Consider the following 144,179-nt stretch of genomic DNA (forward strand, 5'->3'; position numbering starts at 1 on the left):
CCCATCCACAGGACAGTAGTGGAGAAGGTGGAACGGCGTACACATCACAGACAAACTGAAATGGTCCACCACACAGACAGATAACCTCAGAAGGCTGAAAAAATTTGGTTTGTCATCTAAAACACTCAAACTTTTACAGATGCACAATCGAGGGCATCCTGTCGGGACGTGTCACCAACTGGTACAGCAATTGCATCGCCCAAAACCGCAAGGCTCTCCAGATGGTAGTGTGATCTGCACAACACATCACAGAGGGCAGGCTATCTGCCCTCCAGGTCAAATACAGCACCCGATGTCACAGGAAGGCCAAAAAGATCCTCAATGACAACAACCATCCGAGCCGCTGCCTGTTCACCCCAGTATCATCCAAAAGGTGAGGTCAGTACAGGTGCATCAAAGCTGCGACTGTTAAACAGCCATCACTAACAGAGAGGCTGCTGCCAACATACAGACTCAAATCTCTGGCCACTTAAATAAACAGACTTAACAAAGGTATCACTAGTCACTTTATATAACAACACTTTAATAATGTTTACATAGAGGGATCACTAGTCACTTTAAATAACACCCCATTACTCATCTCATGTATATACTGTATTCTACACAATCTACTGCATCTGCCTATGCAATGCACGTTCTCCCACTTAAAAAGCTGAGAGAGGCCTTTAATTTTCATCATAGGTACAATTCAACTATGAGAGACAAAATGAGGAAAAAAATCCAGAAAATCACATTGTAGGATTTTTAATGAATTTATTTGCAAATTTTGGAGGAAAATAAGTATTTGGTCACCTACAAACAAGCAAAGATTTCTGGCTCTCACAGACCTGTAACTTCTTCATTAAGAGGCTACTCTGTCCTCCACTCATTACCTGTATTAATGGCACCTGTTTGAAGTTGTTATCAGTATAAAAGACACCTGTCCACAACCTCAAACAGTCACACTCCAAACTCCACTATGGCCAAGACCAAAGAGCTGTCAAAGGACACCAGAAACAAAATTGTAGACCTGCACCAGGCTGGGAAGACTGAATCTGTAATAGGTAAGCAGCTTGGTTTGAAGAAATCAACTGTGGGAGCAATTATTAGGAAATGGAAGACATACACGACCACTGATAATCTCCCTCTATCTGGTGCTCCACGCAAGATCTCACCCCGTGGGGTCAAAATGATCACAAGAACAGTGAGCAAAAATCCCAGAACCACACGGGGGGACCAAGTGAATGACATGCAGAGAGCTGGAACCAAAGTAACAAAGCCTACCATCAGTAACACACTACGCCGCCAGGGACTCAAATCCTGCAGTGCCAGACGTGTCCCCCTGCTTAAGCCAGTACATGTCCAGGCCCGTCTGAAGTTTGCTAGAGAGCATTTGGATGATCCAGAAGAAGATTGGGAGAATGTCATATGGTCAGATGAAACCAAAATATAACTTTTTGGTAAAAACTCAACTTGTCGTGTTTGGAGGACAAAGAATGCTGAGTTGCATCCAAAGAACACCATACCTACTGTGAAGCATGGGGGTGGAAACATCATGCTTTGGGGCTGTTTTTCTGCAAAGGGACCAGGATGACTGATCCGTGTAAAGGAAAGAATGAATGGGGCCATGTATTGTGACATTTTGAGTGAAAACCTCCTTCCATCAACAAGGGCATTGAAGATGAAATGTGGCTGGGTCTTTCAGCATGACAATGATCCCAAACACACCGCACGAGCAACGAAGGTGTGGCTTCGTAAGAAGCATTTCAAGGTCCTGGAGTGGCCTAGCCAGTCTCCAGATCTCAACCCCATAGAAAATCTTTGGAGGGAGTTGAAAGTCCGTGTTGCCCAGCAACAGCCCCAAAACATCACTGCTCTAGAGGAGATCTGCATGGAGGAATGGGCCGAAATACCAGCAACAGTGTGTGAAAACCTTGTGAAGACTTACAGAAAACGTTTGACCTCTGTCATTGCCAACAAAGGGTATATAACAAAGTATTGAGATAAACTTTTGTTATTGACCAAATACTTATTTTCCACCATAATTTGCAAATAAATTCATTAAAAATCCTACAATGTGACTTCTTTTCTCATTTTGTCTGTAATAGTTGAAGTGTACCTATGATGAAAATTACAGGCCTCTCTCATCTTTTTAAGTGGGAGAACTTGCCCAATTGGTGGCTAACTAAATACTTTTTTGCCCCACTGTACATATTCTTATTCATCCCTTTACATTTGTGTGTAAAAGGTAGTTGTTGTGAATTTGTTAGATTACTTGTTAGATTTTACTGCATAGTCGGAACTAGAAGCACAAGCATTTCGCTACACTCTCATTAAAACATCTGCTAACCATGTGTATGTGACCAATAACATTTGGGACATTCCCATCAAAGTGTGTTGGTTTCACTTCCTTGTCAAAACACCACTAGGAAAACTGGTTTGCGATATCAATTAATAGCTCAGCTTTGTATCTGATTGCAAAATCATTTTTCTACAGGCAAGTCAAAAGTGCACCTGCCCATTTAATATTCAAGCAGTCCACATGCACTGTCAACAAAGGTGGCTGCCAGATCTCACAACGCTTGGGTAGGTGTCAAGTCAGTTGTATTTGTCACGTGCAAAATACAACACTGAAATGCTAACTTTACAAGCCCTTAACGAACAATGCAGATTCAAGAAAAACAAGTGTTAAGTAAAAAATAGATGAGTAAAACGTTTAAATAAAAACAACGAATAGTTTGTATTTGTATATATTATGGATCCCCATTAGCTGCTTCCAAAGCAGCAGCTACTCTTCCTGGATTCCAGCAAATTAAGACAGTCTACACAATTTTAAAAACATTACAATACATTCACAGATTTCACAACACACTGTGTGCCCTCAGGCTCCACCTCCACCACATATCTACAGTACTATGTATAGTGCGTATGCTTGTGTGTTTGTGTGTGTGTGTGTGTGCGCGTGCGTGTGTGTGTGACAATGTTTGTGTTGCTTCACAGTCCCCGCTGTTCCCCATTGTTTTTTAAATAGCTTTTAAAAATCTAATTTTACTGCTTGCGTCAATTACAGTGCCTTGCGAAAGTATTCGGCCCCCTTGAACTTTGCGACCTTTTGCAACATTTCAGGCTTCAAACATAAAGTTGTAAAACTGTATTTTTTGTGAAGAATCAACAACAAGTGGGACACAATCATGAAGTGGAATGACATTTATTGGATATCTCAAACTTTTTTAACAAATCAAAAACTGAAAAATTGGGCGTGCAAAATGAGAGCGAGTGCATTGGTGGACAGCACCTGGTGCTGAAATTAGTTCAAGGAGATTTGTTTCCAGGAATCTTTACCAAAGCTCATCTAGCTATTCACCCGTTTTATGCAACCTACACCACTCTGGAGTGTCAGTTATTTAACTGTGTAAATGAGAAAGAAAAACTTTTGTTTTTTAAATGGTGTATTTCAAATGTATCTTTGGTTTCATTGTAGTGTTTAGGCTACACTAGTGATGTCTTTGAATGACTGCTGAAAGATAAGCCTGTGGGATAAAAGAGAAACAAACCAACACAAAAACAAACACTATGCCACTCTGAAAAAACAGGTCCACGGCCAAACAAACCACACAATACATGATCAGTTTCCTTGGATACAATCCTGAACCCATATCACCCTGAATGATTGATTGTGTTCTATCTTTGTGCCAGAACATGAGACAACACCCTGGATGTTTTATGCCATGATTAAATGTTACATTGTTATGATGATTGTATAATGAGGTGCACCTGATGAACATGACAAAGCAAATGAAAGGAGTCTGTGTATTTTTCTTCCTTTAGACCTTGATGGAAGTATTTACATGGCCATAATTCGGTAAGATTTCTAAAATAATGCATGCATGCTTTACATACAGATCACACATCAACCCCTATGGGTCACATCAACTAAGCCTTTACACCAGGTGCAAAGTTTGAATCGTTAATTTTATTTTTTGCATTCAACTCCACTAGTGGGGGAACGCTTTCAGAAATGAAACCATTCCCGGTTTCAGGATCATGGACAGCTATCACTCGAACGCTATGGCTGCGTTTTGTGACTGAGGTTAAATATTTCATATTCGATTTTGACATCCATTAGGCTACTTGTTGAGCTGATCCTACTGATCCTGCACCTTCTGAAAACAGACCATTCAGGTGCGTCAGAATGGAACGGTCGCAACTCTAAAGATGTCGCGCACGACACAGCACCTCCAAAAAGTGTTCCAAGAAGAACACGATGGCGACAACTAACCCAGGACCAAGATGACAGTGGACATCAAAAGACAACATCACTGGCACTTTGCCGCCTAGCAGACACGTAAGCGAAAAACACTGGGCTGACATAGAACCCAGCCCTCATCCGAGAGCCACCACCGGCGGATTCAAGGCGAACGTAAATGCAGGTTGCCGTAAAACGGGTCTACACAAAGGACCAGTGCTGAGCGCAGGCTAGAGCAGAGGAGGGGGAAGAGAGACATGTTGCTACAGAAAACTAGCATCTTCATCGGAGAGCCATGGAGAACGCGGCCCCATCAAATCACGGCTTAATCTCCTCCAACACATTAATTGAATGTGAATTACAGATAATCGCGGAGGTAAACCAGCAGCACCACTCACGACACAACATTTAAGAGGTGAAAAACGCAAATTAGACCCCAAGTCAATGCATGTTGTGGCAGAGAAACCCCCACGGTGGAGTCGGCCGGTGAAGAAGCGCGTTACCAAAATATGACCAGGGGTGCTTGGACGTGTCTGCAGCAAGAAGACGGCTTCAAAATCTGGCTAGAACCCCGCGAGAACGAAAAGCCATTCACCGACTCAGAGCGGGCCCAGAGATGGCGACTGTCCTTGGCTTCACTCTTGTTTGTAACCATTCTGCTCTCTGATCACTTATGGTTCTGCGCCGAGGCGAAATTGACAAGGACCCGTGATAAGTTTGCATTGACGGACATGGGAGTTTACCCATCTGCAAACCCAATCCCATCATCCAACCTCCATTTAGCACACAGCAGCCTCCGAGAAAACGAATATGCTATTTTTGTAGGGAATTCTACCAAACCTTTGTGGCGACTTGAAACTTGCCATCGCGATAGTTTATCTAAAAACTGCTTTACTTTTGATGACGCCGACCATTTGTGCAAGGACCTTTCGGGAAAAGAAGGGACCCGGACTGTAAATATAAGTGATTTGTACCTTTCCTTTTGTAATTCTTATTCTTTTTTGGATTTGTTTTACGGGTCTACGAGTCCGGACAATTTGAACTGCAGTCTTGACGTGATTATTGATGGCGATGTGGCGAGGTGCAGCCTGTGCGTCCAGGCGTACCAGCGCTACGACCAACACGCCCTGGAGAAATATGAGGAATTTGAGCTTATGACTCAGAAATATGAAACGGATGCATATTCAGTGAGAACATGCATGGATGAATGTAAGGTAGGCTGACGGGGAACGTCCCCCAATCTGTTGGTTTTGCCTAAATAGATGTAGTTTGGTCTCATACAGTCGTCGATCGTCATGGTAACGGATGTCAGATTCAAGGAGATCCTCTGCTCTCTTACCAGAAGGCTCAAACAGGATGAGAAGCATATGGCCTTATAGTCTATATAGTCTTGCATATGGCCTTTTAGTCTATATAGCCTTATAGCCATGCATGTGTGTCTTTGGTTGCTTTTTCCACAATTGAGGAGTTTTAAATCGGTTGTGGAATGGGAAAAGGGCAAGGCCTTGAGGTGTCCTAACTTTCCTTCCACAGGCTACACAATATCACTAGAAATAGGCTATTATTTCCAAGCAAATATCAGCCAGATTTGCATGTTAATTCTTTCTGTAAAATATTGATTTAGATATTTTATTTTGTGCTTTTTAGTATATGGCAAAGATTACAATAGCTACTACTATTTTCCTATTCATGCATCATCCCGCACCGCACCACACGCAGGTGCTGGTCTTTTTTCAGGATTGAGCTGCGCATGCGGTGTAGCGGCCACTCGGTGCCAGGTGCTCCGCCATGGCCACTCCACATTGAGTACATTTCAATAACGTTAACAGGGCACCGGTGGCTTCCATTCCTAATCCGCTGGAAGGGCCTTTCCCCCCGTCGCATTTGGCACAGCTCGTTATTCGCCTGCTGTATGTAGCCCAGGGCAGTCTTATCAGTCGAAAACTCGACAATGGCGTTGAAACAGAATTACCACAGCTGCTCTCTTTTTATCACATAATTTATACCTCAAATATGACTATGTGGCCTGGAGGAAGCTCCGAACCTGTAGTATTGTTTTACACTTCACCGACTGGTTGGTCAAGAGCCATTAAAATAGAGGTCTATGTTTCAGTGTGCCCTTGCCATCTCTATTCGGTAATTGTATGCAACATTCACGAGTAGCCTACTTGGAAAACATCGTTTATAGTGCATTCGGGGTTTTTGGTGTGAGATTTCCTGTGCCTTTAGAGTTTCAGTATAGAATTGTTGTTTAGTTTTAATCTTATTTTTTTAATAGTCGACAGCCAGACAGCTACTATGGACGTGTGTGAGAGCTGTCCATGGTGCTGAGATCCATCTATAGAAAGGCGACGCTCCAAGCGAATGGCAGCCAGGCGGTCAGTATTCATGAACCAGTCAGTGACAACAAACAAACAAATCATGATAAATCATCAATTAAATAAATGCATTTGCTTGAATATGACTATGATTCTGTATGCACACATAGGCTACAGTAGCGCACCTCATCTTATTAATTCACGTGAAAGATCAACACAACAGAGGGAGATTGATTCAAAATGTTTTATTCAGCATTGTGGAGGGGGGGTGGGGGTGGGGGGGGGGCACAGTGTGGGATCGAGTTGCTCCGAGACACTGATCTTGGGTCAGTTTCACATTTCCCCCACTAATGGTTAAGGCTAGAATTGGGGGTGAGGGAAATGGGGCATCACCTGAAGTGCTCTATGAAAACAGGTGTCTGTAAACCCAACATATGAGTCATGATAATAGTGTGTGTGTGTGTGTGTGTGTGTGTGTGTGTGTGTGTGTGTGTGTGTGTGTGTGTGTGTGTGTGTGTGTGTGTGTGTGTGTGTGTGTGTGTGTGTGTGTGGTGCTGAAAAGACAGCTCCCAGCCTCCCACCAATAGGCCAGGAATCACTGTGATGAGGATATTTTATGATGATTTTGGCAGGTTACCTTTGGCAGGATGCTTTCGTCCTTGTGGAGCTTACTGTGGTTCGAAAATGATGAGGTAACACAACCAAAACATTGGCCTACATGCTCATATTTGTTTGATAATTATCAAGGGACATCTTCATCACTACCAAATGTTGGTTAAGATTAGTTCTCTCTTATCAGTATTTTCAGTTAATTTGTAAAAAAAAAAAAAATGTCTTTTGAATTTCATCCTCTTTTTTTCTCTCATGCTGTCTCAACCGCTACTCCAGTACGACCTTCATCCCTGGTTTTGACAGGCAGATGATGGATGTTGAGGACATCACTCTAAACCCCAAAGCATTTTTAACTCAAATACATCTAGTAAGTTGTACTCAAAGTCAATGAAAAGTCATTATCACTTAAAAATTTTAATATGGCACTGACTCAAAACTAAATGAGAAGTCACACCAAGATTTTTTTTTTTAAAGATACAGTATGATAACAAATTAACTTTTTTCCCCAGCATACTCTACTGCAGGTAGATGTTTTGGAATTGTTTTTAATATCTGTGTTTATGCAGGTACATTGATTGATTGATTCAATCATAGAATTTTTGCATCGATAAGGGAAATGGTTCTTAACCCGAGCAGTCATTATGATTGCAGGTTGCGGGTGAATACAATTCTCAACTGTTGGATAGATGAATACAGGCTAGATTCCAATAGGAATTACACATCACTTTGCAAGCCAGCATAATGTCATTTACAGTTAGTGTTTCAAAATTCTTGTAAATTTCCCAGGTTTTCCAGAAATCCTGGTTGGAAGATTACTGGAAAAATGTTTGCGAAAGTTTGCAACCCTACTTGTAAACTACGAGTTTCCGGCCACTATATAAGGCCTTCTGATATATGTAGTGGTTCAATGACAATGATAATATTCACCTAGGAACTCACTTGGGGAAGTCCAAAGGACTGAAAATTGATGAATTCAAAAACCATGTCTCAGTCACTAACAAATACAGTCATGGGTGGAAACTATACAAATGGATCAAAAAAAGGCAAGGCACACTGGGAAATTGTTAAAATCAAATCAAACTGTATTTGTCGACTACAACAAGTGTAGACTTTACTGTGAAATGCTTACTTACAAGCCCTTCACTAACAGTAAAGTTCACGAAGAGAAGAAAATATTTACCAAGTAGACTAAAATAAAAAGTAACACAATATCGAGGCTATATACAGGGGGCAGGGTACCGCGTCAGTGTGTGGGGTACAAGTTAGTTGAGGTAATTTGTATATGTAGATGGGGGTGAAGTGACTTTGCATAGATAATAAACATTGAGTAGCAGCAGTGCCCCCCATATATGCATATTCAATGTAAATTGCTTGTGGCTATTTTATTAATTGTTCAGCAGTCTTATGGCTTGGGGGTAGAAGCTGTTGAGTAGTCATTTGGTCCTAGACTTGATGCTCTGGTACCGCTTGCCGTGCGGTAGCAGAAAAAACATTTCTATAACTTGGGTAACTGGAGTCTCTGACAATTTTATGGGCTTTTCTCTGACACCGCCTATTATATAGGTCCTGGATGGCAGGAAGCTTGGCCCCAGTGATGTATCGGGCCGTTCTCACTACCCTCTGTAGAGCCTTATAGTCAGATGCCGAGCAGTTGCCATACCAGGCGGTGATGCAACCGGTCAGGATGCTCTCGACGGTGCAGCTGTAGAACCTTTTGATGATCTGGGGACCCATGCCAAATATTTTCAGTCTCCTGAGGGGGAAAGGTTGGTATGTTTGGACCATGATAGTTCATTGGGGATGTGGAAACCAAGGAACTTGAAACTCTCGACCCACTCCACTACAGCCCCGTCGATGTTAATGGGGGCCAGTTGGGCCCACCTTTTCCTGTAGTCCACGATCAGCACCTTTGTCTTGCTCACACTGAGAGAGAGGTTGTTGTCCTGGCATCACTCCTCCATATAGGCCGTCTCATAGTTGTCAGTGATCAGGCCTACCACTGTTGTGTCATCAGCAAAATTAATGATGGGAGGATGCTGTTGATGTGAGCCATGACCTGCCCATCAAAGCACTTCAAGGTTATTGACGTGAGTGCCACGGGGTGGTAATCATGTAGGCAGGTTACTTTTGCTTCCTTGGGCACAGGGACTATGGTGGTCTGCTTGAAAAATGTAGGTATTACAGACTCGGTCAGGGACAGGTTGAAAATTTCAGTGAAGTTACTTGACAGTTGGTCCGCACATGCTTTGAGTACACCTACTGGTAATCCGTCTCGCCCAGCGGCTTTGTGAATGTTGACCTATTAAATGATTTTGTTCACATCAGCCACCGAAAGCGTTATCACACAGTCATCCAAAACAGCTGGTGCTCTCATGCATGCTTCAGTGTTGCTTGCCTCGAAGCGAGCATAAAAGGCTGGTAGGCTTGCGTCACTGGGCAGCTCGCGTCTGGGTTTTCCTTTGTAGTCCGTTATAGTTTTCAAGCCCTGCCACATGTGATGAGCATCAGAGCCGGTGTAGTAGGATTCAATCTTTATCCTGTGTTGATGCTTTGCTTACATTTACATTTACATTTAAGTCATTTAGCAGACGCTCTTATCCAGAGCGACTTACAAATTGGTGAATTCACCTTCTGACATCCAGTGGAACAGCCACTTTACAATAGTGCATCTAAATCATTAAGGGGGGGTGAGAAGGATGGGTCATCTGCTTGTTTGATGGGTCATCTGAGGGCATAGTAGGATTTCTTATAAGTGCACGGATTAGTCTCCTGCTCCTTGAAAGCAGCAGCTCTAGCCTTTAGCTCGATGAGGATGTTGCCTGTAATCCATGGCTTCTGGTTGATGTATGTACGTACAGTCACTGTGGGGACAACGTCGTCAATGCAGTTATTGATGAAGCCAATGCCATTGGATGAAATCCGGAACATATTCCTGTCTGTGCTAGCAAAATGGTCCTGTAGCCAATTATCTGCGTCATCTGACCACTTCCGTGTTGAGCGAGTCACTGGTACTTCCTGCTTTAGTTTTTGCTTTTAAGCAGGAATCAGGAAGATATAATTATGGTCAGATGTGCCAAATGGAAGGTGGTGGAGAGCTTTGTGTGCATCTCTGTGTGTGGTGTAAAGGTGGTCTAAGATTTAATTTTCTCTGGTTGCATGGGTCATGTTGGTAAAAATTTGGTAAAACTGATTTAGATTTTCCTGCATAAAAGTCCCCTTCCCCCACTAGGAGTGCTGTTTCTGGGTGAGCATTTTCTTCTTTGCTTATGGCCTTACAGAGTTGGTTGAGAGCAGTCTTAGTGCCAGATTCATTCTGTGGTGGTAAATAGATGGCTACGATGAGAACTCTCTTGGTAGATAGTGTGGTCTATAGCTTATCATAAAGTTACTTTACCTCAGGCCAGCAATACCTCGAGACTTCTTTAATATTAGACATCGCGCACCAGCTGTTATTGACAAATAGACACACACCCCCACCCTCATCTTACCAGAGGTAGCGTTTCTGTTCTGCCGGTGCATGGAAAATCCTGCTAGCTCTATATTGTCCATATCGTCGTTCAGCCACGTCTCGATGAACGATAAGATGTACCAGTTTTTGATGTCCCATTGGTAGGATAATCTTAATCGTAGGTCATCAATTTTATTTTCCAATGATTGCACGTTAGCAAGAAAACGGATGTCAGTGGGAGTTTACTCGCCTACGGATTCTCAGAAGGCAGCCAGATCTGCGGCCCCTTGTCCTGCATCTTTTCTTCACGCAAAAGGCAGGTACCTGGGCCGGTTCCAGTGAAAGCAGGATATCCTTCTCGTCGGACTCGTTAAAGGAGAAAGTTTCTTCCAGTCCATGGTGAGTAATCGCTGTTTTGATGTCCAGAAGTTATTTTCGGTCATAAGAGAAGGTAGCAGCAACATTATGTACACAATATGTTTAAAAAAATTGTTACACAAAACACAATAAATCAAAAAAATAGCACGTTTGAGTAGCCAGAACTTATCCGGTTTTAAAGTGTAAAGGGTGTGTTTCTCTCTCTCTCATTGAGGAGACATGGACAGGGAGTCTTGTTCCAGTGGTGTGTATATGAACTCAGAGGTGTTAGCACGGTCACACACACTTTATCTCACTGTCCAATTACTGTAAAGTATTACAGAGCTTCAGTATTGGAACAGTTATTCCAACCCCAACAATCATGCTTGCATTCCAAATGACATCCTATTCCCTATATAGTGCACTGCTTTTGATCAGAGCCCTCAAAAGTAGTGCACTAAGTAGGGAATAGGGTGATTTTTGTGTTGTTTCTATCTTGAACTACATGCTTTTGCCATAGATTCACTATGTCAGGCAGGTCCTATATCTGTTTGTTTGTGCTGGCTTGCCAATTCCTATTGTCAATGTTTGGTGTGACAATGAGAATAGGAGTTGACAAGATAGCGCAAATAGATCTGGGACCAGGCTTGAGTTGCTATGTGTCACAATATAGCGTGCCTGATGCAGTGCGTTCTGTTGGCCAATTGACTGCTGTCACAAGGGGCAGGTTCAAAGAGAGGTCACTCTTCAGAGAGTTGTATGGAAACATCTGGACATAGATACTTGTGGCTCAGTTGGTAGAGCATGGCGCTTGTGGGTGTGTGTGTCTGTGTGTGCATGTGTATGTGTGTGTTTAAGTAGTGGCTGGAACAGAATTAATGGAATGGTATCAGCCATTACTATGAGTCATCCTTCCCTCACCACAAGTGAGTGAGTGATCCCTCTGGATTCCCCCCTTGTCAGACAAACAGGTCATCTACAATCAGGGTTGGGTAGGTTACTTTCTAAATGTAATCCGTTACTGTTACTAGTTACCTGTCTGATATTGTAATCAGTAATGTAACTTTTGGATTACCCAAACTCAGTAACATAATCTGATTACATTCCGTTACTTTTAGATTTTTTTCCCTTTTAGAGGCATTAAAAGAAGACAAAAATCTATGTTACCAATTGAACGATATCTGTTGCAGGATAAATCAGTGTTAACGTTTACATAGCTGGCCATACAGTGGGGCAAAAAAATATTTAGTCAGACACCAATTGTGCAAGTTCTCCCACTTAAAAAGATGAGAGAGGCCTGTAATTTTCATCATAGGTACACTTCAACTATGACAGACAAAATGAGAAAGAAAAAAAATGCAGAAAATCACATTGTAGGTTTTTTAATGAATTTATTTGCAAATTATGGTGGAAAATAAGTATTTGGTCAATAACAAAAGTTTATCTCAATACTTTGTTATATACCCTTTGTTGGCAATGACTGAGGTCAAGCGTTTTCTGTAAGTCTTCCAAAGGTTTTCACATACTGTTGCTGGTATTTTGACCCATTCCTCCATGCAGATCTCCTCTAGAGCAGTGATGTTTTGGGGCTGTTGGGCAACACGGACTTTCAACTCCCTCCAAAGATTTTCTATGGGGTTGAGATCTGGAGACTGGCTAGGTCACTCCAGGACCTTGAAATGCTTCTTACGTATCCACTCCTTCATTGCCCGGGCGGTGTGTTTGGGATCATTGTCATGCTGAAAGACCCAGCCACGTTTCATCTTCAATGCCCTTGCTGATGGAAGGTTTTCACTCAAAATCTCACGATGCATGGCCGCATTCATTCTTTCCTTTCCTGGTCCCTTTGCAGAAAAACAGCCCCAAAGCATGATGTTTCCACCCCCATGCTTCACAGTAGGTATGGTGTTCTTTGGATGCAACTCAGCATTCTTTGTCCTCCAAACACGACGAGTTGAGTTTTTACCAAAAAGTAATATTTTGGTTTCATCTGACCATATGACATTCTCCCAATCTTCTTTTGGATCATCCAAATGCTCTCTAGCAAACTTCAGACGGGCCTGGACATGTACTGGCTTAAGCAGGGGGACACGTCTGGCACTGCAGGATTTGAGTCCCTGGCGGCGTAGTGTGTTACTGATGGTAGGCTTTGTTACTTTGGTCCCAGCTCTCTGCAGGTCATTCACTTGGTCCCCCCGTGTGGTTCTGGGATTTTTGTTCACTGTTCTTGTGATCATTTTGACCCCACGGGGTGAGATCTTGCATGGAGCCCCAGATCGAGGGAGATTATCAGTGGTCTTGTATGTCTTCCATTTCCTAATAATTGCTCCCACAGTTGATTTTTTCAAACCAAGCTGCTTACCTATTGCAGATTCAGTCTTCCCAGCCTGGTGCAGGTCTACAATTTTGTTTCTGGTGTCCTATGACAGCTCTTTGGTCTTGGCCATAGTGGAGTTTGGAGTGTGACAGTTTGAGGTTGCGGACAGGTGTCTTTTATACGGATAACAAGTTCAAACAGGTGCCATTAATACAGGTAACGAGTGGAGGACAGAGGAGCCTCTTATAGAAGAAGTTACAGGTCTGTGAGAGCCAGAAATCTTGCTTGTTTGTAGGTGACCAAATACTTATTTTCCACCATAATTTGCAAATAAATTCCACACCAAACACCACTGGCATATTCTGCAATTAGGCAAAAAAAATCGCACACCTCTTCAAGGAACCCCTACTAGTGGTCTATAAGCGTGGTCACAATATTGGAGATAGTTTGGTGAGATCTGACCTGCCCCCTGAGCCCACTCAGACACTTTTGACACCTACCTCAAATGGAAACTGGCTCAAGCACACAGTGTGGCTCAAGCACACAGTGTAAAAGCACCATAAAAACGTCTTTCTTCAGACACCCACATACAGGTCGAATGATCGCTTTTCGGGGTGTCATCTCATGCAAGACCAAGGGAGTAATCTATCTCATCACCTGTTCATGTGGAAAAGCCTACATAGGACAAATGAAAAGACAATTCAAACAATGCATAGCTGAACACTGCAGCTCAATCAGGTGTAAGAACATTGACTATCCAGTAGCAGCTCACTTTGTTGAAGCTAACCATCCCATCTCCTCCCTCAAATACACAGGCATTGAGCATGTTGCTCTACCAAGGAGAGGAGGTAACATTGAGATCCTACTACTACAAAGAGAGGCTTATTGGATATCCTATTGACTCCTAGTGGTCTGAATATTGACTTTGATCTCAGGCCCTTGATCTCAGAACATGTTTTCCTTTATGAACAAGCCTTATAAATTGAAAAATATTTTTTCCAGCTTATTAGCGTACACCTGATATGTTCCCCATGTTGATGAGGATCATTATATATTAAGGTTGAACCAATATTACATGTAACAAAAATGAAGCACGAAATGATGTGAAATTGAATGAAACAATAATGTACGTTGACGGTAATATGATGTACAATATTCCATTATGTTTCTATATGGTAACAATAACATAATATATTTAACCTGTTAAAGATAGGGCCATCACAAAACCCTGACCTTAATCCCATAGAAAATTTGTGGGCAGAACTGAAAAAGCGTTTGCAAGCAGGGAGGCCTACAAACCTGACTCAGTTACACCAGCTCTGTCAGGAGGAATGGACCAAAATTCACCCAACTTATTGTGGGAAGCTTGTGGAAGACTACCCAAAACGTTTGACCCAAGTTCAATCATTTAAAGGCAATGCTACCAAATACTAATTGAGTGTGTATAAAAATCTGACCCACTGGGAATGTGATGAAATAAATAAAAGCTGAAATAAATAATTCTCTATACTATTATTCTGATATTTCACATTCTTAAAATAAAGATCCTAACTGACATAAGACATTTTTACATGGATTAAATGTCAGGAATTGTGCTAAACTGAGTTTAAATGTATTTGGCTAAGGTGTATGTAAACTTACGACTTCAACTGTATATATATTTCCATTGATTCTTGAAGAATATAACTTAATGGTTTAAGTGAAAACATTTAAACGTCATGGAATGGCCTAGTTAAAGCCCAGACCTCAATCCAATTGAGAATATGTGGTATGACTTAAAGATTTCTGTACACCAACAGAACCCATCCAATTTGAAGGAGCTGGAGCAGTTTGCCTTGAAGAATGGGAAGAAATCCCAGTGACTCGATGTGCCAAGCTTATAGAGACTTATCCCAAGAGACTTGCAGCTGTAATTGCTGCAAAAGGTGGCTCTACAAAGTATTGACTATGGGGGGGGGGGGGGGGGTAGTTATGCAAGCTCAAGTTTTCTGTAAATCAAATGACACAAACCCTCCAAAAATCAATTTTAATTCCAGGGTGTAAGGCAACAACATAGGAAAAATGCAAAGGGGATGAATACTTTTGCAAGCCACTGTTGCTACAATTCGGTTCCCAGGGATGAGGACTGGCTCCTGAATCGACTGGCCGCTGATTGAGTTAGCATGTCAGCACCGCCACTAGTCACCGTGACTCTGGCCTTCCCTTACCCCTCCCCTCCCGATGGAACAGCATTGTGGCTGTGTGTGATTGTCTCCTTGGAGGATAAGGCTCTCATTTCCTCTACTGTTGTGTGTGTGTGTCTGTGTGTGTCTGTGTGTGTCTGTGTGTGTCTGTGTGTGTGTGTGTTGCCCTATACGACATGCTGTGGGTACACCCTGCGGGTACACCACCCCACCACCGCTCCCTCCCTCCTTTCCTCCCACCATCCCTGAATGAGATACAGCCCAATTCAATCACAGCTACATTATGCTTGTTTTCCTGAATGAGGGAGGAAAGAGGGACGAGAGACAAGGGGAGAAATTCTGTATGTGTTTCTGTGTATGTGTGTATAAAGAGAGGGGAAGGCAGGGAGAGAGAGAAAGAGAATGAGGGAGCGAGGGAAAAAATATAGATTATTAATGTGTTTGTGTGTGAGATATATTATTATATTATAGAGGGGAGATAGAGAGAGAGAGAGAGAGACAGAACGACAACAGCCAAAAGTGATGAGTGAGAGGGAAACTCAGGAGGAGGAGAAGGAGTAGGAGGACTTGACAGGTGTCTCCCTCGAGGGTGGCAGATAAAGATACTGTGACTTAGTGACAGGCAATGCATGATGTCTCAGGATATGTGTGTGTGGTTGTGTAGGATTACAACAGGAAACAAATAGGACTAAACAAAGTTGTCATCTGTGTCTTCATTGTCAGTGTGGTGTACAGTATAAGGTGTGTATACAGTGCCTTTGGAAAGTATTCATTACTCCTGGACTTTTTTCCAAATCTTGTTTCGATACAGCCTTATTCTATAATGGATTAAATAAACAATTCCCCCCAGTAATCTACACACAACACCCCATAATGACCAAGCTAGAACAGGTTTTTAGAAAGTTTTGCAACCCCCCCCCCATTCAAACAGAAATATATTATTTACGTAAGTATTCGGTAAGCGGTACCGGAGCGCCTAGTCTAGGTCCAAAAGGCTTCTTAACAGCTTGTACCCCCAAGCCACAAGACTCCTGAACAGCTAATCGAAGGGCTGCCCAAACTATTTGCATTGACCCCCACTCTCTTTTACACTGCTGCTACTCTCTGGTTATGATCTATGTATGGTCACTTTAATTCTACCTACATGTACATATTAGCTCAATTACCTGGACTAACCGGTGCCCCCTCACATTGACTCTGTAACGGTACCCCCGTATATACAGTAGCCTCACTAATGTTATTTTACTGCTACTCTTTAATTACTTGTTACTTTTATTTTACATATTTTACATATCTATTTTTTTTACTTAACACTTATTTTTCAGAACTGCATAGTTGGTTAAGGGCTTGTAAGTAGGCATTTCACTGTAAGGTCTACAGCTGTTGTAGTCGGCGAATGTGACAAATACAATTTGATTTATTTTATTTGATATTCAGCCTGTTTGCTATAAAAAGTGAAATTGAGCTCAGGTGCATCCTCTTTCCATTGATTATCCTTGAGATGTTTCTACAACATGATTGGAGTCCAACTGTGGCTAATTCAATTGATTGGACATGATTTAGAAAGGCACACACCTGTCTATATAAGGTCACACAGTTGACAGTGCATGTCAGAGAAAGAAACAAGTCATGAGGTCAAAGGAATTGAGTGTAGAGCTCTGAGAGAGGATTGTGTTGAGGCACAGATCTGGGGAAGGGTACCAAAACATTTCTGCAGCATTGAAGTTCCACAAGAACAAAGTGGCCTCTACCATTCTTAAATAGAAGGAGTTTGGAAACACAAAGACTCTTCCTAGAGCTGGCCGGCCAGGTAAATCTAAGCAATCGAGAGAGAAGGGCCTTGGTCATGCAGGTGACCAGGAACATAATGGTCACTCTGACAGAGCTCTAGAGTTCCTCTGTGGAGATGGGATAACATTCTAGAAGGACAACCATCTCTGCAGCACTCCACCAATCAGGCTTTTATGGTGGAGTGGCCAGTTGGAAGCCACTCCTCAGTAAAAGGCACATGACAGCTCGCTTGGAGTTTACAAAAAAGGCACCTCAAGACTCTCAGAGATGAGAAACAAGATTCTCTGGTCTGATGAAACCAAGATTGAACACTTTGGTATGAATTTGGTAGGAAACCTGGCACCATCCCTACGGTGAAGCGTGGTGGTGGCAGCATCATGCTGTGGGGATGTTTTTCAGCGGCATTGACTCGGCATTGACTTGTCATGATTGAAGCAAAGATGAACGGAGCAAAGTACAGAGAGATCCTTGATGAAAACTTGCTCCCGAGCGCTCAGGACCTCAGGCTGGGGCGAAGGTTCAACTTCCAACAGGACAATGACCCTAAGCACCCTGCCAAGACAATGCTGGAGTGGCTTCAGGACATGTCTCTGAATGTCCTTGAGTGACCCAGATAGACCCCGGACTTGAACCCAATCATACATCTCTGGGGAAACCTGAAAATAGCCATGCAGCAATGCTCCCCTTCCAACTTGACAGAGCTTGAGAAGATCTGCAGAGAAGAATCAGAGAAACAGCCTAAATACATGTTTGCCAAGCGTGTAGCATCATACCCAAGAAGACCCATGGCTGTAATTGCTGACAAAGATGCTTCAACAAAGTACCGAGTAAAGGATCTGAATACTTATGTAAATAAGTATTCCAACATTTCTAAAAACCTGTTTTTGCTTTGTCATTATGGGGTATTGCGTGTAGATTGGTGAAGGGAAAAACAAATAATTTAATCAATTTTAGAATAAGGCTTTAACATAACAAAATGTGGAAAATGTCGAGTGGTCTGAGAACTTTCCAAATGCCAGTCAAATGATTAGACACACCTACTCATTAAAGGGTTTTTCTTTATTGGTACTATTTTCTACATTGTAGAATAATATTGAAGATATCAAACTATGAAATATTACATATGGAATCATGTAGTAACCATCAAAGTGCTAAACAAATCAAAATATATTTTAGTTTTTAGATTCTTCAAAGTAGCCACCCTTTGCCTTGATGACAGCTTTGCACACTCTTGGTATTCTCTCAACCAGCTTCATGAGGAATGCTTTTCCAGCAGTCTTGGATTTCCCACATATGCTGAGCACTTGTTGGCTGCTTTTCCTACACTCTGCGGTCCAACTCACCCCAAACCATCTCAATCGTGTTGAGGTTGGGTGATTGTGGAGGCCAGGTCATCTGATGCAGCACTTCATCACTCTCCAAATAGCCATTACAGAGCCTGGAGGTGTGTTTTGGTCATTGTCCTGTTGAAAAACAAATGATAGCCCCACTTAGTGCAAACCAGATGGGATAGCGTATCGCTGCAGAATGCTGTGGTAGCCATGCTGGTTAAGTGTGCCTTGAATTCAAATAAATCATAGACAGTGTCACCAGAAAAGCACTCCCACACATCACACATCCTCCTCCATGCTTCACGGCAGGGACCACACATGCGGAGATCATCCGTTCACTTACTCTGTGTCTTACAAAGACACAGCGATTGGAACCAAAAATCTCAAATTTGGACTCATCAGACCCAATGACAGATTTCCATTGTTTGTGTTTCTTGGCCCAAGCAAGTCTGGTCCTATTATTGTTGCCCTATAGTTGTGGTTTAATTCCAGCAATTCGACCATGAAGGCCTGATTCACACAGTCGCCTCTGAACAGTTGATTTTGAGATATGTCTGTTATTTGAACTCTGTGAAGCTTTTATTTGGGCTGTATTCTAAGGTGCAGTTTACTTTAATGAACTTATCCTCTGCAGCAACTCCTGTGGTGGACCTCATGAGATCCAGTTTCATCATAACGCTTGATGGCTCTTGCGACTGCTCTTGAAACTTTCAAAGTTCTTGACATTTTCCACATTGACTGACTTTCATGTCTTAAAGTAATGATGGACTGTTGTTTCTCTTTGCTTATTTGAGCTGTTCTTGCCATAATATGGACTTGGTCTTTTACCAAATAGGCTATCTTCTGTATACCACCCCTACCTTGTCACAACACAACTGATTGGCTCAAACGCAAATGAACTTTTAAGGCACACCTGTTAATTGAATTGCATTCCAGGTGACTACCTTCATGAAGCTGGTTGACATAATGCCAAGAGCTGTGCAAAGCTGTCATCAAGGCAAAGGGTGGCTACTTTAAACATTTTTTGGGTTACTACATGATTCCATGTATGTTATTTCATAGTTTCGATGTCTTCACTACTAGTCTACAATGTAGAAAATAGTCAAAATACGGAAAAACCCTTGAATGAGTAGGTGTGTCCAAACTTTTGACTGGTACTGTACATCACATAATGTATGTTGTGTAAGTAATTTGTGAGCTGTTGACATATTTTCCTCTTGAAAGATAGTAAACATGATCAGTCAGTCCATCCATCCACTCACCCATCCATCTATCCATCCATCCATTAGAATATCTTCGCTCTGAAGGTTTATTATAGCTTTACTGTAAGTATTTTTATTGTAAAGTTACAATAAGTAATGCCAAAATTCAAGTTACTCAGTGGTTGGACCACATCATCATGGTGAATGGTAAATCATAAAGATGAAATACCTGAGTGAATGTATTTCAGGGTTTCACTGTTACAGTTTTTTTTTTCAATTGCTAACAAGCATCGGTCAATACTGAAGCCACTTTATAAAATCTCTTCACACAGTCTGCATTTTCCAACATGCATCTTGGCCGAACAGTTAATCTCACCTCCAAAACTCACTCAAACCACCAAAACACTTCATACATATCTCAAAATAAGCTCGTTCGACCACAACACTGGCAACAATTCTCACTCAGAAAGCATACATTGTCACCCATAACACACTGACCTAAAAAACACTAACAACAGGGACCATTACATAAATGATTAACTTTTTTCTTTGAAGTTTGAATGATTTTTCACATAAATTAGTATTTCGTGATAGAATAAGAATAACACCTTTTCACTTTATTGACTGTACTAAAGTATATGTACAAGAATGAATCAATTTGCTTCAGTAGCCTTTATTTTTTTCTATATCTTTGCATATAGTAATTTACTTGTGAAAAATAAAAAGTAAAAAAAACAAATTCCTGAAATTCCAGGGCTGCAATAATAAATGCAAAAAAAATGACATCAACAACATGTATAGTCTAAACACCCATACTGTAAAGTACTGTGGGTGTTCTAGTTCTCCCTCTCTCCTGCATTTGGCCACAAGTTCTCATCAACATCACATCTTATGTCTTCTCTGGCGATGCATCTTAGAAAGTATCTTCTGGGATGTCTAATCCAACCCTTGGCAGTCTTCAGGAGAAGTGTCTTCACACCCTGGCAGTCTTCAGGAGAAGTGTCTCCACACCCTGGCAGTCTTCAGGAGAAGTGTCTCCACACCTTGGCAGTCTTCAGGAGAAGTGTCTCCACACCCTGCCAGTCTTCAGGAGAAAGTGTCTCCACACCGTGCCAGTCTTCAGGAGAAGTGTCTCCACACCCTGCCAGTCTTCAGGAGAAGTGTCTCCACACCCTGCCAGTCTTCAGGAGAAAGTGTCTCCACACCGTGCCAGTCTTCAGGAGAAGTGTCTCCACACCCTGCCAGTCTTCAGGAGAAAGTGTCTCCACACCCTGCCAGTCTTCAGGAGAAAGTGTCTCCACACCCTGCCAGTCTTCAGGAGAAAGTGTCTCCACACCCTGGCAGTCTTCAGGAGAAGTGTCTCCACACCCTGCCAGTCTTCAGGAGAAGTGTCTCCACACCCTGCCAGTCTTCAGGAGAAGTGTCTCCGCACCCTGCCAGTCTTCAGGAGAAGTGTCTCCACACCTTGCCAGTCTTCAGGAGAAGTGTCTCCACACCCTGGCAGTCTTCAGGAGAAGTGTCTCCACACCCTGCATTCATGGCGTCCAGTAAGGACATCTGGTCATGTGGATGGTGGTCATAAACCTTCCACCTCCATGCAGAGAAAAACCCCTCTATGGTGTTTAGGAAGTGGGAGAATGGAGGCAGGAATAGTTCTGACATCCTGGGATGTGCAGTAAACCAGTCTGTGACTGCAGCAGAGTGGTGGAATGCCACATTATCCCACACAACAACGATGGCAGGGAGTTCCTTGCCCCTCTCTCCTCCGCTGGCACAAGTCGATTATGCAGGTCATCTCGAAAGTAAATGAGCCTCTCTGTATTTTAAGGGCCAATGAGTGGTTTGTGTAACAGAAAACCATCATTGGACAGTGCTACACACATTGTGATATTAGCTCCTCTCTGGCCTGGAACATCTACGGTTGCTCTCTGTCCAATCACATTTCTTCCCCTGCAGTGTTTTTTTTTGCCAGGTTGAATCCAGCTTCATCCACAAAGATGAATGTATGTGCAGATTGCCTGGCTTCCATCTCCATTATTTTCCAAAATAGAGTAAATATACATTTTTACAGTACATTACATTACGCATAGCTGTGTATGTACCCTGTTTGGCAACGAGACTAAAAACAGGACACTTGGGTAGGCTTTCAGCTGAGATTTTCTATATGTTTCAATATGGTTACTGCAGAAATGCACATTTGCCATCATTCTGTTTTGAATGTGTTTTTAACAGTTTTGGAAACAGTGTGTTAGCATTTGAAAAACATGTGCTACAAATATATAGTTTTGCAGGGGGTGGAGTATGAATGAGAAAAGAGTTAATGGATTTCAAAGAACGTGGTCAATGAATGCGTTTTGTGTGAAAGCAATGAAAAATGATTCAAAGTTTGGTCCACATACACTTCTGTTTCCGCTGACTGTGTGAAGAGTTTTGACAATGTGACTTCAGTTTTAACCAATGCATGTTAGCAATTGATTTTTTAAATTTTTATAATTAAGAGTCTTTTGACGGACCTGTGTGACAATCGAAGTAACATAATAAAAAAAATCAGTCAATTTAAACCACAGATCATAGGTTCCATCTCAATCCACCACATCCGTCTCTGTCGGCCTTTCGCATATGCGGTGGAAGGTGGCCGAGCTACAGCGGTGTTTGTCAGACTTTGAGACATCCCGAAAATCGGTCTTCTCACGAAAACGACTGTAACGTCCCAACGGTTTGGTATACAAATATGACCACTCTATGGAAATATGAGACTCTCATGAACATGATGGTGTTCTCCCTTTTGCCTTACGACCCCAAAAAGTGTCACGGGACTCGTAAGAAGGTAACCCTTACAAATGAATGGAAGTATGCATGTAGCTTTGTGCAACCAAAAATAAGGGGTTAAATATATGTAAAAAAAAATAATATTTCCTGATCTTTCTTATATTTCCTCGACAAAGGACAGACACTTCAAAACCTTATTCATTTTTTTTACTGTTATTTTTTTGCTATTTATGAATATGTAATTCAGTACGTTTCTATGGGCTACAGTAGTGAAGACCAAATTCAATATTTTATCAAATAAAAAATAAAAAAGATACCCAAAGCGTTCCTAAAATTCAAAATCATATAGCTAAATGATCCATGGTCAGACCATCTTAAAACAATTCCATACATTAGCTTAGTAGAACCCCCCCCCCCCTTTCCAGGCATGTAAGACATATGGTGAATAATTAACCTTTTTATGTTTAATGAAACATATCGACATCATGAATGGACATAATGAGTATCCATGACTGTGTGTGTTTGTATGGGCATGACTGTGTGTGTCTGTGTGTATGTTCATGATTGTTTGTGTGTGTGCATGTTCATGACTGTGTATGCATGTTCATGATGACTGTGTGTGTATTGTCTGTGTGTGAGCAAGTTCATGACTCTATGTCTGTGTATGTGTGTGGAGGGGGGGGGGGTTCTATCTGTCTGCCCCCTCATGAAATTGTATCTGCATTTTGGAGGGCCTGGACATTATGAGTGAGTATTAGCAGTGAGAGGGGGAGCGAGAAAGAGTGAGAGAGAGCTGGAGAGAGAAAAATTCAAATGCTAGTTAGCGTTGCGCGACATTTCTAATTATGTTCATGAATGGAGGGATCTCTGTTTCACAGGTGTGAACAGGGGCCTTTGTGTCTCTCATTAGCACCAATGCTATCATCTTCTATGGCCTGGTGGGAGGAGCACAGAGCTCTCTCAGTCTCTTTCTTTGCTCCCATTTTCTCTCTCTCTCTCTCTCTCTCTCTCTCTCTCTCCTCTCCTCTCCTCTCCTCTCCTCTCCTCTCCTCTCCTCTCTCTGGTTCACTCAAAAAAATACTGGGTTAAAAACAACCCAGTTTGGGTAAATATTGGACAGGACACACGTTGGGTTATTTTGACCCAGCCAGTTGGGTCACTTAGTTGGGTTGTTGGGTAATTGAGCAATGGGTATCCTACAAAACAGATTTGAGGATGTAGCGAGGTAACTTTAGTTCAACTCAGGGTAACTGGTAATACAAAAGTGGTAAACCTTTTCGCCAGGCAACGAATCCTTCATACCTACCCTGATTTAGGACAGGCTAACTCACGTCTAACTCCACTTACCCTGAATTAAATTTGACATGTATTCATGGCTGCCAAAGGAAGCCAGGCTTCTTCCAAAAATAGACCAAGAAAAAAGAAACATTAAAAAAATTAATTAATTTATCTTTCAACTCTGTGTTTCATAACTTTCTTTCAGTTCGCAAGAGGCTGAATATATCTCGCCCTAGAAAGAATCAGAGCGAACTAAACAGTAGCCCCGTATCTCAGTATGTGTAGTGTATCTATCTGATGCTTTCTGGTCAGAAAGAGTATGACATTCTTGCCGCCCATACCATTGAATGCAAGGAAAGCCAACTAGCATTTGGCCTCCCTTGATAGAAACAAATATAACATAATAGCCAATCAGCTTTGAGCTAAACTGAGCAAGCTCAGCTGTGAATGCTACTATTGCACCAAAACAAAGTATCAAGGGAAGCCAGTTTGAATTTGGCTTCAGACTAATCACATCACAAGGCAAACGTCAACATTGACAGAAAAAAAATTCAATTGTTGCATCTTGTTGTGTTGTTGTCCACCAGGGGCTAGGTAGGTAGCTAAAACCACCCCTTTCCTAAATTAGCAATGGATGGAGATAGGGATTTGGACTTGTGGTTTTATTTAATTCTCCAAACCATAAATCCATACATTGTTCCCCATATGTTTTGTGAACTTCACGGGACAGATGTTGTTCTCCGGTTTTGTAATGAAACAAATATATGGTTGAATTTATTCTGCCACTGAGACTTCTTATTGTCTCGGCCTTAGGCCTACAGATCACACTGTCAAGGAATATGAACTAACAGGTTATAAAGCAAACAATGCAATTATCACAACACACAGGTTGTTATTTGGCTTTGGATTGACTTCCCCAGTGATTTTACCCACGCACTGTTACTGCTGGGCCACAAGTTGAGGACCAAAGAAATTAGATTTCCTCCCTCTTGCGAAGATTGCATCATCATCCCCTTCATTTGTGAAAGATGACAGAGCCAGTATTTTATTAAGCAAATGTTTGTTTTAATTTTTTCATGTTAAATATTACAAATCTAGTGATGACAAAAAGCATTTTAAACTTCAGAAAATTTGATACAATTTAATACAATTATTTTATCAACAGAAGTGGGATTGATAAGCACACCAAAGTCAGCATTAATGATAAGTAATAAAGACATCACTTCTAAAAGCCTATTTCACACTATAGTTTGCTGAATTTGCTAAATATCATTTCGATTTTGGCACAAATGAAAAGGTGGCACTGACTCGCCCATGGATTGATGTTTTAGCATTGTCTCAATCAAGAGTTTGGCATTTAACTAGCCATGTGCGAAAAGCATGCACAGTTACAAACCCGCAAGAGTTAGTGGCAGGCGGACGAGCAATATCCACCATAGCAGAACAAATGAAGCCAGAGCTTGAATGTGAAGCTAACTGTAGCTGGTTAGCTTTAGAAAACCCTGAGTAGATCTACAATGAACAAAAATATAAACGCAACATGTATAGTGTTGGTCCCATGTTTCACGAGCTGAAATAAAAGATCCCATATGCTCAAAAAGCGTATTTCTCTCAAATGTTTTGCACAAATTTGTTTACATCCCTGTTTGTGAGCATTTCTCTTTTGCCAAGATAATCCTTCCAACTCACATGTGTGACATATTAAGAAGCTGATTAAACAGCATAATTATTACAACTTGTGATGGGGACAATTAAAGGTGCCTCTAAAATGTGCAGTTTTGTCACACAACACAAAGCCACAGATGTCTCAAGTTTTGAGGGAGCATGCAATTGGCATGCTGACAGCAGGAATGTCCACCAGAGCTGTTGCCTGAGAATTGAATGCTAATTTCTGTACTATAAGCTGCCTACATTGTCATTTTAGAGAATTTGGCAGTGCGTCCAAATGGCCTCACAACTGCAGACCAACTGTAACCACACCAGCCCAGGACCTCCACATCCGGCTTCTTCATCTGCAGGATTGTCTGAGACCAGCCACCTGGACAGCTGATGAAACTGGGCTTGCACAACCAAAGAAATCTTCTCAGGGAAGCTCATCTGCGTGCTCGTCGTCCTCACCAGGGTCTTGACTTGGCTCCAGTTTGGCGTCGTACCTGACTTCAGTGGGCAAATGCTCACCTTCGATGGACACTGACACACTGGAGAAGTGTGCTCTTCGTGGATGAATCGTGGTTTCTACTGTACTGGGCAGATGGCAGACAGCGTGTATGGAATCGTGTGGGCGAGCGGTTTGCTGTTGTCAACGTTGTGAACAGAGTGCCCCATGTTGGCAGTGGGGTTAAGGTATGGGCAGGCATAAGCTACGGACAACAAACAAAATTGCATTTTATCGATGGCAATTTGAAAGCACAGCAACAGCATTTTCCAGTTACCGCCAATATCTAGCAATTCCGCGCATCTATTGAAGAGGAGTGGGACATCATTCCAAAGGACTCAATCAACATCTTGATCAACTATAAACATCCTGATCAACTATATGCGAAGGAGATGTGTCGCACTGTATGAGGTAAATCGTGGTTGACTGGTTGTCTGATCCACTCCCCTACTTGCATTGTTCTCAAGGGCTGACCATGTTCGGTGTTAATTCGTTTCAGGTACACACCTGAAGCTTTTGGAGAGAGGATATTTTGGCTCCGTTCCGAATCCTCAATCATTTTACAGATGTGTAAATAGCATTGTCTGAGATCCTGAGGCCTATTGTCATGCTATTCATCCACCGCTATCATCTCATGTTAAAGCATGATCATGCACGGCTCCACATTGCAAGGATCTGTACACAATTCACGGAGGATGAAAATGTCCCAGTTCTTCCATGGTCTGCATACTCACCAGACATGTCACCCATTGAGCATGTTTGGGATGCTCTGGATCAATGTGTACAACAGCATGTTCCAGTTCCCAGCAATTTCACATAGCCATTGAAGAGGAGTGGGCCATCATTCCAAAGGCCACAATCAAAATCCAGGCAACTCTATGCGAAGGAGATGTGTCGCGCTGCATGAGATAAATCGTGGTCACACCAGATATTGACTGGTTGTCTGATCCAATCCCCTACCTTTTGTGTATTGTTCTCAAGGGCTGACCATGTCCGGTGTTAATTAGTTTCAGGTACAAACTTGAAGCTTTTGGGGAGAGGATATTTTGGTTGCATTCTGGATCTTCAATCATTTTCCAGATGTTTAAATAGCATTGTCTGAGTCAGAACGGCCAATAAGGGCAGGAGCCTATCTACTGTTTCTGTAACATGAGGCAGCTTGACGTACATGTACACCCCTGCCCTGGACAGGACGCTAGTCTGTCGTAAGGCCTCTCCTTATCTTTCCATGTATTTAAAAGCACCTGACTTGTGAAGGCGAAGTGAGTTTCCAATATTGTTAAACCCATGTGGAAAAAATGTACAAATCATACAACCAGAATCCCTCAAGCGAAGCGGAAAACAACAGTTAACCTTAGATTTCCCTTAGATTTTAAGTACACAGGCTGTGGACTGTGGGCTGGCATGATTCATTACAATATGGCTCAATTCAATCAGTCGCAAAAAAGATCAGAGTTATAGCACGATTAACATAAAATGGTCATGTTTCCATGTTATGTTAGTATTGTGGAGTAAATACAATGTTGTTGATTCATCGTCAATTTCCTCCTATCACAGCCATTAAACTCTGTAACTGTTTTAAAGTCACCATTCTCCTCATGGTGAAATCCCTGTGCGGTTTCCTCCTTCTCCGGAAACTGAGTTAGGAAGGATGCCTGTACCTCTATAGTGACTTGGTGTATTGATACACCACTCTTCGGGTCGGTACAGTCATACTGTTGACACTTAAGATGTTGTGTCTATTTTGGATCTCTTGAAACATGATCCATGTGAGAGGCCATGTACAAAACTGATGTACAATACAATACGTTTGTGATATACTGAGTTTCTTTCAAAATGTTGTGCAGACAAACTTTCTGTTTTATCACAAAAATGTCAGTTTATTGTCTTGTTACTTCAATGTTGTATTAACTAAAAGGCATTAAAAAATGTGTCGTATCACAACCATTGTGTCAAATGTGTTGTACATCAGTTATACAGCCTGGGTGTATATGGGTCCAGAGAGTGACTAGTCACCCTGCATGAGATGCACAAATGTTAAGAATAAGCAGGTCAGATCTTGGGGCAAAATGCAACTATAAGTTAGTGGCAATGGTTGTTATATAACTCTTATATGCATTTTAACCGTTCTTATAATTGTATAACAAAGGTCATTAAACGTGGGACAGTGGTCAGCATTGGGCTATTAATGACCGAAAGTCATGCAGTTGTGTAGATTTGCCTGTATGCTCAATAATACACTGGAGGTTATTACTAAGCGAAGGCATATATTCTCAGTCTTTCTCATTCTCATTGTCTTTCATTAATCAAACTGCTGTAGATGCTGTGTTGCATGTGTGTGTGTGAAAGAATTTGAGTTTAAATACATCTTTACAACCACATGTTATGTGGGGAGAACAAGTATTTGATACACTGCCGATTTTGCAGGTTTTCCTACTTACAAAGCATGTAGAGGTCTGTAATTTTTATCATAGGTACAAAAATCCAGAAATCCAGAAAATCACATTGTATGAATTTTAAGTAATTCATTTTCATTTTATTGCATGACATAAGTATTTGATACATCAGAAAAGCAAAACTTAATATTTGGTATAGAAACCTTTGTTTGCAATTACAGAGATCATACGTTTCCTGTAGTTCTTGACCATGTTTGCACACACTGCAGCAGGGGTTTTGGCCCACTCCTCCATACAGACCTTCTCCAGATCCTTCAGGTTTCGGGGCTGTCGCTGGGCAATACGGACTTTCAGCTCCCTCCAAAGATTTTCTATTGGGTTCAGGTCTGGAGACTGGCTAGACCACTCCAGGACCTTGAGATGCTTCTTACGGAGCCACTCCTTAGTTGCCCTGGCTGTGTGTTTCGGGTCGTTGTCATGCTGGAAGACCCAGCCACGACCCATCTTCAATACTCTTACTGAGGGAACGAGGCCAAGATACATGGCCCCATCCATCCTCCCCTCAGTACGGTGCAGTCGTCCTGTCCCCTTCGCAGAAAAGCATCCCCAAAGAATGATGTTTCCACCTCCATGCTTCACGGTTGGGATGGTGTTCTTGGGGTTGTATTCATCCTTCTTCTTCCTCCAAACACGGCGAGTGGAGTTTAGAACAAAAAGCTCTATTTTTGTCTGATCAGACCACATGATCTTCTCCCATTCCTCCTCTGGATCACCCAGATGGTCATTGGCAAACTTCAGACGGGCCTGGGCATGCGCTGGCTTTTGCAGGGGGACCTTGCGTGCACTGCAGGATTTTTATCTGTGACGACGTAGTGTGTTACTAATGGTTTTCTTTGAGACTGTGGTCCCAGCTCTCTTCAGGTCATTGACCAGGTCCTGCCGTGTAGTTCTGGGCTGATCCCTCACCTTTCTCATGATCATTGATACCCCACGAGGTGAGATCTTGCATGGAGCCCCAGACCGAGGGTGATTGACCGTCATCTTGAACTTCTTCCATTTTCTAATAATTGCACTTACAGTTGTTGCCTTCTCACCAAGCTGCTTGCCTATTGTCCTGTAGCCCATCCCAGCCTTGTGCAGGTCTACAATTTTATCCCTGATGTCCTTACACAGCTGTCTGGTCTTGGCCATTGTGGAGAGGTTGGAGTCTGTTCGATTGAGTGTGTGGACAGGTGTCTTTTATACAGGTAAGGAGTTTAAACAGGTGCAGTTAATACAGGTAATGAGTGGAGAACAGGCAGGCTTCTTAACTTCTTGAAACTCCCCACCCCGGATCCGGGTTTGTGACTAAAGCCTCAGGCTCATTAGCATAACGCAACGTTAACGATTTCTGAAAATCGAAAATAAAATGAAAATAATGCGTCTGCTCTCAAGCGTAGCCTTTTCTTAACAACATTGTCATCTCAGATTTTCAAAATATGCTTTTGAACCATAGAAATTGACTAATTTGTGTAAGAGTATGCAAAGCTAGCATAGCATTTTGAGTAGCATTTAGCACGCAACATTTTCACAAAAACCAGATAACCAAATAAATAAAATCAGTTACCTTTGAAGAGCTTCTGATGTTTTCAATGAGGAGACTCTCAGTTACATACCAAATGCGCATTTTTTCCTGAAAGCGTCTGTGTGTAGGAGAAATCGTTCCGTTTTCTACATTGCGTCTGGCTACCGAAACGAACCGAAAATTCAGTCACCTACAACGTAAAACCTTTTCCGGATTAACTACATAATATCGACCGAAACATGGCAAACGTTGTTTGGATTCAATCCTCAAGGTGTTTTTTCACATATCTCTTCATTGATATGCAGTTCGTGGAAGCTTGCTTTCCTCTCTGTATCCCATGGAAAAATACTGGCAGGTGACTTTTGCGCACCAATTTCGGCGCAGGACACCGGGCGGACACCAGGCGGACACCGGGCGGACACCTGGTAAATGTGGTCTCTTATGGTCAATCTTCCAATGATCTGCCTACAAATACGTCACAATGCTGCAGACACCTTGGGGAAACGACAGAAAGGGCAGGCTCATTCCTCTCGCATTCACAGCCATATAAGGAGACAATGGAAAACAGAGCCTCAAAAATCCTGCTCATTTCCTGGATGCCATCTCATCTTGGTTTTGCCTGAAGCTCACGTTCTAGGGCACGCACAGAGAATATCTTGGTAGTTTTGGACACGTCAGAGTGTTTTCTTTCGAAAGCTATCAATTATATGCATAGTCGAGCATCTTTTTGTGACAAAATATCTTGTTTAAAACGGGAACGTTTTTCATCCAAAAATGAAATAGCGCCCCCATAGATGTAAGAGGTTAAAGAAAAACTAACAGGTCTGTGAGAGCCGGAATTCTTACTGGTTGGTAAGTGATCAAATACTTATGTGATTTTCTGAATTTTTGTTTTAGATTCCGTATCTCACAGTTGAAGTGTACCTATGCTAAAAATTACAGACCTCTACATGCTTTGTAAGTAGGAAAACCTGCAAAATCGACAGTGTATCAAATACTTGTTCTCCCCGCTGTATATATATATACAGTTGAAGTCGGAAGTTTACATATACTTAGGTTGTCATTAAAACTCGTTTTTCAATCAGCACAAATTTCTTGTTCACAAACTATAGTTTTGGCAAGTATAATTAATTGTTTCCCAGTTCCAGTAGGTCAGGCGTTTACATACACTAAGTTTCCTGTGCCTTTAAACAGCTTGGAAAATTCCAGAAAATGATGTCATGGCTTTAGAAGCTTCTGATAGGCTAATTGACATAATTTGAGTCAATTGGAGGTGTACCTGTGGATGTATTTCAAGGCCTACTTTCAAACTCAGTGCTTCTTTGCTTGACATCATGGGAACATCTAAATAAATCAGCCAAGACCTCAGAAAATAATTGTAGTTCTCCACAGGTTTGGTTCATCATTGGGAGTAATTTCAAAACGCCTGAAAGTACCATGTTCATCTGTACAAACAATAGTACGCAAGTATAAACACCATGGGACCACATAGCCGTCATACCACTCAGGAAGGAGACGCATTCTGTCTCCTAGAGATGAACGTATTTTGGTGCGAAAAGTGCAAATCAATCCCGAATGCATCAGGTTACAGTGAAATGCTTACTTACGAGCCCCTGTCCAACAGTGCAGTTCGAAAAAAAAGACAGACAAGAATAAGAAATAAAAGTAACAAGTAATTAATGAGCAGCAGTAAAATAAAAATAGCGAGACTATATACAGGGGCGTACCAGTACAGAGTCAATGTGCGGGGGCACTGGTTAGTTGAGGTAATATGTACATGAAGGTAGAGTTATTAAAGAGACTATGCATAGATGATAACAACAGAGAGTAGCAGCGGTGTAAAAGAGGGGGGGGGGGCAGCATTGCAAATATTCTGGGTAGTCATTTGATTAGGTGTTCAGGAGTCTTATGGCTTGGGGGTAGAAGCTGTTTAGAAGCCTCTTGGACCTAGACTTGGCGCTCCGGTAAAGCTTGCCGTGCGGTAGCAGAGAGAAGATTCTATGACTAGGGTGGCTGGAGTCTTTAACCATTTTTAGGGCCTTCATCTGACACCACCTGGTATAGAGGTCCTGGATGGCAGGAACCTTGGCCCCATTGATGTACTGGGCTTTTCACACGAGCCTCTGTAGTGCCTTGCAGTCGGAGGCCGAGCAGTTGCCATTCCAGGCAGTGATGCAACCAGTCAGGATGCCCTCGATGGTGCAGCTGTAGAAACTTTTGAGGATCCATGCCAAATCTTTTCAGTCTCCTGAGGGGGAACAGGTTTTGTCATGCCCTCTTCACGACTGTCTTGGTGTGCTTGGACCATGTTAGTTTGTTGGTAATGTGGACACCAAGGAGCTTGAAGCTCTCAACCTACTCCACATCCCTGTCGATGAGAATAGGGGTGCACTCTGTCCTCTTTTTCCTATAGTTCACAATCATCTCCTTTGTCTTGGTCACGTTGAGTGAGAGGGTGTTGTCTTGGCACCACATGGCCAGGTCTCTGACCTCCTCCCTATAGGCTGTCTCGATGTTGTCGGTGATCAGGCCTACCACTGTTGTGTCATCGGCAAACTTAATGATGGAGTCCAGGTGGGTAAGAGTAGTGTGGAGCGCAATAGAGATTGCATCATCTGTGGATCTGTTGGGGCGGTATGCAAATTGGAATGGGTCTAGGGTTTCTTGGATAATGGTGTTGATGTGAGCCATGACTAGCCTTTCAAAGCACTTCATGGCTTCAGACGTGAGTGCTACGGGTCGGTAGTCATTTAGGCAGGTTACCTTTGTGTTCTTGGGCACAGCCACTTTGGTGGTCTGCTTAAAACATGGTGGTATTACAGACTCGGACAGAGAGGTTGAAAATGTCAGGGAAGACACTTTTGCCAGTTGGTCAGCGCATGCTTGCATTACATGTCCTGGTAATCCATCTGGCCCTGCGTGCCTTGTGAATGTTGACCTGTTTAAAAGGTCTTGCTCATATCGGCTGCAGAGAGCGTGATCACACAGTCTTCCAGAACAGGACAATATATATTGGTCACATTGGTCATGGCTCCTGAGTGGTGCACAATGGGACTGCCTAGCAGTTCTCCAGCTGTATCCACTGAAAGTGCGCAAGGTTCAAGGCATGAAGGCAGGGGGCACGGAATGGGCCACAGAGCCGCACACAGAAGACCGAACTAGCCAATGGGGAAGGGAGGAAGAGGAAGGGGGAGGGTGTGGACCCCCACCCCGCCACACTGGCAACATTTTAAGGGCATTGCACTAATAATGGCGCTGCCTAGGGAAACGTTCCCTCTGTTCTGTTCTTAGTGCCAGTCTGCACATTCAAACTAAAACACTGTAAGTAATAATGGCATATTTATGCATTCATTAAAAAATAATATTAAAAAATTAGGGTGTAGAAATGTTATGATCTTAGTGTAACCTTTATTTAACTAGGCAAGTCAGTTAACAACAAATTCTTAATTACAAGGACAGCCTACTCCTTCCTCCCTGTCTGAGAATTGAACCCCGGTCTCTCGCACTGGATTCGTTACCTAAATAGCCCAGTACTGTACTCCCGACCATCACGTTTTACAGTGCCATATTTTCTGTTCCATCCTAATGGAAACCCAGAGGTTTTTTTGTTCCCTTGGAATAGAAACACCACCATATTAATCAAATGAATTAAGCAAGTACCAGTCAAAAGTTTGGACACACCGACTCATTCCAGGATTTGTCTTTATTTTTACCATCTTCTACATTGTAGAATAATAGTGAAGACATCACAACTATGAAAAAACACATATGGAATCAGTTAAGAACAAATTGTTATTTACAAGGACAGCCTACTCCTTCCTCCCCATCAGGAAATTGAACCCCGGTCTCCCATGTGCCCGCATTCTCTAGTACAGCCATTATTGAAAGCTATCAAATGCTTCTCAAATATGCCCACTGGTGGTCGAACTAGCACTAACTAGCATTAATGGTACCAGTGGTTCACACTTAAATAACGCACCATAGAGTTCTGCGGCACCATGCAAGCTGTGCCGCAGTACGCTGCAACTTTTAGAGGTGGAACTACTGTGTGTGTGTGTGTGTGTGTGTGTGTGTGTGTGTGTGTGTGTGTGTGTGTGTGATGAAAGTATCTCCTCCCTCCACTTGCATCTTGATATCGACTATGCCTCTATCTCTCTATCCACAGTCAAGTCCCTCACTCCACTGGCATATTCAATTCATTTAGCAGGCTGGCTTGGCCATGTCATCATCCTGACCATTTTAATAATCCTGATGGGATGCATGAGGCTTAGCCAAGAGTGCACTCTAAGGCTGCGTCCCAAATAGAACCTTATTCCCCATATAGTGGACTATTTTTGACCATGACCCAAAAAGCTCTGGTCAAAAGTAATGCAATATGTAAATAATTGGGTGCCATTTGGGACACAAACTAACTCATCCCTACCAGAGAGCAGATACTAACCTACACTGAGGTGTTCAATTTAATTCTGCATAATGGTCTCATACGCTCCAGATTTCTATAGTTTGAGCTAATGTGCCAAACATTATTACCTAACAATATAAAATAATACAGGCAAATTAAGAAAGGAATTAAGAAATATAGAAATATTAGAATGAGCAAAATCAGAATCCGGAATATAAATATACACTGAGTATACCAAATATTAGGAACAACCTCCTAATATTGATTTGCACCCCCACTCCCCTTTTGTGCTCAGAGCAGCCTCAATTCATCAGAAATTCGTACCACAGAAATTCTGGCCCATGTTGACTCCAATGCTTTCCAAGGTTGTGTCAAGTTGGCTGGATGTCTTTTGGTTGGTGGACCATTCTTGAGGGGAGGTACCAAAACATTTCTGCAGCATTGAAGGTCCCCAAGAACAGTTGCCTCCATCATTCTTAAATGGAAGAAGTTTGGAACCACCAAGACTCTTCCTCGAGCTGGCCGCCCAGCAAAACTGAGCAATTAGCGGATAATGGCCTTGGTTAGGGAGTTGACCAAGAACCCAATGGTCACTGAAAGACCTTCAGAGTTCCTCCATAGAGATGGGAGAACCTTCTAGAAGGACAACCATCTCTGCAGCACTTCACCAATCAGGCCTTTATGGTAGAGAGGCCAGATGAAAGCCACTCCTCAGTAAAAGGCACATGACAGCCCGCTTGGAGTTTGCCAAAAGGCACCTAAAGGACTCTCAGACCATGAAAAACAAGATGCTCTGTTCTGATGAAACCGAGATTGAACTCTTTGGCCTGAATGCCAAGTGTCATGTCTGGAGGAAACCTGGCACCATCCCTACAGTGAAACTTGATGGTGGCAGCAGTTTTTCAGCGGCAGAGACTGGGAGATTAGTCAGAATAGAAGGAAAGATGAACGGAGCAAAGTACAGAGAGTTCCTTGATGAAAACCTGCTCCCGAGCACTCAGGACCTCAGACTGGAACGATGATTCACCTTCCAACAGGACAATGACCCTAAGCACACTGCCAAGACAATGCAGGAGTGGCTTCGGGGCAAGTCTCTGAATGTCCTTGAGTGGTCCAGCCAGAGCCTGATCGAACATCTCTGGAGAGACCTGAAAATATCTGAGCAGTGACGATTCCCAACCAACCTGACAGAGCTTGAGAGGATTTGCAGAGATGAATGGGAGAAACTCCCCAAATACAGGTGACTCATCCAAAACCATCTCAATTTGGTTTAGGTTGGGTGGTTGTGGAGGCCAGGTCATCTGATGCAGCACTCCATCACTCCTTCTTGGTAAAATAGCCCTAACACAGCCTGGAAGTGTGTTGAATTATTGTCTTGTTGAAAAACCAATGATAGTCCCACTAAGCCCAAACCAGATGGGATGTTGTATCGCTGCAGTAGCCATGCTGGTTAAGTGTGCCTTGAATTCTAATTAATTCACAGACAGTGTCACCAGCAAAGCACCCCCACACCATAACACCTCTCCTCCATGTTTTATGGTGGGAAATACACATGCAGAGATCATCTCACAAAGACACGGCGGTTGGAACCAAAAGTCTCCAATTTGGAATCCAGACCAAAGGACACATTTCCACCGGTATAATGTCCATTGTTCGTGTTTCTTGACCCAAGCAAGTCTCTTCTTCTTATTGGTGACCTTTAGTAATGGTTTCTTTGCAGCAATTTGACCATGAAGGCCTGATTCAGACAATCTCCTCTGAACAGTTGATGTTGTGTGTGTCTGTTACTTGAAAAGTTCTTGACATGTTCCGTATAGACTGATCTTCATGTCTTAAAGTAATGATGGACTGTCGTTTATCTTTGCTCATTTGAGCTGTTCTTGCCATTACCTGGACGGGATCTTTTACCAAATAGGGCTATCTTCTGTATATCTTCCTACCTTGTCACAACACAACTGATTGGCTCAAATGCATTCAGAAGGAAAGAAATTCCACAAATTAACTTTTAAGAAGGCACATTGAAATGTATTCCAGGTGACTACCTCATGAAGCTGGTTGAGAGAATGCCAAAAGTGTGCAAAGCTGTCATCAAGGCAAAGGGTGGCTATTTAAAGAATCTCAAATATAAAATATATTTTGATTTGTTTAACACTTTTTTTGTTACTACATGATTCCATATGTGTTATTTCATAGTTTTGATGTCTTCACTATTATTCTACAATGTAGAAAATAGTACAAAATATTTAAAAAAAACAGTGAATGCGTAGGTGTTCTAAAATCTTGACCGGTAATGTAATATTTCCGTTTTAAATTTTTAATACATTTTTGTTTTTGCTTTGTAAATTATGGGTATTGTGTTTAGATAGATGAGGGAAAAAACAAACAATTTAATACGTTTTAGAATAAGGCTACAGTATAATGTAACAAAATGTGGGAAAGGTCAAGTGGTCTGAATACTTTCAAAATACACTGTACATACCACGGCTAAGGGCTGTTCTTAAGCACGACACAACGTGGAGTCCCTGTATACAGTCCTTAGCTGTGGTATATTGGCCATAAACCACAAACCTCAAATGTGCCTTATTGCTATTATAAACTGGTTACCAATGTAATTAGAACACAAAACATATATATTTTTGTCATACCTGTGGTTTGTGATCTGATATTCACTACATACAGTACCACGGCTTTCATCCATTCAGCATTCAGGTATTGATCCACCCAGTTTATAACACAGCATATACTGTTCATATGAAGTGGGTAAAAATGTATGTAAACATTATTAATGTGACCAGTGTTCAATGACTATATACACAGGGCAGAAGTCTCTAAGGTGCAGGGTAAAATACCGCTAGTAGCTGGCTGGTAACAGTTACTACAATTGAGGGCAGGGTACTGGGCGGAGGCTAGCTAGTGGTGACTATTTAACAGTCTGATAATCTGGAGATGAAAGCTATTTTTCAGTCTCTCTGTCCCAGCTTTGATGCACCTGTACTGTCTCCGCCTTCTAGATGGTTGCGGGGTGAACAGGCCGTGGCTCGGGTGTCTGGGGTCCTTGATACTCATCTTGGCCTTCCTGTAACACCAGGTGTTGTAGATGTCCTGGAGGGCAGGCAGTGTGCCTTGGTGATGCGTTGGACTGACCGCACCACCCTCTGGAGAGTTGCGAGGGTGCAGTTGCCGTACCAGGCTGTGATACATTCCTACAGGATACTCTCAATGGTGAATCTGTGAAGCTGCATGCCACCTGACTATCAGCTATACTAATCTGGATTTATCTATGAACAGTTTTTAGCTGAACTGTAGCGAGTACAGGAATAGGCCCACCCATGACTGCACACCTGCTCATTCATGTGAAATCCATAGATTAGGGCCTAATTCATTAATAAAAATGTATTTATTTCCTTATATGAACTGTTACTCTGTAAAAACATTAGTTAGTCTACATGGACCCTGATAAAAGTAATGTCCTATAGACAGGCTGACCTTGGTCGTCTGTTGAACACTATTTCCTCCGACACAATGGTGTGGCTGGCTTCTGGGTTAAGCGGGTGGGTGTTAAGGAGTGCAGTTTGGCAGGTCATGTTTCAGAGGACGCATGACTCGACCATTACCTCTCCCAAGCCTGTTGGGGAGTTGCAGTGATGAGACCAGATCGTAATTAGATATGATGAAATTGGGGGGTAAAATACAACAAAATATATATCGTAAAGGAAGGTCATACTTTATTTGGATTTCCATACAATCAACAAACTATCTTTTGATAAGTAACTGTTTGCTAAGGTTACCGTTGGGGTTAGGTTTAGAATAACAGTTAAGGTTAAGATTAGAACTAGGGTAAGGTTTAAGGTTAGTAGATAGTTAGTTGAAATGTTGCTGATAGTGTTACCTGAAGGAAAGTGTGACATTTGGGACAGAGGCAATCATGTGGAGTGCAATAAGTCTGTTTTTCCTCGGCATTGTCACCCCCTGACCATAGTTTGCTTTGTATGTTTGTATGTTTTGTTTGGTCAGGGTGTGATCTGAGTGGGCATTCTATGTTGTGTGTCTAGTTTGTCTGTTTCTGTGTTTGGCCTGATATGGTTCTCAATCAGAGGCAGGTGTTAGTCATTGTCTCTGATTGGGAACCATATTTAGGTAGCCTGTTTAGTGTTGGGTTTTTGTAGGTGATTGTCCTTGTTCTGTCTCTGTGTTACTTTGCACCAGTATTAGGCTGTTTCGGTTTTTGTGTTACGTTTTTGTATTTGATTCGTGTTTACTTCGTTTCATTAAACATGAATCGCAATAGCCACGCCGCATTTCGGTCTGACTCTCTTTCACATACAGAAAACCGTTACAGGCATTATGTTTCTATCGTCAACAATTTGAATGTTACGCTCTGTTATAGGCAACTTATCGCATGAGGTACCGGGACAGATAATAAAATAGGAAGTGACATCAGGAGCATTTGATAAAGATACTTCCTATGAAGGCTATTGCAGCCTAAAGTCTAAGGGAGGAAGCCTGTAAGGCCGCCACTGGTCCAAAGGAATATTCCCTTACATTTAAATGATCTACTGCGTGTGCTGGTAGTTAAGTCATGGGAATGTGTCTAAGTAACAGCACATGTTCATTGTCATTGGGCCAATTCAAGCACACTGTTCGGTATTTATTGTACAGTATAGCCTTAGGAGTTTGAACGATGGTGTTGAACTGTAACATCAAGACCAGGATTCATCCTGTAAATCACCATAGACTGCCATGCAAATCTCACACAACAACATTTAACCTTTGTTGGTATAGATGGGTTTGTCAGCTAATGGGGCCAAAATAACTCCTATTAAGACTAGTTGGTCAAGGTCTTAAAACTGCTGTACTGAGACCTACTCGTAAGACTTTTAAACCCTTGATCATTGCGGCCTATTGCAGAGCATCAAACAGTGTAGATGGACCTTGTGACGTACCTCCAATGCCTTGAAATCGGATCCTTTCCAATAAATCAATCAAATGTATATTTATAAAGCCCTTTTACGTCAGCAGATATCAATGACTCCTCGGACCTCTGCTTCACATCTAACTTCTCTGTCTGCAGTTTGAAAATTGTGTGTGTGTGTGTTACCTAGCTGTGGCTGGTGTCCTGTGTGTAATTCTCTTTGTATGTAATGTGAAGGATCAAGACCTGTATGCACAAAGCGTCTCAGAATAGGAGTGCTAATCTAGGATCAGTATTTGAGCTTGTGTATGTTTACTCTATATGAGACCTGCAGGTCTCTTGACACCCGCGCCAGGCGTTCTTGCCAAGAGTAGTGCTAATATTAGGTTTCTGCCTTAAAGCGGAAAAGAAAAGAGGCGTGTGTCTTTCTCATCCATTGTTGGTCTTATCAGCCCAGCGGGACCTTTCACACGTAATCTCTGCGGCTTGGTTCAGCTGATCAACCGATCAGCCCGGGAAGGGAGGCGAAGATTACTGTCATTAAGAGCTCCTGCCGTTGTGCAATGGAAGGGTGAATTAGCCTAGCACAGAGGGACGCTACTCACGCTAGACTCGCTCACAGCACCGTTTCCTCTCCATCTCACTGTCTGTGGCAATAGAAGCCTGTGTGACATACATGACACTGAATGTTGATAGTGTGTGATAATCTGTGTATGATGTTTGTTTATGTTGATCTGTTAATGCTGCTCCACCATTAGAGGAGCTTTCACAACTGACCTTCCCTCGATCGAGTGCGTCCATCCGTGTGTGTGTGTGTGTGTGTGTGTGTGTGTGTGTGTGCATGTGTCTCACACACCCCACTCATGCATTCATACATGTGTGTGCATGTATGTCTTTGTATGCTTGTGTTTGTGCAAGCGTTTCTCCCCCCCCCCCCCCCACTCATGACCCTGCTGTGATGCCTCTCTGCAGTGCTTGAGGACATTGACCTTGGCAAGGCTTTGACCCACACAATGAGCCTGGCAGCCTAGAACTAAAACCAGTGCTGCAATGAACAACCTGGAACACAGACACAATTCAATCCTGCTTCCATATGGATAAATGGGAATGGAGGGAGAACAGGGAAGTCATATTATACAGTCCAGCAGTAAATAAAATGGTTTTGTGTTCAGATATTTACTGGAGGGTAAGGTAAACGACCCATCTGTATTTTACAATCCTGTTTATTATTTTTTTCAAGCATTCCGGCTCTTGTATTTGGAGTCATAATCAGTGCTTAGTTACAATAAGAGGGTTGAATAATAAGAATCGCATAGATACTGCATAGACACCGCATAGATACGAATTGTGGCTATTACCACCTAGGTGCTGTATTTGAGGTGTTTCATTGGTCGGTATATTGTAGACATTAAGCATTTTGCATATCTGGTGACATTAGCCTCTCTACTCTGCAGATTGCAGGGCTGGCTGTCTAGGCACATGGTGTGTGTGTGTTTGTGTGTAGGACCGGGGGGGTTGCTGCTGTGTTTGCTTTGTGATGTTGGTCACCTGCAGGCTCTCTACAGAGACCCAACAGGGAGGCCTCGACTGTCGCTCACTCACTGGGGCGCCCCCAGTGCCCCATTGAGAGACGAATGCAACCCCACACAGACACACATGCATATGTTACTGACTGTTTCAAACCAAGGTTTCCTGTGTGCAATGAAATAGTTTAAGCCCACTGAGCTAAAGCCTAGACATTAGCTCAGGGAGTTAACGTGAGTCTTCAGGTCTCAAGAAAGGGTACTCATCAATTGAGCGTCGTTCAACCGCTGTTATACTTTACCTGCCTTTGACCTCCTTTGCAACGACCCATCAGGGTCACGGCACCAAAGTGAGCAACTGGGTTTCAAACCCGGGTCTCCTCTACCTTCTGAGCCTATATAGCTGTACAAACAGTCTGCTCTTGTGCTCGATGTCCCAGCTCTCTCCCGTCTCATTTGCCTTGCTTACAGGCAGAGAGTGGTGTGTGTTTGTGTTGGCCTGTCTAGAGCCCCGTTTATACCTGGTTTGAACATGCGTCCGTTGTCCTGATCTTGTCCACATTCTGATTGTGCCCACATTTGTCAACAGGTGTAGGCAATCAAAAGACTCATTTTGATTTGATTATGATGAGATCTTCCTCACCACCTCTGGTAATTAAAGACACATCATGTACAAATATCCTTGAAGTGTAAACTGATCTGTACAACGGAAGTATATGCAGTACATTTGACCAATTTCACAGTTGTCCTGCCCTCAAAAAAGTAATACACACCGGCCAGTACCTACTGGCACTTTGGTTGGATGCCACAGTACAATACTGCGTCCAGCTCTAAAGTAGCCTAGAGTCCTTCGTATTGAAGCCTACATCATATTGGACAGTTGCCTGACTCATGCTCACAGAAAGCTATGTGCATTTACGCATCAGATTGGACGTCTTCTGCACTTCATAGATCGCTGTGAAATGCTCAGACACAGAATAAAATAGAAAATAAATAAAAATGTAAAGTTGAAACGGACTGCATTATAATACCAATGTATTATGTTCATATCTGATATAGCAACTGAATTAGATTATTCACCACTCTCCCACCATTCATAGGTGCTCAAAACCAGCTTCTCCCATTGATTCCCACTGGTGATGTACTTTCTCTTCATGGGAGGAATCTCCAATTATCCTCAGTCATAGGTTGCGTCTCAAATGTCACCCAATTCCCTACATAGTGCACTATTTTGACCAGGGCCATAGGCTGGTGCACCAAAGGGAATAGGGTGCCATTTGGGATGCACCCATGCTATCATTGTAGACTGGAGGCAATAAACGGCATGGTTGTTAGTCTGGACTGAGTTCCGGATGAGGAAAACGTTGCAGAAACATAAGAAATGGTGTTGTTTTGTTTGACTAGTTGAGGAACATTGTAAGTATGGCAATAGACAAAGAATTGTAATTCTGTAATTATGGCAGTAGACCGAGCATTTTGGGCTCTGGAGTGAATGGCTGACCGATTAAATGCAGCGCTCCGGTGGATGAATAGCAAGCACACTCAGGATGCCATCTCTCAAAACAGACATGAGATGGGCTGTTTGAAAGAGTTAAATGGGCAATCTGTTTGCCAAAAACGTGGCGGGGGGGGGGGGTGCACTTTGTTGTTTGAATCCCAGATTGACCATTTACTGTAAGTGCTGGAGAGTCATTGTGCAAAGTCGTGACATGTCTGTAGTCTGTGACTGCGAGAAGCAAGTGGGCAATGGATGTGAAAGGGAGAGGGCTGCTATTCTTAGCATGGTGAATTCAGTTGAGACACACTTTGACTACTGCATACAGGGTGGCAACAGAGATATGTGTTAAGGGAAAATATTTAATTGACCTTGCCAGCCAGCTGTCTGTACTTGCAACATGGAGTGTCATTGCCTACCTGTTAGAACATACAGTATATGTTGTGTTTGACTTGGCACTATGGCTTTTAAACAGTTTATATGGAGATAACAGCTCATACAGCTCAAAAAGATAAATATAAGACTCCTGCTAAAAGGTCAATGTGAGAATACCCCCCCACACACACTCTCTCCCTCTCTCTGCTCTGCAATTGAGATGCTCTCTGGCTGTTGAATAGGTTTTATGAACAAATCTGAAAAGTCAACAGATGACTGGTGACTTGACAGTCTTGTGATCTACAGTAGGGGCTTGACCTTCTGTCTGTCTCCCTCAGCTGTGAGCACCACGCTTGGGTTGTTGTGATGTAAGACTTTTGGCACTGCTGAAGTCAAATCAGCTCCCATTCCCCCAATCCTAACCTTAACCATTAGGGAATAGGGAAGTAAAGAAATAAAAACAACAATAAAAAGACAGGCTATATACAGTAGCAAGGCTATATACAGTAGCAAGGCTATATACAGACACCGGTTAGTCAGGCTGATTGAGGTAGTATGTACATGTAGATATGGTTAAAGTGACTATGCATATATGATGAACAGAGAGTAGCAGTATAGTAAAAGAGGGGTTGGCAAGTGGTGGGTGGCAGGACACAATGCAGATAGCCCAGTTAGCCAATGTGCGAGAGCACTGATTGGTCGGCCCAATTGAGGTAGTATGTACATGAATGTATAGTTACTGTGACTGCATATATGATAAACAGAGAGTAGCAGCAGCGTAAAAAGAGTGCTTGGGAGGGTTGGGGGCGGCACACATTGCAAATAGTCTGGGTAGCCATTTGATTATCTGTTCAGGAGTCTTATGGCTTGGGGGTAAAAACTGCTGAGAAGCCTTTTTGTCCTAGACTTGGCACTCTCGTACCGCTTGCCATGCGGTTGTAGAGAGAACAGTCTATGACTGGGGTAGCTGGGGTCTTTGACAATTTTTAGGGCATTCCTCGTGAAACCCCCTCGTGCAGAGGTCCTGGATGGCAGGCAGCTTAGCCCCAGTGATGTACTGGGCGGTACCCACTAGCCTCTGTAGTGCCTTGCGGTCAGCTCCATAATATCGACAGAAACATGGCAAACGTTATTTATAATCAATCCTCAAGGTGTTTTTCAAGTATCTATTCAATAATATATCCATCGGGACAATTCGTTTTTCAGTAGCACCGATTGGAGTAATGGCTACCTCTGTATTTTACGCGAGAGTCACCCTGGGAGCCATCAGGTGACCACTTGCGCAATGTAGCCGCCTACGGGTATTATTCAACATAAATGTGTAAAACTACATCACAATGCTGTAGACACCTTCGGGTATACGGAGAAAGAGTAATCTGGTTGATAGCCCATTCACTGCTCAATAGGGATGCATTGGAACGCAGCGCTTTCAAAACGAGGCACTTCCGGATTGGATTTTTCTCAGGCTTTCGCCTGCAAGATCAGTTCTGTTATACTCACAGACAATATTTTTACAGTTTTGGAATCTTTAGAGTGTTTTCTATCCCAAGCTGTCAATTATATGCATATTCTAGCATCTTGTCCTGACAAAATATCCTGTTTACTACGGGAACGTTTTTTTTCTTCCAAAAATTTAAATACTGCCCCCTAGTCACAATTAAAGGTCTTACTCAAGTCGGCTACGGAGAGCGTGATCACACAGTTGTCCGGAACAGCTCTCATGCATGCCTCAGTGTTGCTTGCCTCGAAGCAAGCATAGAAGTGATTTATCTCGTTTGGTAGGCTCGTGTCACGGCTGTGCTTCCCTTTGCAGTCTGTGATAGTTTGCAAGCCCTGCCACATAAGACGAGAGTCGGAGCTGGTGTAGTATGATTCAATCTTAGCCCTGTTTTAACGCTTTGCCTGTTTGATGGTTTGTCGTAGGGCATAGCAGAGTTTCTTGTAAGCTTCCGGGTTAGAGTCCCACACCTCGAAAGCGACAGCTCTACCCTTTAGCTCAGTGCAAATGTTACCTGTAATCCATGGCTTCTGGTTGGGGTATGTACGTACAGTCACTGTGGGGACGACGTCCTCGAAGCACTTGTTGGTAAAGCCAGTGACTGATGTGGTGTATTCCTCAATGTCATCGGAAGAATCCCGGAACATGTTCCAGTCTGTGATAGCAAAGCAGTCCTGTAGTTTAGCATCTGCTTCATCTGACCACTTTGTTATAGACCGAGTCACTGGTGCTTCCTGCTTAAAATTTTGCTTGTAAGCAGGAATCAGGAGGATATAGTTGTGGTCGGATTTACCAAATGGAGGGCCGACGGAGAGCTTTGTACGCATCTCTGTGTGTGGAGTACAGTTGATCTAGAATTTTTTTCCCTCTGGTTGCACATTTAACATTTTGATAGAAATTTGGAAGAACTGATTTAAGTTTCCCTGCATTAAAGTCTCCAGCCACTAGGAGTGCCACCTCTGGGTGTGTGCCATATACCTTTGGCAATGGTCATAGACGGGGTGGCCCTACACACACACATAGACAGGGTGGCAACAAAGTGACAACAGTAAGTCCATACATTTTCACCCCATTGGGAATCAACATCCATGGTGTTGCTAGAGCCATGTACTTAACAACTGAGCCACAAAGGACCATTACAATACATAAGTACAATACTGTAAAAAACAATACATGATTGTGGAAGAGGTATCCAATGACCACAACTTTGACCACACATGGGATAGAAAATATGAAAATTAGATGTTCAGTCAATATTGATTGGTAGTGCAAAGCCTAATGTGAAACAGTGCAATGTACTGTGATTTACAGTACTGTAGCATATAACTTTCAGCACTTAAAAGGGCAATTTTGAAACATGTAGGAAGGTCTTTCATGTTTTTGCTAATGGTTTAACTGGTTGTTAAAAGAGCTCAATTGAGAATGTATCATTATGATGTGTTTTGGTGATTTAAACCAATGTTTTCATTATATTTCACAGTAAACTTATATTTTGGATCAATGATTGTGTAGGGAAAGTTGTCTCCAAACAAAATGAATGCACAATGAAAGGTTTTGAATGTAAGACCGGCTGTGTTACCAGTTTGGAGTTTGGGAACTAAGACTTTATCAAATTCACCACATACTTGTGAAAATAGCACCAAAGCAATAAAAAAAAAAACTGTAAACCAGGGAGCAAAAGTGTTTGCAATGACATCTTGTTGACGTCTATTGTGACATGGTCTGGTTGTGTACTGATTGCAGAAGGATGCTATTTCTTTGCAAAAAAATAATATGTTTTCACATGGTTGTAATCACACCCACCATACAGTATGTGCCTTTTGGTGTATTCAACCAACTGCATTTCACAATGTTCCCTGCACAATTTATTTTGCTGACTGCCACATTTTCCTCTCTTCCTTTCATTTCTTCTCCATCAGTCAGGCAGACAACAGGTATGTGAAAGGAGTTGAGGCTGAATGAGAGTGTTAAACAGGATGTGGAAAGAGGTTGCTTTTGAAGAGACGGTTGCACTCAAGGCACCTCAGCTATAGGAGCTGTCACTCAAAGCCAGCAGGCTTCCTTTGAAGTGTGGTTCTCTGTAGAAAAAGGACCTAACTCTTGGCCGTGTGCGCTGATGGAGTGGAGACCTGTGTTTTGTTTGGAAGAGAGGGATTTTTAAAAGGAGATCAAAAAAAGAGAGGGATTTCCCATGTCTTTTCCAGAGAAGAGCAGGACTTTTGCTCAACTGATGAGGCTCTGTTCAATGGACTGTTTTTCGTTTGGATTTTTAAAATAATTTTTACAGCTGGATTCCTTTGAGATTAAAGCTAGATTTTATTACAAGAGAGACTTATTCCCAAAAGGCAGCAGTCAAGAGACTACAGTAAAATAACAATATGACTTACTGGCATCATGATCTCAGTTTTCCTAGTAGATTCATCCCTCCACAGATGTGTATGGTTGCAGGGTGTACATTTTCTCTCACTTCATGATATAATGCTGAAATTAGTTATGAAGGCCATGTTCCAACTCCATTGCAGACGAATGCCAAATCTCACAATGTCTAGATATGTGTTTAAAATCAAATAATATAGCCATCTGATGCCCGACTGCGCAGACGATGTGTCAACCGATAGCTGACGCAATGTAATGTCTGCAATGTATTCGGCCTGCTATGTGTGTGTGCTCGCGCGTGTTCCCTGTAATAAGAGAGAAGGCCAGCACATTTACACTGACTGATCTAATCTGTCTGAGAGGTCTGCTTCCTGCAGCCATACACATAACTCAATTAACCCTCGGACACATTACTCTTTCTGCGCACAGACACAAGACACACAACACAGTCAGTCATAGACACAGCTTGGATGCACACACACACACACACACTACTCACCTACAAAGACCAACGTGTTGTTTTCTCTATTGCCTTGGCTTTTCAACATACAGTGCCTTCAGAAAGTATTCAAACCTCTTGACTTTTTCCTCACATTTTCTTGTGGTACTGCCTGAATTTACAATTGATTAAATTTAGATTGTTTGACACTGGCCTACACACAATACCCCATAATGTCAAAGTGGAATGATGTTTTTCACATTTTTTACAAATTAATTTAAAAAATGGAAAGCTCAAATGTCTTGAGTCAATAAGTATTCAACCCTTTTGTTATGGCAGGCCATAATAAGTTCAGGAGTAAACATTTTCTTAACAAGTCACATAATAAGTTGCATGGACTCTGCTCTTTGTATGCAATAATAGTGTTTAACATGATTTTTGAATGACTATGTCACGGCTGGCTGAAGGACTGGACCAAGGTGCAGCATGGTCAGCGTACATTTTCTCTTTCTTAAAAAATGATGCCGATAAAACAAAGAACATAACCAAACCGTGAAGCTTTGGGCTATGTGCCCTGAACAAAGTCAAAGTTAACTTCCCACAAAACAGGTGGGGGGAAAAGGGTACCTAAGTATGGTTCTCAATCAGAGACAACGATAGACAGCTGCCTCTGATTGAGAACCACACCCGGCCAAACACATAGAAAATCATAGAACATAGACTGCCCACCCAAATCACACCCTGACCAAACCAAAATAGAGACATAAAACGCTCTCTATGGTCAGGGCGTTACAGACTACCTGTACCCCACACATACAATTATCTGTAAGGTCCCTCAATCAAGCAGTGCATTACAAGATAGAACTGCCAAAGGGGGTGGAGTTGCAATCTACTGCAGCGGTAGCCTGCAGAGTTATGTCATGCTATCCACGTCCCAAATAGTTCAAGCCCAAACAGTTCGAGCTTCTACTTTTAAAAATCCACCTTTCCAGAAAAAAGTCTCTCACCGTTGCTACTTGTTATAGACCCCCCTCAGCCCCCAGCTGTGCCCTGGACTCCATATGTGAATGAATTGCCCCCTATTTATCTTCAGAGTTTGTACTGTCAGGTGACCTAAACTGGGATATGCTTAACACCCCGGCCGTCCTACAATCTAAGCTAGATGCTCTCAATCTCACACAAATGATCATGGAACCTACCAGGTACAAACCTAAATCCGGAAACATAGGCACCCACCCTCATAGATATCATCCTGACCAACCTGTCCTCCAAATACACCTCTGCTGTCTTCAACCAGGGTCTCAGCGATCACTGTCTCATTGCCTGCGTCCGTAATGGGTCCGCGGTCAAACAACCACCCCTCATCACTGTCATCACTGCCCAAAGTGCTTCTACAAAGTATTGACTCGAGTGTGAATACTTACAGTATGTTAATTAGATATTTCTGTATTTCATTTTCAATACATTTGCAAAAAATTCCAAAAACACATTTTTGCTTTGTCAATATGGGATATTGTGTGTAGATGTGTGAGAAAAAAAATCTATTGAATCCATATTGAATTCAGGTTGCAACACAACGAAATGTGAAATAAGTCAAGGGGTATGACTACTTTCTGAAGGCACTGTAAGCCTATTTGTCACATAATTTATACCTCATTCAGAGGACTTGAACTTGAAATTAGTGCACTACTTTGGACCAGGGCTCAGTGCATTATATACAGATGTATGATCTTAATTTGAACCAGTTTTCTACAGCAGGAAACAAATACTGCAGCAACAGGAAATGTGAATTATGAAGTGGATGATAATTAATGGACATTTGTTGTAGGGGTTGATATATTTTGTTGTTATGGCAAATCAAGTCACATTTTAAAGTGAAAATTACAAACTTTAAGAAGAAATTTTTAAACCTCGAATGCACTACACGTTTTGCATTTCGTGTTGTGCAGGAAATTTCTCAGCAACAAAGAGTGATAGAATTAAGATCCTACATCTGTAGAGAATAGTGTGTCATTTGTGATGCACCATATCTTTCCACCAGTGAAAGCTCCAGTGGGCTTCCAGGATGTGTAGACAGAAGAGATGGGGGAGGGGAGCATGAGCAGGGCAGGATGTGCACAAGGACAGGTCAAGCTAACGGAGGGGAGAGAGGCACTTCATGACTCTGCGCCATAATGAAAATATCCTGACAATAACCGACAATGTGATTTTTTTTTTTTTTTTTTTTGGCGGGTGGCATTACCACGAAGGAGCCGACAGATTTAAGGCTGGCAGCGGGTGGCAGGGAATTTTGGCTGCTTCCCCAAATAAGGGGGATAGGCTTTGCATTGCTACACCACCCCACAGCCTCAGACTGAAGTGAAGCTCATTTGATTCAGTTGTGCCTTATTTGGGGGAAAAATGGACTTGCCACCATGAAGTACATGCCTCAGCTTGCTGGAGAGATAATTACAAACATACGTGCTGTGCTGCCAAGGCATGAAACTACCCCTTCTGCCCAATCCAAAATCAGCCGCTATCTCCTCGGCAGTGGTGTAAATTTGAGAGGATTGTGTGGGTATAGGCGATATGGAAGTAGCTCCACCTTGTGATCGATAGGTTAGGTGAAGTATGTTTTCAAATCAAATCAAATGTTATTTGTCACATGCGCCGAATACAACAGGTGTAGACTTTCCACCATATTGCGCATGTCTATCCAGTCCTCACAGATCTACACACAGGGTTAGGGGATATAGGGATATGGGTTCAATTGGGATTGCATGTTACTGTGTGTAACGTCTGCTTCCAACTCACACCCTCAAACACATAGATCCCCTGAATGCAGCTCACTTTCCAACCACGTATTTCCAACCAGGTATTGTTTGTTTGTGACACAAGTCTTTCGGAGCGCTGGTGTTCCCGTGATGTATGCCTCCCGTGTATGATAGCTTTTGCCTGCCTCACTAACAACGCCTTTAGCCTATTCCCTGCCTGTACTTTAGCCTATCGATTTTCCTGTTGTCTGTCTATTGCCTGATCTCCCGGACTACGTTACTAGCCTTTTCCCTGTGTGTACTGTTGGCCTTTTGGACCCCCTGTGTATGACCTTCTGCCTGCTCCTGGACCCAGCTACCTGCCTCCTCCTGTGTATGACCTTCTGCCTGCTCCTGGACCCAGCTACCTGCCTCCTCATGTGGTCCTTTGCAATAAACACCTGCTGTGCTCTGCGCTTCAAACCAGCTCACTGTCTCTCCTCGAGTTCATTACACTGTGATGTTAGGATGGGGAATGGGGAATGGCGATGATGTACGGAATAGCAGATCACAGCTTTTGACTCATTCTTTATTTATATCAGGCAACAGATTTGGGCCTAATTTCTACAAAAACTAGCTCAATCCTTTTACTTGCTGAACTGTGAACACCAACTCAGCCAACCTACCCAGAGCTAAACTTCATGCCACAGTTAGCATAGCATTAGCCAGTGCCTTGCAACAGTCACTTTGCATTGGTATTATTTAGCAAATGACAGCGTTAGCTTCCACATCAAACTTATGCAATATCTCTTATGTCATTGGGGCATCTATTAGCCTTATTAGATTCTGCATCCCTGCCTGTATTCTCAAGCTTGTTTTACACGTTTTTGTAGGATTTCACGTCAACATGTTCTTACACCTAGGCCTATAGTGCATAGCTTAGCCATGCATATCCGCCTAACAAATCATAATTACCAAGGTTATAAAGCCAGACTCTGTTGTGTAGTAATTGTCCTCTCTCCAGACACTTTTAGTCAAAAGACGAGGACCAACATGTTACGTTGACATTGTGTGTGTGTGTAGTGTATTCCTCAATAGTATTCGTGGCATTCACACGATAGATGTCAGTGAGCAACTCTCAATACCCTCCCCCTGATGTGCTGTGCGCTCTTCCTCTCTTACCCCGTGCAGAGAACGGAACAGGAGAGCAGCGTTGCATGTGAAAGGATCTCAGGGGATACACGTTAGGTCCAGGCAGAAAGGAGAGGAAAGCATGCACGCGAGATGGAGAGGAGGGAGAGGAGGATGGAGAGAGAGGCAGAGTGAGAGGCAGAGAGAGTTCTTCTTTGTCATCAGTTCTTCTTTATAATCTAAATGCAAATGTGTGGAGTAGTAAAAAATAATGTAATCTCCAAAAACACTTGTGTCTACTATTGTGTATAGTGTTTGTGTCCTGTGTGTGTGTTCTTCATTGATCAAACTGCTTTATCAACACAATGGGTTGCCTGTAGGATAGAGTTTGAGTTTAAACATCACTTTACAATCACGTGTTGTGTGTAAGTACACTGAATTTAATGACATAAACCGACCAGGTGAATCCAGGTGAAAGCTATGATCCCTTATTGATGTCACTTGTTAAATCCACTCCAATCACTGCAGATGAAGGAGAGGACATGTTAAGGAAGGATTTTTAACCTCTGATGTAAATCCCATGGTTTATGGGACCTGCGCTGTTCTGGTACCGGGTTTGACCTACATTTTAATTTATAAGTCAATCTGTTTACACCGTTGATTGAAATTTGACACCACTTGAAGCTGGGATGTCTCTTCTACCATATAATTCACTCTTCTGAATGTCCATCAACTCCTACTTCACATCCACTAACAACACATATGCCTGGAATCCATACATCACAACCCAGCAGGAGAGAGTGGCTTCATCGCTGTACCACATTCAGAGATCAATTTATAGCCAGTATTCAGAAATAATGAATACATAAAAAAATAAATATATGAACTTTCTGTTTGTCATAGATGGACAATATTAATATGAGATGAAAGGCAAGTTCCTAATGTGTTCAGGAAGCCAAGTTACAGCTCTATGAGACGTTCACATCGATGGGAGCAGATGTGTTGATCAAGAGAGACCTTTAAAAAATATGCAAATTTTCTGGAGCACTAAATATACAAGGTATTTTACAGTTATAAGGAAGGTGAAATCTTATAGTTATTAATTTAATAAATTGATTATACAAATATTTAGAAAAATAGAAGTCATTTAAAGCCTTACGTAGTTTTGTTGAATAGGAAATACATCATACAAAAAAATCATTTTCATATTTGTATATTTGTACGGTCTTCTGTACTTGAGCTTCTGTCCTCAAAAGTGACGACACCTCAGCAATTTATAGCTATGAGATTTTAACCTTTCTTAGAGTATGTAGCATTACTAGCTATTGTTTATGGCCCTCATGATAAATAATTACTTTTGGGTAATTATTTTAGTTACATTTGAAGCCTTGATACTTTTGACACATGGATAATTGTGTATGCGTGCCGTTCAGAGGGTGAATGGGCAAGAAAACATATTTTAGTGCCTTTGAATGGGATATGGTAGTTGGTGCCAGGCTCACCGGTTTGTGTCAACAACTGCAACTCTGCTGGGTCTTCCACACTCAACAGTTGCCCATGTGTATCAAGAACATTCCACCACCCAAAGGACATCCAGCCAACTTGACATGACTGTGGAAAGCATTGGCGTCAACATGGGCCAGCATCCCTGTGGAACACTTTTGAGGAAAAAAAGGGTGAGGGGGGTGGGGTACAACTCAATATCTGTGTATGTGTTTGTTTGTATACTGTATGCAAGAATGCTGTTAATTGACTACAACTCAGAATTCAACACCATAGTACCCTCCAAGCTCATCATCAAGCTTGAGGCCCTGGGTCTCAACCCCGCCCTGTGCTTTTAGGTCCTGGACTTTCTGACGGGCCGCCCCCAGGTGGTGAAGGTTGGAAACAACATTTCCATTTAGTTGACCCTGAACAAGGGGGCTCCACAAGGGTGCGTGCTCAGCCCACTCCTGTACTCCCTGTTCATGCACGAATGCATGGCCATGCACACCTCCAACTCAATCGTCAAGTTTGCCGACGACACAGCAGTCGTGGGCTTGATTACCAACAACGACAAGACAGCCTATAGGGAGGAGGTGAGGGCACTCTGAGTGTAGTGTCAGGAAAACAACCTCCCACTCAACGCCAACAAAACAAAAGAGATGATCGTGGACTTCACAAACAGCAGAGGCAACACCCCCCTATCCACATTGAAGGGACAGCACTGGAGAAGGTGGAAAGTTTTAAGTTCCTCTGCGTACACATCACAGATGCACTGAAATGGTCCACCCACACAGATAGTGTGGTGAAGAAATTTGGCTTGTCACCCAAAACCCTTACTAACTTTTACAGATGCACAATCGAGAGCATTCTGTCGGGCAGTATCACAGCCTGGTACGGCAACTGCACCACCCTCAACCGCAAGGCTCTCCAGAGGGTGGTGCGGTCTGCACAACGCATCACCGGGGGAAAACTGCCTGCCCTCCAAGGTACCTATAGCACCCGATGTCACAGGAAGGCCAAAAACATAATCAAGAACAACAACCAACTGAGCCACTGCCTGTTCACCCCACTACCATCTAGGAGGCGAGGTCAGTACAGGTGCATCAAAGCTGGGACCGAGAGACTGAACTATCTCAAGGCCATCAGGCTGCTCAACAGCAATCACTAACTCAGAGAGGCTGCTGCCTACATTGAGACCCAATCTCTAGCCCCTTTAACAAATGGATCACTAGTCACTTTAAACAATGCCACTTTAAATAATGCCACTGTAATAATGTTTACATATCTTACATTACTCATATCAAATGTATATACTGTATTCTATGTCATCTATTGCACCGTGCCTATCCCGCTCAGCCATCGCTCATCCGTACACATTCTCAGTCACCCCTTTTAGATTTGTGTGTATTAGGTAGTTGTTGGGGAATTATTCGATTACTTGTTAGATATTACTGCACTGTCAGAATTACAAGCACAAACGTCTCGCTAAACTCGCATTAACATCTGCTAACCATGTGTATGTGACCAATAAAATTAGATTTGATTTGAAAAACAGTCCCAGACCACTATTCCTCCTCCACCAAACTTTAGTTGGCACTATGCATTTGGGCAGGTAGAGTTCTCCTGGCATCCGCCAAACCCAGATCAGTCCACCAGACTATCGAGAACAGACGGCTGAGCCGCTGTTGCTCCTAAACATTTCCACTTCAAAATATCAGCTATTACATTAACCGGGGAAGCTCTAGCAGGACAGAAATTTGATGAAATCACTTGTTGGAAAGATAGCCACGTTGAAAGTCACTGAGCTCTTCAGTAAGGTCATTCTACTGCCAATGTTGGTCTATGGAGATTGCATGGTTGTGTGCTCAATTTTATACTACTGTCAGCAACGGGTGTGGCAGAAATGGTCAAATCCACTTTTTTGAAGGGGTGTCCAAATAGTTTTGTATATACCGTGCCATCAAAATCTATTCAGACCCCTTGACATTTTCCACATTTTGCGACATTACAGCCTTATTCTAAAATTGATTAAATAAAGAAAAATCCTCAGCAATCTCCACACAATACCACGTGGTGACAAAGCAAAAACTGTATTTTAGATGTTGCCAAATGTATTACAAATAAAAAACAGATGCATCTTATTAACGTAAGTATTCAGACCCTTTGCTATGAGACTTGAAATTGACCTTGGGGGCATCCTATGATCATCCTTGTGATGTTTCCACAACTTGATTGGAGTCCACCTGTGGTAAATTAAATTGATTGGACATGATTTGGAAAGGCACACACCTGTCTATATAAGGTCCCACAGTTGACAGTTCATGTCAGAGCAAAAACCAAGCCATGAGGTCAAAGGAATTGTTCGTAGAGCGCCGAGACAGGGTTGTGTTGAGGAACAGATCTGGGGAAGGGTACCAAAACATTTCTGTAGCATTGAAGTTCTCCAAGAACACATTGGCCTCTATCATTCTTAAATGGAAGATGTTTGGAACCACCAAGACTCTTCCTGGAGCTGGCATCCCAGCCAAACTGAGAAATCGAGGTTAGAAGGGCCTTGGTCAGGAAGGTGACCAAGAACCCGATGGTAACTCTGACAAAGCTCTAGAGTTCCTCTGCAGAGATGCTAGAACATTCCAGAAGGACAACCATCTCTGCAGCATTCCACCAATCAGGCCTTTATGTTAGTGGCCAGACGAAATCACTCCTCAGTAAAAGGCACATGACAGCCTGCTTGGAGTTTGCCAAAAGGCACCTAAAGACTCTCAGACCATGACAAAAAAGATTATCTGAACTGATGAAACTAAAATGTAACTATTTGGCCTGAATGACAAGCGTCACTTCTGTAGGAAACCTGGCACCATATCTACGGTGAAGCATGGTGGTGGCAGTATCATGCTGTGGGGATATTTTTCAGTGGCAGGGACTGGGTGACTAGTCAAGATTGAGGCATATTTGAAAGGAGAAAAGTTTAGAGAAATCCTTGATGAAAATCTGCTTCCGAGCGCTCGAGACCTCAGACTGGGGTGAAGGTTCACCTTCCAACAGGACAACAACTATAAGCACATAGCCAAGACAATGCAGGAGTGGCTTCAGGATTGAATTTCCTTGAGTGGCCCATCCAGAGCCCAAACTTGAACCCGATCTATCATCTTTGGAGAGACCTGAAATTTGCTGTGCAGCAACACTTCCCATCCAACCTGACACAGCTTGAGAGGATCTGCAGAGGAGAATGTGAGAAATTCCCCCAATACGGGTGTGCCAAGCTTGTAGAGTCATACCCAAGAAGACTCAAGGCTTTAATTGCTGCCAAAGGTGCTTCAACAATGCACTGCGTAAAGGGTCTGAATACTTAGGTAATTGCGATACGTTTTTTTTAAAATATTGAATAAATTAGCAAAAAATTCTAAAATCCTGTTTTTGTTTTGTCATTATTGGGCATTGTGTGTAAACGGATGAGGGAAATACACTAATCAATTTTAGGATAAGGCTGTACAGCAACAAAATGTGGGAAAAGTCAAGGGGTCTGAATACTTTCCAAATGCAGTGTATAACCTATCAGTTTGTGTGCGTGTGTGTATAGCTTAAAAGAGGAACTTCCCTTGCAAGGCATTAAACATAGTGGAGTGTCTACACTGGCCATGTCTTAACCCCCCCTCACTCTCTCTCCCTCTCTCTGGCCGTTAAAGCAGTGGATATAGGTGACTAATCCCATCTGGATCCTGATTGGTCAGAATGTGTATTGGTGATGGTCATCAATGCATGGAAAAGGTCGCTTGAAACGATACTGAAACCCATTGAAGGCACTAGGCTATTCATTCCATTATGCAATCAAGCACACACACAGGTGCACCGACAATAGTTATTTGTCCACATTAATGAATGGGAACCATATAAATATAATTGTATGGGGAAATCCCCTCACTCCATGGCAATTTGACTGCACTCTCATGGGTACCCACCCATGTATTTCTATGCTGGGAACATATCCGAGGTGTTGTCGTTCACACTGCGAGACCTTGGGAATATAAGGTTCTATCTGCGCAAAGTATAGATCTGAGATATGTGCAAGCATAGTTCTGAGATATTGAGCATCAAACTTTTCACGTCCCAGGTCTCAGAACTGTATTTTTTGTGAATTCTCGTTTCGTAACCCATTTTGAAATGGGCTCCCGAGTGCCGCAGCGGTCTAAGGCAGTGCAAGATGCGTCACTAAAGTCCCTGGTTCAAATCCACGCTGTATCCCATCCGGCCATCATTGGGAGTCCCATAGGACAGTGCACTATTGATTAATAGCAATTGAAAACTCAAGTCACGTGCAAACGCCAGACCCCCTCTTCAATCCCTGAAATGTAAATCTGGGTTCAACCTTATGGTTACCTTTTTGATTATTTAAGTTCATTTGGAAAAAGTAAAGACATTTAATGATGAAATAAAGAGAATACCCTCCCTTCCTTCTAATCACATCAAATATATGAATTCATGTTCATCACACATTTGTTTAAGCGATAATTACCGAAAATGACAAATACATTATATCCTATGGATAAGTAGCAACATTGCTAAAGCTTAGCACTGGATTAGTAAACTGATACATTTTTCTGGTCTCTGTCACTCAAAGACAGTAAACTACTTGCCAGTTAAACCTCCATGGAGGATTTGGTATTGATATACATAGGACAAGACAACAAAAGCAATGCCTCTCCCAAGGGCCTTAAACATGCTCTAAGGCACTTGTATTTATTTGTTTTTACCATAAAGAGCTTACGTTATGGCTATCCTTCTGAAAAAGAGGTGAAAAAAAATTGAAGTAATTTAAAAAGAGGACCAAAACCTATTATACGAATTATCAAGGACATGGTATTATAAGGTTCTATCTGCAAAATGTATAGCTTTGAGATCATTTGTATTTTTCCAAGTCCCAGATTTCATAACTGTTTTGTGAAGTCTTCCTCTTTCATGACTCAATAAGCATGTCGCCGTACATACAATTATTTTTGATTGACAACCCATCATTGTGTGATTGCATTGCAAATAGAACCGTATAGCAGCAAGTTAAAAGGTATTTGCGCAGATAGAGCTTACAGGTTTTTCTGTTGTTGACACATCTCACACTTAAAGGACCACATAAAGAGCAACTCGTTGCACATTTGTGGCCCTTTTGTACCTTAACTCTTGCCATCCTAGCATTGGGTGACTACAGTGAAAGAAGCAGAGATTTCATAATCACATAGTGCTTCTCAATATGGCTCCCTATTCCCTATATATATTTTGACCTGGGCCCAAATATAGTGCACTATATAGGGAGCAGTCCATATGGTGCCATTAGGAAAACTCCTGACTACTGTAACCACTGATCTGTAAGGACGGTAGCCTAATCTAGCCTAGTGTATCGCCTACTGAGTAAGATGAGGGCTTTATGAAAGAAAGATGCACACAGAAGCTATGTTTTGACTAGGCTCAACAATCCACCCACTTCAGATCCAAAGTTGTTCCAAGTCGGGTCAAGATGTTATTTTTGTTGTGCTGGAACAGCTTGACCTAATGTCTGTGCTATTTCTGGTGTTGTAACTGATGCTGGACAAGTGCAAAAAGCAGTAGTGAGATCCTTGAAATAGCATTGATCCGGAAGCCAGTAATTTCTCCCATGGCAATGTATCTGACTGCAGACACGCTCTCAAGTGCAAGTTTCATGACTATACTCAAAATCAAATCAAATTGTATTGGTAATATACACCGAATTACAGCAGGCGTAGACTTCACAGTGAAATGCTTAGTTACGAGCCCATTCCCAACAGTGCAGTTAAGAAGTAAGACAAATATTTGCTTCATTAATTAATTTATATGAATTTGGTCACTATCTAATTCTTAAGAGTCAAAGGGGGAGGGGGGGGGTCTAAGTTGACAAATGTAATTGTTTTAAGATCATACCATGGATAATTTAGCTTTTTTTATGTTTAGGGTTTAGAAAGCTTTAAATTTGAAGATAGATTGTGGCTTCTATCAATGTAATTGTCTGCATCATTTTCAACCCCTCATATATTTTTGAGGTAAATAGATATACCAGTCAAAAGCTTAGACACACCGAGTCATTCAAGGGTTTTTCTTTATTTGTACTATTTTCTACATTGTAGAATAATAGTGAAGACATCAAAACTATGTAATAACACTTATGGAATCATGTAGTAACCAAAAAGTGTTAAACAAATCAAAATATGTTTGCCTTGTTGACAGCTTTGCATTCTGTCAACCAGCTTCACGAGGTAGTCACTTGGAATGCTTTTCCAACAGCCTTGAAATAGTTCCCACATATGACGGCTGCTTTTCCTTCACTTTACGGTCTAACTCATCCCAAACCATCTCAATTTGGTTGAGGTCTGGTGATTGTGGAGGCCAGGTCATCTGATGCAGCACTCCATCATTCTCCTTCTTGGTCAAATAGCCCTTACACACACTGGAGGTGTGTTTGGGTCATTGTCCTGTTGAAAAACAAATGATAGTCCCACTAAGCCCAAACCAGATGGGATGGTTTATCGCTGCAGAATGCTGTGTTAGCCATGCTGGTTACGTGTGCCTTGAATTCTAAATAAATCACTGACAGTGTCACCATCACCACCACACCTCCTCCTCCATGCTTCATGGTGAGAACTACGTAGAGATCATCCGCTCATCTACTCTGTGTCTCACAAAGACACAGTGATTGGTAAATTTGGACTCATCAGACCAGACAGATTTCCGCCGGTCTAATGTCCATTGCTTGTGTTTCTTGGCACAAGCAAGTCTCTTCTTATTATTGGTGTTCTTTAGTAGTGGTTTCTTCACAGTAATTCGACTATGAAGGCCTGATTCATGCAGTCTCCTCTGAACAATTGATGTTGAGATGTGTCTGTTACTTGAACTCGGTGAAGCATTTATTTGAGCTACAATTAACAGAGGCTGGGAAATCTAATGAACGTATCCTCTGCAGCAGAGGTAACTCTGGGTCTTCCTTTCCTGTGGCGGTCCTCGTGAGAGCCAGTTTCCTGATAGGGCTTGATGGTTTTTACCCCCCTTACTTTGTCACAACAGAACTGATTGGCTCAAACGCATTAAGAAGGAAAGAAATTTTACAATTAACTTTTAACAAGGCACACCTGTTAATTGAAGTGCATTCCTCACTAATTTGCTTGAGAGAATGCCAAGAGCGTGCAAAGCTGTCATCAAGGCAAATGGTGGCTACTTTGAAGAATCTCAAATATATAGATATATATTTACATTTGTTTTACACTTTTCTGGTTACTATATGTTTCCAAATGTAATATTTCACAGTTTTGATGTCTTAACTATTATTCTATATTGTAGAAAATAGTAAAATAAAGAAAAACCCTTTAATGAGTAGGTGTGTCCAAACTTTTGACTGGTACTGTAATATAAATATACACTGCTCAAAAAATAAAGGGAACACTTAAACAACACAATGTAACTCCAAGTCAATCACACTTCTGTGAAATCAAACTGTCCACTTCGGAAGCAACACTGATTGACAATACATTTCACATGCTTTTGTGCAAATGGAATAGACAACAGGTGGAAATTATAGGCAATTAGCAAGACACCCCCAATAAAGGAGTGGTTCTGCAGGAGGTGACCACAGACCACTTCTCAGTTCCTATGCTTCCTGGCTGATGTTTTGGTCACTTTTGAATGCTGGCGGTGCTTTCACTCTAGTGGTAGCATGAGACGGAGTCTACAACCCACACAAGTGGCTCAGGTAGTGCAGCTCATCCAGAATAGCACATCAATGCGAGCTGTGGCAAGAAGGTTTGCTGTGTCTGTCAGCGTAGTGTCCAGAGCATGGAGGCGCTACCAGGAGACAGGCCAGTACATCAGGAGACGTGGAGGAGGCCGTAGGAGGGCAACAACCCAGCAGCAGGACCGCTACCTCCGCCTTTGTGCAAGGACGAGCAGGAGGTGCACTGCCAGAGCCCTGCAAAATGACCTCCAGCAGGCCACAAATGTGCATGTGTCCGTTCAAACGGTCAGAAACAGACTCCACGAGGGTGGTATGAGGGCCCGACGTCCACAGTTGGGGGTTGTGCTTCCAGCCCAACACCGTGCAGGACGTTTGGCATTTGCCAGAGAACACTAAGATTGGCAAATTCGCCACTGGCGCCTTGTGCACTTCACAGATGAAAGCAGGTTCACACTGAGCACGTGACAGACGTGACAGAGTCTGGAGATGCCGTGGAGAACGTTCTGCTGCCTGCAACATCCTCCAGCATGACCGGTTTGGCGGTGGGTCAGTCATGGTGTGGGGTGGCACTACAGACTTTCCAGGAATTGGCGGATGCTTTAGTCCAGGTCTGGGAGGAGATCCCTCAGGAGACCATCTGCCACCTCATCAGGAGCATGCCCAGGCATTGTAGGGAGGTCATACAGGCACGTGGAGGCCACACACACTACTGAGCCTCATTTTGACTTGTTTTAAGGACATTACATCAAAGTTGGATCAGCCTGTAGTGTGGTTTTCCACTTTAATGTTGAGTGTGACTCCAAATCCAGACCTCCATGGGTTGATACATTTGATTTCCATTGATCATTTTTGTGTGATTTTGTTGTCAGCACATTCAACTATGTAAAGAAAAAAGTATTTAATAAGAATATTTAATTCATTCAGATCTAGGATGTGTTATTTTAGTGTTCCCTTTATTTTTTTGAGCTAATATATATATATATATATATATATATATATATATATATATATATATACACACACACTCTCTACCACCCTTTGCATAATTTGAGTAAACTATTGGACAACAACACTTAGGCTTCTACTTCCAGCTTATACATACTATATACATTTTACAGACACAGAATATTTTACATTAGTTTTGTTTGTTTTTAGTCCCATCGTTCAGCTACTCAGCTGTTTGATTTAAAATGTTAGGACCCAAAAATATATATATAAAAAATGTATAAAATATTGAATTTAACCCCCAAAAGCATTGAATAACACATTCATAAATGGCAAGACAGTCAAAAAATAAATAAGGAAAAAGGTTTTGAAGTTTCTGTCCTATATCTTGCAGATATAAGAAAGCTCAGGAAATATGCGTTGAACAAAAATATAAACGCAACATGTAAAGTGTTGGTCCCATGTTTCATGAGCTGAAATAAAACATCAGAGGAATTGTCCATACGAACAAAAAGCTTATTTCTCTCAAATGATGTGCACAAATTTGTTTACATCCCTGTTAGTGAACATTTATCCGTTGCCAAGATAATCCATCCACCTGACAGGTGTGGCATATCAAGAAGCTGATTAAACAGCATTATCATTACACAGGTGCATCTTGTGTTGGTGTCAGACTGTCTGCACAACTGGTCAACTGGAGTCAGGTGCAGGAGAGCAGAGATGAGTGAACAGGCACACTTTAATTGGCAGAAGCAAATCAGTCGGATGCAACAGCGTCACAGCACTCCAGCCAAAGGCAAAAGCGAATAGTGCACTGGTCACACAAAATAATGTACAACAATACAATACCACGGGTTCAAAACAATATCTGGAAAAATACAGCCTGATGCGTCACAATAAACGTAACGAACAATTAAACACACAGATATGGGGGGGAACAGAGGATAATATACACATAGAGTGATGAGGGGCTGTAAACCAGGTGTGCGGGAAAACAAGATAAAACAAATGGAAAATGGAAGGTGGAGCGACGATGGCTAGAAGACCGGTGACGTCGACCGCCGAGCACCGCCCGAACAAGGAGAGGAGCCGACTTCAGCGGGGGTCGTGACAGTTGGGGACAATTAATGGCCCCTCTGAAATGTGCAGTTTTGTCATACAACACAATGCCACAGATGTCTGAAGTTTTGAGGTGATATACAATTGTCATGCTGACTGCAGGAATGTCCACCAGAGCTGTTGCCAGATAACTGAATGTTCATTTCTCTACTTGTTTTAGAGAATTTGGCAGTATGTCCCAACCGGCCTCATAACCGCACATCATGTGTAACCACGCCAGCCCAGGACCTCCAAATCTGGCTTCTTCAACTGCAGGATCATCTGAGACCAGCCACCCAGACAGCTGATGAAAATTTGGATTTGCACAAACAAAGAATTTCTGCACAAGAACCCATCAGTAACCGTCTTAGGTACGGTCTTCTGTGTGCTCGTTGTCCTCACTGGGGTCTTGACCTGACTGAAATTCGGCGTCGTAAGCGACTTCAGTGGGCAAATTGTCACCTTCGATTGCCACTGGCACGCTGGAGAAGTGTGCTCTTCATGTATGAATCACGGTATTAACTGTACCGGGCGAGCTGTTTGCTGATGTAAACGTCGTGAACAGAGTGCCCATGGTGGTTGTGGGGTTATGGTATAGGCAGGCATAAGCTTTGGACAATGAACACAATTACATTTTATTGATGGCAGTTTGAATGCACATAGGTACCATGACGAGATCCTGAGGCCTATTGTCGTGCCATTCCTCCGCCGCCATCACCTCAAGTTTCAGTATGATAATGCACGGCCCCATGTAGCAAGGATCTGTACACAGTTCCTAGAAACTGAAAATGTCCCACGTTCTTCAATGCCTGCACTCTCACCATATATGTCACCCATTGAGCATGTCCGAGATGCTCTGGATCTACATGTACAACAGCATGTTCCAGTTCCCGCCAATATCCAGCAACTTCACAACATTCCACAGACCACAATCAACAGCCTGATCAACTCTATGCAAAGGAGATGTGTTGCACTGCAAGAGGCAATTTGTGGTCAATCCAGTTAATGACTGGTTTTCTGATCCACTCCCCTACCTTTTTTTAAAAAGGAGTTTACCACATCAGACACTGGCTTCATTAATAAGTGCATCGACAACAATGTCCCCATAGGGACCGTCGTACATACATATCCCAACCAGAAGCCATGGATTACAGGAAACATCTGCACTGAGCTAAAGGCTTGAGCTGTTGCTTTCAAGAAGCAAGACATAAAATCCCGACATTTATAAGAAATCCCGCTACAACCTCTGACGAGCCATCAACCAGGCAAAGCCTCAATACAGAACTAAGATCGAATCCTACTATACTGGCTCTGACTCTTGTTGGATGTGGCAGGGCTTGCAAACAATCACAGATTTACAAAGGAAAACCCAACCACGATCTGCCCAGATGAGCTAGATGTCTTCTAAGCTCGCTTCGAAGCAAGCAACACTAAACCATGCATGAGAGCACCAGGTGTTCTGGACAACTGTACGATCACGCTCTCTGTAGCCTATGTGAGTAAGACCTTTAAACAGATTAACATTCACAAGGCCGCAGAGCCAGATGGATTAACAGGCCATTTTGGTTTACCAAAAAGCTGCCTGGACTATCTGCATTGACCCTTTCTGCACTAACTTTTTTCCTGTTGCCTAGTCACTTTATTCCTAGTTATATACAGTATCTACCTCAATTAACACGTTCCCCTGCACATTGACTCAGTACTGGTATCCCATGTATATATAACTATGTATTGTGTATTTATTATTACCATGTGCTATTACTTGTCTATTATTTATCTATTTTCTTTCTCTCTGCATTTTCTACACCTGTTGTTACAAAGCATGTGATGAATACAATTGATTCCATCTTCTCTATTGGTCAGGTACTTGCATCCAGCAAAACAGTCCGGATCCAAAGGGCAGCTCACCATACTCAGAAGACACATACTATTGCTCTGTGTTTGAGGCCAGCAAGGTTTCCATCTGGCAGTTGCTTCGAATTTGCTGCAAGGTTTTGCAGGACGTTTCTTGCAAACTCCTTACTGGGGAATGGTGTAGGGAATGGACAATAGAGGTTTGGCACAATCCACTCACAAGTCCTCCGGATCTTGTTGGCAGGTGCAATGTCTTTCTTTGGTGGCTTAACGTTCAATATTTGAACTGTATTAAGAGGTTTTGACTGCAGACCTGACATATGTGTGGGAATGTGCCATGTTTGAGGCAAGGATGATTTGCTCTCTGTTGGTGGAAAAGACGGTTAGCCCATTTTAATGTAATGCGCCACGGTGTACAGTAAACCAATGGCATGGTTGCACTGTCCCTGGCCCGCTTTGCAGTTCTATTTAGTCTCCATGATGAATGGACTTTCAGGAGAGAACTCTACCTGGAAACAAAGTAAAAACAGAGTTGGGTTAGACAAGACAACCTAATATTTATTTTAATACACCCTAAGGGACACACAAATAAGAACATATAATGATATGGATTGTCCATACAATTTTATAATGCATTAACTTAAGCTATAACAAAGCAGAAACCAAAAGCAGAACAATACAAAAAAGGCTACATACCTGAAATTGAAAACAACGTGTTTGATTATTGGATAGATTTCAGGGTTTTCAGTAGTGATAGTTTAAAAAAAAAAAAGTGTTTTCATTGTAACTGGTAGGGCCAAAATGATTCAATTTGGGTCTACTAAATCTAATTGAAGATCCATAAACCATTTGCATTTCAGCAGCGTGTTTGGCAAGCAGATTTGAAATCATGTTGGAACTGAAACAGGCTGAATATAAAGTTGGTGTCATTTTCAGCGACATTTTGAGCATGGCAGAATGGCTATTGATGATTTACTATTGCATTTTTTCTGGATTTAAATGAAAATGGGAATTGGGTAGGTTTTTACACACATGCAGTACCTATATGTGGATTCCGTGGTTCATGGCATCCCAGCGCACGACTAGAATGCATACAACCACACTTTCTTATTAATTTGCAAGAAGAAATTGCCATACTCAATTGACACCCCCACTTACCTAACTGACCAGCAAACTATCTGAATTATGTAAAGCTCATTCTTTCGCACCTGCCTGACTCACTCCTGACTGTGAAACCATTGGACGAGTCAAGATGACAAGCACAACAACAACAGGGAACATTAACTACTTAGCTACAATGGTTGTAAGTATCAATAGCTGAAAGTATTCTGTAATATTGTCAATTAAGTTATGTTAAAATATCAATTTCACACCTTTTTCAACCTACAACGTTACGGTAGCTATAGAAAGCTAGCTAGCTACTGAGCTAGCAACAAACTGGCTGCAAAAACACGTACATACAATCTTACCTTCTACATCGTTAATGTGACCCTCGATCCAGTTACTGTAACCTTTTAGTTGGACTGCCTTGGGCAGTCTGACATCTTCATCTGCCATTTATCAATATAAGTCAATGTTATAGCCGGCAACAGTTGTAAACTATGTGCACGTGACATTAAAACTTCAAACTTGAAAAACTAGAAGTCCATACAATTGTTGTTTTGACTTCCGGGGTTCCCCCATAGGATTTCCCACCTCGCGTTCGTTTCAAAATGGCGGCTGCGTGACGAAAGCGTATGGCTTTAAGCTATATCACCGTCATAATATAAGAATACATGGCATTTAGCAAACACTTTTATCCAAAGCGACTTATAGTCATGTGTGTATACATTTTACATATTGTTGGTCCCAGGACTCAAACCCACTATCCTGGCATTGCAAGCACCATGCTCCACCCAATGGGCTACAAAGGATCACCATCAAATGGCCACAATAATTGAATGACACGCAATATTTGGTTCACGACTCCAGCACTGTAGGCTCCTGTGAATCACCAATATTAGCTTTCTGCTTTTTTCAAACACAAAATAATAAATAAATAAATGGACTACCTTAAAATGAAAATAGCCACAATGGCGCTGCCCATGATGTCACAGATACTATTTCTATGAGCTCTACAGACAGTTTTGTGGGAGGCCTGGTCGAAGCTGAAGATGGTGCTGAAATGGACAATACCGCTTTACAGTCACTTGTGGAAGGCTGATGTAACCTGATAGATGCTGTCCATGGTGCTGAAACAGTGATGTCCTTGGGAAAGCTGATGTATATTTATTCACAGTTTATACAGACATAGCTTTATCTAACCATGTTCCTGAGGGTGTGTGGGAACAGATGAGGGTGTGTGAACAGATGAGTGAGTGAGTGTGTGTCTGTGTGTGTGAGAGTGAGAGTGTGTGGGTGGGTCCATGCCTGTGTGCATGTGCTCAAAAACCCCTGTGTTTGGTGATGTAAAAGAGTGGTGTATGGTTTGCGTCCCAGATGGAGAATGAGTGATGATGATGATTATTATTATTATTCTTCTTTGGTAAAGTTGTGTTCAGGTTACTCCAGGGTGGCATTCAGCACTGCACAATGTTATGGAACGTTCAGTTAGAAATACATTATGAGAACTGACATGCCTCTCATACAGTATATGTAGGGTAAGGAATAATGTCTGCTTTATTCGTGGCATTTCTACCTGCAACATTTAGTGTTTTGCACACTCCTGAACATGACCAATATTATTGCACCAGTTGTTAATCACTTGCCTTTTTCACTCTTTATTGATGCTCCTCTGATTGGAGCATGGCCATGCTGAAGCCATTGGAAAAAGTGACACTTAAATTCTGACCTTGGCTCTCAGCCAATAACACTGGCCGTTCGGGTCGATATCATCATTATCGCTGTTTAGCGTGCTCTAAGACTAATTTACACTACAACTCTCGGAAGCTTTGTCAGCTCTGATCCCCTGACCTTTACTATTGTGTGGGCCTAGATAGACTGATCCGTTGAACCACTAACTAAACAGTCTGATTACCAACAATGACGAGACAGCCCACAGGGAGGAGGTGAGGGCCCTGGCGGAGTGGTGCCAGGAAAATAACCTCTCACTCAACGTCAACAAAGCAAAGGAGCTTAGCTTGGACTTTACATACTGCTTTGCTAATTTAATATGTCTATACTTTGTTCTGCTGTATTTTAGTCAATGCCACTCCAACAATCCTCTTCCTAATAATTATATATTTCTTAATTACATTCTTTTTTAATTAGATTTAAAAAAAAATGTAAACTTTATTTAACTAGGCAAGTCAGTTTAGAACAAATTCTTATTTACAATGACGGCCTACCCCGGCCAAACCCAGACGACGCTGGGCCGGTCATGCGATGCCATATGGGACTCCTAACCACGGCTTGATGTGATACTTTTAGATGTTTGTGTACTGCTGTGAATTGTTAGATACTACTGCACTATTGGAACTAGGAACACAAGCATTTCGCTACACACGCAATAACATAAACGTGTATGTGATTTTTTTGTTTTGTTTTTAACAGTCAAACTCTGATAGGTACATTATGCATTTTTGTGTGAAGGTAGTGTCGTCTACTGGGAGAAAGGGAGATTGCACTGTGGGAGGGGGGCCATCGATTTGTTTAAGGCCAGAGTCAATTGTACAGTACATTGGCAGTAGCAGCACTATGAATGGTATTGTGTGGCTCAGTTGGTAGTGAATGGTACTTGTAACGCCAGGGTTGTGGGTTTGATTCCCACTGGGACTACCAATGTATGTATGTATGTACTAAGGTAAATGTCATACGTTATGGGGTTTGGCTGGGTATTAGAGAACCTTATCCTGAGGATGAATTAGGAGGAGACATTCCCCTCTGCTGGTTGTATATAGGTCATAGTAGCAAGAGTAGGAGTTTTATTTTAACCTTTTTTTTTAACTAGGCAAGTCAATTGAGAACACATTTGTATTTACAATGAAGGCCTAGGAAGAAAATAACAGATTTTTACTTTGTCAGCTCAGGGATTTGATCCAGCGAGCTTTCGGTTACTGGCCCAATGCACTAGGCTACCTGCTGCTCCAGGAGTGCTGAAGTACTGAAAGCTTTATGAATACAGGCCCAGTACAGGCCCAGGTGATTCCAAATACAATGTACTAAACAGTAATTAGTAGAGTCATTGAATTCAAAATCCTTTTCAAAATTCCAGTAACTTTCCAAAAATGTCCCAGTTTTCCAGAAGTCGCTGTTGGAGGATTGCCATAGGCTACTTCCTGTTTATTTCCTCCTAATACCAATCCTCTTCCAACCAGGATTATGGGAAAGTTACTGGAATTTTGCAATTCTATACCTTCTGCTATTCTTTTCATATTGTTTTCATATACTCCTTTTACGTATCAGGTAAGTATTAAAGTAGTATAAGTATAAAAGGCAGGACATAAGTACAAGTACTGTAGTATGAGAGGAAACTTGCCTCAGCTAGGGCACACTGCCACAAATCCTTATTCTCCTCGAGATACTTTAATTTAATCAAAGCATTCCTAATCACAACAAATATGATTTAGTCACATGTCATGGGTGGTTAACATTGACAAATGGTGATTGGCATCTGGTTGTATTTTATAGTCATGTATCTCTCACACATATCAACTTATAAGGGGCGGCAGTGTAGCCTAGTGGTTAGAGCATTGGACTAGTAACCGAAAAGTTGCAAGTTCAAATCCCCGAGCTGACAAGGTACAAAATCTGTCGTTCTGCCCCTGAACAGGCAGTTAACCCACTGTTCCTAGGCCGTCATTGAAAATAAAAATTTGTTCTTAACTGACTTGCCTAGTAGAATAAAGCTAAAATAAGTCTGAATCACATAAAATGGAATTTTGCAAGATCTGTGAGAAATGGTTGAATGTCTGTTTCTGAATAATGCCTATAGTATTTTCTGGAAACATGTGTACTGAAAAATCTCTCGTTTTGAAGATAGGATGGATGTTATTTACTAACATTCAGAGCCATACAGACCACTGAGACCTTTGCTATTGAACAGACATAGCTTAGTCTTGATGTCAAAGTAATAGTTTGCTTATTTATGATGGCTAAAACTGAACTTCCCCTTTAAGTTGTTTGCATTTACATATGGGTTTCATTTGGTTTAACTAACATGCTCTATCTTCTACCTCTAAGGTTGCCTACAAACCGTGGCTGTGTGCACAGTATTTCCCCACCACACAGAGGCATTGTGGGAGGACAGTACCATGTCTCCAGTACTGCTTGGAGGTTCAGCAGAGGTGTCCCTTCATACTGCCGGACAACGATGATCTCATCCATGGAGGAAGCCCCAGCTTCATATGTACAGGTGGGTGTGGTGGTGTGGACTGATCAATCAGTCAGTCAATCAATCAATCAAGTGTAATTTGTAGCCACAGCTTATACAGGTGGGCGTATATCCACTCTAGGGCTATGCTGTTTAGCTGAGATGCGCCATAGATCTAGGATAGATTGGTTTGGGTAAATTAATTTTGCAATGTACTCAATTTAGGAATTTAGATGGAATTTAGATGGAATTGTATGTTGGAGGATATATGTAATAGTGCTCTTGTGCCCCTAATGATGCTTTGAATTATTACTTTTCAGTGGTATTGATAAAGTTGTATGGTTTTGAACTCTGGGAACATAGCCAAAAATGAATTATAGTACTTGTCACTGGCGACATCTAGCTGCCACATAAGGCAGTGATAGTAAAATCAATGACACTTCCATCTAAGTGTAAAGTGATTTGCTGAGATATCACTGTGATGGGCTACAACTACAGGGTAGTATTTTAATACTCCACAAGGATCAGAGCAGAACCAGAATAACATGACCTACCCTGTCCTGATTTGATCTCAGTGGGGTGCTCTGTCATTTCTTCACCCAGCCCTCAAAGTTTCAAGTATTTCAATACCGTAATTAGAATAGCCTTTGATTTTTTTTTTATTACTTGTGCATCAGCGATTAAATGGTAGGCTTTGCCTTTTGAGATCCCTGTTTTTCTGCTGCTCATTTGATGTCTTCCTTTAGTGTGAACTGGCAGTTGCTTTGAAAAGAGATTACACAAGGCGTGACATCAAATCAAACCACATTTCATTGGTCACATACACATGGTTAGCAGATGTTATTGCGAGTGTAGCGAAATGCTTGTTCTTCTAGTTCTGACTGTGCAGTAAAATCTAACAAGTAATCTAACAATTCCACAACAACCACCTAATACACACACATCTAAGTAAAGGGATAGAATAAGAATATATACATATATATATATATAAATATACACATTTTGGGGTTCCCGAGTGGCGCAGTGGTCTAAGGCACTGCATTGTAGTGCAAGAAGCATCACTACAGTACCTGGTTCAAATCCAGGCTGCATCACATCCAGCTTTGATTGGGAGTCCCATAGGGTGGTACACAATTGGCCCAGTGTTATCTAGGGTAGTCTGGAAATAAGACTTTGTTCTTAACTGACTTGCCTGGTTAAACAAATAAAACAAATATATGGATGGGTGATTACTGAGTGCCACAGGCAAGATGAAACAGATGGGATGAGTAATGCAAGATATATGAACATTATTAAAGTGAGTAGTGATCTATTTATTAAAGTGGCCAATGATTTCAGGTCTGTATGTTGGCAGCAGCCTCTCTGTGTTAATGATGGCTGTTTAACAGTCTGGTGGCCTTGAGATAGAAGCTATTTTTCAGTCTCTCGGTCCCAGCTTTGATGCACCTGTACTGACCTCGCCTTCTGGATGGTAGCGGGGTGAACAGGCAGTGGCTCGGGTGGTTGTTGTCCTTGATGATCTTTTTGGCCTTCCATCAGGTGCTGTAGGTGTCCTGGTGGGCAACGGTGTAGATTATATTTACCATGCTGTAGTATGGGGTCGGTACAAAATGTGAATTTTTTTCATTTTGAGTTCAGTATAGGGTCATTATTGTTAGGTTATGATACAACAATTATGACATAATGATACTGATAGTTGAGTTGTATGAAGATTATGGTTTAATCGTGCATACTGACTGGTATTTATGCTCTTATGCACATGGTAATATGTCTTTTTTTGGTGATACATTGCAACAAAACACTGCATTAGCACACTGCAAGTAAGGCTGGAACTCGGCTGGGTCGTTTATTTAGCTTATTGTGGGTCATCTGAATGAATGAATACACTTTATTGGTATTAGGGAAATTGAGTTTGTCATCATCATCAGACACAGGCATGGATGATACAGACACACAGGGATGCATGAGAGGGATGCACAGTGACATGAGCATTTATGACTTATATCAGTGTTTAGCCACTACTCTCTTCATCCCTCACAGGGCTACTGGGGAGCCATGGGCAGCCCAACAGCCAGGCAGAGTGCTGCGACGTCCGGTGGGATTCTAAACCGGACAACCGCTCCCGTGGGACGCTGAAAAGGACTCCAACACCCTCCTGCCATCACCAACAGGGGGTGTCGACATCAGTCACCTCGGCTGCCACACCCACCAGACTGTGCAGCAGCAGCGGCCGGCTGAAGCTGTGCCTGCTGGTCTTTGTTCTGCTGCACACTGTAGTCACCATCACCACCGCATCCCACAATTCCACTGGGGTCGTCGGTGTGGCGGCCATTTTCCCCCTGGAGGAAAGCTCCTCCAGTGAGGAATAATGGATAAAAATTGCAAAAAAAAGTCAGGGTTTTATCTGGGTGAGTGAGTTGAAAAACCGGTTCTGACCAGTTCTGGCTGCTGCGTCTCTGTTCAGAGAGAACCCTGGAAGGTCCCTGGTATGTGCTGTTAAAGCCTCATTGGGCCACAGGAAGTGAGAGCAATTTACCAGGAGCAAAGGATGCTGGTAATTGTAGTCATGTGGAGAGGCGACGACATGGGCGGAACCAACACACCTCAGACCAAAGGATCAATATCATATCACCGTGTCAATCTAAACCTGAGTTTACCTTTTCTGTCTCTTGTTTCATCAGAATGTACAATATCATTTTCTCTCTCCTCCTTGTTTCAGTTGTTTGTGGAGTTTATTGGAATGTGAATTGGTTGTCTTAGAACATATAAAAGGCAGAGGATATTGAAAAAGGTATCACCAACCTGTGTATTTTTATCCACCCCTCTCATCACCAGTAACCTTTAGCTTCTTTTGAGGTAACAGACAGTGGATATGCTAACAATAGTCTTAACTCAAACACTCACAAACAGAAAGAGCAAACACATATAGATCCCCGCCTGTCCTGGTGGGTACATTGAAAATATCAGTCGTAACAGGCTACTCTCATGGCAGTACATATAACTCTAATCCAGAGCCAGTGAAGAGCAGGTGTAGTATGCCTTTTTGCACTATTTTGCCGACCTGAACCGTATTGTTCTCGCTTGGATTATTTTCTTTACACGGTTGCATGGTTCCAGCAAATATGCTGAATGTGTAACCAGGCCAGTGCAGTACAGTACAGCTCTGCTCATCTTAGCTTGGCTCAGTAGTGTGAATAGGGTAGCAGTGGAGGTCTCGTCACCTGGATTCAAAACTGTCCCACCAATTGGCTTCAGTGTACCTCGGAGTTCATATTATTTGAGCCAATAAGTTTCTCTCTCATTATACTGTGTCCATGTGTTTGTATGTGATGGGCCCAAAGGGGACATCAGATCAACAAAGCTCAATTTACCTCAAATCAAGTCATCTGTTGGCTTAGATAGACTCTGTTTTTCTAAAGCAGTACGTCCTAGAACTGTACGTCTGACTTTTATATTTGACTCATATATTTCTCAATATAAGTCTCTGGTAAGTCATACCAGTACATTACAGCCAGTTCTCTTCACACAGTGGGACAGGTGTCACAAGGGGAGACACAGGAACACATCGAAACAAAATATATCTCTTACTGAGTTGTTTTTACATGTGAAAGTGCTAGTCGAGTAGCATTGAAAAGATCAACCATACCCAGACCTGGGTTCAAATAGTATTTGTTCTCTTTGAAATATTTTAGCTGCACTCGATTGAGCTTGCCTGGCTCAATGTACCCAATGGGATTGTCCCAAAAGTATAAATGAAAACCCTGCCCATGTGGTATCTCCAGACAAGCTCAATCAAATGCTCAACACATTTGACAGAAAACGGACACAATTTGAACCCAGGATTCATCATACATACCCTTTCCTCTTTGTCTCTATTTGACCTCATTATCATTGTGACCAAGATAATAACCTTGTATCTTTACACAGAGCTAAGGCCTTAGCTAGTAGGCATTTGTGTAAGGAGTTTTCAAGGGCTGGCTCTACATACTGTATTTACTTCCGTTGGTGTGACTGCTGCTAACCGGTACTCATTGATATGGCATGTAGGGGAAGACATCTGATAGGCTCCTTATGCTTTCACCTTTGACCTTGACATCCCTGTCTTATCCTTTCCATTCAACTGAGTAGTGCATATTATGGCAACTTTGTTTTTTCTACACGTACATATAATCAGTACTGCCGGAATAACTCTGAAGTCAACCATACTCGGGTATGAAGATATCAATCTGAGGATTAGGGTGACGTTTCTTCAATACGCTGATCTTGGGTCAGTTTAGCATTTTACCCACTAATGGTTAGGTGTTAGAATTGTGGGAGGGAAACTGATCCTAGATCTTTATCTAGGGGAAACTTCACTCTGAAAGGTGCTTTAGCCTTTTCACATTCTACTTTTTCCCCCTTAGGTTCTCGTAACAGTTGATTTTCTCACAGACATTCATCGAGGTGAGCTATTCTTTGTAACCATCAATCAACAACATGACTTTATTGTTTCCCTCACATTTACTTTATTCCCCCAAAAGACAGCAGCGGATGTAACCGCCTCTCTGTAGAAATAACCTCCAACAAACTCCCCCAAACATTCATGATCTGAATTTTGTGGATCTATGCAGATGTCCTACCCCTGTCTGGCCCCATATATACAGCACTCAAGTTGCACAACTGATGTACAACACATTTGGCACAATGGTTGTGATAAAACTGATGTTTTTGTGATTCAACAGAGAGTTTGTCTGCACAATGGTTTGTGTAATCATTTTTCTGAAGAAAAAAAAAAACGATGTTGAATGACATGTTATGCCATATGCATTGTACTTCAGTTGAACAACTGGAGTGTTAACTGGTGTAAATATGTCCTAGAGAAGTGAGATATTCAAGATTTTTCTGTTTTTCTTTTTAGGGAAAGCTTTTTTGTGTTTGTTTTTAGTTGCATTTTCTGTTAATGGTCTCACTTCAAACAAACTACAACCTTTAAAGGCTTTATAAGCATCTGCAGTATGTAGTGCTTATGAAGACTTTATGCATGCTTTATAAAGCCTTTTAATGTTGTACTTCGTTTGAAGTTGGACCTTGTTAAGAACTGTCTACAGCATTGTAAGTCAGATCAGTAGGAGAGAGGATTGGGAAAAGGTGTGATAGGTGTGCGCAAGGAAAATAATGAAAAAAAAGGTGGGAATTATGATGAAAATGGTAAAAAAAAAATGAACACAGATACCTTATTTATCTTACTATTGTCATATTATCATAAGATAGATGCTTTAGTTTGCAATTATCTTTTCTTTTTCTACAAAAGAGTTTGATGAAATAATTTATAATGCGTCTCGAAAGTCATCTTTTTTGAACGTAAGAGAAATGCAGAAACATTTATTAAAATTTTGTTCAAAATAAAATAAAAATGATGTTAAATATAATTGTTGTCTGCTTTCTTTTGGATTGTATTTTATTTTGTACCACTGACCACGGTTACCTGACTGTAGGCCTATAGCCAGACCAATTGAATTTGGCCAACATTCTGTGGTAAGTGGGCAATCTGGGATTCAAACAATAGCAAAAAAGCGGCACTTTTTTGGTGAACAAGTAAACTTCCAGGGCCAGTTTTACTCTGCATCTGCACCAGGTGCAACATTTTGCAGCTTTTTTTCAGAAAGGCATAAAATCTAAACAATTCAGCTAAAACATGAAACAGTCTTCATTCATTTATACTTTATATGCTTTCTTTCTCTTTATTTGACCTCTTTGATTCGGTCTTCATTGTTTAATCCCCTTTTGATAAAAAAAAGGCATCAGTCCAGTACAAAAATTTAGTAAATCTGGGCCTCAGATTGTTTACGTATTTGAGTGGTATGGCTTAAGCAACCGATTAGATGAAAGTCGAGGAGTGAAGTCAGGGAGGTGCATCTGCCACAGCCGAAATTCAGAAACTCGTGGTTTTCCAAATGCAAGGCTCAGATCAACATGGCAAAGTTGCCATGGTTTATAAAAGGTTTTTATAATATTGAAAAAAAGTCAACCAGTCACAAACTGAAATAATATGTGTGTACATTATACAGTGAATATATAAAGTATTCAGACCCCTTGACTTTTTCCAAATTTTCTTATGTTACAGCCTTATTCAAAAGTTGATTAAATCGTTTCCCCCCTCATCAATCTACACACAATGCCCCATAATGACAAAGCAAAAGTTATTTTTTTTAAAACAACATTTTTGCAAACATTAAAAAAAGGAAAAATTTAATTTACATGAGTATTCAGACCCTTTACTCAGTACTTTTATTTCACATTTTATTGGTCACATACACATCGTTATCAGATGTAATTGCGAGTGTAGCGAAATGCTGGTGCTTCCAGTTGCGCTTCTAGTTCCAAAAGTGCAGCAATATCTAACAAGTCATCTAACAAGAACGTTGCTGAAGTGCCTTTGGCGGCAATTAAGTCTTCTTGGGTATGAAGCTACAAGCTTGGCACACCTGTATATGGGGAATTTCTCCCATTATTCTCTACAGATCCTCTCAAGCTCTGTCAGGTTGGATGGTGAGCGTCGCTGCACAGCTATTTTCAGGTCTCTCCAGAGATGTTTGATCGGTTTCAAGTCCGGGCTCTTGCTGGGCCAATCAAGGAGATTCAGAGACTTGTCCCAAAGCCACCCCTGTGTTGTCTTGGCTGTGCTTAGGATCATTGTCCTGTTGGAAGGTAAACCTTTACCCCAGTCTGAGGTCTTGAATACTCTGGAGCAGGCTTTCATCATGGATATCTATGTACTTAGCTCCATTCATCTTTCCCTCAAACCTGACTGGTCTCCCAGTCTGTGCCACTGAAAAACATCCCCACAGCATGATGCTGCCATCACCATACTTCACAGTAGGGATGGTGCCAGGTTTCCTCTAGAATTGACGCTTGGTATTCAGGCCAAAGAGTTCAGTTTCATCAGATCAGAGAATCTGGGGTTGTCGTGTGCCTTTTACTGAGGAGTGGCTTCCATCTAGCCACTCTAAGATAAAGGCCTGATTGGTGGAGTGCTGCAGAGATGGTTGTCCTTCTGGAAGGTTCTCCCATCTCAGAGGAACTCTGGGTTCTTGGTCACCTCCCTGACCAAGGCCCATCTCCCCGATTGCTCAGTTTGGCCTGGCGGCCAGCCCTAGCAAGTCTTGGTGGTTCCAAATTTCTTTCATTTAAGAATGATGGAGGCCACTGTATTCTTGGGGACCTTCAATGCCGCAGAATGTTTTTGGTACCCTTCCCCAGATCTGTGCCTCAACACAATCCTGTCTCGGATCTCTACAGACGAATGAATGAAATTAATGAAATGTTCATTTTGTGTCAAATCGCCAATTGGCAACTCATCCCTTATGGTATTAATTGACACATAAACAAACATTACAATCATTTACTATGGTAATAGTAAAACTATGCATACATACATACATACATACATACATACATACATACAAACATACATACATATACGGATAAATAAATACAGAAAAAAAAACAGAAAGCATTTGAACCATCTGGCACAAAAACAAGATTTATGTGGAACAATCTATACACAATCTATATACACACACGTTCCATTTACTACATAGAAGCTAAATGTTTTTAGAATTGAATTATAGGTAGCCATTTTTCTTTTATTCCAGGCTTTATCTAAATATTCTGCAAATGGAAATACACAATGGACAAAAAAAAACAAGATGCATAGGCAATATCCCCGATCTTACCTGTGCACATAGTGATCTCTTGCTTTTAGGTAGGTTATACTTAATATATCTCTCACACACAAATTCACCCTTAATCAAACAAAAGGTTCTCAATTAGGGTTTATGATTAATCTCCTCCACCCATTTATTTTCATGTTGCATCAACGGTTGTTTTTAATCATATCTTTGTCTCCCTTAATTTGTTTTTAGGACAGATGTTCTAAAAAGGTCAGACATTTCAGTTGCCCAGGCTCCCCCTATAGATCCGGATTCTTTTGACCTCAAGACTGTTTTTTTCTCTGACATGCACTGTCAACTGTGGGACCTTATATAGACAGGTGTGTACCTTTCCAAATCATGTCCAATCAATTGAATTTACCATATGTCAGGATTTGGCCAGGGTTGTTCCGGGTTTTGGTCACTAGATGCCCCCATTGTGCTTTTTGACCTCATGTTTTTTCCCTTGTTCCCCATTATTATTTGCCCTGGCCAGAGAGTCTGGCTCTCCACAAGAGACTTACCTCTACGGGTGGAGTCTCGCAAGCTGTCCCAAAAATACATCGGTCCCTTCAAGGTTGCCAGGAGAGTTAACCCAGTTTCTTATCGCCTACACTTACCCAGATCCCTTAAGATTAATCCCACATTTCACATTTCATTGTTAAAACCTGTTGTTTTTTCTCCCCTTGTCCCGGCAGACAGACCTCCCCCTCCGCCTCGTGTCATTGGAGGCCAGCCGGCTTATACCGTCCATCGGATACTGGATTCCCGCCGGGTGCAGCGGTCCTGGCAGTATCTGGTGGACTGGGAAGGCTACGGTCCCGAGGAGCGCTCCTGGGTTCCTGCCAAAGACATCCTGGACCCTGACCTCATTCGTCAGTTCAGGGCCCTCCACCCTGAGAGAGCTGGTAGGAACGTCAGGAGCCGTTCCTAGGGGGGGGGGATTCTGTCAGGATTTGGCCAGGGTTGTTCCGGGTTTTGGTCACTAGATGCCCCCATTGTGCTTTTTGACCTCATGTTTTTCCCTTGTTCCCCATTATTATTTGCACCTGTGCCTCATTGCCCCTGGTTGTATTTAAACCCTTAGTTTCCCTCAGTTCTGTGCTCTGTGTTTGTATGTTAGCACCCAGCCCTAGTGTTCTGTGTATTCTTGTCGATTCCGGTGGATGCTCTTGTGGAATTCTGTTTTTGTTTTTGAGTATCTCTTGAGGCTTTTTTGTGCTATTCCTACCACCTTTTGGATTTGCCATTTTTTGTATTGAAGGACTTCTCCTTTTTACTTTATTAAATACACCGTCTTAAGTACTGCTGTGTCTGCCTCATCTTCTGGGTTCTGCTGACTATTCGTGGCTCAGTTGGTTAAGTGACTGTTTCTCACTCCGGAGACCCAGGTTCGTAACCGGGTCCTGACAGAAACACAGAGCCAAAAATGAACCCAGAGGCAGCCAGTTCCCAGGACCTTTTTGCCATGCTGTCCCACCACCAGGAGACTGTCCAACGCCACGAAGCCGCCCTGGTTCAGCAAGAGGCCTTAATGGCTAGACATTCTCATCTTCTGTCTGAGATGCTGACTTCCATTAAGCAAATATCTGATCGTCTTACCCCGGCAACAGTTCCCGTCCCAGTACCTCAGATTCACGTACCCATGGCAGTTAACCCCCTGGCTGAACCTCGTCTTCCACCTCCCCAACGGTTCTCAGGTGATCCAAGTGCTTGTAAAGGGTTTCTCACCCAATGTTCTCTCTCCTTTGAGCTACAACCCTCGTCGTTTCCCACCGACCGGTCTAAGATCGCTTATATCATCACCCTGCTGTCGGAAAAAGCCCTGGCCTGGGCTACTGCTGTGTGGGATGCCCATAGTTCCTGCTGTGCCAGCTACTCTGCCTTTGCTGAGGAATTCAAACGAGTGTTTCAAGGCCCAAGCAGTGGTTCTGACTCAGCCAAACAGCTCCTGACTCTCCACCAAGGTTGGCGCAGCGTGACGGACTATGCCATCCAGTTCCGCACGGTGGCAGCAGCAAGTGGCTGGAACAACGAGGCGCTCACGGTGTGCTTTCTGAAAGGCCTTTCCGACACTATCCAAGATGAACTGGCCACTCGGGAACCACCGGACAATCTCGAGTCCCTGATCAAGTTGGCCTCACGCATTGACCAGCGTCTGAGAGAGAGAGAACTCAACCGTAGACCTCTAGCCCCTATCAGTCCCAGCTCCGAGTCCCCACCTTTATCCTTGCTGGCTCCATCGGAACCGATGCAGATTGGACGCATCTCCCAGGCTGAGAGAGACCGCCGGATGAGGGGGAGCGACGCTGTCTATATTGCGGCAAACCGGGCCATTTCCGTTCCACGTGTCCCGGGCTCCAGGGAAACGCTCTGTCCCGTACAGACCGGGGGGAACTGTAACGGGAAACATAACCTCCTCCCATCCGTCCAACTCCCGTCTGCTCATTCCAGTCACCCTCTCCTGGGACAACCACAAGCTTCACCTTCAAGCCTTGGTAGACTCTGGAGCCGCAGGTAACTTCATGGATGGTGTCTGGGCGAAGGAGAATGGCGTTCCCTCTGAACCTCTAAGTGAACCCATGAGGGTCACTACATTGGATGGAAGCCCTTTGGGATCTGGACTTGTCACTCATGTCACTACCTCCTTGCGACTTTCAGTTTCACAACACCAGGAATTGATGAACTTTCATTTGATCTCCTGTTCCGAGTTCCCTCTCGTCCTTGGATACCCCTGGCTTCACAGCCATAACCCTCACATCGACTGGTCTGTGGGCACTATCAAGCAGTGGGGTCCTACGTGCCAAGCTACTTGTATTTTCCAGAATTCCCCGAGTTCTACTCCCGAGTCTTTAGAATCCATCGACCTGACCCGAGTTCCCGAGTGTTACCATGACCTCAAACTGGTGTTTAGCAAACAGAGGGCCACCATGCTACCACCCCATAGACCTTACGATTGCCCCATCGACCTGTTTCCGGGCACTTGCCCCCAGGGGTCGGATCTTTTCCCTATCTCCACCCGAACGAGCTGCTATGGATACCTACATCAAGGACGCTCTGGAAGCAGGCCTCATGCGTCCATCCACCTCCCCGGCGGGAGCAGGGTTTTTCTTTGTGGCCAAGAAAGACGGTGGATTACGTCCTTGCATCGACTACCGGGGACTCAATGCCATAACCGTCCGTAACCGTTACCGCTACCCCTTATGGCCACAGCCTTCGAGCTGCTCCAGGAAGCAGTTGTTTTCACTAAGCTTGACCTGCGGAACGCATACCATCTTGTGCGGATCAGACCTGGTGACGAGTGGAAGACCGCTTTCAACACGCCTACTGGTCACTATGAATACTTGATGATGCCCTTCGGCCTGACCAACACCCCAGCGGTGTTCCAAGCGCTCATAAACGATGTGCTTAGGGATATGCTTAACATATTTGTGTTCGTTTACTTGGATGACATCCTCATCTTTTCGAGCTCCCTTCAAGAACACACTAAGCATGTCAGACAAGTACTCAAACGCCTCCTGGACAGCCATCTGTAGGTTAAGCCGGAAAAATGTGAATTCCATTCATCCCGAGTACAATTCCTGGGATTTGTAGTGGAACCCGGTCGAGTCCAAATGGACCCCAGGAAGGTAGGGATGGTAGCGGATTGGCCCACCCCCAAATCCGTTAAGGAAGTTCAGCGTTTCCTGGGCTTCACAAACTTTTACCGCAAGTTCATCAAGAACTTCAGCTTGGTGGCAGCCCCTCTCTCAGCTTTAACCAAGGGTGGCAATGCAAGGTTTTTGTGGGGAAGAGAAGCTGAGACGGCCTTTCAAGGACTCAAGCAGCGCGTTCTCTCTGCTCCCATCCTGATACTACCGACTACGGATGAACCATTTGTGGTGGAGGTAGACGCATCAGAGGTTGGTGTTGGAGCTGTCCTGTCTCAGAGGGGTGAAGACAAGAAGCTTCATCCGTGCGCTTTCTTCTCACACCGGCTTACTGAGAGGAACTACGATGTGGGGGATCGTGAACTCCTAGCGGTTAAGATGGCATTGAAGGAATGGAGACACTGGCTCGAGGGGGCTTCTCACCCGTTTCAAGTGCTTACGGACCACAAAAATCTGGAGTATATCCAGCAGGCGAAGCGGTTGAACTCTAGACAAGCTAGATGGTCTCTTTTCTTCAATCGATTCCAGTTTATCCTCACCTATCGGCCCGGGTCGAAGAATCTCAAACCGGATGCCCTGTCCCGAGTCTACGCTCCTGCCATTCGAGATGACACGGACATGCCTGTCCTCCCTGCTGCTAAGATTGTGGCTCCGATCTCGTGGCAAGTTGAGGATACCGTGAGACGTGCTCAAGCTAGCGAACCGGACCCGAAAGGAGGTCCTGCCAATCGGTTGTTTGTCCCCAAGGCAGTGAGGACTCAGGTCCTTCTGTGGGGGCACTCCTCTCGCCTCACCTGTCATCCGGGCGTAGGTCGCACCTTGGAGTTCATCCAGCGTAAGTTCTGGTGGCCTACCATAAGAAAAGACGTTGCCACTTTCGTCAATGCCTGTCCCGTGTGCTGCCAGGGCAAATCTTCTCACCTCCGCCCTCAAGGACTCCTTCACCCTTTACCTGTTCCCCACAGACCCTGGTCCCATATCTCATTGGACTTTATTACTGGACTTCCTCCATCCCATGGCAATACTACTATCCTAGTCATAATCGACAGGTTTTCAAAGGCGGCCAGGTTCGTCCCTCTGACTAAGTTAACTTCTGCCAAGGAAACGGCTGAGTTGGTAATTAATCATGTGTTCCGAGTCTTTCCTCAAGATATGGTTTCTGACAGAGGTCCCCAGTTCGCCTCAAGGTTTTGGAAGGCCTTCTGCCAACTCATGGGGGCTTCTGCCAGTCTATCTTCAGGGTACCATCCGGAGTCCAACGGCCAAACAGAGAGGATGAATCAAGAGCTGGAAACCACCCTCCGATGTATGACTCGTGACAACCCGTCCACATGGTCATCCTTTATTGTTTGGGCCGAATACGCACACAACACCTTGCGCTCCTCCTCCACTGGTATGTCCCCGCATGAGTGTCAGTTTGGCTATGCTCCTCCATTGTTCCCGGACCAGGAGGCAGAAGTCAGAGTGCCTTCAGCCTTGAAGTTCGTCAGACGCTGTCGGCTTATGTGGAGGAAGACCCGTCTTAATCTTATGCGTTCCTCACAGAGGTACCAACAACAAGCCAACAGACGTCGCCGTCCCGGGCCTACCCTGCGCCCTGGCCAGAGAGTCTGGCTCTCCACAAGAGACTTACCTCTACGGGTGGAGTCTCGCAAGCTGTCCCAAAATACATCGGTCCCTTCAAGGTTGCCAGGAGAGTTAACCCAGTTTCTTATCGCCTACACTTACCCAGATCCCTTAAGATTAATCCCACATTTCACATTTCATTGTTAAAACCTGTTGTTTTTCTCCCCTTGTCCCGGCAGACAGACCTCCCCCTCCGCCTCGTGTCATTGGAGGCCAGCCGGCTTATACCGTCCATCGGATACTGGATTCCCGCCGGGTGCAGCGGTCCTGGCAGTATCTGGTGGACTGGGAAGGCTACGGTCCCGAGGAGCGCTCCTGGGTTCCTGCCAAAGACATCCTGGACCCTGACCTCATTCGTCAGTTCAGGGCCCTCCACCCTGAGAGAGCTGGTAGGAACGTCAGGAGCCGTTCCTAGGGGGGGGATTCTGTCAGGATTTGGCCAGGGTTGTTCCGGGTTTTGGTCACTAGATGCCCCCATTGTGCTTTTTGACCTCATGTTTTTTCCCTTGTTCCCCATTATTATTTGCACCTGTGCCTCATTGCCCCTGGTTGTATTTAAACCCTTAGTTTCCCTCAGTTCTGTGCTCTGTGTTTGTATGTTAGCACCCAGCCCTAGTGTTCTGTGTATTCTTGTCGATTCCGGTGGATGCTCTTGTGGAATTCTGTTTTTGTTTTTGAGTATCTCTTGAGGCTTTTTTGTGCTATTCCTACCACCTTTTGGATTTGCCATTTTTTGTATTGAAGGACTTCTCCTTTTTACTTTATTAAATACACCGTCTTAAGTACTGCTGTGTCTGCCTCATCTTCTGGGTTCTGCTGACTATTCGTGGCTCAGTTGGTTAAGTGACTGTTTCTCACTCCGGAGACCCAGGTTCGTAACCGGGTCCTGACACCATAGGTGGACTCCAATCAAGTTGTGGAAACATCTCATGGATGATCAATGGAAACAGGATGCACCTCAGCTTCCTTTCATGTCTCATAACAAAGGGTCTGAATACTTAAGTAAATAAGGTATTTCTGTTTTATTTTTTAAAATAAATTTGCACAAATGTCAAAGAACCTGTTTTCACTTCATCATTATGGGGTATTGTGTGTAGATTGATTAGGGGGAAAATGATTCAATCCATTTTAGAATAAGACTGAAATGTAACAAAATGTGGACAAAGTCAAGCGGTCTGAATACTTTCTGAATGCACAGTACAATCATTTAGTGAGAGTGAGCTTCAATTACATGTATTTCTTCACTGTAATTACACACATGAATGGTGATAAATTAGTTTCTCTCAGTCACGTCTTTGGTCACGTTCGCATGGGTAAAACAAAAACACCGGAATGATTAGTTGACAATAGAGCCTCCCACAATGCATGGATGAAGTTGATGAAAATCATATGCAGTCAAAACTTCATGATTTTTGTCAAGTTCATGCAGTCGAAATGTAGATGCAAGTCAGACAATTTTAATCCCCAGAAAGCAAAACACTTTGAAAAGTGTGACCTTTGACTTGACAAAAGTGATCAGCTCGAACATGCCCATCAGTTCCAGGTCGACTACATTGCAGATCTTGCAGAGCATCAACCAATGGATCAGATTCCTAAATCATATGATGTGATTAGCTGAAATGTTAAACACTTATCCAGCCATTGTGAGGTCTGGCAGGCACCTGCAATGTTGTTAGCGTAGAATGCAGCCAATATTTGTAAACGTATCCTAGGAAAAATACCATCACAATATCCTCACTGGCATTGCAGGTATGAAGCCACTAGAGGAGTATTAATCCAGAGTCATAACTTTAGTACACATACTGATACCCACATGTAGTATGCAGTAATGCTCTCCTGCACCACAAGATGTCATTACATAGCCACTATATAGCCAGAGCTTCATCCAGTGTGGACATCAAATCAAATGATATAACAGTGAGTAGCAGCAGAGTAAAATCTTTGATTAATTGTTCAGCAGTCTTATGACTTGGGGGTAGAAGCTGTTAAAGAGCCCTTTGGACCTAGACTTGACGCTCCGGTACCGCTTGCCGTGCGGTAGCAGAGAGAACAGTCTATGACTTGGGTGACTGGAGTCTGACAATTTGGCAGTTTGGGCTTCCTCTGACACCGCCTAGTATATAAGTCCTGGATGGCAGGAAGCTTGTTCTCAGTGATCTACTGGGCCATACGCACTACTCTGTATAGCTTTATGGTCAGATGCCGAGCAGTTTCCATAACAGGTGGTGATGTAAGCCGTCAGGATGCTCTCGATGGTGATGCTATAGAAATTTTTGAGGCTGTAGGGACACATGCCAAATCTTTCAAGTCTCCTGAGGGGGAAAAGGTGTTGTCGTGCCCTCTTCACGGCTGTCTTGGTGTGTTTGGACCATGCTAGTTTGTTGGTAATGTGGACACCAAGGAACTTGAAACTCTCAACCCGCTCCAAGGCCCTCCTTTTCCTGTAGTCCATGCTCATCTCCTTTGTCTTGTTCACATTCAGGGAGAGGTTGTTGTCCCGGCACCACACTGCCAAGCCTCTGAACTCCTCCCAATAGGCTGTCTCATCATTGTCGGTTATCAGGCCTACCACTGTTATGTCGTCAGCAAACTTAATGATAGTGTTGGAGTCATGGTTGGCAACGAAGTCGTGGGTGAGCAGGGAATACAGGAGGGGACTAAGTAGGCACCCCTGAGGGGCTCAGCGTGGCAGATGTGTTGTTGCCTACCCTTACCACCTGGGGGTGGCCCTTCAGGAAGTCCAGGATGTGTTTAGTCCCAGTGTCCTTAGCTTAGTGATGAGCTTTGTGGGTATTATGGTATTGAATGCTGAGCTGTAGTCAATGAACAGCATTCTCACATAGGTGTTCCTTTTGTCCAGGTGGGAAAGGTCAGTGTGGAGTGCGATTGAGATTGCGTCATCTGTGGATCTGTTGGGGCGGTATGCGAATTGGAGTGGACCTAGTGTTTCCGGGATAATGGTGCTGATGTAGGTGGTCCTAAAAGTAGAGCTAATAGGCTCATTTTCTGACAATGTATTCCCAGGGATTTTATATCCCTGGTAGCATTTGCTAATCATAATATGCTGTTTATGCTTAGCAGTTATATGTATAAACAGTTTAGAGGTTTAAGGGCTACGTGCCTTGTTCAGGGGTACAACAGCAGGAGATGGCATCTAAGATGCTAATGCCAGCAACTCTCCAGTTGCCAGCCCACTCCTGACCAGATTTTTCAGTTTCAGACATGGGATTTGAGTAACCTGTAGGCCAGTGTTTATCAAGCAGGGGTACTAGGCCCAGTGGGGGAACTTAGCCTATCCGCAGGGGGAACATGAGAATACTCATGAGACCATAAGATTGCTGGTAAAATGTACACGAGGTGGTATTTCCTGGGTTTCCTGGGCAGAGAAAAATTCAGTTGGAAACCACTGCTCTAGGCTACCTGTCAATCCCAATGTAGTAATGTAATGCATATTAACCATTATAATATTATGCCTTCTGTATGGAGAGTCATCTCTAGGTGTAAGTTATCTAATCGGTAACACTATAACACTAATGAGTCACATCAGCACCACTGAGTGTGAAACCAAAGGTGTTGTTAGGCAGAACAGCGCTGTGTAGAAGTATTGGTCTGGTGTCAGTTGCTGCCCTCATCTATGGTGAAGTTACACTGCAAACATTGTGTTTGCATTCTGTCAGTGCTATCTTTTGCCAGCTTTTTTTTCAACTTTAGCACCTGTAGATGCATTGACTAGCCAATGGGAGTGTAACAGTTCCGTTTCATGTCCATTAATAATTGTGTGACTGTTGATAGGCTGAAAACCCGTTTATACCTAGTTCTAACATGTATCCTTTGTACTGATCTCATTTCACATTCTGATTGTACCTACATTTTTAACAAATGTAGACAATTAAAATACACATTTTCATCTGATTGTGATTAGATCTTCCTTACCAGATGATCTTCCGGAGGTAGTCAGGCACATTTAAAAAAAATGTGGGACCAATCAGAATGTGGACAAGATCAGGACACGTGATTTAGTGCCAGGTATAAAAAGGGTTATTGTCTGCATCCAAAATGGCACCCTATTCTCTACATAGTTCAGTAAATATAGAATAGGGTACCTTTTTGGATGCAACCGTAGTTATTTCTGCTCAGGCATTCTTTTCTCTGCATAAACCTTTCTCTCCACTTATGGGCACTACCTGTGTATGTGAATACAACTAAGATTGTACCCTTAGGGCTAACAGAGCAAGGATGTAGGGAAAGATTCAACCAGATTGACATCAGCATAGCGGCTCATTGTGTTGGATGCAACGAAACCACACCCAAATAATCTGACAAATCCCATGCAGCCACATGAGAAATTCATGCAACCACGTTCCAAGCTCAAACACTCAAATCCTCCATCCAAATGAACATGAAAACATGCATTAGCCTAACATCACTGGTTAGACATTTGAGGGCATACACTTTCGAGCGCTGTTTTGAACTTCTAACACGGTAGGGATAATAAGGAAGGGAGTTGTTTGTGACACAGAAGAGCAGTCACTCACCGATATGACAGTTCATACCGCAGTTACAACTCCAACACTGCTATGCGGATGTCGGCCAATGCTGGTTAACGCTCAATCTGATTGAATCCAGGACTTAGTCACGTCAGGTGATCTGGGATGCTTCCTTTTAGCAGCTGTGTACTATTATTTCTATTATTAGTATATTGGATGACTGTCATTCATATTCCATTCACCTAGCTCAAGGTCACATCGATAGCTCTAGGCTACTATGTTGATCAAAAATATAAACACAACATGTAAAGTGTTGGTCCCATTTTTATTGAGCTGAAATAAAAGATCCCAGAAGTGTTTCATATGAACAAAAAGCTTATTTCTATAAGCCTATTTCTATTTCTACTAACACTGTTAGTGAGAATTTCTCCTTTGCCAAGATAATCTATCCAACAGGTGTGGCAGGTGTGGCATATCAATAATCTGATTATACAACATGATCATTACACAGGTGCACCTTGTGCTGAGGACAATAAAAGGCCACTCTAAAATGTGCAGTTTTGTCACACAACAGAATGCCACATATATCTCAAGCTTTGAGGGAGCGTGAAAGAATTTGAGAATTTGGCAGAACATCCAAACTGCCTCACAACCACAGACCACGTGTAACCATGGAGTATGTCTGTATTTAATAAAGCGCTTTTGTGGGAAAAACTCATTCTGATTGGCTGGAACTGACTCCTCATTGGGTGGACCTGGCTCCCAAATAATGTGCAATCCATAGATTAGAGCCAAATGAATGTATTTAATTTGACTGATTTCCATCTATGAACTGTAATTCTATGAACTGTAATCCATTTTAGCTAACGTCATAGTCAATATAGCTACTAGAACAAACGTGTTAGTAAACCCACAATCCAATCCATGTGTACTATGATGGAGTAGTGTACAGCAAGCAGTTTAGCAGTTACATCGGCGGGCCCCGGTGACAAAAGATTAATAAAACCTAAAGCTTACCTTGAATTGGAAGTGTTGTAGTGTTGGATAGCCTTAGCCAGCTAGCTAACAAGAATGGAATTCCTCTCTATTTGAGTCAGGTTGTTGAGTAGGCTAAATTAGCTGCATTGGCTAGAGTAAGTGAAACTGAAAAAATAAATACAACAAAATATCTCTCTGTCTCCCTCTCTCTGCTGGTTCTCCTTAATTTTTCAAGAAATGTATTTGTTCAAAAACTACTCACCACATTTTATGCACTGCAGTACTACAGTAGCTAGCTGTAGCTTATGCCTTCAGTACTAGATTCATTCTCTGATCCTTTGATTGGAGAGACAACATGTCTGTTCATGCTGCAAGTGCTTTGATAGGTTGGAGGACGTCCTCCAGAAGTCGTCATGATTAGTATGGAAGTGTATGGAAGTGAGTGAGAACCATGAGCCTACTAGGTTTTGTATTGAAGTCAATGACCCAGAGGAGGACAGAAAATAGCTGTCCTCCAGCTACACCATGTCACAACTTTCTCCGAAGTCGCACCCTCTCCTTGTTCGGGCGACGTATGGCAGTTGACGTCACCGGTCTTTTAGCCATTGCCAACCCACCTTTCATTTTCCATTTGTTTTGTCTTGTCTTCCCACACACCTGGTTTCAATTCCATCAATTACATGTTGTGTATTTAACCCTCTGTTCCCCACATGTTCTTGTCCGGTATTGTTTATTGTAAGTGCTTGTGCACATTATGTCTGGGGTTTTGTCCCATTGTATATATTGTTTTTGATCAGGGTGATTTTTATCATTAAACTGCGCCGTTTTAACACAGTCTTTGCTCTCCTACGCCTGACTTTTCTACCGCCAGTACGCACGCCTTACACACTATGGTTCTACCCTACACTGATGTGTAGGCTATTGTAGACCTTCATTGCAAAACAGTGTGCTTGAATCAGCTATATGGGGACATAGTATATTTAGTAAACGTTTATCTGAAAAGGATACATTTTTTAATGATTCACTATTTTTATTGGTCCTCCCCTTCCTGGTGGTCCTCCCCTTCCTCTTCTGAGACGCCTCCACTGTCGCTGGCCACTCCAGAACAGTCCAGAGCTTTATGAACCATTCTTGAGTGCTTTTTGATGTGTGTTCGGGGTTGTTGTCCTGCTGGAAAACCAACAACCTTTAACATAGACCCAGTTTTGGGACACTGGGTTGAACATTGCACTCAGAAACACCTTGATAAGCTACTGATTTTATGATGTCCCGATGTATGATTGTAAGGAGGGTTATTTTCGTTGAATACTTCATTTGGTCGTGGGTCAAGCAATCAGAGAAAAGAAGACACTCCCTACAATCAAACATGGGGAAGGTTCGATAACGTTGTGGGGTTGCTTTTCTGCCCCTGGTAGTGGGGGCCTTGAATGTGTACAAGACATCATGAAATCAGCAGAAATTGTGAATTATTTAAGAAAAGTGCTGGGCGATATGGACAAAAATCCATATCACAAAAGATTGCCTGAATTGATGCGATAACGATAAATAGAACAATACATTTATAACATTAATGTGCTGTACAGTTTGATTTCATTATTTGTTAATTAAACTACTACGAGTAGTTTGATGGTTGTAGCCATCAATTGTCCCATTAACAATCCCCCATATTAGAAAACGTATTCCATTTCAATCTTCACATTTCTCTAGTATAGGCTTCTTATTGTAATGAACAATATCAGCAACATTCCTGCGTTAAGTGATCCATACGGTTTATCTTTCTCGCTCTATGCATGGGTGCCAATATATTCGACCGCAACTGCTGCCATGCTGTGCTGTGCTGCCAATGCCAACACTGTATTCTTACCACATCCCCTCTCCAGTCTCTATCACCATACACCCTGTGCCTGAGGGATGAGTCCTGTGTATTAGAGTAGAACACAATGTCTCTCTCTCTCAAGGGCAGACTGTTAACTTCAAGGTATTGCAAGGGACAATGATGCTCTCAACCCTGGTATACAGTGTTGGTTCCCAGAATATTTGGTTTCAAAGATTTGCTCCATGGGTACTGTATGAAAATCAATGAGAAATCCAAACATGCTGTTAGTGTGTGTGTGTGTGTGTGGGTGTGCGTATGTGTGTGTGTGGGTGGGTGTGTGAGCGTGAGCGTGTGTGGATGTGTCTGTTCGTTCATCCATATGAGCTTGCGTTCTGTGTATGTGAGCATATGTTTGTCTGTGCATTTGTGCGTCAGTCGGTTTGTGAAAGAGTGTGTGTGTGAGAGAAATAATTAATCATAACACATAGCAACAGAACTCTGGATTTAGTTCAGAGTCAGAGAGAACTGTGGGGCAAATTCTAGAATTCTGCATGAAGATGGATATACGGTATTTTATTAATTTAAAATCCCTCTTCTGCTAATGCCTAACTGCTCTACAGCAGTGGTAAGCTCTAACAAGATAATAGGAGTATTACCCAGATAATCTCATAACCTTTCTGATATACTGTATTTCAAATCAAATCATATGTTATTTGGCACATGCTTCGTTAACAACAGGTGTACACTAACAGTGAAATGCTTACTTATGGGTCCTTTTCCAACAATGCAGAGTTAAAGATTATTAAAAAAAGATAATAAAAAATGTAAATATTGACACAAGGAATAAATACATAGTGAATAACATGGCAGTATTCCTTATATCAGGGGTGTCAAAGTCAAATGGACGGAGGGCCAAATAAAAAATTTAGCTACAAGCCGAGGGCCGGACTGTTCGAATGTTCATTGAAAAATTTTTAAATGACGCATATAGTCTAGTGAACCTAATTGAACCTACTGAAAACCTAACAAATATATTCCAATATGATCAGATAAATAAAGCAATATTTTCTTATGGCTCTGTCAGTAATCTTTAATTTTCAACAGACACAAAAGACAAATTTCCTTTATATAAAAATCCCCATAACATGAACATTAAATGAAAGAAACCGGTATTCAAGGCACCATCAGTAGCCTATATTTTCTATTTTAGCAAAAGTGGGCTAAATTTACTTCAAAGAAAAAAACAATAATAGCAATTTTCTATCATCCACTCAACTGAAATATTTTTAAAATATAATTGGATTGAAATACAATGTCCATATTCTTGTTTTTGTCCGCGTGTTTCGTTTCATAATGTCGTCTCAGATTATACTCTTTCAGTACCGCCACACTTTCTCCACACAGAAGACACACAGGTTTTCCAGCTACCTCCGTGAACATATACTCCGACTCCCACCTTGTTTGAAACCCCCGGTTCTCAGTGTCCACCTTCCGTTTTGCCATTTTTGATGGGTATCTGAAAGTTAATTTTACTGTGATGCTGACGACTGCTGTGCCAATAAATATTGAAATGAAGCAGCCTACTGCTCGGTGCGTCACCGTTGCATTGTGGGAAATGTAGTATTGGTGCGTGTAAAAGATCTGCGGGCTGCCGGCTTGCTGCGGTCTGCGGGCCGGTTCTAATAATAAATCAAGATCATCCCAGGGGCCGTAAAAAACCTTCTCGCGGGCCGGATGTGGCCCGCGGGCCTTGACTCTGACATATGTGCCTTATATCAACAGCATTTCTGCTGGGTGGTTCAGAAAAGTACATGTTGAGTGTGTTTTTCCATTCTGGAAACACAGCTTTATGTGATGGGGCTGCTAAACTAATCTACTCCATACAATTGTATTTTTCTTACTGCATTTGTTGTATCAATATTGTGTTACAGTGCAGTTTAACACATTTGTGTTTCAACAACACAAACGAAGATGGAAAAGGTGTTATGACTCATAAAGATGCAGGTGAGGTGAAGTGGGCACTATCATTATCAAAGGCAGATTTACTCACAAATAAACCCTGATGCAGCCCAAGTTCTTGGTTCTCCGTGCATTTTTAAGAAATTATCCTTTGATTGGCGTGGACACCATGTCAGTTCATGCTGCAAGAGCTCTGATAGGTTGGAGGACGTCCTCCCGGAGTGGTCGTAATTATTATGCACGTCTATGGAAGGGGGTGAGAACCACGAGCCTGCTAGCTTTGGTACTGAAGTCAATGTTCTCTGAGGAGGGCAGAAACTAGCTGTCCTCTGGCTACACCATGGTGCTACCCTACAGAGTGCTGTTGAGGCTACTGTAGACCTTTATTGCAAAACAGTGTGTTTTAATCAATCATTTGGTGACATGAATATATTTTGTATAGTTTTATCTATTTTTATGATATTTACTGAGGAGGATGGTCCTCTCCTTTTTCCTCCAAGGAGCCTCCACTGCTAGACATGCCTAAATACTCAAATGCGCTGTGTTTCTCTCCCACAACATTATGAAGCCTGTACACATGACGCATATCCCGGAAACCATCTGAGCATTTGATGCAGTATTAGCAATTTGCATAAAAACCACTATAATCATTGAGAGAAAATATATATTGGGTTACAGTGTGTGTTTAAATGTTAACATGTGTTTAAATGTTAACATGTGTTTAAATGTTAAACACTTTTGATGGTGTGCAATTCACTCTGTTGAGAGTGGCTACATACAGTGCCTTGCGAAAGTATTCGGCCCCCTTGAACTTTGCGACCTTTTGCCACATTTCAGGCTTCAAACATAAAGATATAAAACTGTATTTCTTTGTGAAGAATCAACAACAAGTGGGACACAATCATGAAGTGGAACGACATTTATTGGATATTTCAAACTTTTTTAACAAATCAAAAACTGAAAAATTGGGCGTGCAAAATTATTCAGCCCCCTTAAAGTTAATACTTTGTGGCGCCACCTTTTGCTGGGATTACAGCTGTAAGTCGCTTGGGGTATGTCTCTATCAGTTTTGCACATCGAGAGACTGAAATCTTTTCCCATTCCTCCTTGCAAAACAGCTCGAGCTCAGTGAGGTTGGATGGAGAGCATTTGTGAAAAGCAGTTTTCAGTTCTTTCCACAGATTCTCGATTGGATTCAGGTCTGGACTTTGACTTGGCCATTCTAACACCTGGATATGTTTATTTTTGAACCATTCCATTGTAGATTTTGCTTTATGTTTTGGATCATTGTTTTGTTGGAAGACAAATCTCCGTCCCAGTCTCAGGTCTTTTGCAGACTCCATCAGGTTGTCTTCCAGAATGGTCATGTATTTGGCTCCATCCATCTTCCCATCAATTTTAACCATCTTCCCTGTCCCTGCTGAAGAAAAGCAGGCCCAAACCATGATGCTGCCACCACCATGTTTGACAGTGGGTATGGTGTGTTCAGGGTGATGAGCTGTGTTGCTTTTACGCCAAACATAACATCTTGCATTGTTGCCAAAAAGTTCAATTTTGGTTTCATCTGACCAGAGCACCTTCTTCCACATGTTTGGTGAGTCTCCCAGGTGGCTTGTGGCAAACTTTAAACAACACTTTTTATGGATATCATTAAGAAATGGCTTTCTTCTTGCCACTCTTCCATAAAGGCCAGATTTGTGCAATATACGACTGATTGTTGTCCTATGGAAAGAGTCTCCCACCTCAGCTTTAGATATCTGCAGTTCATCCAGAGTGATAATGAGCCTCTTGGCTGCATCTCTGATCAGTCTTCTCCTTGTATGAGCTAAAGTTTAGAGGGACGGCCAGGTCTTGGTAGATTTGCAGTGGTCTGATACTCCTTCCATTTCAATATTATCGCTTGCACAGTGCTCCTTGGGATGTTTAAAGCTTGGGAAATCTTTTTGTATCCAAATCCGGCTTTAAACTTCTTCACAACAGTATCTCGGACCTGCCTGGTGTGTTCCTTGTTCTTCATGATGCTCTCTGCGCTTTTAACGGACCTCTGAGACTATCACAGTGCAGGTGCATTTATACGGAGACTTGATTACACACAGGTGGATTGTATTTATCATCATTAGTCATTTAGGTCAACATTGGATCATTCAGAGATCCTCACTGAACTTCTGGAGAGAGTTTGCTGCACTGAAAGTAAAGGGGCTGAATATTTTTTGCACGCCCAATTTTTCAGTTTTTTATTTGTTAAAAAAGTTTGAAATATCCAATAAATGTCGTTCCACGTCATGATTGTGTCCCACTTGTTGTTGATTCTTCACAAAAAAATACAGTTTTATATCTTTATGTTTGAAGCTTGAAATGTGGCAAAAGGTTGCAAAGTTCAAGGGGGCCGAATACTTTCGCAAGGCACTGTAGTTTGCCCCCGGTGATGCTTCATGAAGTTAAGTTTTTGCCGTGTCATTGTAAAATAAGAAGGCCATCCATCTGTAAACTGAAGCTGAAGCACAGCTGGATTAAGCTGCAAGACAATGATCTAAAACACACAATCAAGTCTACATGAACATTTTTCAAAAGCAACAAATTAGACGTTTTGGAATGTCCTCGTCAAAGTTCAGACATAGTCCCAATTTAAATGTTGCGGCAGGACTTGAAACGAGTAGATCTTGCTTGAAAACCCACAAATGTTGCTGAGTTACAGCAGTTCTGCACGGAAGAGTGATACACAATTCCTCCATAGCAACGTGAGAGACTGACTAACTACAGGAAGCATTTGGTTGGAGTCATTGCAGCTAAAGGTGGCACAACCAGTAATTGAGTGTAAGGGGGCAATTAATTTTTCACACAGGGGCATTGGGTGTTGCATTTCTTTTTATGTAATAAATTAAATAAGTATGTAATTGTTGTATTAGGTTTTGGTTGAAGATATGATGACATTCAGTATAAAAAAATATGCAAAGTAGAGAAAATTAGAAAGGGGGCAAATACTTTTTCACAACACTATATATGAATTCATGTACTATCTACTACACAATTTCAGGCAAACATTATACTTTTGCTCGAGGGTGTGGGGAGGTGTGCCCCTTTGCGATTCATAACAACCTTCTACAGCCTACATTTATATAATGAAATATGGACGTTTAGTTGTTTACATGAACATTTGACTTGAATATTGGCTGTATGGCGTACAGAGCCTTCAGAAAGCTCACCGTTTGATTCTGTGTAACCTCCGTCCCACACGGGCTCAGCAGGAACACCTTCTCCAGGATGACACACACAGGCACACAGGCAAGGCAAGGTCCACCACGAAGTTTCAGGGCAGGTGGAAACGGTAGGCCTCCTCCTCGCAGGCTCTCTTCCAACCAAACAGTAGAGCATGGAACAAAGTGATGAGCAGAGCGATGAAGCACAGAGACGATTGAGAGAAAGAGAGAAACACATGTACAGTGCCTTCAGAAAGTATTCATAACCCAACACGTACAATCATCTGTAAGGTCCATCAGTCGAACAGTTCATGTCACGCCCTGGTCTTAGTATTTTGTGTTTTCTTTATTTATTTGGTCAGGCCAGGGTGTGACATGGGTTTTGGTATGTGGTGTGTTTTGTCTTGGGGTTTTTCATAGGTATTGGGATTGTGGCTTCGTGGGGTTTTCTAGCTTAGTCTATGGCTGTCTGAAGTGGTTCTCAATCAGAGACAGGTGTTTATCGTTGTCTCTGATTGGGAACCATATTTAGGCAGCCATATTCTTTGAGTGTGTGGTGGGTGATTGTCCTTGTTTCTGTCGCTGTGTTACTTTGCACCAGTATAGGCAGTTTCGGTTTTTGTGTTACGTTTCTTGTTTTGTAGTGTTTGTGTTTAGTTGTTTTTATTAAACATGAATCTAAATAGCCATGCCACATTTTGGTCCGACTCTCTTTCACACCAAGAAAGCCGTTACAGTTAATTTCAAACACAGATTCAACCACAAAGATGAGAGAGATTTCCAATGCCTAGCAAAGAAGGGCACCTATTGGTAGATTGATAAAAATACAAAAGCAGACATTGAATATTCCTTTGAGCATGGTGAAGTTATTCATTTCACTTAGACATCCTTCCTAACTCAGTTGCTGGAGAGGAAGGAAACTGCTCAGGGATATCACCATGAGGCCAATGGTGACTTTAAAACAGTTACAGAGTTTATTGGCTGTGATAGGAGACAACTGAGGATAAATCAACAACATTGCAGTTACTCCACAATACTTACCTAATTGACAGTGTCACGACTTCCACCGAAGTCAGCTCACCTCCTTGTTCGGGTGGCATTCGGCGATCGACGTCATCGGCTTTCTAGCCATCGCCGCTCCATTTTTCATATATCCATTTGTCTTGTCTGGTTTCCATACACACCTGGTTTTCATTTCCCCAATCAATCTAATTGTATTTAACCCTCTGTTTCCCATAATGTTTTGTGTGTAATTGTTTTCATGTCATGCAATGTTCTTTAGCACTTTACTTTATTGTTTCGTGTTTTTGAGCGCGTTTGTTTCTGTTGTGCTCCCGTTTTGGATCTTTAATAAAGTGCACTTTATTTATCATACTCTACTCTCCTGCACCTGACTTCACCTTTTGACACACCTTGACAGGCAGACTGAAAATATTCCAAAACATGTATCTTGTTTGCAACAAGGCACTAAAGTAATTCTGCAAATAATTTGGCAAAGCAATTCACTTCTTGTCCTGAATACAAAGTGATATGTTTGGGGCAAATCCAATACAACACATTACTGAGTACAATTCTATGTTCAAACATAGTGGTAGCTGCATCACGTTATGGGTATGCTTGTAATTGTTAAGGACTGGGGAGTTTTTCAGGATAAAAAATAAACGGAATGGAGCCAAGCACAGGCAAAATACCAGAGAAAAACCTGGTTCAGTCTGCTTCCACCAGAAAATGGGAGAATAATTAACCTTTCAGCAGGACAATAACCCAAAACACTAGGCCAAATCTATATTAGAGTTGCTTAACAAGAAGACAGTGAGTTTTCCTGAGAGGCCGAGTTAAAGTTTTATCTTAAATCTAATTTAAATTTATGGCAAAACCCGAAAATGATTGTATATTAATGATCAACAACCAATTTGACAGATTGATGCAGGTTTGGAGAGCTCTTAGAGACTTACCCAGAAAGACTCACAGCTGTAATTGCTGCCAAAAGGGGCTTCTACAAAGTATTGACTCAGGGGTGTGAATGCTTACTGATAGCACTTCATTAAATTCCATTCTGTGGAACTTTCTGTCCATTGATGAACAAAGGGTGTCCATCAACTCTGTCACATGTCCTGTGGTTACATTTGCTTCTCTCTGGTGGCTCGCTGCAAACCCTTACACGGGAGTATCATATTTCAGGCTGTCACATAGCTGAAAAAGAGAGAACATTAGTTCAGGTTCATGTTTTGTCTACTGATACAACATTCTCATCTACTGCTCATATACATATATAATACTGGTTTAAGTAATAATATAGTAATAACCGCTTACTGTTCCTCTCTCCGCTGATCTCCACAGTGACCTGCTCAAAGGGTTCCAGGACTCTGCACACCTCAACCACCTCCCATTCCTCTTGGGTCAGAGCATCAACAGGTGCATTGACAATGACCAGGGTAGAGATGATGGCATTCTTTGACTCAAGAAACTGCTTCAACATATAAAATGTTGAATTCCACCTTGTAGTGCAGTCTTATTTAAGCCTCAGCTCAAGCATCTTCATCTGGCATTGTGTAGACTTTAGTTTTTCAGGACTTACTGTGCTCCTGTGGAAGTATTCCACATCTGCTTTCACTTTGTCCACAGTGGGCTTCATCACCTTCAGAGCATATCTTACAATCAGGTTGATTGTGTGGGCAAGACATGGATGATATGAACATTTTTAAATGGACCTGGCTTTGGTTATGTTAGCTGCATTGTTGCTAATACAACATACCACTTTTCCATCTACTTGCCATTCTCTGGCCACTCTCAACAGTTCCTCTTCCAAGTTCTCTGAGTTGTGTCTGTCGCTGAACCCAAAACAGTCCAGAAGACAGCTAGACATCTAAAAATCTTCAATGAAGTGACATGTAACCGACATGTAATAAGTGGTTACCCTTGATGTCCAGCAGTCAGTGGTACGGCAAACTGCAGTAGCTTTTTGGACTCTTTCCCACCTGTGTGCTCTCATACAGTTGTGGAAGAAGTGATTTTGAAGACGTTTTCCTGCTTGGAATTGTAAACATTGGATTTAGACTATTGCTATAATTTCTAAAACCTCTGTCCTCCACGATAGAAAATTGCTGGAAGTCAGTGGCAATCATTTTAGCCAATGCAATATCAATTTGGCCTTGTTTTGCTAGACAAAGACTTTGGCATAAACTGGTCCATAGAAGACTGCGTTGCTGTGGGTCGCAGAGTAGGCCTACTTGACTGACATCTCCACGTGTGGCGGTGCTTGCGCCACCACTATCACTAGCAGGCCCGCTAGTTTGTCGAAGCTCATGGAATGACATTAATGCTAACGAGTGACAAAAAATAACTATCTGAAAGCTGCGCCTCCATAGGGTGCCGCCTCTAAAATATATGATTAAAATGGTTCAAAATTGAAGTCCTCCCATCACATAAAGATTTGTGTTCGAACCATTACTCAGGGGTTCCTTGAATATTCTTTTCATAGGGGTTCCTAGAGGAACCTTATTCAACTGGAAAGGTTCCGTTGGTGTGGTAACCCAAAAGGAGAACCTTTTTTGGGTTAAGGTAGGACCCTTTATTGTTACAGCTAGAACCCTTTTGGGTTCTCTAAGGTTGTACATGGAAGCGAAAAGGGTTCATCTGGAATCAAAAAGGGTTCTTCAAAGGGTTCTCCTATAGGGACAGCTGAAGAACAGTTTTCAGTTCTAAATAGTACCTTTTTTTCTTAGAGTGTACCTTTTTTTCAAAGACCCACACATGCAAGCAGGCACACACATACAGTCCTTTCATCAATGCCACTCATGCTGTCCACTGCCCCCTAGTAGGCTGGTAATGGAGCCGCCTTGTTTCCAGCCTGGAAAGGGTGCCCAGACAGAGGAGGCCTTGGCTGATTACCTGAGAGGTGAAAAGACGAGGGGTGGAGGCCAGAGGGAGTTACTGCATGGAGGATTTGGAGGTGAAAATGCGTGCGTGTGTGTGTGTGTGTGTGTGTGTGTGTGTGTGTGTGTGTGTGTACACCTAATGGTGAAGAGACGAGGGGTGGAGGCCAGAGGGAGTTACTGCATGGAGGATTTGGAGGTGAAAATGCGTGTGTGTGTGTGTGTGTGTGTGTGTGTGTGTGTGTGTGTGTGTGTGTAACACCTAATCACCTCTTGTGTCTTCACCCCAACCTACAGCTGCAGCAACCCAAAAACTACATGCTGTCACTCAAACAAGGGGTTACCAAAGGGAATTCATGCCCATTAATCATCCACACATCTTCATCTTCACACTAACATGCTGACCAGACCACACACGCATATATTGATTTTGTCCCCCCACACCAGACGTGATCAGGACACACAGGTTGAAATATCAAAACAAACTATAAACCCACTATATTAATTTGGGGGCAGGTCGAAAAGCATGAAACGTGTATGTCAATTTAGCTAGCTAGCTTGCTGTTGCTAGCTAATTTATCCTGGGATATTAGGTTGGGTTGGGTTAGGTTGGGTTGTTATTTTACCTGAAATGTTGTTTTACCTGAAATGCACAAGGTCCTCTACTCTGACATTTAATCCACAGATAAAAGGGTAAAAGTTTGTTTTCTAGGCTTTTCAGGCTTCTTCTTCTTTTTGGGACTTTATATGGCAGTTGGCAACCAACTTTAAGGTGCATTACCACCTGGACTGGAGTGTGGACCTCAGTTCATCTTTCAATATGCTCCTAAAAATCAATGAGGAGATGGTAGAGGCGGGACTTGCAGAACCAGGTTCTATTTTAGTGCCTGGCTACGCAGACTCTCGTTGATGCGCACATGACGTGAGCGGTGTGGTCAGCATGTCAGTTAAAGGTTTTGCAAAACCCAAAACGCATCATACTCTGACACTTTCTGTATATTGAAAGTTCTATATCTTGAAAACTTGATTGCTTTAGCGCAAAATATATCAACAGTGGACTAATGAAACAAATACCCAAATATTGTTTTTGAGTGGCGTTTTCCTTTAAGTCTAATGCCGAATTTAATTAGACTCACATTTATGGAGTCAGAATCGCAAAGCCTCAGTCTTGAGGGTTAACGGGTGTATTATATTAAACCTACGTGTTGCTTAGGAACCAATATCTCTCTTCAATGTGAAATCATGGTGACATTCAGACACAGTGTTATTTTGGTGAGAACTAAGGAGATAGACATGCTTCATTCCACCACCACACTAAAGTAGCATCTGAGGACATTAGGCCGTTTATTGGCTCAGACCTATAGATCCTTCAATATTCAATATTTTCCTGACTCAGTGATTTATGTCATGTACAGTCCCTTAAAATTCAATATAACGGCATTTAGATCCACCATGTGTCAAATGGAAATGACACAGGGTGTTGGTTAGTCAAGATCATTCAAAGCCCTGAAATGTTGTGCCAGAGTCTGGTCGAGTGGTAATGCTCTCAACCCTGGGGGTTTGATCCCTGTGTCTGCAATTTTTCTATGCCCCAACTTTATGTCTGTTTCGTCTAGATGCAGTACAGCTTATATAAAAATTGACCTTTTGTAGCAGGTTTGCAGAACTTACCAGCAGCTTTAATTTGACATAAGCTGTATCCCATCTAGACATGACCCTTTCTGTCAACCCCCTTCACTTTCCCTGAAATTCTGAAATGCCAAAGAAAATGTGTTCCCCAAAGAATTTTGCCTGAACACGTCGAGAGGATGTTCATGTCATGGTCTGTTTGGCCTGCCTTTGGCTGAATTAAGATTTTCCATATTCCATACAGTTTAGGTATCAGGGTCGGGGTCAAAATCTGTAAATTGATATTAAATTGAATGGAAAATAGCCCATCTTTTCCAGTGAGGATTATTCCAAATTCATGGAAAAATTATTAATTGAAAAACCTTCCTCCTCAGCTCCTCTAGCATACTTTGCATTTTGATCATTTCACAAAAATAGATGGTAAGTTTGTCACAAGGCAGAGTGCTTTTTCCCACGAGGGAAAGGGCAGTGTGGAGTGCAATAGAGATTGCATCATCTGTGGATCTGTTGGGGTGGTATACAAATTGGAGTGGGTCTAGTGGTGACAACACGGATGGCACTATGATAGACTGCATCCAACTTGCTGAGTAGGGTGTTGGAGGTTGTTTTGTAAATTACATTGCTGAAGTCAAGGATCAGTAGTATAGTCAGTTTTACAAGGGTATGTTTGGCAGCATGAGTGAAGGATGCTTTGTTGCGAAATAGGAAGCCGATTCTAGAATTAACTTTGGATTGGAGATGCATAATGTGAGTCTGGAAGGAGAGTTTACAGTCTAGCCAGACACCTAGGTATGTATAGTTGTCCACATATTCTAGGTCAGAACTGTCCAGAGTAGTGTGGCTAGTGTGGCTAGTCGGGCGGGTGCGGGCAGGGATCGGTTGAAGAGCATGCATTTAGTTTTACTTGCATTTAAGAACAGTTGGAGGTCACGGAAGGAGTGTTGTATGGCGTTGAAGCTCGTTTGGAGGTCTGTTAACCTCTCTAGGGTATGTGGGACGCTAGCGTCCCATCTGGCCAACATCCAGTGAGGTTGCAGAGCGCCAAATTCAATTACAGAAATGCTCATTATAAAAATTCAGAAAACAAAACATATTTTACATCGGTTTAAAGATGAACTTCTTGTTAAACCAACCACAGTGTCATATTTATAAAATGCTTTTCGGCGAAAGCATACCTAGCCCAGAATATGCCTAGCCCAGAACATAGCCCAGTTGACAAATTATTACAAACAGTAACCAGCCAATTTTTTAAATTTTAATTTATTTTACCTTTATTTAACCAGGCAAGTCAGTTAAGAACAAATTCTTCGAGGCAAGCAACACTGAAGCATGCATGAGAGCATCAGCTGTTCAGGGGCAGAACGACAGATAGAGCGCCAAATTCAATTACAGAAATGCTCATTATAAAAATTCAGAAAACAAAACATATTTTACATCGGTTTAAAGATGAACTTCTTGTTAAACCAAACACAGTGTCATATTTATAAAATGCTTTTCGGCGAAGGCATACCTAGCCCAGAACATAGACAAATTATTACAAACAGTAACCAGCCAATTTTTTTAATTTTACCTTTATTTAACCAGGCAAGTCAGTTAAGAACAAATTCTTTGAGGCAAGCAACACTGAAGCATGCATGAGAGCATCAGCTGTTCAGGGGCAGAATGACAGATTTGTACCTTGTCAGCTCGGGGGTTTGAACTCGCAACCTTCCAGTTACCTTCTGGTTGCTAGTCCAACACTCTAACCACTAGGCTACCCTGCCGCCCCAAGCAGAAGCGTTACAAAAATCAGAAATAGAGATAAAATTAATCCCTTACCTTTGATGATCTTCATATGGTGGCAATCAGAAGACATTAATTTACTCAATAAATGTTCCTTTTGTTCGATGAAGTCTCTTCATATCCAAAAACCTCCGTTTTGTTAGCGCGTTTTCTTCAGTAATCCACAGGCCCAAACTCAGTCAAAACAATCAGACAAAAAAATCTAAATTGTATCCGTAAAGTTCATAGAAACATGTCAAACGATGTTTATATTCCATCCTCAGGTTGTTTTTTAGCCTAAATGATCTATAATATTTCAACCGGACAATAACGTCGTCAATATAAAAGGTAAACAAGAAATGCTCATGCGCCTGAAAAAACTCTGCGTCACGTCAGGGTCCACTCATTCAGACTGGTCTTACTCCCTCATTTATAAGAATACAAGCCTGAAATGATTTCTAAAGACTGTTTACATCTAGTGGAAGGCATAGGAACTGCAAATGGAGTCCTAAGTCAATGGAAACTGTGATGGCATTGAATAGAAAACTACAAAACCAACTAAAAAAACTACTTCCTGAATGGATTTTTCTCAGGTTTTCGCCAGCTAAATTGTAGCACTATTGTAACAGTTTTCGAAACTTTAATGTGTTTTCTATCCAAATCTACCATTTATATGCATATCATATCTTCTGGGCCCGAGTAGCAGGACATTTAATTTGGGCATGCTTTTCATCCAAAATTCCGAATGCTGCCCCCTACCCTAGAGAGGTTAACACAGTGTCCAAAGAGGGGCCAGATGTATACAGAATGGTGTCGTCTGCGTAGAGGTAGATCAAAGAATTACTCACAGCAAGAGCGACATCATTGATATATACAAAGAAAAGAGTCTGCCCGAGAATTGAACCCTTGTTATGTACTTGAGTGAAGACCCAAAAGCGGTTTTAACAGAAAACAGAGTTCTTTAATGAAAAACAGGAATGGCATAAATCCTCTTCCAACGTAGTCAATGGAACAAAAAGAACGTAGTATAATGCAGGATGCACCTGCCAGGCAGACTCCGACAGGATAGGACAAGGTGGAAGCAAACGAGACGACAGCTTGCTTCTGGCATCAAAAACACAAACAAGAATCAGACACTGAAAGTAGCAGGAACAGAGAGAGAAATAGAGACCTAATCAGAGGGGGAAGAGAGAACAGGTGGGAAAGAGTGAATGAGCTAGTTAGGGAAGATGTAGAACAGCTGAAGAATGAGAGACAGAGAAGGTAACCTAAAAAGACCAGCAGAGAGAGACAGAGTGAAGAGAAAGGACAGGAACAGACATAACAAGACATGACAACCCTGTGGCACCCTCAAAGAGCCTGCCAGGGGTCCGGACAACAGGCCCTCCGATTTGACACACTGAACTCTATCTGAGAAGTAGTTAGAGAACCAGGCGAGGCAGTCATTAGAGAAACCACGGCTGTTGAGTCGGCCGATACGAATACGGTGATTGACAGAGTCAAAAGCCTTTCGCCAGGTCGATGAAGATGGCTGCACAGTACTCTTATTTTCCATGGACTTTACAGTGTCCCAAAACTTTTTGGAATTAGTGCTGCAGGATGCAAAATCCTTTGTAATCCTAACTGACTGTGTGTATTGGTTCCTGACTTCCCTGAAAAGTTGCATATCGCGGGGACTATTCGATGCTAATGCGGTATGCCACAGGGTGTTTTTGTGCTCGTCAAGAGCAGTCAAGTCTGGAGTGAACCAAGGGCTATATCTGTTCTTAGTTCTACATTTTTTGAAAGGGGTATGCTTATTTAAGATGTGAGCCATGACCTGCCTTTCAAAGCACTTCATTGGTTCAGACGTGTGTGCTACGGGTCGGATGCAATTTAGGTAGGTTACCTTAGTGTTCTAGGGCACAAGGACTACGGTGGTCTGCTTGAAACATGTTGGTGTTACAGACTCAGTCAGGAACAGGTTGAAAATGTCAGTGAAGATACTTGCCAGTTGGTCAGAACATGCTCGGAGTACACGTCCTGGTAATCCGTCTGGCCCTGCAGCCTTGTGAATGTTGACCTGTTTACAGGTCTTACTCGGCTACAGAGAGCGTGATCACACAGTCATCCGGAACAGCTGATGCTCTCATGCATGCTTCAGTGTTGCTTGCCTCGAAGCGAGCATCAATGTAATTTAGCTTTTCTGGTAGGCTTGTGCCACTGGGCAGCTCGTGGCTGTGCTTCCCTTTGTAGTCTATAATAATTTGCAAGCCCTGCCACATCTGACAAACGTATGAGCCGGTGTCGTACGATCAGTGGTGTGCCGTGGGCCTGGGGCCTGGGCCTTCAGTGAGGTCCTACACAGTCCCATCCGAATTAATCCACCTCTTATTACCATCATTGTGATGCCATGGCTCTAGACACTATACATTTAGACAGAAACGCAGTATAACCAGGCGTTGCGTCACCTTGAAATTGACATTTTTATTCAGAGAATTGCAGGGGAAGAGTACAATGCATTTTCATTGTGCAGGTCCGTTGCCAAGCGTGCTTGTTCGTTGAGCTGTAGATCCACTCGGGTGTCCCCAAAAGTTTTCAAAAGCACCATTGCTTGTCAGTGCCCAGCCGTACCTTGGTGTCTCGTTGCTGCCTTGGTTTGACATCTCAAGTTTGCAAAGCCAGTGTGGCTCCAAACACCAAATCGATCACTTGCAAATAATAGGCATTCCCAGCAGTACAGTTTGCAGTGCTTCTCAGAGCCTGTGAGCCATTGATAGCGCTCGTAGTTGGAACTTTGAAAGTGGCAAACAAACCCCTTTCCCGCCTGTGACAGGCTTTGTAGCGTCGGCGTCGGGCGACCTCTCCTTACAATGTCTAACTTTTCTTGAAAAGTTTGTCTTGAGAATGGCATTATAATTATATCCTCAACCAAATCGATATCTTCTCCTCCTTCCGCCATTGTGGGTTGAAAAAACAGCTTAGTAGTACGCAAATTAATTAGTTTATCAAATTCAGTTTCCTAGTTCTGAGGTTCTATATAGACCTGCCCATAGGACCTGTCTCTCAATATTGGTAATCCAATCAAAAGACTGTAACACTGGAGCCAGCCAGCAGGCGTACAATAGCCAACTCTAAAGCTGATTGGTTGACACTAAATTTTCATATTTCCATTCACTTTAAGCTACAAGCTCCCACACTGTTGATTCTGAAGGCCTGAAGGCAGATTTTAGACCACTGGCAACACATGATGGCTGAATATGATTGGATAAAAGATCTAACATAAAGACCAACCCTCCAAATCTCAACCTGGGGCTGGAAGCAGTGCAACCAAGAGGAAAGCTATGAAATGAAGAGTCCAACTCTTACTCTGGGGAATAATTGAATACATATTTGTGGGAAAATATATAGAATTTTGTAAAATATTCTGATGATGTTTAGGCCAGCAGAGAAGGCCTTGCTGGCCCTGACGGCCCACCACTGAGTACGATTGAATCTTAGTCCTGTATTGACACTTTTGCTTTTTGATGGTTCGTCAGAGGGCATAGCGGGATTTCTTATAAGTGTCCGGGTTAGAGTTCCGCTCCTTGAAAGCAGCAGCTCTACCCAGTATACAACAGGAGTTCCCTGATTCTGGTGCAGAATACACATTGTTTCTCCTTCCCCATATTGACCGATGCCATTCAATTCAATCATTTTAAACAATACAATACAAGTAAATGTTGTTTCTAGTAAAATTGTTGTGCTGAGTGTCAAATTTCTCTCCATTCAGAGACATTCTCTCCATTCGCTGCGTTCACCTTTCTATTTCGATTCAGATATCATAAAATGTGTGAAAAATAATGATGAACACAATGATCAGGCTGGTTACATCAGGCTAGGTTATGCCCTGGACATTAGATGCATCAATGGTGGTCAGTGCCGTTTATTTTATTTTTTTCTCTTCATGAGCATGGTCATATTTCTGTTACAGCATATTTGATGACTGTCATTCATATTCAATTCACCCAGTTCAATGTAACAGTTATAGTTATAGGCTACTACATGATACTCTAATGTTCCCTATACATGTCATGAGGTTGCTACAACCTAGCCTATGAAAGAAAGTTTACAATATAGGTGCACACAGGTCAAGAGAGAAATTTGAGGTGACAGACAGTGACATTCACAAGCGCGCCTGCATCTAACTGATATAGGGTGTAATCCTTAGTCCAACAGTTGCAAAAGAGAGTTTCTATTGTACAAATGCAGGTATGTTTATCCATGTTTTGTTGCGTTTGCTTCCGTTTAAGAAACTTTTTCAAAATAATTGGCGGAATGAATACACCCCTGATCATGCGTAAGCAAAGTTCACTCTCATAACAGCCATGTTGTATTCCTTCTCTTCCCTTCGCTTGTGGACTTCAATGCACAACAAATCAGCTGTATGTTATCAGGCAAAAAAACTTTCCAAGCCAAACCTCTACAAACAGCCTACATAATTGTCAACATATTACCTAAAGTAACGTCATAGTCAGCATTGCTAATAGAACTAACACATTAGTAAACCCGCTATAATCATGAAATAACGTTAGTAAGCACTTACACAGGCGGGCCAAAGTGGCAATAAATTAGTTATACCAAAAAGCTTATATTTACTTGGAAGAGTTTCAGTGTTGAGTTGGAATGTCATAGCCAGCTAGCTAACATAGCATCCCTCTGTTTGAGCAGGGTGTTTCAGTAGGCTAAACTAGACAGCTGCATTTGCTAGCTAAGTAAGTGAAACTGAAAAAAAATGTCAATCTCTCTCTTTCTATATTTCTTTCTTACTTCTCCTTCATTCTCTTTGAGTCAACTACTCACCACATTTTATACACTGCAGTGCTATCTATCTGTAGTTTATGCTTTCAGTACTAGATTCATACTCTGATCCTAATATTCTTGCAGGACTTCTTCCGGAAGTTGTCAGAATTACTTCGTAAGTCTATGGAAGGGGGTGAGAACCATGAGTCAATGTACCCAGAGGAGGACGAAAGCTAGCTGTCCTCCGGCTACACCATGGTGCTACCTTACAGAGTGCTGTTGAGGCTACTGTACACGTTCTTTGCAAAATAGTGTGTTTTAAGCAGTTATTTGGTGGCGTGATTATATTTAGTATAGTGTTATCTAAAAAGGATAACTTTTACAATTTTTAAAAATATACATTTTTATGAAATTCACTTAGGAGGATTGTCCTTCCCTTCCTCCTCTGAGGAGCCTCCACTGATATACATCTAAGAAGTAGAAAATAAGCAACAAATGTCAGTTTACATAACTAATGTTTCACAATTGGGTTATCAAATATATCAATGCAATGAAGTGGGTTACCTTCTGTATTTGTACAAATGATGCGCCTTAGAAAGCTGTTGCTGCTGAGAGGTGTAGGTTGCTGGCTGGACACTTGCCAACATGTGTCTGACTGTTCCCTTCCTAGGAATGCTCATAGCAAGGCCATGTCTGCATGCCACTGGTGAAGGCCCCCTTGCTGGTCTACGCTGCATGTTCGGGCTGCAAACTCTCGAACAACTGCAGTAGGCAATCTTATGAAGTGGTTGTGGACTGGGGGGGCCTGTGACAGACAGGGTGATATAATAGACAGCCAAGTGGTAATTGGGTTTTGTTCTAAAGAAAGGAAAAAGCTTTTTGCTAATGCACTTCACAACCAAAATGCCTCTACTAATTGTATCTGCTTTTGCTGGAGAATTAGCATACTGTTCATGTTGGGGAATAATCAGAATTAGTTGGTAATATAGGTAAGATGTTTTATATTCATCATATGTTTGTTAAGTTATTTCTCATCAGAATGTGTTTGTATAATACTGTGGCAGGGTTGCAGTATCTGTTCTATGTCAAGACTAAGTTACTTGGGCCGGAGAGAGGGGAGAGGTCAAGCGTGTCTGTGTGCCAGTCAATGTGTCTTTGTGATCTTGTCAATATAGGATGGATTTGATATATGCCTGTTGATATGGAGGATTGGTTTATATTTCTGAGTTTGAGAAAAGAACATAGTTTAGGAGACAAAGCTGAACGATATACTATGCCGATGCTGTCTGGCTATGTGTGTCTTTGCTATAAAGGATCTCAGTTGCAATGTGTAAGGGACTCAGAGAATTTATTGATAGACACTGAATCGATCTGAGAGTCACAGGGTTATGATAGAGCTCATATAATTAAAGATGGACTTTGTGATAACTAACTCTGACTTGTGTGTGGTTTGCTCTCATGATTTGGTAAATAGAGGAAATTTCCACGACATTTATCAAGCCAGGCATTTTTTTATACAACTTTTCACATTTCCTGTCATGTTGATGAAGCTGTCTCTGTCATCATGCCCTCTTTACGACTGTGTTGGTGTGTTTGGACTATGATACATCCTTAGTGATGTGGACACTGAGGAACTTGAAGCTCTCGACCTGCTCCACTACAACCTCATAGATGTGAATGAGGGCATGCTCTGCCTTCCGTTTCTTGTGGTCCATGATCAGTTCCTTTGTCTTGCAGACGTTGAGGGAGAGCTTGTTGTCCTGGCACCACAATGCCAGGTCACTGACCTCCTCCCTATAGGCTGTCTCATCGTCATCGGTGATCAGGCATACCACTGCTGTGTCATCTACAAACTTAATGATGGTGTTGGAGTTGTGCCTGACCACGCAGTCGTGGATAACCAAGGAGTACAGGAGCAGGTAAAATGGATACAAATTGTTGAATCATACCATATTTGGACAAAAAAAAGAATGTCTAAATCGCACTGTGGATGTATTAGTCTTCAGAATTGCATTGGGGGCATACTTATAGTTCACTCTACAGCCTTACCTATATTGTGGATCAATTAAATGGAGTATCAGTCTACTTAATGACACTCACAGAACAAAACTGCGACGAGTTTATATACATATCATCACAGCGCTTATTTCGGGAATTTGACAACCCCATTTCATTGAGACACAATCCACGGGTAAGGCTGTACAATGCAATATGAATGTCCAATAAGCTACACATAGTAGGTTGACTGGTAAGCTAAATGTGGCCCATTTCACAGTGGTTTTAGAGTCCCGCAATATGATGTACAATGCTAATATCTGTATAATCTCTTCACAGTTGTGTTCTGTGGGTGTCACTAAGAAGACTGCCGCGTGAGCTTGGCAAAAGGGGGCATGATTTGTTGACATAATTGTAATACAAACCCAACCTTAATTCACTCGTTGTGACACGCTGAGTTCACTCCATTTCCAACGAGACTTTATTAACCAAAATGATCCTATTTACACTTTGTAATACATTTTGACATTAGAATACATTTTTCAGTTTTCAAAGGGATTGGTTGGCTTTTAGGGGCAGTCGCTCTTGATAAGAGCTAATTCTTTTTTGTAAGACACCCATAATGACACCCATTTTCAGCACAACATGAAGGCATGCGCAGGAAATGGCTTAATGATGCCTCACTGAGAATGCAGGTAAAAAAACATATTTGCACTTCTCATAGCAACCTAGACGTCACTGCGGAAGCACTGTACTGTTTGTTATCCACAAGTCTTACAGCTTTTATTGTCTGCCCCTATTACAGCAAAACCACATCATATTGTGATGTATTGACTGAGACGTAATGATTTAAGTATTCCTGTAGATAGAAGCAAGGGTGCAGGTACAGGATTGCTGGAACTGGAGACAAATACTTGCATTAGATAATTAAAGTATACGATGGCTGCAAAAAATGCGACCAAAATGATTAAAACATCTTAGAAATACTCCAACTGTGAAATTGCCTGTGAATATGGGGTTTGGTTTGTGTATTGCAGGCTGATGCAAATTAAGCAAAAACAGCCACCGATACCTCAAACTTGCGCATACATTGACAATGTTCAGAGAGGTAAGAAGGTTTAGGGAAGTGTTAGTTAAAAGCATTTTCCCCACAAAAAATGTTTAATTCATTCTACCCGTTTGGTTCACAGACCATAGGCTTTCACGCTCCGGTGCAAAAATGATGGAGAAATGCAGACTGCCGCTCCTTGTGAAACTTATATTCGTTAGAAAAGTAGAGGATTGGAAGAAAAGGAGGACAATCAAATACAAACCAAACACTTCCTGAATTGGGCAAAGTAAGTGATGTGAAGTGGTGCAGAGATGAATGGAGAAAAATACCATTGTTGAAGTAGTTTTTTCCCCTCAAATGAATAAGCACAAGTACAGTAATGGCACTTCTGGGAAATCTTTTACAGAAAAGGAGTATTTCCATGAAAAGAATGTAGTGAGAGGGCCAGAGAAACTGTACTATGACTGCACCCTATTACACTCTTTTCCTTCTCAGAGGACCAGAGCATTGTGATCAAGAAAGCTCAGACAATTAAGTTTTTCTTTCCTTGTCTGAGATTGGAGGATAAAGAGAGGCCACTTACACAGGTCATTCTACATTGTTCTTTATTTATAAAGCACCATTTTATTCACAAGTGATCCCATTGAAATTAAACAACTCGCTTTATAAGAAGGACCTGTCCCAAAACAGCAAAAATAAACTCACTCGGTAGCTATCTTTGACTAAGTAATAAGTTCGCTTCTCTGACATCATAGGCTATGATGCTGCTACTGTGTGCTACACAGGAGCTGCTAAAGATGTGCATATCCTTGGTTTATTATTGAGCGGGTGATCTGCCCGCAGCAATTTCCTTTCTATGAAAAGCTCATGTGCTTTTATGCACTCCTTATTTTTATTTTTTGCAATACCTTTTGAAACAAACAGTAAGCAAACAGTAAGCCAATTTCTGAAAAAAATAATTCCATTAGAAGCTTCCCTGAGCAACGAAACATGAATGAATACAGTCTGAAAATATTTTATAGTGCCCTCTGGGTCTGTAATGAAACATTTATTTAATCTGATTGAAGACAAAAATTAAGATAGAATCTAAGTAAAAAGGGGAATTAAACCAAATGTTGTCTTCTTCATATATGCACGCGTGCATGACTGTGTATACAGGTATTTGTCTGTACTATCCATCTACAATGTGATGAGACTGATAATGATGTTATCCCTGTTCAACATTTGAACATGACATTCAGGTATGTTTACTGAAATCTATTTCTTGGCTAAGGCAGAACAAGAAGACAGATATGCAAAGCCTGTGGCAGAGACTGTGCTGTTTGCTTGACTCCAAGTCAAATTCCTCTAGAGTACACAACAGGAGTCACGAGGGGACCGCTAGATGAACTGATGTGTGCATAGTTTCTGGATGGAAGAATTAAGTTAGATTTTTTAAGAAAACAGCCATCCCATTTGAAAGGAACGAAAGACTTTACTGCCTGAAAGCATTGTTTTTCTACTCAATGAAGGAGGATTCGGCAACAGCAGGTGCATCGAAACACGATACAACATCGAAAAATGGTACACAGACTACAGACTACATTTTCACCACCATGTTGTTTCACCTGCACCCTGTGGTCAAATGCTTCGTGTACATCACATGCATAAAAAAGTCTTTGTAGGAACTGTGCGTGTGAAGTCGTAAAATCGGTAAAAGCCACTTTAGGGCCCCCTTAGAAGACACCCTAGTAGACATCCACATGTAAGAGTGATATTTAAACAATGCCAGGTGTCAAACACCTTTATGTTACCATAAAGTACCACTTATTTGTCTGTCTTTACCACTGAAGTAAGCTCTGAATCCAGAGCATTGACAAATTTCATTATAAGCCATAGCTATAGGCCTTGGGGCAATGATTGAAACAGTCAGTTTCTAAGGCCTAGGGCGTGTGTCAACACTAATCGTTGTCTATGCAGGATGTCACATCCCTGAGAAAGGTAAACATATTATTCTCTCCTTCCAGCATTACTGTTAACTGAGTAATCCTTTCAATGTAGGCAGAAGCACACTCCTTATTCTCATCTATTACAGTGCTACAGTATTTACTACGGTCACACCCTGATCTGTTTCACGTCTTGTGGTGTTTGTCTCCACCCCCTGCCAGGTGTTGTCACGCCTTGGTCTTAGTATTGTGTGTTTTAGTTTATTAGTTAGTCAGACCAGGGTGTGACATGGGGTTATTATGTATTGTATTTCCGTATTGGGGTTTGTAGTGTTTGGGTTGGTAGTTGATTAGGGGTGTGTGTGTGTGTTAATTAGGTTGGCTGCCTGAGGCGGTTCTCAATCAGAGTCAGGTGCTTCTCGTTGTCGCTGATTGGGAACCGTATTTAGGTAGCCTGTTTTTCGCTTTGTATTTCGTGGGTGATTGTCCCTGTCTCTGTGTAGGTTGCACCAGTCAGGCTGTATTAGGTTTCGTTCTGTTTTTTTTTTTTTGTATTTATTTAGTTATTCGTGTTAGTTCGTTCGTTTTGTCTTCTTTAAATAAACATGAGTAACTTACACGCTGCATTTCGGTCCGACTCTCCTTCAACAACAAAAGAACGCCGTTACAGGTGTCCCCCATTTTCCCCATTATCCCATTAGCATTTACACCTGAGTTCTGCTTGTCTGTTGCCAGTTTGTCTTGTCTCGTCAAGCCTACCAGCATGATTTTCCCGTATTCCTGTTTCTCTCTATCCCTTGTTTTTCTATTTTTTTACCGGTTTTGACCACTCTGTCTGCCCTAACCTTGAGCCTGCCTGCCTTTCTGTATCTGTCTGACACTGCCCTGGATTACCAACCCTGCCGTTCTGTACTTTACTGACTCTGCACTTGTAACGCTCGTCTGTGGTGGAAGAAGAGGACCAATGCGCAGCATGGTAAGTGTCCATTTTGTTTAATAAAATAATTGAACACTGAAACGAAACAATAAAATGACAAACTAAGAGTCCTGTATGGTGCTGAAAAAACACTGAACAGAAAATAATCACCCACGAAACACAGGTGGGAAAAGGCTACCTAAGTATGATTAACGACACCTGCCTCTGATTGAGAACTATACCAGGCCAAAAACAAAAACACCAAATAGAAAAAGGAACATAGACAACCCACCTAACTCACGCCCTGACCATACTAAAAACAAAGACATAACAAAAGAACTAAGGTCAGAACGTGACAGCACTGGATAACGGATCTTTGCCTGCCCTTGACCTGTCTTTTTCCTGCCCCTTGTTTGGTCAATGAACATCTATGATTCGAACTGTCCGCATCTGGGTCTTATACTGAGTCATGATAGTACGAACTGGCCATGACTGACCCAGCAGACTCGAACCAGCTCCGCAATGCCGTCTCCTCCCAAGGAGCCACCATTGGAAGACACGAGGAGTTACTTTGAGGTCTTATAAAAGGATTCCAGACATTGGCGGAACGCTACCACCGTGCTTTCCATACATTGCTGGAGCAAGTCTATTAGACAGCAAGCCTCTACCGTAACCTCCCAGACTCTCAGTAACCCTGCTGTCAGCAGCGCGTCCCCCCAGCCCACCCCGGCTTCCCGAGAACCCCGTTTACCTCCTTCGGAATGCTTCACAGGAGATTCAGGGACCTGTCAGGCTTTTATCTCCCAGTGCTCCCTCATCTTTGAGCTACAGACCTCTTCTTTTTCTGATTGAGACCGCTCGAAGGTAGCGTACCTTATAACTCTGATGTCCAGGAGGGCTCTCGTCTGGGCTACAGCACCCTGGTAGCAACAAGCCACCATGTGTTTCAGTCTAAAAGAGTTTATGGTGGAGGTGAAGAAAGTGTTTGATTCTCCATTGTCAGAGAGAGAGACTGCTTGGAAGCTGCTACGCCAATACTCCCGTAGTGTGGCATACTATGCGGTCGATTTCCGCATGTTGGCCGCCGAGAGTGCCTGGAACCCCCGAAGCCCTGTTCGACACATTCCTTCATGGTTTATCGGAGGAGGTGAAAGATGAGCTCTCAGCCCGTGATCTGCCCATCAATCTCGACTCTCATCGCCTCGACCATCCGGATCGATGGGCAACTACAGGAACATAGGAGGGAGAGGAGGTCTGTTCCCACTCCCCCTCGCTCATCCATGGATCCCATCTTGCCTCCGAGGAATCCTGGAAATACTCAGCATCTACATTGCCGAGAGAATCCGAGGTTACCCGAGTTACCACGGGAATCACTCAGGTCTGACGACTCACCTCCTCTGGAGCCAATGCAACTTGGAAGAGCTAGATTGTCTCCTAACGAACAGTTACACAGACTGAACACCAGCAGCTGTCTGTATTGTGGGACCACAGGACATTACATTTCTACCTGTCCTGTAAAAAGACCCGGCTCAGTAGGAGGTGTGAGTATTCTGATGGGCATTACAGAAAATGTTCAGTCTCCCTTTACTCAAACCCCTCTCAATGCCATCATGCTATGGGTTGACCGGTCCAAATCTCTCCGGGTACTCATTGACCCTGGGGCCGAAGAGAGGTTTATGGACGATACCCTGGTGACAGAGCTGGGAATCCTCACTCAACCACTCTCCATTCTCATGGACGGCAGAGCACTGGATGGTCGTTCAATTGACAGTCACACACAACACGGTTCCTATCAACCTGCGAGTGTCAGGCAACCACAGCAGATCGATCCAGTTTCTACTTCTCGAATCCCCACAATTACCCGTGCTTACGTCAATGCAGTAATAACCAACGAGTAATCTAACCTAACAATTTCACAACAACTACCTTATACACACAACTGTAAAGGGTTGAAGAATATGTACATAAAAATATATGAATGAGTGATGGTACAGAACAGCATAGGCAAGATGCAGTAGATGGTATCGAGTGCAGTATGTACATATGAGATGAGTAATGTAGGGTATATAAACATTATATTAATAGAATTGTTTAAAGTGGCTAGTGATGCATTTTTTACATGTATTTTTCCATTATTAAAGTGGCTGGAGTTGAGTCAGTATGTTTGAGTTCCTGCATTCATGTCCCTGTACTGACCTCACCTTCTGGATGATAGCGGGGTGAACAGGCAGTGGCTCGGGTGGTTGTTGTTCTTGATGATCTTTATGGCCTTCCATTATGGCCTTCCTTTATGGCCTGACATCGGGTGGTGTAGGTGTCCTGGAGGATAGGTAGTTTGCCCCCGGTGATGTGTTGTGCAGACCTTACTACCCTCTGGAAAGCCTTACGGTTGTGGGCGGAGCAGTTGCCGTACCAGGTGGTGATACAGCCTGACAGGATGCTCTCGATTGTGCATCTGTAGAAGTTTGTGAGTACTTTTGGTGACAAGCCAAATTTCTTCAGCCTTCTGAGGTTGAAGAGGTTCTGCTGCGCCTTCTTCACCACGCTGTCTGTGTGGGTGGACCAATTCAGTTTGTCTGTGATGTGTACGCCAAGGAACTTAAAACTTACTACCCTCCCCACTACAGTGCCATCGATGTGGATAGGGGGGTGCTCCCTCTGCTGTTTCCTGAAGTCCACGATCATCTCCTTTGTTTTGTTGACGTTGAGTGTGAGGTTGTTTTCCTGACACCGCACTCCGAGGGCCCTCACCTTCTCCCTGTTGGCCGTCTCGTCGTTGTTGGTAATCAAGCCTACCTCTGTAGTGTCGGCTGCAAACTTGATGATTGAGTTGGAGGCATGCATGGCCACACAGTCGTGGGTGAACAGGGAGTACAGGAGAGGGCTCAGAATGCACCCTTGTGGGGCCCCACAAGGATCAGCGGGGTGGAAATGTTTTTACCTACCCTCACCACCTGGGGTCGGCCCGTCAGGAAGTCCAGGACCCAGTTGCACAGGGCGGGGTTGAGACCCAGGGTCTCGAGCTAAATGACGAGTTTGGAGGGTACTATGGTGTTAATTAAATGCTGAGCTGTAATCTATGAACAGCATTCTTATAGGTATTTCTCTTGTCCAGGTGGGTTAGGGCAGTGTGCAGTGTGATGGTGATTGCGTCGTCTGTGGACCTATTTGGGCAATAAGCAAATTGTAGTGAGTCTAGGGTGTCAGGTAGGTCGGTGGTGATATGGTCTTTGACTAGTCTCTCAAAGCACTTCATGATGACGCCACTTCATGTTCCGCATGTTCCGCATTTGACACAATGCGAAACCACATGATCGAAGCAATCTTCAAGTGTGGAATCAGATTGGTCGGACCAGCGTTGAACAGACCTGAGTGCGGGAGCTTGCTGTTTTAGTCTCTGTCTATAGGCAGGGAGCAACAAATGGAGTCGTGGTCAGCTTTTCCGAAAGGAGGGCGGGGGAGGGCCTTTATATGCGTCGCGGAAGTTAGAATAACAATGATCCAGGGTTTTACCAGCCCTGTTAACACAATCAATATGATGATAGAATTTAGGGAGTCTTGTTTTCAGATTAGCCTAGTTATCAAAATCCCCAGCTACAATGAATGCAGCCTCAGGATATGTGGTTTCCAGTTTACATAGGCACTTGTCATCTCCCGTCTGGATTACTGCAACTCGCTGTTGGCTGGGCTCCCTGCCTGTGCCATTAAACCCCTACAACTCATCCAGAACGCCGCAGCCCGTCTGGTGTTCAACCTTCCCAAGTTCTCTCACGTCACCCCGCTCCTCCGCTCTCTCCACTGGCTTCCAGTTGAAGCTCGCATCCGCTACAAGACCATGGTGCTTGCCTACGGAGCTGTGAGGGGAACGGCACCGCAGTACCTCCAGGCTCTGATCAGGCCCTACACCCAAACAAGGGCACTGCGTTCATCCACCTCTGGCCTGCTCGCCTCCCTACCACTGAGGAAGTACAGTTCCCGCTCAGCCCAGTCAAAACTGTTCGCTGCTCTGGCCCCCCAATGGTGGAACAAACTCCCTCACGACGCCAGGACAGCGGAGTCAATCACCACCTTCCGGAGACACCTGAAACCCCACCTCTTTAAGGAATACCTAGGATAGGACAAAGTAATCCTTCTCACCCCCCCCCTTAAATGATTTAGATGCACTATTGTAAAGTGGCTGTTCCACTGGATGTCATAAGGTGAATTCACCAATTTGTAAGTCGCTCTGGATAAGAGCGTCTGCCAAATGACTTAAATGTAAATGTAATGTAAATGTACATAGAGTCTCTAGATAGATAATGCGGTCGACATTTGATTGCGAGGAATTCTAAGTCAGGTAAATAAAAGGACTTGAGATCCAGTATGTTGTTATGATCACACCACGTCTCGTTAATCATAAGGCATACACCCCCGCCCTTCTTCTTACCAGAGAGATGCTTGTTTCTGTTGGTGCGGTGCGTGAAGAAACCAGCTGGCTGTACCGACTCCGAAAGCGTGTCTTGAGTGAGCCAGGTTTCCGTGAAGCAAAGAACGTTGCAGTCTCTTATGTCTCTCTGGAATGCTACCCTTGCTCGGATTTCATCAACCTTGTTGTCAAGAGACTGGACATTGGCGAGTAGTATGCTCGGGAGCGGTGTGCGATGTGCCCGTCTCCAGAGCCTGACCACAAGACTGCTTCGTCTGCCCCTTTTAAGATCATTGTTTTGGTTCACCGGATGGGATCCGATCCATTGTCCTGGGTGGTGGGCAAAACAGAGGATCCGCTCCGGATTTTTTTTCTGAGGGCTTGGCTAACTTCTTTTGAGTCTCCCATGATGTCAAGCAAAGAGGCACATAATTTGAAGGTAGGACTTGAAATACATCCACAGGTACACCTCCAATTGATGCAAATTATGTCAATTAGCCTATCAGAAGCTTCTAAAGCCATGACATAATTTTCTGGATTTTTCCAAGCTGTTTAAAGGCACAGTCAACTTAGTGTATGTAAACTTCTGACCCACTGGAATTGTGATGCAGTGAATTATAAGTGAAATAATCGGTCGGAAAACAATTGTTGGAATAATGACTTGTGTCTAGCACAAGGTAGATGTCCTAACCGACTTGCCAATACAATAGTTTGTTAACTTCTTGAAACTCCCCATCCCGGATCCGGGTTTGTGACTAAAGCCTCAGGCTCATTAGCATAACGCAACGTTAACGATTTCTGAAAATCGCAAATAAAATGAAAATAATGCGTCTGCTCTCAAGCTTAGCCTTTTCTTAACAACACTGTCATCTCAGATTTTCAAAATATGCTTTTGAACCATAGAAATTTACTAATTTGTGTAAGAGTATGCAAAGCTAGCATAGCATTTTGAGTAGCATTTAGCACGCAACATTTTCACAAAAACCAGATAACCAAATAAATAAAATCATTTACCTTTGAAGAGCTTCTGATGTTTTCAATGAGGAGACTCTCAATTACATACCAAATGCGCAGTTTTTCCTGAAAGCGTCTGTGTGTAGGAGAAATCGTTCCGTTTTCTACATTGCGTCTGGCTACCGAAACAAACCAAAAATTCAGTCACCTACAACGTAAAACTTTTTCCGGATTAACTACATAATATCGACCGAAACATGGCAAACGTTGTTTGGAATCAATCCTCAAGGTGTTTTTTTTACATATCTCTTCATTGATATGCAGTTCGTGGAAGCTTGCTTTCCTCTCTGTATCGCATGGAAAAATACTGGCAGGTGACTTTTGCGCACCAATTTCGGCGCAGGACACCGGGCGGACACCTGGTAAATGTGGTCTCTTATGGTCAATCTTCCAATGATCTGCCTACAAATACGTCACAATGCTGCAGACACCTTGGGGAAATGACAGAAAGGGTTGACTCATTCCTCTCGCATTCACAGCCATATAAGGAGACAATGGAAAACAGAGCCTCAAAAATCCTTGTCATTTCCTGGATGCCATCTCATCTTGGTTTTGCCTGAAGCTCACGTTCTAGGGCACGCACAGAGAATATCTTGGTATTTCTGGACACGTCAGAGTGTTTTCTTTCGAAAGCTATCAATTATATGCATAGCCGAGCATCTTTTTGTGACAAAATATCTTGTTTAAAACGGGAACGTTTTTCATCCAAAAATGAAATAGCGCCCCCATAGATGTAAGAGGTTAACAAGAAATGTGTGGAGTGATTGAAAACGAGTTTTAATGACCCCAACCTAAATGTATGTAAACTTCAGACGTCAACTGTATAAACACCTTTTAAAGTAGTTAATAATGATTCATAAGGTCATTCCTAAGGTGTTTAATATAGGACTTTACAAACCATTTACTAATCATTAGTTACTTTTTTTGCGTGGGCTTTTTATACCTTATTTTTATACCTTATAAATATTTTATTAATGTTTTGAGTGAACAGTGTAATTTCTTACGTAGAATAGATGGGCATTCCAGTGGTAGGAATTCCAGCAGTATTTTAGTGTAACGCCCTGACCTAAGTTATCTTTGTTTTCTTTATATTTTTGGTTAGGTCAGGGTGTGACATGGGTGATTATATGTTTTTGACCTGTCTAGGGGTTTTGTATGTTTATGGGATTGGAACCAGTCTAGGGGTTTTGTATGTCTATGGTTGCCTAGATTGGTTCTCAATTAGAGGCAGCTGTTTATCGTTGTCTCTGATTGGGAACCATATTTTGGCAGCCATATGCTTTGGGTATTTTGTGGGTGATTGTTTGCTGTGGGTGATCGTTTCCTTTTGTGGGTGATTGTTCCAGTGTTTGTGCCACACGGGACTGTTTCGTTCATATTCACTTTGTTATTTTGTATTCTGTCGTGTTCAGTTTATACTTATATTAAAACATGGACACTTACCACACTGCGTATTGGTCCGATCCTTGCATATTGTTTTTATTTTTAAAATACTAACATAAAGCTTTTCCTGGCAGTGACTTTAATACCAAAACTAAAGTTTGGATTGCAGTCACTCCTTGGAGCAGTCTAACCTTGATTAACCCAGAACTAAAATATTGTGTAATTCGGCCTTAAAATTATAATTTACACACTAAAGACTTTTGTTGTTATAGTTATAGTATTTTTTTTCCACTAAACTAGGTTTTTGACAGCACTGCACTTGTTCATTTCACATCAGGAGCCAAAACTTTCTTGTCATCTTATTTTCAATGATACGTTCTTCCATCGTAACGGACTTGCCATCCTAGAGTGACGAAAAAACAATGGGTCAAAAAGGATACAGACACAAATGGACACTGGTATAATTATATTTGTACACCAGAATGTTGTGATCAGAGCCATAGCAAGGTGCTCATTGTTTTTCTCAAAGCTCGCCTTGTTCACGCGGTTTCACTGATTCAGGCCATATAAGCCATTAAAAGAGCAATCTGGTGTTCAAACAAATACAAAGTTGCCACTTGTCACCATTAACTTAAAGGTCCACAGAAGAATGTACCAACCCCAGATTGCCCCTTTAAATTGAATGCCTTATTTGTCATTTTCAAATCCCATTGATGTGAAACAATGAGTTGAGACACCTGAATTGTTACATATTCAGAGGACGGACAAATAACAACAAATCGGTAATTTCTCCAGAAGGTGACGCAGACGATGCATAATAAATGATTGTTTTATTATTGGCCACAATGGCCAGTATAGGTCAAACAGTGACAGTGATAAAATATGTTTCCAGAGAAAAGCACCTTTACACTCAAACGAATGGAACCGAATGGCAACAAGACAAAGGTCATTTGGACATTTGCAGGGTTTGAGAAGACATGGTGTGTGTCTGAAATATCACCCAATGTAGTGCCCTCCTCATGAACATTGTCAAAAGTAGTACACCACATAAAGAATAGGCTGCCATTTGGGACACAATCATGGTAATTCATTCAGTCTGGGACTTATTTAGTCATCTCTGTAGAATAAGTTGGTTTAATGTGATCTCTCCTGATTGCAGGAAAAATATATACAGTATATATTTTTGCACAGTTTATTGGAGAACTGAAAAAGGTTTTGAAGTAATACAAACATTGCTTTAAAGTGAGTGCCATTGTGCCTATACTGATCAGTAACATTTTCACATTTTACTCCTTTTTTTCCCTTGTTGGAAGATAATTGAATAGACAAGAACACTCCTGCACACTGGTGTTTGAATGCTCCACAAATTAAATGGCTCTTTTTTCACCAAATTTTCAGTCGCTAGACCTTCATCAGGGTTTTACAAAGAGGTGAACAATATCAAGTTAATCTGTGGAACATCAATATTGCCAGTGTACTGGAGTTCGTTTTCTGTAAACAGTGTTTTCTCCATACACCTGGCAAGACGATAGTAATACATTTTCAGGAAGATAATTGAGATTATTATTTCAAAAGACAATCATTCAATTAGCGAGTACAGCATACAGCACTTTATCACATCGCCAAACGATAACTGTCATTATCACAACTTAACATGTATTGTCTAATCCTATGACTAATGACAGTACTTTTTTAAAACAAAACATACTTGTTTTTAACAGGGGTATGTTAACACGGTTGAAGTCTAGCTGCTATGGAACCCACACTCAAAATTATCACAATTTCCCCTTAGGTATCCTTTTATCATAAGTTGCTATAACACCTCCTATAACACCTCAAGATTGTTTTGATCACGCGCACTGGAAAGTGTTCCGGGCAGCCTCAGAGAATAGCATCGATTTATACGCTGATTCGGTGAGTTTATAAGGAAGTGCATTGGAGATGTTGTACCCACTGTTACTATTAAAACCAACCCTAACAAGAAACCGTGGATAGATGGCGGCATTCGCTCAAAACTGAAAGAGCGAACCAACGCATTTAACCATGGAAAGATGACTGGGAATATGGCCGAATACAAACAGTGTAGTTATTCCCGCAGCAAGGCAATCAAAGAAGTGAAATATAGGGACCAAGTGGAGTTGCAATTCAACGGCTTAGACACAAGATGTATGTGGCAGTGTCTACAGGCAATCACGGACAACAAAAAGAAAACCAGTCACTTCACGAACACCGACGTCTTGCTTCCAGATCAACTCAACACATTCTTTGCTCGCTTTGAGGATAATACAGTGCCACCGACGCGGCCCGCTACCAAGGACTGTGGGTTGGGGCCCCTCTATCCTTCTCCGTGGCCAGTGTGAGTAAGACATTGTGTTAATCCTAATAAGGCTATCGGCCCAGACGGCATCCCTAGCCGCGTCCTCAGAGCATGTGCAGACCAGCTGGCTGGTGTGTTTACGGACATATTCAATCTCTCCATATCCCAGTCTGCTGTCCCCACATGCTTCAAGATTGCCACCATTGTCCCTGTACCTAAGAAGGCAAAGATAACTGAAGTAAATGACTATTGCCCCGTAGCACTCCCTCTGTCACCTTACCTGCCACCCTAGACCCACTTGAATTTGCATACCACCTCAAAAGGTCAACAGACGATGCAATCGCCATCACACTGCACACTGCCCTCTCCCATCTGGACAAGAGGAATACCTATGTAAGAATGCTGTTATTTGACTACAGCTCAGCATTCAACACCATAGTACCCTCCAAACTCATCTTTAAGCTTGAGGCCCTGGGTCTCAAGCCGCCCTGTGCAATTGGGTCCTGGACATTCTGACAGGCCACCCGCAGGTGGTGAATGTAGGAAACAACGTAGGAATTATAGGAATGTAGGATGTAGGAACGTAGGAATCTCCACTTTGCTGATCCTCAACACTGAGGCCCCACAAGAGCGTGTGCTCAGCCCCCTCCTGTTCTCCCTGTTCACCCATGACTGAGTGGCATGCACGCCTCCAACTCAATCATCAAGTTTGCAGATGACACAACAGTAGTGGGATTGGTTGAATACAACGACGAGACAGCCTACAGGGAGGGGGTGAGGGAACTCGGAGTGTGGTGTCAGGAAAACAACCACTCAATCAACGTCAACAACGTCCTCAGCGTACACATCACGAACAAACTGAAATGGTCCACCCACACAGACAGTGTGGTGAAGAAGACGCAACAGCGTCTCTTCAACCTCAGGAGGCTGAAGAAATTTGGCTTGTCACCTAAAACCCTCACAAATGTTTACAGATGCACAATTGAGAGCATCCTTGTCAGGTTGTATCACTGCCTGGTATGGCAAATGCACTGCCCACAACGACAGGGCTCTCTGAAGGGTGGTGCGGTCTGCACAACGCATCACCAGGGGCAAATACTTGTCCTCCAGGACACCTACAGCACCCGATGTCACAGGAAGGCCAAAAAGATCATCAAGGACAACAACCACCCGAGCCACTGCTTGTTCACTCCACTACCATCCAGAAGGCGAGGTCAGTAAAGGTGCATCAAAGCTGGGACCGAGAGACTGAAAAACAGCTTCTATCTCAAGGCCATCAGACTGTTTAACAGCCATCACTAACACAGAGAGGCTGCTGCCTACATACAGACTCAAAATCACTGGCCACTTTAATAAATGGATCACTAGTCACTTTAATTGTAACGGCGTTCTTCGTTTGACGCAAGAAAGTCGGACCGAAATGCAGCGTGTTGGTTACTCATGTCTTTAATGAAACAAATGACGATACATGAAATAACTTATAAATACAAAAACAACAAACGGAACGTGAAAATGTCACGCCTTGGTCTTAGTATTGTGTGTTTTAGTTTATTAGTTAGTCAGACCAGGGTGTGACATGGGGTTATTATGTATTGTATTTTCGTTTTGGGGTTTGTAGTGTTTGGGATTCTAGTTGATTAGGGGTGTGTGTGGTGTTAATTAGGTTGGCTGCCTGAGGCGGTTCTCAATCAGAGTCAGGTGCTTCTCGTTGTCGCTGATTGGGAACCGTATTTAGGTAGCCTGTTTTTCGCTTTGCATTTCATGGGTGATTGTTCCTGTCTCTGTGCTAGTTTCACCACTGTATTAGGTTTCGTTCTGTTTGTTGTTTTTTTGTATTTATTTTGTTATTCGTGTATAGTTCGTTCGTTTTGTCTTTATAATAAACATGAGTAACTTACACGCTGCATTTCGGTCCGACTCTCCTTCAACAACAAAAGAACGCCGTTACAGAATCACCCACCACTCTCGGACCGAGCAGCGTGTCAACAGGCAGGAACAGTGTAATCAGGAGCAGCGTGTTAACAGGCAGCGACAGCTGGAGCAACAAAGGGAGGAGGAATTATTCGAAGAATGGACATGGGAAGACGTGCTGAATGGCAAAGGTTGCTACACTTGGGAGGAGATATTGGCCGGAAGAAATCTCCTCCCATGGCAACAGGTGGAGGCACTAAGGAGAGCAGAGGCAGCCGGAGATAGGAGCCGACGTTACGAGGGAACACGGTTGGCAAGGAAGCCCGAAAAGCAGCCCCAAATTTTTTTTGGGGGGGGGCTATCAGGGAGTATGGCTGCGTCAGGTAGGAGACCTGCGCAATCTCCCTGTGCATACCGGAGGGCTAGAGAGACCGGACAGGCACCGTGTTATGCAGAGGTGCGCACGGTGTCCCCAGTGCGGGTGCATAGCCCGGTGCGGTATATTTCAGCTCCGTGTATCGGCCGGGCTAGATTGAGCATCGAGCCAAATGCTATGAAGCCGGCTCTACGCATCCGTTCTCCAGTGCGTCTCCTTGGGACGGTTTTCATGGCACCAGCCTTGCGCTCTGTTTCTCCGGTTCGCCTACATAGCCCAGTGCGGGCTATTTCTCCTCACAGCACTGGCAGGGCAACCGAGAGTATTCAACCAGGTAAGGTTGGGCAGGCTCGGTGCTGAAGAGCTCCAGTGCGCCTGCACGGTCCGGTCTATTCAGAACCACCTCCACACCCCAGCCCTCCAGTAGCAGCTCCCCGCACTAGGCTTCCTGTGCGTGTCCTCGGCCAAATACCACCAGTGCCAGCACCATGCATCAGGCCTACAGTGCGCCTCGCCTGTTCAGCGCAGCCAGCGCTTTCTCCCTCTCCTGCGCTGTCGGAGTCTCCCGTCTGTTCAGCGGTTCTAGAGCCTTCCTCCTCTACAGCGCTGCCGGAGCCTCCTGTCTGTATACAGCAGCCTGAGCTGCTAGTCTGCATGGAGTTGCCAGTCTGCATGGAGCTGCCAATCTGCAAGAAGCCGCCAGAGATGTCAATCTGCATGAAACAGCCTGAGCCGTCAGTCAGCATGAAGCAGCCAGATCTGCCAGTCAACCAGACTCTTCCAGATCTGCCAGTCAGCCAGACCATTCCAGTCAGCCAGACTCCTCCAGATCTGCCAGTCAACCAGACTCTTCCAGATCTGCTAGTCTGCATGGAGTTGCCAGTCTGCATGGAGCTGCCAATCTGCAGGAAGCCGCCAGAGCTGTCAATCTGCATGGAGCAGCCTGAGCCGTCAGTCAGCATGAAGCAGCCAGATCTTCCAGTCAGCCAGACTCTTCCAGATCTGCCAGTCAGCCAGACCATTCCAGTCAGCCAGACTCTTCCAGATCTGCCAGTCAACCAGACTCTTCCAGATCTGCCAATCAACCAGACTCCTCCAGATCTGCCAGTCAACCAGACTCCTCCAGATCTGCCAGTCAACCAGACTCTTCCAGATCTGCCAGTCAACCAGACTCTTCCAGATCTGCCAGTCAACCAGACTCTTCCAGATCTGCCAGTCAACCAGACTCTTCCAGATCTGCCAGTCAACCAGACTCTTCCAGATCTGCCAGTCGGCCAGGATCTGCCAGATCTGCCTGTCAGCCAGGATCTGCCAGATCTGCCTGTCAGCCAGGATCCGCCAGTCAGCCAGGATCTGCCAGATCTGCTAGTCGGCCAGGATCCGCCAGTCGGCCAGGATCCGCCAGTCGGCCAGGATCCGCCAGTCGGCCAGGATCCGCCAGTCGGCCAGGATCCGCCAGTCGGCCAGGATCCGCCAGTCAGCCAGGATCCGCCAGTCAGCCTGGATCTGCCGGATTCTACTTCCTGGCTGGGCTTTTTCTCAGTACTGGGCTTTTTCTCAGTGCTGGGCTGCCTCTCAGTCCTGAGCTGCCCCTCTGTCCCGAGCTGCCCCTCTGTCCCGAGCTGCCCCTCTGTCCCGAGCTGTCCCTCAGTCCCGAGCTGTCCCTCAGTCCCGAGCTGCCTCAGTCCCGAGCTGCCCCTCAGTCACGAGCTGCTTTTCTATTATGTAGGGTTCTGGGTGAGGACTATTCGGCCATGGTCGGCGGTTAGGGTGGATTATCTATGGACGCTGAACATTGACATTTTTGAAGTGGGGTCCACGTCCGAAGCCGGAACCGCCACCATGGACAGATGCCCACCCGGACCCTCCCTATGGTTTTGAGGTGCGTTCGGGAGTCCGCACCGTAGGGGGGGGGGGGTTATGTCACGCCTTGGTCTTAGTATTGTGTGTTTTAGTTTATTAGTTAGTCAGACCAGGGTGTGACATGGGGTTATTATGTATTGTATTTTCGTTTTGGGGTTTGTAGTGTTTGGGATTCTAGTTGATTAGGGGTGTGTGGTGTTAATTAGGTTGGCTGCCTGAGGCGGTTCTCAATCAGAGTCAGGTGCTTCTTGTCGCTGATTGGGAACCGTATTTAGGTAGCCTGTTTTTCGCTTTGCATTTCGTGGGTGATTGTTCCTGTCTCTGTGCTAGTTTCACCAGTCAGGCTGTATTAGGTTTCGTTCTGTTTGTTGTTTTTTTGTATTTATTTTGTTATTCGTGTATAGTTTGTTCGTTTTGTCTTTATAATAAACATGAGTAACTTACACGCTGCATTTCGGTCCGACTCTCCTTCAACAACAAAAGAACGCCGTTACAGAAAAACCTATACAGCCTGTCTGGTGAACACTAACACAGAGACAGGAACAATCACCCACGAAATACAAAGTGAAACCCAGGCTACCTAAATACGGTTCCCAATGAGAGACAACGAGAATCACCTGACTCTGATTGAGAACCGCCTCAGGCAGCCAAACCTATGCAACACCCCTACTCAGCCGCAATCCCAATAACTAAAAAACCCCACTATGAAATACAACAACATAAACCCATGTCACACCCTGGCCTGACCAACTAATTAACAAAAACACAAAATACTAAGACCAAGGCGTGACAGAACCCCCCCCCCCCTAAGGTGCGGACCCCCGGACGCACCTCAAAACCATAGGGAGGGTCCGGGTGGGTGTCTGTCCATGGTGGCGGTTCCGGCTCGGGACGTGGACCCCACTCCATAAATGTCATAGTTCCTCCCCTTCGCGTCCTGGGATGATCCACCCTCGCCGCCGACCATGGCCGAATAGTCTTCACCCAGAACCCCACTGAACTGAGGAGCAGCTCGTGACTGAGGGGCAGCTCGGGACTGAGGCAGTTCGGGACTGAGGGGCAGCTCGGGACTGAGGGGCAGCTCGGGCCTGAGGGGCAGCTCGGGACTGAGGGGCAGCTCGGGACTGAGGGGCAGCCCAGTACTGAGAGGAAGACCAGTACTGAGAGGAAGCCCAGCCAGGCAGTTGAATCCGGCAGATCCTGGCTGACTGGCGGATCTGGAAGAGTCTGGTTGACTAGCAGATCTGGAAGTGTCTGGTTGACTGGCAGATCTGGAAGAGTCTGGCTGAATAGCAGATCTGGAAGAGTCTGGTTGAGTGGCAGATCTGGAAGAGTCTGGCTGACTGGCAGATCTGGAAGAGTCTGGCTGACTGGCAGATCTGGAAGAGTCTGGCTGACTGGCAGATCTGGAAGAGTCTGGCTGACTGGCAGATCTGGAAGAGTCTGGTTGACTGGCAGATCTGGAAGTGTCTGGCTGACTGACGGCTCTGGCTGCTTCATGCTGACTGACAGCTCTGGCTGCTCCATGCTGACTGGCGGCTCTGGCTGCTCCATGCAGATTGACAGCTCTGGCGGCTTCTTGCAGACTGACAGCTCTGACTGTTCCATGCAGACTAACAGCTTTAGCAGCTCCTTGCCGACTGGCAGCTCCTTGCAGACTGGCAGCTCCTTGCAGACTGGCAGCTGCTTGCAGACTGGCAGCTCCTTGCAGACTGGCAGCTCCATGCAGACTGGCAGCTCCATGCAGACTGGCAGCTCCATGCAGACTGGCAGCTCCTTGCAGACTGGCAGCTCCTTGCAGACTGGCAGCTCCATGCAGACTGGCAGCTCTGGCTGCTCCATGCAGACTGACAGCTCTAGCTGCTCCATGCAGACTGGCAGCTCTGGCTGCTCCATGCAGACTGGCAGCTCCTTGCAGACTGGCAGCTCCTTGCAGACTGGCAGCTCCTTGCAGACTGGCAGCTCTAGCTGCTCCATGCAGACTAGCAGCTCTAGCTGCTCCGAACAGGCAGGAGGCTCCGGCAGCGCTGGAGAGAAGAAAGGCTCCGACAGGGCAGGAGAGGCGAGGCGCACTGTAGGCCTGATGCGTGGTGCTGGCACTGGTGGTATTGGGCTGAGGACACGCACAGGAAGCCTGGTGCGGGGAGCTGCTACCGGAGGGCTGGGGTGTGGAGGTGGTACTGGATAGACCGGACCGTGCAGGCGCACTGGAGCTCTTGAGCACCGCGCCCAACCTTACCTGGTTGAATACTCTCGGTTGCCCTGCCAGTGCAGTGAGGTGGAATAGCCCGCATTGGGCTATGTAGGCGAACCGGAGACACCGAGCGCAAGGCTGGTGCCATGTAAGCCGGCCCAAGGAGACGCACTGGGGACCAGATGCGTAGAGCCGGCTTCATGGCATTTGGCTCGATGCTCAATCTAGCCCGGCCGATACGCGGAGCTGAAATATACCGCACCGGGCTATGCACCCGCACTGGGGACACAGTGCGCACCACTGCATAGCACCACTGCATAACACGGTGCCTGCCCGGTCTCTCTAGCCCCCCGGTAAGCACAGGGAGTTTGCGCAGGTCTCCTACCTGGCATAGCCATACTCCCTGATAGCCACCCCCCAAGAAGTTTTTGGGGCTGATTCCCGGGCTTCCATCCACGTCGCCGTGCTGCCTCCTCATACCAGCGCCTCTCCGCTTTAGCCGCCTCTAGTTCCTCCTTGGGGCGGCGATATTCACCAGGCTGAGCCCATGGTCCTTTTCCGTCCAGTTCTTCCTCCCATGTCCAATTCTCCAAGTGGTGTAGCCTCTCCCACTGAAGCTGCTTCTGTTGCCTCTCCTGTGGCTCCTGCCTGTTAACACGCTGCTCGGTCCGTGTGTGGTGGGTGATTCTGTAACGGCGTTTTTCGTTTGTCGCAAGAAAGTCGGACCGAAATGCAGCGTGTTGGTTACTCATGTCTTTAATGAAACAAATGACGATACATGAAATAACTTATAAATACAAAAACAACAAACGGAACGTGAAAAACTTATACAGCCTGTCTGGTGAACACTAACACAGAGACAGGAACAATCACCCACGAAATACAAAGTGAAACCCAGGCTACCTAATTACGGTTCCCAATCAGAGACAACGAGAATCACCTGACTCTGATTGAGAACCGCCTCAGGCAGCCAAACCTATGCAACACCCCTACTCAGCCGCAATCCCAATAACTAAAAAACCCCACTATGAAATACAACAACATAAACCCATGTCACACCCTGGCCTGACCAACTAATTAACAAAAACACAAAATACTAAGACCAAGGCGTGACATTAATAATGCCACTTTAATACTGTTTACATATCTTTCATACTCATCTCGTATTTATATACTTTTATACCATCTATTGCATCTTGCATATGCCATTCGGTCATTGCTCATCCATTTTTATATGTATTTATATATACATATTCTTATTCCATCCCTTCAGATTTGTGTGTATTAGGTGGTTGTTGTGAAATTGTACGATTACTTGTTAGATATTACTGCACTGTCGGAACTAGAAGCACAAGCATTTCACTACACTCGCATTAACATCTGCTAACCATGCGTATGTGACCAATACAATGTGATTTGATGTAAAGATGATCCAATGATCCCAGTATTCTCCTTAAAACAAAACAAGAGAAAAGATGGAGGATAATAATATGTACATGTTAACACGGTGATGTCTGGCAGATATCATACACACACATTTTAGGCCAACTAAATCTGTTTTAGATCCCAAATAAGTATTTCCCCTATACAGGGTATCCATGTGCCATCTGTTCCTATGGCTCCTGGCACTATAAACATGATCCACGGATGACAACAACTTAATGTATCTTAACACCCGTTGTTATTTGAAAGTCTCTTGTGTGGCACTCCTAAAGTAAAACATTCTGAAGCTGGAAATGAGTGGGGGTAAAGACAAATTGGTGTTAAATCAGAGTGGGAGAAGCTGGAGGGAACCTTAAAAGCACTAATGCTTCGGAACAGGAAAATAACCAGCAAAACTGTGGTAATGGCCCACGATTTGACATGCTTTGCAAACTGCTGGTCTGTAACTTTGGGGACAGGAAAGGAACCCTGCAAAACTGGCCAAATATGTGATATCTTCTACAAGCTGTCACAGAAGATGAAGCCAAAAATCTTGCATTCAGTTCCCACACTTAGCCGAGGCCAAGTAATTAGCATTTCGAGTCAAGATGAGTGGTTTACCCACAAGATTGACAGATGAACTTTTCCTGAGGTTAGATTAAATCCATTAAATACTTTTTTCTACGAATAAAGGTCCATTTAATTTAGTTCCTTAGCAACTAAAGAAGACAACGTCTAAATATATATATCTTTGATTTATTCTTGAATTGTGCTGTAATGCTGCCCTTGTACTTTGGCACCATGTAAAAACACACAAAAATAACAAATACAAATATTATTAAACTATTATTTAATAAGAAAACATATGTCAGTCATTCATACTGTAAAATATATATATATATATATATATGTGTGTGTGTATGCACTGCAGAAAACACTGAGGGCGAGCAAATTGGCTTTTCACGATGGTCATGTGTCGATGTTTTGAGTAGATCAACAGAAATATACTGTATATATTATTTTGAATGCCAAAAGTTTTACAATATAACCAAACAAATGATATTGTTGCAAAATAGTTTAAATAATTTAAAAGGAATACTTGTCCCTCAATTTAATGTAATTCTTGTTTTCACTTATAAAATAAAATAAAACATCTACCTCAATATCATAGAGGAATGAACCCAGCTTATCAGTCTACATCCTAAACTACCTCAATATCATCTCAGAGGAATGGACCCAGCTCACCAGTCTACATCATCTACCTACATGTACAAATGACCTCGATTAACCTGTACCCCCGCGCATTGACTCGTTACAGGTATATTCCGACATGCAATTCATGCTTTACAATTGTTTATGCACTATTTCTGTATATATAGCCTCATTATTGATATTTTGTTGTGTTATTTTATTGAGATTTTTTTACTTTGGTTTCTTAAAACTGCCTTCCTTAATCAACTTAAAGAGAACGTTGTCCTTGTCTGATTTCCTTAATCAAGTTACAATCAAGTTGTCCCTGTCTTGATTTCCTTAATGAAGTTACAGAGAACGTTGTCCCTGTCTGATTTCCTTAATGAAGTTACAGAGAACGTTGTCCCTGTCTGATTTCCTTAATGAAGTTACAGAGAACGTTGTCCCTGTCTGATTTCCTTAATGAAGTTACAGAGAACGTTGTCCCTGTCTGATTTCCTTAATGAAGTTACAGAGAACGTTGTCCCTGTCTGATTTCCTTAATAAAGTTACAGAGAACGTTGTCCCTGTCTGATTTCCTTAATAAAGTTACAGAGAACGTTGTCCCTGTCTGATTTCCTTAATAAAGTTACAGAGAACGTTGTCCCTGTCTGATTTCCTTAATGAAGTTACAGAGAACGTTGTCCCTGTCTGATTTCCTTAATGAAGTTACAGAGAACGTTGTCCCTATCTGATTTCCTTAATGGAGTTACAGAGAACGTTGTCCCTATCTGATTTCCTTAATGAAGTTACAGAGAACGTTGTCCCTGTCTGATTTCCTTAATGAAGTTACAGAGAACGTTGTCCCTGTCTGATTTCCTTAATAAAGTTACAGAGAACGTTGTCCCTGTCTGATTTCCTTAATAAAGTTACAGAGAACGTTGTCCCTGTCTGATTTCCTTAATGAAGTTACAGAGAACGTTGTCCCTGTCTGATTTCCTTAATGAAGTTACAGAGAACGTTGTCCCTGTCTGATTTCCTTAATGAAGTTACAGAGAACGTTGTCCCTGTCTGATTTCCTTAATGAAGTTACAGAGAACGTTGTCCCTGTCTGATTTCCTTAATAAAGTTACAGAGAACGTTGTCCCTGTCTGATTTCCAGAAATTGTCAGAAATAGTGCATAAACAATTGTAAAGCATGAATTGCATGTCGGAATATATCCATGGAAAAATATAACAATAGTTATTTGTTTAGATAGAGTCAAGGGTATGTTTTGTATAATTCTACAATTTTTGATAATTCCAGCCAATGAATGACGCATCAACATTCTAACAGTCTAATAAATACATATATGCTATCGGAAGAATAATCAGTTAGCATTATCCAATTTTACATGTGCAATTTGGGAAATAGCTATGTGTCAGGGGTTTCGGTGGCTCCCTGATCGGAGCAAGTACCAATCTTGTCATTTCTATAAAATCACAGGTCCTGTATTCTACAGAGCAGATCTTACTAGTGAGACACAGAAAATAAAGCCATGTGAGTTAGATACATCTTTACCAGTCAGATTCAACTTCACCAGTCAGATACAACTTTACAAGTCAGTCAGATACAACTTTACCTGTCAGATACAACTTACCTGCCAATAGGGTGGTGGTCAGAGACCTGCCAGTGTGGTGCCAGGACAACAACCTCTCTGTCAATTTGATCAAGACAAAGGAGCTGACTGTGCACTAAAGGAAAAGGAGGGCCGAACAGACCCCCATTCACATCGACAGGGCTGTAGTGTAGCGGGTCTTGAGTTTCTCGGTGTGCACATCACCAACAAACTATCATGGTCCAAACACACCAAGACAGTCGTGAAGAGGGCACGACAAAACCTATTCCCCCTCAGGATACTGAAAAGATTTGGCATGAGTCCCTAGATCCTCAAAAGTTCTAAAGCTGCACCATTGAGATCCTGACTGGTTGCATCACCGCCTGGTATGGCACCTGTTTGGCCTCCAACCGCAAAGAGCAACAGAACGGCCCAGTAGACAGTGACAGTGACAGTAGACAGTGTCAGTAGACTGTAGACAGTAAACAGTAGACAATAGACAGTAGACAGTGACTAGACAATAGGCAGTGACAGTAGACTGTAGACAGTAAACAGTAGACAGTAGACAGTGACAGTAGACAGTAGACAGTGGGAACCTCTTTGGTACCAAAGGGAGATGGGATTGACATTGAAGAGAAGGAGGTGTGTATCCCAAGCAGCTCTGGCCATCTGAGGGAGCTCTTAATCACCCCGGACATCAGCAGTGCCACTGCATTCCCACTGCAGTACAATGCTGTCTTATGTTCTGCTGTCTGATGTTCTGCTGTCTGATGTCCTGCTGTCTGATGTCCTGCTGTCTGATGCTCTGCTGTCTGATGTCCCGTTGTCTGATGTCCTGCTGTCTGATGTTCTGCTGTCTGATGTAATGATGTCCCGCTGTCTGATGTCCTGCTGTCTGATGTTCTGCTGTCTGATGTAATGATGTCCTGCTGTCTGATGTAATGATGTCCTGCTGTCTGATGTAATGATGTCCTGCTGTCTGATGTAATGATGTCCTGCTGTCTGATGTTCTGCTGTCTGATGTAATGATGTCCTGCTGTCTGATGTTCTGCTGTCTGATGTAATGATGTCCTGCTGTCTGATGTAATGATGTCCTGCTGTCTGATGTAATGATGTCCTGCTGTCTGATGTAATGATGTTCTGCTGTCTGATGTTCTGCTGTCTGATGTAATGATGTCCCGCTGTCTGATGTCCTGCTGTCTGATGTTCTGCTGTCTGATGTAATGATGTCCTGCTGTCTGATGTAATGATGTTCTGCTGTCTGATGTAATGATGTCCTGCTGTCTGATGTCCTGCTGTCTGATGTTCTGCTGTCTGATGTAATGATGTCCTGCTGTCTGATGTAATGATGTTCTGCTGTCTGATGTTCTGCTGTCTGATGTAATGATGTCCCGCTGTCTGATGTCCTGCTGTCTGATGTTCTGCTGTCTGATGTAATGATGTCCTGCTGTCTGATGTTCTGCTGTCTGATGTAATGTTGTCCTGCTGTCTGATGTAATGATGTTCTGCTGTCTGATGTAATGATGTCCCGCTGTCTGATGTCCTGCTGTCTGATGTTCTGCTGTCTGATGTAATGATGTCCTGCTGTCTGATGTAATGATGTCCTGCTGTCTGATGTAATGATGTTCTGCTGTCTGATGTAATGATGTCCTGCTGTCTGATGTTCTGCTGTCTGATGTAATGATGTCCTGCTGTCTGATGTTCTGCTGTCTGATGTAATGATGTCCCGCTGTCTGATGTCCTGCTGTCTGATGTTCTGCTGTCTGATGTAATGATGTTCTGCTGTCTGATGTTCTGCTGTCTGATGTAATGATGTCCCGCTGTCTGATGTTCTGCTGTCTGATGTTCTGCTGTCTGATGTAATGATGTCCTGCTGTCTGATGTAATGATGTTCTGCTGTCTGATGTAATGATGTCCTGCTGTCTGATGTTCTGCTGTCTGATGTCCCACTGTCTGATGTCCTGCTGTCTGATGTTCTGCTGTCTGATGTAATGATGTCCTGCTGTCTGATGTACATATGCAATACATTGTGTTGTTTAAGTGTTCCCTTTATTTTTTTGAGCTGCATATTTAAACCAGTGAGGGTTTGGATCTTTAAACCAATCATCTCAGAATTATCTTTTTGTTGTATGTATGGCTTTTGGATCATATGTATAGGTTTAAAAAGGGTCAAAAATTCTCAACAAATTTGTGATACATATTTATATCACATACTCTAGGGGCAGTATTTTCATTTTTTTTTAAAAAGCGTTCATTTTAAATGGGATATTTTGTTAGGACAAATGTTATGTACTTGAGTGAAGACCCAAAAGCGGTTTTAACAGAAACAGAGTTCTTTTAATGAAAAAACAGGAATGGCATAGATCCTCTTCCGACGTTGTCAATGGCACAATAGAATACCCGCAGAGAGGGTGACAAATGAAACATAAAGTCCCTCTGATGAATAGCTGGGTAGCGGCGACAGGCTGCAGGTCGCTCTGGGTCGGTGCGGGTCACAGAGGAACGGTGGTAGCTGATCACACGTAGCATATGATGAACTGGACACGGTGCAAACAAAAGCTAGTTAGTAGAGTGCGGGATGCACCTGCCAGGCAGACTCTGACAGGATAGGACTAGGAGGAAGCAAACGAGACGATAGCTTGCTTCTGGCATGAGAAACACAAACGAGAATCTGACACCGAAAGTAGCAGGAACAGAGAGAGAAATAGAGACCTAATCAGAGGGAAAAAAGGGAACAGGTGGGGAAAGGGTGAATGAGCTAGTTAGGGGAGATGAGGAACAGCTGGAGAAGGAGAGAAAGAGAAGGTAACCTAATAAGACCAGCAGAGAGAGACAGAGTGAAGAGAAAGGACAGGAACAGACATAATAAGACATGACAGTACCCCCCCACTCACCGAGCGCCTCCTGGCGCACTCGAGGAGGAAACCTGGCGGCAACGGAGGAAATCATCGATCAGCGAACGGTCCAGCACGTCCCGAGAGGGAACCCAACTCCTCTTCTCAGGACCGTACCCCTCCCAATCCACTAGGTACTGATGACCACGGCCCCGAGGACGCATGTCCAAAATCTTACGAACCCTGTAGATAGGTGCGACCTCGACAAGGATGGGGGGGGGGAGGGACGAGCGGGGGCGCGAAGAACGGGCTTAACACAGGAGACATGGAAGACCGGGTGAACGCGACGAAGATATCGCGGGAGAAGAAGTCGCACTGCGACAGGATTAATGACTTGAGAAATACGGAACGGACCAATGAACCGCGGGGTCAACTTGCGAGAAGCTGTCTTAAGGGGAAGGTTCTGAGTGGAGAGCCATACTCTCTGACCGCAACAATATCTAGGACTCTTGGTTCTACGCTTATTAGCGGCCCTCACAGTCTGCGCCCTATAACGGCAAAGTGCCGACCTGACCCCCTTCCAGGTGCGCTCGCAACGCTGGACAAAAGCCTGAGCGGAGGGGACGCAGGACTCGGCGAGCTGAGATGAGAACAGCGGAGGTTGGTACCCGAGGCTACTCTGAAAAGGAGATAGACCGGTAGCAGACGAAGGAAGCGAGTTGTGGGCGTACTCTGCCCAGGGAGCTGTTCTGACCAAGACGCAGGGTTACGAAAAGAAAGACTGCGTAAGATGCGACCAACAGTCTGATTGGCCCGTTCGGCTTGACCGTTAGACTGGGGATGGAAGCCAGACGAGAGACTGACGGAAGCCCCAATCAAACGGCAAAACTCCCTCCAAAATTGAGACGTGAACTGCGGGCCTCTGTCCGAAACGACGTCTGACGGAAGGCCATGAATTCGGAAAACATTCTCGATAATGATCTGAGCCGTCTCCTTAGCAGAAGGGAGCTTAGCGAGAGGAATGAAATGAGCCGTCTTAGAGAATCTATCGACAACCGTAAGAATAACTGTCTTCCCCGCTGATGAAGGCAGTCCGGTGATAAAATCTAAAGCGATGTGAGACCACGGTCGAGAGGGAATGGGAAGCGGTCTGAGACGGCCGGCAGGAGGAGAGTTCCCAGATTTAGTCTGCGCGCAGACCGAACAAGCAGCGACAAATCGACGCGCGTCACGTTCCCGAGTGGGCCACCAGAAACGCTGGCGAATGGAAGCGAGCGTACCCCGAACGCCGGGGTGGCCGGCTAACTTGGCAGAGTGGGCCCACTGAAGAACGGCCAGACGAGTAGGAACGGGAACGAACAGAAGGTTCCTAGGACAAGCTCGCGGCGACGGAGTGTGAGTGAGTGCTTGCTTTACCTGCCTCTCAATTCCCCAGACAGTCAACCCGACAACACGCCCCACAGGGAGAATCCCCTCGGGGTCGGTGGAGACCTCAGAAGAACTGAAGAGACGAGATAAAGCATCAGGCTTGGTGTTTTTTGAGCCCGGACGATAAGAAATAACGAACTCGAAACGAGCGAAAAACAGAGCCCAACGAGCCTGACGCGCATTAAGTCGTTTGGCTGAACGGATGTACTCAAGGTTCCTATGGTCAGTCCAAACGACAAAAGGAACGGTCGCCCCCTCCAACCACTGTCGCCATTCGCCTAGGGCTAAGCGGATGGCGAGCAGTTCGCGATTACCAACATCATAATTACGTTCTGACGGCGATAAGCGATGAGAAAAAACGCGCAAGGATAGACCTTGCCGTCAGAGAGGAGCGCTGAGAAAGAATGGCTCCCACGCCCACCTCTGACGCGTCAACCTCAACAACAAACTGTCTAGAGATGTCAGGTGTAACAAGAATAGGTGCGGATGTAAAACGATTCTTGAGAAGATCAAAAGCTCCCTGGGCGGAAACGGACCACTTAAAGCACGTCTTAACAGAAGTAAGGGCTGTGAGGGGAGCTGCCACCTGAACGAAATTACGGATGAAACGACGATAGAAATTTGCGAAGCCAAGAAAGCGCTGCAGCTCGACGCGTGACTTAGGAACGGGCCAATCAATGACAGCCTGGACCTTAGCGGGATCCATCTTAATGCCCTCAGCGGAAATAACGGAACCGAGAAAGGGACAGAGGAGGCATGAAAAGTGCACTTCTCAGCCTTCACATAAAGACAGTTCTCCAAAAGGCGCTGGAGGACGCGTCGCACGTGCTGAACATGAATCGGGAGAGACGGTGAAAAAATCAGGATATCGTCCATGTAAACGAAAACAAAAATGTTCAGCATGTCTCTCAGGACGTCGTTAACTAGTGCCTGAAAGACAGCTGGAGCGTTAACGAGGCCGAAAGGAAGAACCCGGTATTCAAATTGCCCTAACGGAGTGTTAAACGCCGTCTTCCACTCGTCCCCCTCCCTGATGCGCACGAGATGGTAGGCGTTACGAAGGTCCAATTTGGTGAAAAACCTGGCTCCCTGCAGGATCTCGAAGGCTGAAGACATAAGAGGAAGCGGATAACGATTCTTAACTGTTATGTCATTCAGCCCTCGATAATCCACGCATGGGCGCAGGGACCCGTCCTTCTTCTGAACAAAAAAAAACCCCGCTCCGGCGGGAGAGGAGGAGGAGACTATGGTACCAGCGTCGAGCGATACAGACAAATAATCCTCGAGAGCCTTACGTTCGGGAGCCGACAGAGAGTATAATCTACCCCGGGGGAGTAGTTCCCGGAAGGAGATCAATACTACAGTCATACGACCGGTGTGGAGGGAGAGAAGTGGCCTTGGAACGACTGAACACCGTGCACAGATCGTGATACTCCTCCGGCACCCCTGTCAAATCACCAGGCTCCTCCTGTGAAGAAGAGACAGAGGAAACAGGAGGGATAGCAGACATTAAACAGGTCACATGACAAGAAACATTCCAGGATAGGATAGTATTACTAGACCAATTAATAGAAGGGTTATGGCGAACTAGCCAGGGATGACCCAAAACAACAGGTGTAAAAGGTGAACGAAAAATTAAAAAAGAAATGGTTTCGCTATGATGACCAGAGACAGTGAGGGTTAAAGGCAGCGTTTCACGCTGAATCTTGGGGAGAGAACTACCATCTAAAGCGAACAAAGCCGTGGGATCCCTTAACTGTCTGAGAGGAATGTCATGTTCCCGAGCCCAGGTCTCGTCCATAAAACAGCCCTCCGCCCCAGAGTCTATCAAGGCACTGCAGGAAGCAGATGAACCGGTCCAGCGGAGATGGACCGGAAAGGTAGTGCAGGATCTTGAAGGAGAGACCTGAGTAGTTGCGCTCACCAGTAGCCCTCCTCTTACTGATGAGCTCTGGCTTTTACTGGGCATGAGGTGACAAAATGACCAGCGGAGCCGCAGTAGAGACAGAGGCGGTTGGTGATTCTCCGTTCCTTCTCTTTGGCCGAGATGCGGATACCCCCAGCTGCATAGGCTCAGCATCCGAGCCGGCGGAGGAGGGTGGCAGTGATGTGGCAGGTGGCAGTGATGCGGAGAGGGGGGCAACGGAGAACGCGCGCTCCCTTCCACGAGCTCGGCGACGAAGATCAAACCGTCGCTCTATGCGAATAGCGAGAGCTATTAAGGAGTCCAGGCTGGAAGGAACCTCCCGGGAGAGAATCTCATCCTTAACCTCGGCGAGGAGACCCTCCAGAAAACGAGCGAGCAAAGCCGGCTCGTTCCAGTCACTAGAGGCAGCGAGAGTGCGAAACTCAATAGAATAATCCGTTATGGATCGATTCCCCTGACATAGGGAAGACAGGGCCCTGGAAGCCTCCTGCCCAAAAACAGAACGGTCAAAAACCCGTATCATCTCCTCCTTAAAGTCCTGATACTGGTTAATACACTCAGCCCTCGCCTCCCAGATTGCCGTGCCCCACTCACGCGCCCGTCCGGTAAGGAGAGAAATGACGTAGGCGATGCGGGCTGTGCTCCTGGAGTAAGTGTTGGGCTGGAGAGAGAACACCACATCACACTGAGTGAGGAATGAGCGGCACTCAGTGGGCTCCCCAGAGTAACACGGCGGGTTATTGATCCTGGGCTCCGGAGACTCGGAAACCCTGGAAGTGGGCGGTGGATCGAGGTGGAGTTGGTGAACCTGTCTTGTGAGGTCGGAGACTTGGACGGCCAGGGTCTCAACGGCATGTCGAGCAGCAGACAATTCCTCCTCGTGTCTGCCTAGCATCGCTCCCTGGATCTCGACGGCGGAGTGAAAAGGGTCCGGAGCCGCTGGGTCCATTCTTGGTCAGATTCTTCTGTTATGTACTTGAGTGAAGACCCAAAAGCGGTTTTAACAGAAACAGAGTTCTTTTAATGAAAAAACAGGAATGGCATAGATCCTCTTCCGACGTTGTCAATGGCACAATAGAATACCCGCAGAGAGGGTGACAAATGAAACATAAAGTCCCTCTGATGAATAGCTGGGTAGCGGCGACAGGCTGCAGGTCGCTCTGGGTCGGTGCGGGTCACAGAGGAACGGTGGTAGCTGATCACACGTAGCATATGATTAACTGGACACGGTGCAAACAAAAGCTAGTTAGTAGAGTGCAGGATGCACCTGCCAGGCAGACTCTGACAGGATAGGACTAGGAGGAAGCAAACGAGACGATAGCTTGCTTCTGGCATGAGAAACACAAACGAGAATCTGACACCGAAAGTAGCAGGAACAGAGAGAGAAATAGAGACCTAATCAGAGGGAAAAAAGGGAACAGGTGGGGAAAGGGTGAATGAGCTAGTTAGGGGAGATGAGGAACAGCTGGAGAAGGAGAGAAAGAGAAGGTAACCTAATAAGACCAGCAGAGAGAGACAGAGTGAAGAGAAAGGACAGGAACAGACATAATAAGACATGACAACAAATGCTAGAATATGCATATAATTGACAGATTAGGATAGAAAACACTCTAACGTTTCCAAAACTGTAAAGATATTGTCTGTGAGTATAACAGAACTAATGTTTGCGGGCGAAAGCCTGAGAAAAATCCAATCAGGAAGTGCCCCATATTTTGAAAGCGCTGCATTCCAATGAGTCCCTATTGAGCTGTGAATGTGCTATCAACCAGCTTAGACTTTCTACGTATTCCCCAACGTGTCTACAGCATTGTGACGTAGTTTTACGCATTTATGTTGAAGAATAGCCGTAGGCGGCTACATTGCGTAAGTGGTCACCTGATGGCTCCCAGGGTGACTCTCGCGTAAAATACAGAGGTAGCCATTACTCCAATCGGTCCTACTGAAAAACAAATTGTCTCGACGGATATATTATCAAATAGATATTTGAAAAACACCTTGAGGATTGATTATAAACGTTTGCCATGTTTCTGTCAATATTATGGAGCTAATTTGGAATATTTTTTGCCGTTTTCGTGACTGTAATTTCCGGGCGATTTCTCAGCCAAATGTGAAGAACAAACGGAGCTATTTCGCCTACAAAAATAATATTTTGGGAAAAAAATGAACTTTGGCTATCTACCTGGGGGTCTCGTGAGTGAAAACATCCGAAGTTCATCAAAAGTAAACGATTTAATTTGATTGCTTTTCTGATTTTCGTGACAAAGTTGCCTGCTGCTAGCAAGGCATAATGCTATGCTAGTCTATCGATAAACTTACACAAATGCTTGTCTAGCTTTGGCTGTAAAGCATATTTTGAAAATCTGAGATGACAGGGTGATTAACCTCTTGAACCTCTGGGGGCAGTATTTCATTTTTGGATGAAAAACGTTCCCGTTTTAAACAATATATTTTGTCACGAAAAGATGCTTGACTATGCATATAATTGACAGCTTTGGAAAGAAACCACTCTGACGTTTCCAAAACTGCAAATATATTGTCTGTGAGTGCCCCAGAACTAATGCTACAGGCGAAACCAAGATGAAATTTCATACAGGAAGTGAGCCAGATTTTGGAGGCGCTGTGTTCCAATGTCTCCTTATATGGCTGTGAATGCGCAAGGAATGAGCCTACACGTTCTGTCATTTTCCCAAGGTGTTTGCAGCATTGTGACATATTTGTAGGCATATCATTTGAAAATTGACCATAAGAGACTACATTTACCAGGTGTCCGCTCGGTGTCCTCCGTCAAAACTATTGCATAATCTCCAGGTGCATGCACGTTTCCATTTGGTTCAAAAGAGAAAGTCAACTGCACCGAATGATTTATCATCGAAAGATATGTGAAAAACACCTTGAGGATTGATTCTAAACAACGTTTGCCATGTTTCTGTCGATATTATGGAGTTCATTTGGAAAAAAGTTTGCGTTGTACTGTAATGTATCAATACTCTTACACAAATGCTTGTGTAGCTATGGTTGAAAAGCATTTTTTGAAAATCTGAGATGACAGTGTTGTTAACAAAAGGCTAAGCTTGTGAGCCAATATATTTATTTCATTTCATTTGCGATTTTCATGAATAATTAACGTTGCGTTATTTTAATGAGCGGACTACAGGTCCAGGTTCAATCCCGGGCTGTGTCGCAGGTGGCCGCGACTGGAAGACCCATGAGGCGGCGCACAATTGGTTCAGCATCGTCTGAGTTAGGGTAGGGTTTATTTGGCCGGGATGTCTTTGTCCCATCGTGCTTTAGCAACTCCTGTGGCGGAGTGGGCGCATGCACGCTGACACGGTCGACAGTTGTATGGTGTTTCCTCTGACACATTGGTGTGGCTGTCTTCCAGGTTAAGTGAGCAGTGTGTCAAGAAGCAGTGCAGCTTGGCAGGGTTGTGTTTCGGAAGACGCATGTCTCTCGACCATTGCCTGTCCTGAGTCCGTATGGGACAAGATTGTAACTACTAATTGGATATCACAAAATTGGGAAAAAATACACTGCTCAAAAAAATAAAGGGAACACTTAAACAACACAATGTAACTCCAAGTCAATCACACTTCCATGAAATCAAACTGTCCACTTAGGAAGCAACACTGATTGACAATACATTTCACATGCTGTTGTGCAAATGGAATAGACAACAGGTGGAAATTATAGGCAATTAGCAAGACACCCCCAATAAAGGAGTGGTTCTGCAGGTGGTGACCACAGACTACTTCTCAGCTCCTATGCTTCCTGGCTGATGTTTTGGTCACTTTTGAATGCTGACGGTGCTTTCACTCTAGTGGTAGCATGAGACGGAGTCTACAACCCACACAAGTGGCTCAGGTAGTGCAGCTCATCGAGGATGTCACATCAATGCGAGCTGTGGCAAGAAGGTTTGCTGTGTCTGTCAGCGTAGTGTCCAGAGCATGGAGGCGCTACCAGGAGACAGGCCAGTACATCTGGAGACGTGGAAGAGGTAAACAACCCAGCAGCAGGACCGCTACCTCCGCTTTTGTGCAAGGAGGAGCAGGAGGAGCACTCTCAGAGCCCTGCAAAATGACCTCCAGCAGGCCACAAATGTGCATGTGTCTGTTCAAACTGTCAGAAACAGACTCCAAGAGGGTGGTATGAGGGCCCGACAAGATTGGCAAATTCGCCACTGGCGCCCTGTGCTCTTCACAGATGAAAGCTGGTTCACACTGAGCACATGTGACGTGACAGAGTCTGGAGACGCCGTGGAGAACGTTTATGCTGCCTGCAACATCCTCCAGCATGACCGGTTTGGCGGTGGGTCAGTCATGGTGTGGGGTGACATTTCTTTGGGGGGTCGCACAGCCCTCCATGTGCTCGCCAGAGGTAGCCTGACTGCCATCAGGGACCGAGATGAGATTCTCAGACCCCTTGTGAGACCATATGCTGGTGCGGTTGGCCCTGGGTTCCTCCTAATGCAAGACAATGCTAGACCTCATGTGGCTGGAGTGTGTCACCAGTTCCTGCAAGAGGAAGGCATTGATGCTATGGACTGGCCCGCACGTTCCCCAGACCTGAATCCAATTGAGCACATCTGGGACATCATGTCTCGCTCCATCCACCAACGCCACATTACACCACAGACTGTCCAGGAGTTGGCGGATGCTTTAGTCCAGGTCTAGGAGGAGATCCCTCAGGAGACCATCCGCCATCTCATCAGGAGCATGCCCAGGCGTTGTAGGGATGTCATACAGGCACGTGGAGGCCACACACACTACTGAGCCTCATTTTGACTTGTTTTAAGGACATTACATCAACGTTGGATCAGCCTGTAGTGTGGTTTTCCACTTTAATTTTGAGTGTGACTCCAAATCCAGACCTCCATGGGTTGATACATTTCATTTCCATTGATAATTTTTGTGTGATTTTGTTGTCAGCACATTCATTTACATTACATTTACATTTAAGTCATTTAGCAGACGCTCTTATCCAGAGCGACTTACAAATTGGTGAATTCACCTTCTGACATCCAGTGGAACAGCCACTTTACAATAGTGCATCTAAAGCATTAAGGGGGGGTGGTGAGAAGGATTACTTATCCTATCCTAGGTATTCCTTGAAGAGGTGGGGTTTCAGGTGTCTCCGGAAGGTGGTGATTGACTCCGCTATCCTGGCGTCGTGAGGGAGTTTGTTCCACCATTGGGGGGCCAGAGCAGCGAACAGTTTTGACTGGGCTGAGCGGGAACTGTACTTCCTCAATGGTAGGGAGGCGAGCAGGCCAGAGGTGGATGAACGCAGTGCCCTTGCTTGGGTGTAGGGCCTGATCAGAGCCTGGAGGTACTGCGGTGCCGTTCCCCTCACAGCTCCGTAGGCAAGCACCATGGTCTTGTAGCGGATGCGAGCTTCAACTGGAAGCCAGTGGAGAGAGCGGAGGAGCGGGGTGACGTGAGAGAACTTGGGAAGGTTGAACACCAGACGGGCTGCGGCGTTCTGGATGAGTTGTAGGGGTTTAATGGCACAGGCAGGGAGCCCAGCCAACAGCGAGTTGCAGTAATCCAGACGGGAGATGACAAGTGCCTGGATTAGGACCTGCGCCGCTTCCTGTGTGAGGCAGGGTCGTACTCTGCGGATGTTGTAGAGCATGAACCTACAGGAACGGGCCACCGCCATGATGTTGGTTGAGAACGACAGGGTGTTGTCCAGGATCACGCCAAGGTTCTTAGCGCTCTGGGAGGAGGACACAATGGAGTTGTCAACCGTGATGGCGAGATCATGGAACGGGCAGTCCTTCCCCGGGAGGAA

At 43.4% G+C, this 144,179-nt stretch overlaps 1 protein-coding gene across 1 annotated transcript; it reads left to right on the forward strand.

Moving 5' to 3' along the window:
* The first annotated feature begins 4,653 nt into the window (after nucleotides 1-4,653).
* On the forward strand, nucleotides 4,654-74,620 carry nalf1a (NALCN channel auxiliary factor 1a). Its single transcript, XM_064969383.1, has 3 exons — nucleotides 4,654-5,439; nucleotides 69,101-69,272; nucleotides 71,271-74,620. Exons 1-3 carry the CDS (start codon nucleotides 4,735-4,737, stop codon nucleotides 71,597-71,599), a joined length of 1,206 nt encoding a protein of 401 aa, XP_064825455.1. The 5' UTR covers nucleotides 4,654-4,734; the 3' UTR covers nucleotides 71,600-74,620.
* Nucleotides 74,621-144,179: the final 69,559 nt, after the last annotated feature.

This window comes from Oncorhynchus masou, chromosome 6 (genome assembly GCF_036934945.1).
Source record: "Oncorhynchus masou masou isolate Uvic2021 chromosome 6, UVic_Omas_1.1, whole genome shotgun sequence".
In the NCBI taxonomy this organism is placed as follows: domain Eukaryota; kingdom Metazoa; phylum Chordata; class Actinopteri; order Salmoniformes; family Salmonidae; genus Oncorhynchus; species Oncorhynchus masou.

Excerpts from the sequence above, each read along its gene's own strand:
- nalf1a (XM_064969383.1), top strand. The coding sequence starts at position 4,735 with ATGACCAGGGGTGCTTGGACGTGTCTGCAGCAAGAAGACGGCTTCAAA. Across the intron at positions 5,440-69,100 it reads CATGCATGGATGAATGTAAG|GTTGCCTACAAACCGTGGCT; the intron begins GTAGGCTGACGG and ends TCTACCTCTAAG. Across the intron at positions 69,273-71,270 it reads CCCCAGCTTCATATGTACAG|GGCTACTGGGGAGCCATGGG; the intron begins GTGGGTGTGGTG and ends CATCCCTCACAG.